We start from the raw sequence: 144,179 nt of genomic DNA on the forward strand, positions 1-144,179 counted from the left end.
ATAGGAGTAAGTATGAAGAACTTTTGTGAGTCCGCTTAAACCCTGAAGGTTAATAGCAGCCCACTGACACTGGACAAACGAAGACAAATAAGAGGGGCATCCTGATTTTCTCCACTGATGGGACTTCGAAGATGGAGGGAGCTGCACCAACTATCATCTTTATGGTGAAAGAGCTACTACTCCAGTAGGTTAAAGATGTGATTCAGAAAGCACCAATTAATGGCTGAAGGGGACTGCTCTGAATAGGCCAACAGCTGATGGGACAGACCAACAGTAAATGGTGCACTTTACACAATAGTGGCTTCACCAGGCCTATATTTAATATATATATATATATATATATATATATATATATATATTCACTGAAAAAACCATAGGTTATAGACCATATATAGTTAGGAATTAGCATTTAAAAAACCTTATTTTACTCACACAAAACCATTGAAATTCCATATATAGTTAGTTGCACTAACTATATATCGCGCACCCGCAATCCACTGCTGATGATGTCACATATTACATCATTCATGACATGGTCAGTGACATCACTGATGACATCACTGATGACATCTCAAATGACATCACTGATGACATCACTGATGACATCTCAAATGACATCACTGATGACAACATCCAGTGATTATGTGTTTCTGTAAAGTTTAAATATGTTTTACATATTGAAGAATGAGTGGATGTATAAGTGTCTGAATGAAGGTTTTAGTAGGTGCGTGATTGACTGTATGAGTGAGTGATTAAATGCGTCTTACTAAATGCACGGGTTAGTGACTAAACTGTCTGAAAGTGTGCATCAGCATGTCTGTTGTTGTGCAAGCTGCTGCATGTGTTGATCAGTAGCTATATAAGTAGCTATATGGGTTATTGATTGGTTGCACAAGTATTTGTATGGGAGACTGAGTGTGTGTATGACTGGCTGGGAGGTGTGTGACTCTGTGCAGATCAATGTGTACTTGTATCAGTGATTCTATAAGAGAGTAAGTATGTGTTAGTATATGTTTTAAAATGTAAGGTACTCTATGTTTAACTGTATAGATTAGAAAATGGAACTGTGATTGATTCTTTACAGGACTGACTAGGTGTGTGAGTAACTCCATGGATGAGTGGCAGAGTGTGAGTGTCTGTATAGGTGTATGAGTGCATATGATAGTGTTGTAAAGATGAGTGATTGTATGTATGAATGATTGTATGGGTGAATGAGTGAATGTGTGTGTAGACGTAGGAATCAGTGAGTGCGTATGTAGTAACTAGTATTGGTGTGTCAATGGTTTCAAAAATTATACTCTGTATTTAACACTGGGTGTAACAGAGGTTATATTAAAGTGTGAGGAGATGCATTGTATTGTCACATTAATGATATCATCATTGATGTGACCATTGATGTCAAATGAGATATCATCAGTGATGTCATTTGAGATGTCATCAGTGATGTCATCAGTGATGTCACTGACCATGTCATGAATGATGTAATATGTGACATCATCAGCAGTGGATTGCGGGTGCGCGATATATAGTTAGTGCAACTAACTATATATGGAATTTCAATGGTTTTGTGTGAGTAAAATAAGGTTTTTTAAATGCTAATTCCTAACTATATATGGTCTATAACCTATGGTTTTTTCAGTGAATTTTCAAGGTTTTGTAAATGCTAATTCCTAACTATATATGGTCTATAACCTATGGTTTTTTCAGTGAATTTCAATGGTTTTTTAATAGCAAATATCATAAGCTGTCGAATGTCAAGTACGTGGTAAGTAAAAACATTTTCGTGTTTATGCACACTGATCTGCTTTGAATGCTACCCCCCACCCCTCATTTCTATTAGGAGTACTCTCTCTTTGCAGATAGTGAAGGGTAGTTAACGCAGCCCTTTGCCCCCTTTGTAATCCGTCGTGCCTGCTTCTCTCTCCATTTGATTGATTGTTCTCTTTGGTTCATTCTCTATTTACAAACAAGCACAGAGTCAAAATACTCTGTTTAGTTTTTGCAGATAGCGAAAAACCGTGTAAAAAAACAAAAGGAATCGAGCAAAATCAGTAGGCCACTAATGGGATCTCTTTTTGACCTCGCTAAAATAGAAACATTAGGAACAACCTGTTGAAAATAGCAATGCGTATGTACATAAGCGGCGTTCATTTGTGTTCACAGTACCCCTTGTTGATTGTTTGAATCGAGCATTGAATTGTTCGAAGTTGGTTCTCTTAAGGATCTTCTCTGCCTGCAAACGAGGAAGAATAGGAATATTCTCTCTCCCTTTGCAGATAGTGAAGGGTAGGTAACGCAAGCCTTTAACACGTCGTACCTATTTCATTCCTCATTGATTGATTGATTGATGCACCTGTTTCACCCGGACCATTTACTAGACATACGTCATCTGGCCCGACCAGAGAGCACCCCTAGTGAAAAAGACATATGCAATAATAACGAAGTGATCACTGTATCCTGTTAACAGAAACTTTAGCATGAAACAACCTGGAAAGAAAAGAATAGGAAATCGAAAATCAGTAGGCCACTGATGAACATGAACTTTTATTAAACAACGAACAAAGAAACGATAACATAACGTAATGATAAAACCTATTAATGTCCTAGAAACAAGAAAACGTTAGAAATATGCCAGTGGTGAGAGACCAGAAAAACAGTAAGAGAAACCAAATCACCCCTCGCTGTCCCACCGCCTGCCACGCCCAAAAAATCGATAGACTAGGGAAAATGCAAGTCAGTAGAACATCCGCCCCCACTCTGGAAACTTCCAAGGTGGGGCAGGGTTCCGGCTACGCCCAGCCGGGAGCAGCCCATATAAAGCAGGTCCTGCTGCCACGCCTCGGCCAGGAGATCCTAACGTAGGGTGTAGCCGGAGGAGAGGCCGAGACCAGCGGGACCCGGCCAGGGGATTGCCTTTACAACGCTGAACAGTTGCAGGGGGGGGGGAATGTCTCCTCGACCCTCCCCTCTCTCTCCCAGTCCGGCCGCGGTGGCCCTTGAGAGTTGCAGGTAGTCCCGCCACATGCTCTTCCGGTCCGGCCACCAACGGTCGGGGGGCCGAGGCCGACGGGATCCGGCTGCAGCCAATAAACCAAGAAACCCGTTAATGGGGCCAGAGCCAGGGGCGTCCGGCCGACATCTACCGGAAGCCCGGCCCGAAGACGGACGGGACACTTCTTCTTTCTTGAAAAATGGCTGCGACAACACTGGGGGGGGGATGTCTTGCACATGCCTCCGACCCCCCCCCCCCCTCGTCCTCATCGCCTGGTCCGGCCATAACAAATCTCAAGCGAGACGCCGTGGGGTGCACTGGGAGGGAGAGACGGTGCGAACAGGCCTCTCCTGCCTCCCCAGGTGGAGGCTTCCCAGCTGCACCCTCAGCGCTCCAGGCGCCCGGAAAAGGGTTCTTCCACTGTGGCTATGCTGCAACGTCTCGCCCGGCAGGGTGGAGCCCGTCCGCTCATTTGACCCCGCGATCGCCAGTAGCTACCGAACTCTCAAAATGGCGGTCGACCTGGCAAGAGCGGGCCCAGCATAAAGAAATGGCCCGGTCACTGGTTGACTCCACCACCGTAGTCCTCCACGACCTTGAAGATTCTAGAGGAGCCGCGGGAGTCTCCGACCCCCGATGGGGAATGACTGCCATGATCACCCGTGGAGTGACGAAACTGTATCCGCGGGACGTCGGCGCCAGCCTCACTTTGAATTACTAGAATCCTGCAGACCTCACTTCCGGTGAAAGCACAGTGTGACCCGGTAGGAAAAATTGTTGCACCCCCTCCCCTTTTTGACTGATAGTTCAAACCACCGATCCTTTCCTTTGCCCTTTTAACGGAACTTTGGACTGCCTCCCCCTCTTTTACATTTTCTAGAGAAAACAAAACATTAACCACTACAATAGCATAGCAGTTGACACCAGAACTGTTTTCAAATTGAAAACCAACAACATCTTCAACAGAATCCTTTTTGTTTCTGCTGTGACCCTGCTACAGCACAGCCATTGTCCCCAGCAGTAATTCTGCAATGCCGCTAAGAATAGCTGTGGTGCCTACTGGACTCACTCACCCCCGCGGCGCCCCACGCCGTTATTTGCTGGGCGGCAACTTGCTAGACATCACTTTCGTGCCATCTAGATTTCAGCGCGTTCTGCTGCCTTGGAACTATTCGCACAACAGACCGCTACTGACAAGAATATTTCATTATTGGTGCTGTCAATTTCAATAAATCTATTGGATAATTCAAAAGAAATTGCCACGGTCTCTTCGTTGTTTAAATGTTTTTACTGTTTTTGTTTTCTTGTATATATTTATATGTTATTAAAGTTTTATATTCCTACTACTTTGTTGGAGTGCTATATATTTTTAATGTGACACATAATTGTAAAAACTTTGATGTACAAAGAGTCATTCCTGGAATCTTCCGCTTCAGGCTCTGTCCCCTCCCCAATCACAATACAGGATAGTTTTCAGATAGTAGGAACACGTGTGGTGTGACGGATCTCATCGGGTGTGGGCCTTGATCTACTATAACTCCTTTGAAGAGGGGTGATTCTTTACAGCTGGGGCCATAAACTACATCTGCAGGGCTAGCTGATAGCCTGGACAATCGGACACAGAGGAAGAGGAGTGTCAGAGGGTGCGGTAGTGAATAGGGCGAAAGGGAGGTGTCGGGCGGGCACAGTGTGATTCTCAGGGAAGAGCAGCGCAGATGGGGGGAGGTTTATTGCCCATGCATAAGACAGAGAGCGGGGGTGACCAGTGCCTGGGGAAGATGCTTGCGAGGGTGAGGAGCCATGCTACGAATCGACAGCGTGCAGAGAGTGGGTCTGGTCAAGACATCTAAAATGGCTGCCGTGCACGACAAAAGTGTGGCATTTCAAAAAAGGCAAGATGGCGCAGACAATGTTTTTCAACACTTCCTCATTTCCTTCGAATCGAACGTTAACAGACGTTGGGGCATATTACCAAAGTTAAGCGATATTTATCGCTAACGATGCTTACCAACGAATTTTTTACCGCTAAGCATCATCAGAAATTACCGAAGATAAACCTTGCTATTATCAAGGTTTATCACAAATGCGATAATAAACGGCCGCAATGCATGAATATCGCTAAAAACTCAGCGATATTCATAAATTACCGAGCTAATGCTCTTAGCCATGTTATCCACCTCCCATTGGATAACATGGCTAAGAACTGCTCAGGGCAGGTGTTACTTTTTGGAGATATTCGCGCTTAGCGCGAATATCTCCAAAAGTTGGTAATAGGAGATAGATATCTTGCATGTTGTAATGCAAGTTATTGTGGTATATGGAACTCATACCATAATCTCTCAGGAAAGCAGAAACTGATCCTTTTGGGACCGCCTAAAAAGGCCTAGGGGGTGAGGAGTACTCTACTTTGCCCCCTTTTCACGTTCCGAACTATTTTATTTTACTCTCTTCTGTAATTACACAAAATACCAGCGATAAGATGCATCGGAGACACACACTGAGAGAAAGGAGGCCGGAGATGAAGAAGACATGTCAAATACACATTGGAGATAATATAGTGGCAGAAGGGAAGTAAATATGAGTAAACTTACCATGTAACATAAAAATGTTGCACTCTATAAGTCTCATTTTATACTACAATCACTTCGCTACAACCTCATAAATTAAAAATAAAAATAAATAATGTCTCAAACAATTTTTGATTTCTAAATATAAATTTATTCTTCAGAATTTTCTAAATTTGAAACAACTAGTAACATGTCCTCATCAGTAATTTCCTCTTCAATCATCTCATCTGGAATCTCCTCATTAAAAGTCTGCAATGATGATTCTTGTAACTCTATGGTCTCCAAACACTCGATAAATTCGCCATCAAGAGATTGATCAAAAAAATCATTCAAGTCATCTCCTCCTTCTGACAATATTTCATTATTGGTGCTGTCCATTTCAATCAATGTAGTGGAATCATTCAAGTCATCTCCTCGTGACAATATTTCATTATTGGTGCTCTCAATTTCAATCAATGTAGTGGAATCATTCAAGTCATCTCCTCCTTGTGACAATATTTCATTATTGGTGCTGTCCATTTCAATCAATCTAATGGAATCATACAAGCCATCTCCTCCTTGTGACAATATTTCATTATTGGTGCTCTCAATTTCAATCAATGTAGTGGAATCATTCAAGTCATCTCCTTGTGACAATATTTCATTCTTGGTGCTGTCCATTTCAATCAATCTAATGGAATCATACAAGTCATGTCCTCCTTGTGACAATATTTCATTATTGGTGCTCTCAATTTCAATCAATGTAGTGGACAATTCAAAAGAAATTGCCACGGTCTCTTCATTGTGAGCCATTTTATTTTGAAATTGCTTGCTGTAAATTGCAGAAAAAAATAATCACTTTCATTTATCGTTTTTAGTAATACATAATATAAAACTAACTTTATCAAGTATTTAGTATAACAGAAGGACTGCAAATAAATAACAGAAAACATTTTTCAAATTATCTTCAAGTGTACAACATAGTTCCCCTTACAAATTAACAACTCACCTTTTCAAAAGTAGGAAAAGTGTTAGTACTGTGTAAATCAAACACCAGAAATTCACCACCAAAAATTCCTCACAAATGTACCTCAGACAGTAGTATCACAAAATGGCTGTGGTTTCCTCTCATTTGACATATATACATAACCAATTAACTTTCATCACACACAAATACAAAACCAAAGTAACATTTTAATTGGTTCTAAATTTCAACACTTTCAAATGTGTTTTCCCCATGCAATTTTCCATAGGACATTTACATACGTCTACAGCCTGAATGGCTGAACGGAATTACACCAAACTTGACAAAATGGTACATCAAACCTAAGAGGTCAGGAAGGATCTACTATGCCCCCTTATGGTCATTTCCCCCTTCGCTTTGGCCTCCTCTTGTCTCTCAATCCTACCGAGAGACAAGATGGCGGCCGCTACGGACTGTTTGGAATGTTGACAGACGCCGGAGAACCAATCAGCTTCGCGAAGCTCCGTAACGCGAAAAGTACGCGAAGCGGAGCGCTGTTACAGATATATATCTTTTTTTGAACGTTAATTTCTCAAAATCCACTGGAGCACATATATTGAGACCTAGCAAAGGCACATCGGGCTACCAGTCCCTAATATTTTGCAAAGTTTCGTGCAAATCCATTCAGCCGTTCGATTATTATTATTTTATTTTTTTTTTGCCCCGCGGAGCCCTTTTAAAACCTCCACATCAAACGTAGGGGGTCAGCGAGGATCTACTATTCCCCCTTATGGTCATTTGCCCCTTCGCTTTGGCCTCCTCTTGTCTCTCGATCCTACCGAGAGACAAGATGGCGGCCGCTACGGACTGTTTGGAATGTTGACAGACGCCGGAGAACCAATCAGCTTCGCTTCACAAAGCTCCGTTGCGCGAAAAGTACGCGTCCTGGAGCGCTGCCCGGTCCGCTGTTACAGATATATATCTTTTTTTAAACGTTAATTTCTCAAAATCCACTGTAGCACATATATTGAGACCTACAAAAGGCACATCGGGCTACCAGTCCCTACAATTTTGCCAAGTTTCGTGCAAATCCATTCAGCCGTTCGGGCTAAAAGTGAGGCCAACCGCCCTATGGAAAACTCAATGTTAAAAACACGTTTTGGGACCCCCCTTTTTTCTCAGCCCCCCCTTGACGAACCCCCCCCAAATTTTCAAGGGCTGCTCAGAAACAAAATGTTCCATTTTCCTGAAAGTTTCAGCCAATTCCGTCCACAAACGCCAAAGTTATTAGACATAGAATTTTCAAAAAACCCATAGAGAAAAAATCCTAACTATATATACCTACTGGCGACCGCCAGTAGGTAATATATATATATATATATATATATATATATATATATATATATATATATATATATATAACTTGACTTCTCCTCCTCACGGTACAGAGAACCACAGGACACAGCAGGGCTTCTTTAATTGTTTATTCAGGAGGCTTGCATGACCGGTTTCGGCGCGATGCCTTTATCAAATGCACTCTCAAACAGCATGGTACCCTCTTGCAAATCTTTGTTAGGCTGGCTCCTCCTTCCCAAGTGGTGGTTGGCCCACCTGCACCTCGTTAGCACTGCTCGCACAACTGGTCTAGGAACTACCAGTCCCATAATGCCGCAAGCCGCTACACTTAGTGCCGGTGAAGAGGGAAAACTCACTAAAATTGAAAGGTAATCCACTTTCAGTATATATATATATTTTTTAAACCTTGTAAAACAAACGTAAAGAATTCTCAGCTCAACTGCTTACCATCCTTTGAGTATCAATGTATCAAATTGAAAAAGAAAGCTAATCATATTCAATTTGACACGCCTTAGAATGCATGGCCACTGACCTCCGTTGAATTAGATCATGATAAATAAGTAACCTGTTCATCTTACAGTGGATAGGTGGACAGGCACAAGGAATAGGCTAAAAAACAAAGTAGGTCATATGAGATTCTTTAATCACAACATTGCTGCTATGCCTGCTTCCAGCCCATGTGGCAGGTCTTAAGAGTACGGGCGCTGAATGCTATGGTTCATGACCACATCCTTAGCAGCAACACTGTTTGTTAAGAGAGAAGCGTGCTCAATCCATTGCATACATTGTTTGACCAAGACTAGAGGCCTAAACACCTAATCGGTAAAAAGCAAAATGCTCTACATTACACCATATACTGGAAATTGCTCAATGCACAATCATTGATGATAATTTAAAGTGTTACCTGCCCTATTTGGGAGAGTGCACAATTTTTAGGTGCATTCCAAATTCAAATTTAACGCATTCAGCATTTTAAATGACATTTGTAGCAAACTAGAAATCTAAAAGGTAATGCAAGTATGATGAAATACACTATCTACAACAGATACATAACTCATGCATCTCATGCAATTATAGTTTTTTGCAATTCATCATTTATGGTTTTTATTAGCAGAATGGTGTTTTGTAGTAAATAAACTCCATACTATTGCATGCAACTGCATGGCCTAAGTTCACCTGACATATGAACCTTTATTTTTATTATAGTGGTGGCTGACCAAAACCAACTGAACACAGAAGTTCAAATATGAAGCAAGGCAAGTGGCGTGTCCCTCTGACTTCCACACACTAATTGTGAGGGGGTGTGCAGTAATAGTAGCATGGTATGTGCTGGATTTAGCTTTCTACCCAAATGTATAGAGGCAAAGAAACTGAAAATGCAGTAGGCAAATATAGGTGGTCACCCTTAAACATTTTTATTTGCATATAGTATTTCCCAATACTAAACATTATTGAAGACAGGACTGTTGAACCAATATGCAGCCAGCACAGATATAGCAAACAATTATCCTGAAAGCGGAAATACAATTAATAATGCTCATCATTAGGATGTGAAGTGAAAAACATTATAGATTTAAATACAATAAGTATATGTGAAGAATGAAAATTAGTTTGAAAAACATGCACCAAGTTATTTTGCACAAAAGTAAAACAATGAAGATATCCTTATTCTATTATGTTTAATTTACATGTTAAAGAGCTCAACAGGGTGTATCCGGGGAAAGCACAAATTACAGAAAGCGCTCAAGAAAAAACATTTTGGAAAGGAGGTAGAGAAGTGGGAGGATCCTGAAATAAGCAGTGTTTGTCAGGGGACAGTGGGGATAGACACAGATGCAGGCATACATGAATAGCATTATGACTGGACTAGTCTGGCGGATGTTCACAGATGGACTCTTCGCACTGAACATGCACAGACGTTTTGGTCATATTAACTGCACATGTAACATTTATTCCAAATGCATTCAGAGATATTGACTTAGGTTATCACAATGACTGTATAATAGGTTGTTTCTCCGGCATGCGTTTGCTGGTGACGCTTTAAAGCAGAAGACTGGGTGAAACTCATTCCACATTCACCACATGTGTACGGTTTTTCACCAGTGTGTATTCGCAGATGGCAGCTCAAAGTTGAAGATTTATTAAAGCTCTTGCCGCATTCAGTGCATGTGTATGGTTTTTCCCCAGTGTGTGTTCGCTGATGGCGTTTTAAGTCTGAGGCTTCATTAAATCTCTTCCCACATTCACTGCACAAGTACAGCTTTTCTGAGTGGGTTTGCTGATGGCGGGTTAGGCTTTGTAATCGATAAAACCCTTTTCCACATTCAGTGCATACATGTGTTTTTTCTCCTGTGTGGGTTAGCTCATGCTGCCTTAGAATCGATGATCGGCTAAAACATAACCCACATTCACTACACTTGAATGGTTTTTCTCCAGTATGAGTTCGTAGATGGCGCTTATAGATTGATGTTCGATTAAATGTCTTCCCACATTCCTTGCATGTGTGTTTTCCTTCTCCTGTGTGGCTTTGCAGATGGTGTCTTAGGACTGCCGACTGACTGAAACTCAGCCCACATTCAGTGCACTTGTATGGTGTTTCTCCCGTATGTATCCGCAGATGGACCCTTAGGTGTGATGATCGAGTAAAGGTCTTTCCACATTCATTGCAAGTATGTGTTTTTTCCACTGTGTGGGACTGCTGATGGTGCTTCAAGACTGATGACTGACTGAAATTCATACCGCACTCAATGCATTTGAATGGTTTTGCAGTGTGAGTTCGCTGATGGCGCCTTACGTCAGATGATCGATTAAAGCTCTTCCCACATTCACTGCACATGTAGGGTTTTTCTCCAGTGTGTGTGCGCTGATGAATTTTGAGGTGTGAAGAATGATTAAAGCTCTTGCCGCATTCACTACATGTGTGCATTTTTTGTCGCCGATGGACCTTAAGATGGGACATTAAGAGTGATGACTGACTAAAAGTCATCTCACATTCACTGCACTTGAAGATTTTTTCTCCTTTGTGTGTTCGTTGATGGCGCTCTAGGTCTGATGATCGATTGAAGCCCTTCTCACATTCACTGCATGTGTACGGTTTTTCACCTGTGTGTATTCGTTGATGGAGTGTAAGATTTGATGACCGGTTGAAGCTTTTTCCACATTCACTACACATGTACGGTTTTTCTCCAGTGTGTGTTTTCTGATGAAGTTTAAGTTTTGATGAGGAACTAAAACCCTTCGTACATTCACTGCACGTGTATGGTTTTCCTCTCTGGATTGGCATCTCCTGGCTGGGCTCATTTTTGACCGCATGCCATGACTGTGTCATCGGATGTACCATCATGATTGATGAAAAACTGATTATGCCCTTGCAATTACTGCACTCTAGCTTCAGGAGAGAGTTTTCAAACCCAGCGGTAAGGCTGAATGGACACTATATGTCTTGTCCCATGTATCACATACACCTGGCTTCTATGTTTAAGGTTGGCTTGTTGTTAGGTAATTTTTGCACAAGAGAATGAAAAGTAAACCTGTTGGCTGGGGTGGCAAACGCTTGAATAGAGCTTTCTATTATAAATATTAAGTCTTTATTTTAATATTCAGTTGTCTGATTCACGGAACTTTGGCTCTTGATAGGGAGCAGCCAAGATAGACAGTTGACTAAACACTGCAAAATTTTAAAAAGTATAGTGCGGACCAAATTCTGGTTTGGGCCACATTTTTCTGCATTTGGTGATAATGCCTTAATGTAGTTATTTATTGAATTTAATAATGAGAGTGGAATGGAGGCACCCAGAGATTCACTGAACTGCTTGATTGACTTTTGTCAGCTGCGTCTGTTCGTGTATGTTTTTTGTCTCCTTTAAACTTGCTGCTCAGCAGTGCACTCTTCTTGGTGGGATCCAATAAGTTTCAAAATAAAGTACTCTCAAACTCCGCTTACAATGCAGTCGTGGGTCCAATCCCTGTTGGCTGAAAACAAATCTGAAATTACTAAACGTACAGCTGATATGAAAAACACTATACGAGAGGGAGTTAACATGACATTAGCCAATAAAATTACAGATCAGCAAACTGAATTGAAAAATCACTAAATAATTATAATCATAACTGAATAATTGTATCTTTAAAGCTTTTAAAGAGAGCAAGGAATATTCTTAAAATCACTATCATAATCATATAAATAGAAACTACTGGTGTGAGAAGTTAGCCTGGCATATGATGTCCGCTATTCTAGTGGGCACCTTGTACCAGTCTAAACGAACCTTATTGATGGTGGTTGTAAAGTCAGCCTTATAGTCCTAGTGGTAGCACGGACCAGCAGTCTTAGGCTAAAACTTCAGAGAACATGTGAAGCCATATATAATCCCTTGAATACCAAATGAAAGGATACCACACAAGGAATATATCAAATACATATGTATTTATTTCTAACACAACCCCTCTGAACTCTTTATGAGGTCAGAGATCGAAATACATCACAAGTTACTCATTAAGCATACAATAAGTTGCACAAATACAATTCTGCCCTAGGGGCCTCACGAACCATATACTAAGTAAGTGGTATAAGGACCACTTCAGGAATAGTAAATAGGCCTTAAGCCTAGGGAATTGCTGGGGCTACACTACAGAACCAAAGGTTAGGAAGTAGGAGGCCCACGGGAGACTCGTGCAGTGTCTAAACACAGCCGCGAATTACCATAGAGTTATAATGGGAACGTAAAAGTTACAAAGTAGTTGATTAAGGAAACTTCCGGATGGACTACAGTAAAACCCTTTTAAACTAGGACACGTCGAGAGTCAACACCCACGGGAGCACCGGAGTACTCGAGTTACCTCACCCAGGGAAGACGGGTGCATAGGTGTCTTTTTGTGTCGGGTTTCGGCGATGTTTCCTATGGAGAGCTGCAACAAAGTGCTGCAGGCGACCAGGAGAAAAGTGTCCGGGTGGATCCAAGGGTGGATCGAACATGTGAAGAACCTGAAAGCAGAGGGGACAGAGTCTGGGTCACTAGCCAGGAACCAGGCGATGTCAAGTGTTTCAGGTGAAGAAGGTGAAGCTTGTCTCTGCAGCCACAAGGACCACGCGGCGTCGACAATGCCCAGGAGCTGGATTCGAGCTGTCCCACGAAGGATTTAGTTGACTGCGGTGTCGGTATCCGGATTGGACCCAACAAGTCTTGGCAAACGCAATCCACGCAGGAAGGGAAGATGGGCTTCAGGTCAGACCAGCAAGGTCTGGGGAGCTTCTCCTTTGCAGTGAAGCTGGAGCAAGCCTGGAGCAACCAGGAAAGCGGTGTAGTCTCAAAATGAAGTCTTCGGAGGGCTAACTAGCCAACGGGCTAGCAACCGGGAATTCTCCTCACTCAGAAGCGATATCTCATTCCTTACTGAAACCATCTCCTCGCACGACACTCTCCTCAACACATCCACATATTGTCCGCCAAACTCTATCACCAACAGAAACACTCTTCCTTCTAGCAACTACACAACCAGCACCTTACCCACTCAACCTTCCTTAATTGTCCCTCCCTAACCTACCAACATACCCACACCGTCACAACTTAGTATTCGCCCAATAACCTCTGAAGCTAACAGTTCCACTAACTTAACTACCTCTATCTCACCACCCTCGTCCACTATCCCCCCTACTCAACTGTCTACCATCCCAGTTCTCTTAGGAACAAGCAGACTCCCCCTTACTCCGACCTCCCCTAGACCACCCCAACAACTTAGACCTATCCCCCCTTGTCCCCCCACTACTCGCCCAATAACCTCTGAAGCCAACAGTTCCACTAACTTAACTTCTAGCAACTACACAACCAGCACCTTACCCACTCAACCTTCCTTAATCGTCACTCCCTATAATACCAACATACAACCGCCAAAACTTGGTACTCGCCCAATAACCTCTGAAGCTAGCAGTTCCACTAACTTAACTACCTCTCCCTCACCACCTTTGTCCACTATCCCCCCTACACAACTGCCTACCAACCCTGTTCTCTTAGGAATAAGCAGACTCCCCCCTTCCTCCTGGCCCCTAGACCACCCCAACAAATTATACCTATCCCCCCTTGTCCCCCCTCCAAATCGCCCAACCCCGCCCCCCTCTGTTGCATGCTGATTAATTGCCAATCCGACTCCTGCCACGCTACTGAGATTGCTGAAATCATTCTTAGTGAAAACATTGACATTGCATTCCTAACTAAAACCTGACTCACCTCCCACTTCACTCCCATCCTCGACTTGCTTATCCCCCCTGGTTACTCCATCATTAAAAAAGATAGAATCGAACAAACAGGAGGAGGACTCGCCATCATTTTTAAAATTGAACTTAACATCTCGCTCGTTCATCTACAAGACCCTTCATCCTTTGAATTCCTTTGCGCTGATCTCATTATGCCTGACTCCCCCACCACCCGGTTGCACACTATCTACCATCCCCCTGGAAATAACAGCCCCTTTACGGAAGAGTTGACTGATCTTATTATACAATCATCGCTCTCACATTCTAAAAATCTCTTCCTCGGTGACTACAACATCCATTGGAACAAAAGTGATGATCCTGCTGTCATCCTATTTAATGATACCATGGGCATCACCAATATGACCCAACTCTGCCATTCTCCAACCCATAACAAAGGTGCCACCCTTGATGCCATTATGACTAGCAACGATCTGGCCTCCCTCTCCAATATACTTCCGGTAGACTGGTCTGACCACTACCTTATCCTCTTCACCATGAATAGATCCATGACTCGCCCCGCCCCCATCAGCTCTTTACCTAAGAAATCTACACGCAACCTTCCCCTTATTCGTCCTAGGGAATTGGAATCCACTATTAAGGCCCACTTACTTCTTCCCCCTCTCTCTGACAGCACCACCGACCTAACTAACCATTATAACAATTCTATTCTTGAAGCCCTCAACCAAATTGCTCCAATCAAACTCAAACAACAAAAAAGCAACCCTCCTAAGTCTTGGTTCAATTCTGAACTTAATATCGAAAGACGGATCCTTAGACATTCTGAACGGGTTTGGAGGAATCATCCACCCGTTGACAATCTGGCTCTCCTTAGAACTGCTAGAGCCCAGTACAAAAAACATATCTTTAATGAGAAAGCCTCCTTTCTACGATCACAACTTGATCAAGCCATAAACCGCCCTAGAGAACTCTTTAACATTGTTAAAATACAAACCTCCACTGGCCCTCCTAAAATATTAGCCTCTATTGACAGATGCGAAGAAATTGCCAGTTTCTTTACGAACAAAATCAACAAGATCGAACTATCCTTCTCTTCCCTCCCACTCTCACTTCAACCTACTCCCATCCTATACACCCTCCCCAACACTCCTAACTCTCCTCCGTCCACTTTCTCCACCCCTCTCGATCCTTCTCACCCCCTCCTTGCTCTCCCCCAACAAGATACCTTTCTGAAAATAAGCCCCCCTGCTAAAAACAAAGTTTTATGGAGTGATTTTAGTCCAGTATCTGAATCTACGATCACTAATATCATTGCCAAACTAAAACCTTCCTCCCACTCCAAAGATCCTCTTCCCGCCCTTTTGGTTCAAGAACTTAAATGTATCATTGCCCCTATATGGACAAAAATCATCAACTCCTCTCTTTCCACTGGCTGTGTCCCCACCTTGGTCAAATCTCACCCATTCTCAAAAACACCACTGCTGACCCCAATGACCCTAACGACCTTCGCCCTATCTCTAACCTTCCATTCCTCTCTAAAGCCCTCGAAAAATGTGTCCTATTGCAATTAGAGAAACATATCGCCTCCTTCAACCTCCTTGATAAATTCCTGTACATTTACATTTGATGTTTTTCAATCCGGCTTTAGAAAAGGATGCAGTACAGAAACTGCTATGCTAAATATCACTGACAACATTCATCGCTCCCTAGACAAAGGGGAATCCTCATTACTAATCCACCTCGACCTCTCAGCTGCATTTGATACCATCCACCACCCCACCCTTCTCAACACTCTCAAAGACCGGTTCGGCTTAGATGGCAACGTATTCAAATGGTTCTCCTGATTCCTTCAAAAAGATCACACAAAAAAAAAATTTAAAAAAATCACAGCAAATCAAGCTCAGTCACTTTCCATCTAAACCTCAACCCGTCTCACTCGGCGTCCCTCAAGGATCCATCCTCTCCCCAACCCTATTCAATCTGTTCATGGAACCACTCACCCTCATCCTCAAACAAGCTAATATCAATTACCACCTCTATGCCGATGACACCCAATTATATTACAAGATCAAATCCCACAAAGACATTCTCCACCTCAATGAGACCTTGACCAGAATTCACACCTGGTTCCATCGGAACCATCTCAAACTGAACCCGAATGAAACTGAAATCATCCTTTTCTCCCCCAAAAACAACCTCCTTCCCATTCAACTCTGGATAAATGGCATCAAAGCTCTTAACTGCACACTCTCCACCTCTAATTCTGTCAAATCCCTAGGCATCAGTATCGACCAGAATCTAAATCTCACACCCTACATTAAAAATGCATCCAAACGTGCGCTTTTCACCCTTCTCCACCTCAAGAAACTTAAACCATTTATTCCCGCAGACGATTTCAAACTTGTTGTCCAACCGCTTGTCCAGGATTGACTATGGCAACGCCACTTTGGCTGGCACCCCTAAAATCCATCTTGCACCGATGAAATCTGTCCTCAATCTAGCTGCGAGACTCATCTCTGATTGTAAAAAATTTGATCACATCTCCCACGTCCTCAAAAATCTCAATTGGCTCCCAATAGAAGGAAGATACACCTACAAGATTGCCTGCATCACTCACAAAGCTCTTCACCAAAACACCCCTTCTTACCTTACAACAAAACTACACAAATCAGGTTGCTCCAGGTCCCTGAGGAGCACAAATTCCCTTGTCTTGATCCCACCCAGACTCAAATGTCAAATGACCCAATACCGTGCGTTCTCTGGTAACGCTCCTACAATTTGGAACTCTCTCCCTAAGGATCTTCGCTGCAACCCCTCTACCCTCTCTTCAAAAAGGAACTCAAAGTACTTCTTCTCAACAAGTATTGGGATATCTAATGTTACTGACTGACCATGTTCACTCCTTTCTCTCCCCTTGTCCACTCCTCTTCCCACCCCCTCTCAATCCCTTCATTCTCACACCCCCTCTCTTCACCCTCCTCTCTCTCTCCTAACTTTTAATATTCATTTTCCACTTAATTTTATCTCTCTGTTTCTTTGCCCCCTTGGCCCTGTTGAATGCATTATCATACTGTAACTCTTTTTCGCTCAATTGTTAATTTTATCTCATTATGTTCACCATCCTTGTAAAGCGCTCTGATACTCTTGGGTCCAGTAGCACTATATAAAACCTTTGAAATAAATAAAAATAACGGCGAGGGTGCCTTGGTAGTTGCACGGGTAGCAAAGTGCAGGTAGTCCAGGGTGTCCGGTCCCATGTCTCTCGTGTCCGCCACGGGTCTCAGATTTGGTGTGGATGTGGATCGGAGTCGGAGAAGTCTGGAAGTCCAGTTCCTGAGTCGTTGAGTCTTCGGGTTCCGGCAGGAGCGCCGACAAAGCAAATCGGCAAGTTACTAGTTGGGCCTGTTTGCACAGGGTGGTCACTCCTTGACCACCAGGGAGATGTCTTCAGTCTTCTAGTCGGTATAGAACGTCGAAGGTCCAAGAGGTTCGTTTCAGAGTTTCAGTCCAGGATAATCTAATGTCTCTACAGCTCCTATCTTTATACTGATGTTAGGGGCTGGATTACCTGCTAGGTCCCTCCTATGGGTGGACCTGAGAAGGGGGTGGTTACACCCTTTTCTCTTTGTCCAGTTTCGCGCCAGAGCGGGGCTGGAGTGCCCCAGCAACTGGTTTGAACCGAGCTATGCGTGGAGCACCTTGTGTGCCCCAGGCAGTGTCTGGAAAAGCATCTTTCCATTCAACCCATGTGGAATTTTAGTTCGTGTACTGAACATCATCTACGCCATCTTGCAGACTCACGTATGAACATACACGACAGCCATTTTAGGTACCATGGTCTCCCTGTTCACGATCGCCCGTCAGCACACCTCCCTGAACCTTGCAAGCCATCCCCGCGCACCCTGGCTGCCCCCGCACTCACATGCACAAGTCATGAACCCTCCCCTCCCATGACTCTGTCTCAGGGAATCACACCCCGCGCCTGACCAACACCTCCTTTCCGTCCATGAATACCCCTCCTTTGATGACCCCTTTCTCTGAGCCCGACTGCCTGTACGAACCGCTGGTCATCCCTTAGCCTGAAGATACAGTTTATTGCCCACTACTGTATGCACTCGCCTCTCTTGACGGGAGCCACTATTGATCATGGCCTCCCCGCCCCTGAGATCCGATCAGGCGCACACATTCCAAAGGAATCGGCAGAGCACTCAGCTGCGTGATAGCCCCCTCCCATTGTATGAGGGGAAAGGGCCTCTACTGTTGTCATGTGTTGGAATGGGCCGGAACTGGGGGGGGGGGGGTGCCGGGGATGTCATCCTCATACTTCACAATGTCTTTGTTGTAGTAAAGAGCGTTCACATGTCTTAAACCAGTGTATAAAAGACCAGGTCTCAGAGAGGCTGAGAGAGCACCTCGAGACGATACCTTGTTGTCCGATCTGATGTGTTCTACTCCGTCGGAATAAAACTTGTTTCCTGTCTTCCTGTCTCCAGCGCCTGCCTCTTTATTGGATAACTTCGTATGGTATTAGAGGCGTCTAACGCCGGGCAAATTTAACTTAGGAAACATCAACTAAATCGCCTGACCATTTTGAATTGATCTTTATCAATTGGCGTCCCAAACGCGGGGCCCATCAGCGACACGTGGATCCAGTGGGAGAGGTCCCGACGACAGAGTGAACGACTGCAACGATCGGGAGAGCTCCTGTCCGATAGACCCTCGTCTGACAGCCGATCATCTGAACTTCACTGATTCCGAGCAGACCTCTCCCGAGTGATCTACGGTCCTGACTGGGAACCACCAGGAGTGCCGCGATAGTAACAGAGAGTAGAGGACGATCGGGCGCTGGAAGCGGAAGACGAGAAACTGTCCATGCGGTCCGGGTAAGGTCGTTACACACGACGAATTGTGAAATTGATTGATTGATTGTTTGAAAATACTAGTATTACTCGTTTTATTGTCTCTGAGAGATTCTCTATTTGCAAACAAGCACAGAGTCGCCATACTCTGTTTAGTCTTTGCAGATAGTGAAGGATAGGTAACGCTGACTTTTGTCCCCCATTGTAATCTGCCGTGCCTATTTTTCTCCCCATTGATTGATTGATTGAATCGAGCATTGAATTGTTTGAAGTTGGTTCTCTTAAGGATCTTCTCTGCCTGCAAACGGGGAAGAATAGGAATATTCTCTCTCCCTGTGCAGATAGTGAAGGGTAGGTAACGCAGGCTTTTGCCCCCAATTGTAACCCGTCGTGCCTATTTCATTCCTCATTGATTGATTGTTTGTCCAAACATTGACTGTTTGGAATTGGTTCTTTCTGGAGGTATTCTCTGTTTGCAAATAGCGTAGAATAGAATATTCTGTCCAGTCTTTGCAAGTAGTGAAAAGATAGGTAGTGCAGGCTTTTGCCCCCCATTGTAATCCGTCATGCCTATCTTCTCCCCATTGGTTAATAGTTGGGTCAACCCGGACCGCTTATTAGAGATGAACCATCCAGCTCCATTGGAAGGCACCCCTAATAAGGACATGTTTACTAAGCAAGGACTAGTCGCTATAGCTTATAGTAAGCTATGGCATAAATATACAAAAAAGGATCCTGAAAGTCAGTGGCCACTGATAGGTTCTTTTGATGAAAATAAAATAAAAACACTAGAAGCAGCTGTAAAAATAAATAAGGCAACGCCCACTATGCTCGATAGTATTGGCATGTGGCGCAAAGAAGCAGAACAGCGAAGGAAAAGAGACGAAGCAAAAATAGTGAAAGAGTTACGAAAAGCCGCCCATCTGGCCGCAAAAGAACTAGATGAAGAAATAAGAAGAAAAGAGGAAGTTAAACAAACGCAAGAATCAGGACTGGCAGGCCAATGCCCTGTCAGGACCCCCTCTACGCTCTACCCGGAAATGCCCTCCAAACAGCGGGCAAACGACGAGTTACTGCTCGGTCCTCCAATTATCTACATGCCTCCTCCTTATGCTCCCTGTCAACCTCTACCACAACACTCACCAGTTCAAAATGCAGGCGAGGGTGACCCTAGCGCTAGTGCTCCGGCTCTTACAGCCTTCGCACCGGCCGCATTGGTAACAACATCAGATGAACTCGAGACTAGCAGGCAGCTAACAGCCAGACCAAATAGGTTGAGCAAAGATGAGCGGGATGGAATCGACCAGATAGCAAAGACCCTGGTAGAACGGAAGGAGAGCGAAGAATATACGATGAATATGCACAATTCACATGCCGGTAGTCACAGACAGCATTTCATTTTACGGTTCAGCTACCACACCCTGAACGCGTATGAGGATAGGTACCAGAATAAAGGTCCTGCTAAACTGACGGCTCTATATAGAAGGGTCGATATTGGAGATGGGACTGAGAGCGATGTGACGGACCTCTTCATGCAAACGCTTGAGGTCTTCCGCCACCTCGCGGAACAGAAACCAGAGGTCAAGATCAAAGTCCCTGAGACGATTGAGCCCCCATTAGAAGCAGCCAACACTATGATGCCTATCAGAGAAGCCGCCCCCTACTGGGTTCCCCCAAGAGGTCAGGGAACAAACGATGATATCAACCACGCAGATGCAAAAGGGAGGGTTGTGTACAACTGGGTTTACCAACCATGGGATCGGCAAGATATTTTAACTTTTAGGCAAACCCTGCCCGATTTAAGAAAGAACCCTACAGCATTTTATACCGAACTAGGCACAGCCCTGGGCTCAACCATAATGACTATCGGACATTGATTTGTTTTTCGGGTTGTGTCTGCCGGCCGATGTGTGGAAGCAAATCCGGAAAGCCGACCACACATCTGTTCGGACACACCTGGAAACAACTCAGTGAACTAGATAGGCAGCGAGAGCCCGGAAAGAAACCTGTAAAAGACATACTGGAACTCCCCGACAAAATAGTGCAGAAGCTAAAGACGTTGATCCCAGAGAAGAAGGTAGACTGGTCGGTAGTCACGGCTTGCCGTCAAACCCCAGGAAGACGTATCAGAATATTTCTCCCGATTTGAAACGGTGTTCTCCGACTACAGTGGCCAAGACATGACCACCGCGACCGGACAACACCTATTCGTACAAAACTACGTAAAGGGGCTATCGCAAGAGGTCTCCCAAAAGTTACAGACGAGCGAGAGTAGTTGGGGAGCCTCCAAACCTGCAGCTATCCTTCACATGGCTCAGTATTACGAACACCAAAAGAACGAGAACGAGAGGGCGACTGAGAGAAAGAAAAAGGATTTAAAGGAACGAGTAATGATTGCTCAATTGCAGGGAGTGACTACAGGAAGGGAACGGTATAGGGGAAACTACCAGTCGAATGCCCCTAGGAATCCGCCCCCTAGAGACCGCAACCCCACATCCGGTGCTCCACGAACTGACCTCGATGAGAACCAGTGTGCATTTTGTAAAGAATTTGGACATTGGAAGTCTCAATGCCTGGCCCTTCGGGAAATGATTAAAAATAAAGAGACAAGGGACATGACAAATGGCCCCAAAACTGGAGGGCAGGGACGAGGACAAACCCACGACACCACCAATGACCGATCTGGCAGACCAAACACATTTGACCGCCCCCGACAGAATCAGTGCCAACAGTCCGACTGCAACAATGCTCACGACTCTGCATAGGACTGCCAGGGGCAAGGGAGGGATCCAGTCGAGCTCTGTGTTGACCAGCAAGGTCCTTACGTCACTGCTAAGGTCCTGGGTACAAAGTCTCCATTCTTGGTAGACACTGGAGCGACACGTAGTGTATTATCAAAGCGACTGATTCCAAGGGCACCCTTGTCTGGCTCACACATTACATCGATAGGTTTCGATGGAACGCCCTCCACTAATCCCCTGTCTGTACCTATCTCCTTTGACCTAGGAAACAATCCCACTGACACAACATTTCTGCTCTCCTCCAACTCCCCTGACGCCATTATGGGTATTGATTTGCTGAAACATTTCCGAGCTACTATTAGGTGTTCCCCGGATGGAGTCCGAGTCATCCTGTACGACAACCCGAGCATGTCCAGACCCTATCCCGCACGACATATGTACAGCATAACAGATGCTGACCTATCCTTGCTCGATACCCTACCCCTGTACCTATGGGCCAGAAACGACTCGGATGTAGGACGAATGATGATCGATCCTGTACACATAACTGATCGACCAGATGCAATACTCCCGAAACTCCCACAGTACCGGATATCGCCCGAAGGCGATAAGGCATTGGTAGCGATTATTCAGTCCTTGGTAGATGCAGGAGTGGTAGAGGAAGTGGTTAGTAATGTCTGCAATAGCCCTATCCTACCCATTATTAAAAAGCAAGGTGAGGGAGATGAGAAAGCATACCGCTTCATCATCGACCTGCGAGAAGTCAACAAAGTGGTGGTACCACAGTACCCCGTAGTCTCAGACATCGCCACCATTCTGACTCTCATCCCGTCCACTGCCACCACCTTCACCGTTTTATTGATCTTAAAAATGCATTTTTCTCTATCCCCATCCATTCAGACAGCCGTTATCTCTTCGGCTTCACTTTAAAAAACCATTCGTACCGCTTTTGTAGAGCTCCTCAGGGCTACACTGAAAGTCCCAGCATTTACAGCCATGCCCTCAAAAGACAGCTGGACGCCGTCCAGCTACCAGATGGAGTGGTGTTGATCCAATATGTCGATGATATCCTTTTGGCAGCCGACACCACTCCACTTGCAATCACGGCCACTATCCAACTCTTGCACTTTCTTGCGGAGAACGGCCACAAAGTCTCCAAAAAGAAACTGCAGTTTTGCCAGCCTCAAGTGACTTACCTAGGCCATCTCCTGTCCAAAGAAGGGAGGAAACTCACGCCTGACCGAATCCAAACCATCCTAGACACACCCATCCCAAAAACACAGAAACAAGTCCGTTCATTGGTGGGCCTTACCTCTTTTTGCCGACAATGGTTACCGAATCTCAGTCTCATCATAAAACCCCTGCTTTCCCTGCTGGCTAAAGATGTTTCGTTCCCACTCCCTTGGACTCCCGAATGCCAAGCATCCTTTAAGGAGTTGCGGGATGCCCTTTGCTCGGCACCCGTTCTAGGAACACCAAATTACTCCAAGCCCTTCTCCCTCTTCACGCACGAAAGGGAGGGATGCCCATTGTCTGTTCTAACTCAGCTCATCGGCGCCAAACAACGCCCTTGTGCCTACTTCTCTGCCACTCTTGACCCAGTCGCCAGAGCTTTACCTGCCTGCCTTCGAGCGGTAGCCGCTGCTGCTGTCTCTATCCGCCAGAGTGAGGGAATTGTACTTTCGAACTCTCTCACGGTATTAGTACCCCATGCAGTTGACACCCTTTTGAACCAGACCAAGACTCAACACCTGACTAGTGCGAGACTGACAGGGTACGAATTGACTCTACTTGCACCCCACATCACTCTGAAGAGATGCACGACATTGAATCCTGCTACACTGTTACCCTTGCCTGAAAATGACCCCGATGTGCCCCCTATGCACAACTGTGTGACCCTCACGGACGAACAGACCAGGAGTAGAATTGACCTCCGAGACATTGCTTTTACAGATCCTGATGGGGAGCTATGGGTAGATGGCTCTTGTATCAAACTCCCAGACGGCACCACTTCAGCTGCCTATGCGGTGACAACAGCTCGAACAGTAGTTGAAACAGCTCGCATCACACAACGATCCGCACAGGCGGCAGAACTGATTGCCCTCACACGAGCATGTATCATAGCAGCAGGAACCACGGCAAACATTTACACGGACAGCCAGTATGCCTTCGGGGTGGTTCACCATTTTGGGCTACTGTGGAGGGAAAGGGGATTCCTGACGTCCCACGGCACGCCCATCCTTCACGGAGATCTAGTCTCCGCCCTAATTGAAGCAGTTCTTCTCCCCAAACGATTAGCAGTAATCAAATGCCAGGCACACAAGAAGGTGACAGACTTAGTCGGACAGGGAAACGCACTAGCCGACATCACTGCCCGAACCACAGCTGAGAATAGGACAACGACACGCATGTATGTGACCAGGTCACAAGCAGAAAAATGGACTGACGCTAGGGAAACAATTAGGGACATCCAGTCGGCCAGCACACCTCTCGAACTGACTGAATGGGCACGGGTGGGTCTAAGGGACGATGAAGGCTGCTGGCGGACAAAGGACACGAACAAATGGTTGCTGCCCGACTCATACTTGATCCCCATACTGACAATGGCACACTCCCCTGCACACAAGTTCAATCATGGGGGCAGAACCTATTTCCAAAGTCTGGCACAACAACAAGATCCCCGACTCGGCCAAACGCCTGGTCCAGCAGTGCCTTATCTGCCTACAACACAACCCCGGAAAGGGAACTGTGGTACCCCGGGGAGGGTTTTGGATCCCCGACCACCCCTTTGAGGTCCTCCAGATGGATTACATCCAACTGGAGAGGTGCCAAGGCTTGAAGTACGTATTAGTCATTGTATGTGCCTTCAGCAAATGGGTGGAAGCCTATCCGACCCGTGATGACACTGCCATGACTACTGCCAAAGTACTACTGAAAGAGTTTTTCCCTCGCTACGGCCTTTGTCGAATTTTATGGAGCGACAATGGCCCCCACTTCATAGCTGAAGTTATCCAACTAATCCTGAAGGGGTTGGGGGTAAAACAGAGGTTCCATGCAGTCTTCCACCCCCAATCCGCTGGCCTGGTCGAACGACACAACGCTACACTGAAACTGAAACTGTCGAAAATAGTGGCCACCACAGGACTTAAGTGGCCAGATGCCCTTCCACTGGCATTACTATCGATGCGCTCCACTCCCACTAAGCACCACTTGACCCCCTACGAGGTTGTGTTTGGGCGACCAATGAACCTCTGGACTGCCCCCAAACCGACCTCCATTCACGACGTCCCCGACGTCCTGCTGTCAGATTTATACAAATTAACTAAAACGTTGTCTATCATTCATCAACAGGTGCAGCAGGCCATCCCCGATGCTTCCAGGGGTCCCGGTCACGATATCCAACCGGGAGATTACGTCCTAGTCCGGAATTTTCAACGGGCGAAGAGTCTGGAACCCCAGTGGACGGGCCCCTGGCAAGTACTGATCACCACTCGGACGGCTCTCCGAGTAGAGGGGAAGAAGCACTGGCTGCACGACCACCACTGCAAGAAGGTCTCCTCGACCCTGGCCACGACAGACAACGTCAGCACCCAAGAAGAGCTCCTGAACAAAGACCGACCATCACTGAACTGCTATCCTGATACCGAGGCACTTGAACTTGCAAAACACTCTGATCCCACTGTGCCATCCCGAGAACGGTATTTCCTGCGTCGAAAGGAGGGAGCTTCGGCTAAGTAGGCCACTGACTAAGTTAAAAATCTCAGAACGGTGACCCAAAGCAACCAAGGGTTACCCGGAGAGAAGCTAAACAAAGTCTGTGGTTCTGCCCACTACCGAGCACCTTGAAGATGAAGATGATGGAAGCGCCAGATAAGAATATGATGGAAGCGCCAGATAAGAAGACGTCGGAAGCAACAGGAAATACCCACTACAGGAACCCAAAGACTGATAATTTGCACAAATCAAAGACAATCGCTTTCTTCATTGTCCTCCTCTTTTGCCTCCTCCTCATGACTTCCTTCTGGATCTTGGAGGAAAGCACACCCGCTCACCAGATGTTGCCGACCACTGTCCAGCCAACCACCATGAAAGAGCACCACCTGATTACCCTTTCACCTCAGCTCCGAGAAAGGCGTAAGGAGTTCTGGAACAATTCCTTCGTACAACTGTTGCACCAGCACAACCTTGCTGCAAATGCCACGAACTGCTGGATCTGTGGGTTGCTCCCACATGCTACCGGACACTCCATCCCCTTCATCCCTTCTCCTTTCTCAGTTCACGGCTCCTGCCTCGCCTGGTTGATCCTCATGCAGGAAAGCCACAAGGACAACGCCGCTTCCGGTCAAACAGTGTCACACTTCTACTATGGGTTCTGGCTGAACAAAACAGGAAAGACGTCTGCCCCCTTTTGTCCTGCGATTTCAGGTTCAGCCTTCCTTACGAACATCCCTGCCAAAGAAAGGGTCGAAATGCAAGTGCTCCACAATCCAGCCAGACCCACCTTCTCCCACCTGCGGAAACAAACGGCTGCCACCCTGACCGTGGCCCTGTCTGTCATCAATGTCACAGGACTCGTATGCCTCGAAGGACAGGGAACGCAGCTGGTGGGTCACAGTTCATGTCGCATCACTAAAACATTGGTCTCAGCTGACCCCCCCCTCCTTTGTTGCTTCTCCAAATATGTACTTTGTCTGTGGCACCAAAGCTTACACTTGGCTCCCGAAAGGCTGGAGGGGTACATGCTACATCGCCTTCATTCTTCCTCCCACGTATGTGGCTCCAGCCTACCATCATCGGCAAAGGCGCGCCGGAGACATTGGACAAGCCGACTCCACCGGAGCACAGTTCCTGGATGCGGCAAAGGGACTTGTTCCTCTGTGGGGCCCAATGGCAAATAGCCGCGCTATCCGACACCTGACACAGGCAGTGGAAACAACCATTAACATCACGGCTGGCATCCTTGCTAACAACACGGCTGAGCTTCAGGCGGTCCGCCTGGTGGCTCTTCAAAACCGCCTTGTTCTAGATGTAGTTCTGGCCGATCGTGGAGGTGCATGCCGCATCATCGGCTCCAGCTGTTGCACCTACGTGCCAGATAACTCACCTTCAGTCTACAAAGCAATCGAACACCTCCACAGACTGTCTTCAGAGGTTCACCAGGTGCAGGAAGGATGGTCGCTTGGAGGCTGGTTCTGGGGATGGAGATTGTTCACGTTTATATTGATACCAATCATGATACTGTGTGGGTGTTGCTTAGGTATTCAATGTTTACCACCTTTATGTGCACTCATTTCCAACTGTATGTGCCCTAAAACATAGCACATGAGTCCCCTATACGAGATAGAGGTGCGTGGTCTCATGGGGATCGATCCGAACGGACAAGCTGGCGAGACATGTTAAAGGGAGGACTGTGGAATTTTAGTTCGTGTACTGAACATCATCTACGCCATCTTGCAGACTCACGTATGAACATACACGACAGCCATTTTAGGTACCATGGTCTCCCTGTTCACGATCGCCCGTCAGCACACCTCCCTGAACCTTGCAAGCCTTCCCCGCGCACCCTGGCTGCCCCCGCACTCACATGCACAAGTCATGAACCCTCCCCTCCCATGACTCTGTCTCAGGGAATCACACCCCGCGCCTGACCAACACCTCCTTTCCGTCCATGGATACCCCTCCTTTGATGACCCCTTCCTCTGAGCCCGACTGCCTGTACGAACCGCTGGTCATCCCTTAGCCTGAAGATACAGTTTATTGCCCACTACTGTATGCACTCGCCTCTCTTGACAGGAGCCACTATTGATCATGACCTCCCTGCCCCTGAGATCCGATCAGGCGCACACATTCCAAAGGAATCGGCAGAGCTCTCAGCTGCGTGATAGCCCCCTCCCATTGTATGAGGGGAAAGGGCCTCTACTGTGGTCATGTGTTGGAATGGGCCGGAACTGGGGGGGGGGGGGGGCGGGGAGTGCCGGGGATGTCATCCTCATACTTCACAATGTCTTTGTTGTAGTAAAGAGCGTTCACATGTCTTAAACCAGTGTATAAAAGACCAGGTCTCAGAGAGGCTGAGAGAGCACCTCGAGACGATACCTTGTTGTCCGATCTGAAGTGTTCTACTCCGTCGGAATAAAACTTGTTTCCTGTCTTCCTGTCTCCAGCGCCTGCCTCTTTATTGGATAACTTCGTATGGTATTAGAGGCGTCTAACGTCGGGCAAATTTAACTTAGGAAACATCAACTAAATCACCTGACCATTTTGAATTGATCTTTATCACCCACCCTGCCCCAATACACTACAGGCTGTCTGGGGAAGTGCTAGCACCTCCCTCGACAGGAAACCTATTGTCCAAGCCTCCCTTGCTGGAGTTTCGTCCAGCTGCAGGAGGTCAGACTCGTGTCTGTGGCAGCAGCATCCATTTTGTGATACTGAGGCTCTGTTTAACTTTAACCGGGTAAAGCAGTAACTACATGTCTTCTCCCTCTAGAAGAGTGGATTGCTACCCCCGCCGCCAGAACTGGCGGGGCGGGTGAGTATTATTCCAAAGTGTTTGACACCTTACACAACATGTTTTGATAAAGCTAAACGAAAGTAAGCATTAACTGCGAGGATTATAATGCATTCAAGAGTATATGGTTTGGCTATATCATAGAACAGCTATAAGGAGATGGTTCCGAAAGCTGCAGAAGGGCTCAGCTCATGCTAGAGCACCCTCTCACATAAAACCAAGCACTCTGCCTCCAGGATTGTCGAGGCCTACCATAGGAGTGACTTATAGGTGCATATGTGTCTATATGTAAGGTAGATATAGATATACTATATCTAAGTAAGGAGTGGTTACACCACCTTATCCAAGCTGAGTGATCAGCCTGTGGTGTCAGTTTGGATGGCCAGCCAAGGGTGGCATAATACATGCTGCAGCCCCTGGTAGGCCTTGGATACACATATGCCCTGGGTACCTATGGTACACTATACAGGGGCTCACAAAGGTGACCCAATTCCCAATTAGGTATGTACCTAAAGTACATGGTATCAATTTAGAGAGAGAACAGCTGGGCTGTGGGTCTGATTAGCAGGCCCACAGCCACACTAAAGTCGAAAAACCAGTGAATCACAGCAAAAAGTGGGGGTGACCCTAGGAAGCAGAACCTACTCTCCTACAACTGGTATTGCCAATAAGGCTAGCATAATGCACAAATGCATGCAAAGACTACAAGAATGAACAAATTCTGTATGCAAACATCACAACTTTAAAGCCAGGCCTACTGCCCATGCTAGCTTGGTTTAAATATTTGTTACAGTATTAAATCATCTTAATGTTGAGACTGGTGAAATGTTTAACCTCTTGTGTGTCAAGGACAGCTCAAAGCCAATCTTGGCCATGGAGGGCTTGTACTGAGACCGGCTCCAAGTTGTCCTCGCACCCACCCACAGGGAAGCGCTTCTAACGCCCCCCCACTACCCTCCTCATAGAGGTGGCAGCAGAAGAGCTTCCGCTACCACCCCGAGCCCACTGTCTCAATAAAAGGTGCAGTCGCTGTGCTGGAACCCATTTGCTTCCAGCACATCTACAAGGAAGGAGAGTGCTTCTGTGGAAGGGGGGGGGGGGGTGTAGGAGGTATTGATGGCATTTAGAGGGGAGGTGGGTTTAATATGACAGATACAAAGAGAAAGGAAAGAGATTCTCCTTTTGCCAGTGTCAGTCTATAGAGGATTACTGCTCACAAGAACGAATCCAGAAATCCTAGACCACCAGGGCATATTTCTTTGCTGGGGGAGCAGCCCCTTAGGCAAGGGGGTATGTTCTGTTTCAGTGCCCCTAGGGGGCTTGATCGGCCATTTAATCAGAAACCTACTGGATGCGAGGGACACATGTTTGGTCAAATGTTTGGTGGCGCTACCCCATGGGCAACGATTGCTCCCCTTGGGGGTGTTTTTGTGAATCCCCAACCAGAGAGAAAACATCCGGTTTTACACCGATCTGCCACCTGGGCAGGCAGAAGCCCAATAGATACCAGGGATTTTATTTTTGGGCAAGGGTAGCTCCCCTGTAGTGGGAAAATCTATGGTATACTTTTAGCCGTGTCACCAGTTTACAATGCTGCTGCACAAACAAAATACACAAAAGGCTGCATTGGTGAATTCATTTTTCTCCAAGGCACATACTGAAGAGCAGATGAGGCCAGATTTAAAGATCACTAACTTACACAGAACGGTGCCATAATGCAAATCATACAGAAAGTACCAGGGTCCTTTCAAGCCCTACTCTAGGTCTGTGCTGCGAGGCACAATGCATTCCCCTTCAGCAGAGGGGCGTGTGAGGTCACCCAGGCCTGTAATGCAGTCCAAAGTGCAGAGCCTTGGTGGTTGTGGCCAACATCTGTTTTTGCTGCTTAAAAGACAATAGGGAGAGGATGGGTTGGGATGAACAGCGCTCATTTGATTGCTATGTCAGCATACTCTGTCCAATAGAAACCTTTGGAACACCACAAGAGCAGAGGAGCCTCAAGAAATCTGCTATGTGTCATTATTGCAAGCATATGGCTTCTATATTTATCTTCGATAGGTTGTTGAGTTTGTGTATGTTTTATTCAGGTTGTGCCAAAGGCAACGCCTGAATATCCTCATGGGTGATGAGCTGCGCTCGACAAATCAGAGTTAGTTGACTGATTGAAAGGGTGACTACAAAAATGAGTCAGTGGATGGATGAACAGGTGTCATAGATACGCTTTGCCTATATGCTGTGTTAAGTTAGTGTTGGACAGGCCTCGTAGCCGGGCCGTCCCCCCTCCGCACAACAGGGCCCGGACCCCGGCTCTCCCTGAATCCCCAGCAAGAGCCACCCCGGCAACCCCCCCCCCCTGAGGTAACCCACAACCCGTCCACAACGGGACTCCAGCTCCTGAACCCTCCCGTACCGGCTGGCCCTGGTCCCCGTCAGCACCATGGCCCCGGCCCGGCAGCCATCTTTGGACACTACAGCACGAGGCCACGTGGCCTCGAATCGACCCCAACCCTGAGCCTGGCCAGGCCCCGACATCGAGGCACCAACCTCCACACAGGAGGTAAAGAGACCACTTGGCAGGTCAATGAAAGAAGGAGGCGTCAACGGCTCTCCTCCGCCAGGTGTCGATCACCCCCGGCCTCCCTGGGCGCTGGCTCCACCCCCCTGCTGGGTGTCGGGACTCCCTCATTCCGGACCTCCCGACCTCCAGGCGCGAGGGTCCGGACATCAAAGGGAACAAGACCTATAACTGGGGCAGCTCCAGACCAGGTAGGCAGTTGTATCCTGGAGTCGAGAGACACCGAGAAGAACTCATCCTTGACGGACTGCTGGCGCTGCCGCAGCCCTGCCCTGTGAACCCTTCATCTTGGCCTGCTGGCGCAGCCGCAGCCCTCTGCCTCGTAAAACCATCATCTTGGCCTGCTGGCGCTGCCGCGGCCCTCTGCCTCGTGAAACCATCATCTTGGCCTGCTGGCGCTGCCGCGGCCCTCTGCCTCGTGAAACCATCATCTTGGCCTGCTGGCGCTGCCGCGGCCCTCGGCAACGTGAACCATCATCTCGGCCGGCTGGCGCTGCCGTGGCCCTCTGCCATTGGAACCATCGCCTCGGCCTGCTGGCGCTGCCGCGGCCCCTTCGTTGTAGACCTTCCTCCTAGCCGGCTGGCGCTGCCGCGGCCCGACCTTGCAGACTCCTAAGCTCGAGGATTGTGAGCTTCCCTCCTGCCACCCCCGTACCGATCCGGTACCAAGACTGTCCCGCTACCCCCTTTCCCTACAGAGACTAGAATTGAGAGGACCCTCGAGTCCTGAATCTCCTGTACCGCTGATAACCTTGCCGCAAGAACCCTATATAAAGCGTGTTGATCTCATCCTTGTGTGGTGTCTATCTGTGGGGAGGGAAGTGACTTGTCTGTACGATCGTCGGAGACGGCCCTCATCGAAGGCCTCTCCCCCAGTATTCGGCCGACCCTCCGGGTCCCCGTCTAACATTGGTGGCCAGCGGCGCGATCCGAACCTACGCATAATCGTACAGAGGGTCACTCGCCCCACGACACACAACCACCATGACAACAAAAGAGAGCGGAACAACGGAAAAATTCCAGATGGAAAAGCTAGAAGAATACAACCACAGAGAACTGAAACAATTTTGCATAGAATTAGGCATTTCAACCACAGCACTGAGCACGAAAGAGGACTTCAAACGAGCCCTGGAATCTTGGGCGGAGACGGGTACGACCGTACCCTAAACACGAAGCCACGAGACACCCGAAACAAGCCCCACGCCGACGGAAGAAAGAAGAAGATCGGGTCTCTCCCCAGAAGAGGTCCGGGAACGGGAAAAAAGCAGGCTCCATGAATTAGAACTGTAACGACTTCGCTTAGATGGAGAGCTCAAATTGGCGGAACAAAAAATAACGTTGGAACACTTACGGCTCCGAGAGGAGCGAGAAGAGAAACAAAGGCAGAGAGAGCTAGAAGAGAAGAAGCTAGCCTACGAACATGAGCGCAACCTCAAAGAACTAGAGATTCGGAAGCAGAACAAGGTGCTCGGGGTCCCCGAGCGCACGAACACTCCTGCCCCTACAGACCCCAAGGTCCACATACCCAAAGATGTCGTCAGAGAGTACTACAAGAACGATGATATCCAGCAATGGTTCAAAGCGTACGAGGTAGCCATGACCTCCCACCGGATTCCCCGGAGCTTCTGGGGAGCCGGGTTATGGGGGAGGTTTGTCAACGAAGGGCGAGACGCCCTGCTGCAACTCCCGGACCATCTGATGACATCCTACGACCACATGAAAGCCGCCCTCCTCACTCGATACGGACTCACACCCGAGATGTACCGCCAGCGGTTTCGCGACTGCAAACGGATCCCGGGTACAACTTGGGTGGAGTACGTGAACTTCTTTAGCCGGTCCTTCGAGGGGTGGATCAAGGGCAGCAACGTGACCACCTACGATCAGCTCTTTGACCTTATTGTGTGGGAGCACCTTTCTAACAACTGCTTCATCGAACTCAGGCAGCACCTCCTGGACAGTAAACTAACGGAACCTCGGCAACTCGCCGCCGAAGCTGACTGATGGGAAAGCACCTGAGTTGGCCGAAACGGACCCAGCGAACCGAACAGAACTGCCCAAGGGCCCCATCGCCCCCGTGGAGGAGGAGGCCAGGGTCGGGGTAGGGACACCGGCCCGGTGACTCCCACAAGCAACCCCCCGCCCCCGGCCGGCAGGGGAAACCCCCCGATGCGACCAGGCTTCCGAGCCAACATTACTTGCCACCGATGCCAGCGACCCGGCCACTACGCCAATGATCCCAACTGCCCAAAGAACCCGAACACTATACCCCGCCAGGTCGCTGCTGCAGCCCTGGGGGAAGAGCAAACCCCAGAAGACCAAGAAGAGTACGAAACCGACCAGCCTGAGTGGGAACCGGCCGCCATGTCCCTGGTTTGCTTAGGGGAACGAGACCTGATCCCTCGGGCCCCCCTTCCCGCCAACACGCAGAAGTACAGCCAGTGGGTCAACATTAATGGCCGCCGGGCTGAAGCCCTCCGCGACACCGGGGCCAGTGTGACCGCGGTCCGCTGTCATCTGGTGGCCCCGGACCAGATCTTGCCGAACATTCTTTGCCCTGTCCGGTCGGCCGACAACTCGGAAAGTCTATGTCAAATGGCCTACGTCCCCTTCGAATGGGGAGGAGTATCAGGGATGCTGAAAGTGACGGTCCGCGATGATGCCCCCGTGGATTGCCTCCTGGGGAACGATCTCGAAAGTTCTCCCTGGGCAGCAGTCGAACGGAGAGAGCACCTGGGGATGCTGGGCCTCCCCGAATGGGTCTGTGCCACGACCCGGTCCATGACCGCCCGTGCCGTCCCCAGTTCAGAGGAACCCGAGTGGCCGGAGCCTCCTCCCGCGATTGTCCCAGAGGAGGCCACCCCAGAAGCAAGTCCCCCGGCCCAAACCGAAGAAGGACCCGGTCGGCTCCAGGACCTCCCCGACCTGGCCCAGTGGCGTCAAGAGGGGGGGTCCCACCCAGGAACAATTCCGACAAGAACAAAGAACCTGTCCCTCCCTCGAGGGACTCCGGCAGCAAGCCCTTGCCCAGAGCGCAGGGGACACCTCGGGGGCCCACTGGATCTACTGGGACAATGACCTGCTCTACAGTGAGCAAAGGATTGCAGAACTGGGGGCCAGTCGGGTGCTGGTGGTGCCCCTCCGCTTCAGAGATTTCCTCTTGAACTTAGCCCACGATGTACCCCTTGCCGGACACCTGGGACAGGACAAAACGTACGACCGCCTGGTGACCCACTTTTACTGGCCCCGAATGCGAAAGGATGTCACCAACCACGGCAAGGCCTGCCCCACCTGCCAGGCCAGCGGAAAAAGTGGCCGAAAAACCAAAGCACCCTTGCAGCCTTTTCCCGTCGTCACCACCCTGTTCGAACGGGTGGGAATAGACATTGTGGGGCCCCTGGACCCCCGAACAGCCCAAGGACACCGGTTCATCCTGGTCCTGGTGGACCATGCCACGCGCTATCCCGAGGCCATCCCTCTTCGAACCGTGACGGCGCCTGTGGTAGGCCGAGCCCTGATGGGGATCTTCTCCCGGGTGGGCTTTCCCCGGGAGGTCGTCAGCGACAGGGGCACGAACTTCATCTCAAAATACATGAAGTCTCTCTGGCAACAGTGCGGGGTCACCTACAAATTCACGACCCCCTATCACCCGCAAGGAAATGGATTGGTCGAGCGGTTTAACCGCACTCTCAAAGGAATGATCATGGGCCTAGAAGAGCCCCTCCGTCGCCAGTGGGACGTGCTACTCCCGTGCCTCCTGTTCGCCTACCGAGAGGTCCCTCAAAAATCCCTAGGCTTCAGCCCATTTGAACTCCTGTACGGGCACCCCGTCCGGGGTCCCCTCAGCCTAGTCAAAGAAGGTTGGGAGAGGCCCCCCCAGAAAACTCCCCCGGATGTATACAAATATCTCTTGGCCCTTCGCAACCAGACCCGGCGATTCAGGGAGATCGCCAAAGTCAACCTTGAAGCCAGTCAGGAAGACATGAAGAAATGGTATGATCAGCACGCCTCCTCCCTCGAGTTCGAGCCGGGACAGCAGGTCTGGGTGATGTCCCCGGTTGAACCCTGTGCCCTACAGGACAAATGGTCCGGACCCTTCAAGGTGATCGAACGCAAGGGGCCCGTCACCTACTTAATCGACATGGAAACTTCCCGGAACCCCCTACGGGTCCTCCACGCCAACAGACTCAAGCCCCATTTTGTACGCTCAGAACTCAGCCTCCTGATGGCTACCGATAATGGGACGGAAGAAGACTCCGAGCCCCTTCCGGACCTGCTGAGGACCCTCGAGCAGGATGGCTCCGTGGAAGGGGTCAGACTCTCCGAGGCCTTGTCCCCGGAGCAACGACAAGACTGTCAAGCTCTCCTGACACGATTCGCATCCTTGTTCTCTCTCACCCCTGGGGTCACCCCCTGGTGCCTTCACGATGTGGACACCGGGGACAGCCCCCTCTTTTCGCCACAGGGCGTACCGCGTACCAGATCGGGTGCGCGCCTGCATCCAGACCGAGGTGTCCAAGATGCTGGCACTGGGAGTGATCGAACCCTCTGACAGCCCCTGGGCCAGCCCAGTCGTCCTGGTCCCCAAGGCCGCCGCCCCGGGCGTTGCCCTTGAGCTCCGGTTCTGTGTGGACTACCGGGGACTGAATGCCGTTACCAGGACCGACGCTCACCCTATCCCCCGGGCAGATGAGCTAATTGACCGTATGGGGGCCGCCCGCTACCTGAGCATCTTCGATTTAACAGCGGGCTACTGGCAAATCGGCCTCACCCCCAGGGCCCAAGAACGATCCGCCTTCTCTACCCCGGACGGTCACTACCACTTCAGGGTGATGCCATTCGGCATGAAAAACGCTCCGGCAACATTTCAACGACTCGTGAACCAGGTACTGGCGGGCCTCGAAGAATTCAGCGCCTCCTACCTGGACGACATCGCTGTGTACAGTCACCACTGGACCGACCACCTCCGCAAAGTTCTACACGCCCTCCAGCAGGCCGGGCTCACCATCAAGGCCAGCAAATGTCTGGTTGGCCAAGGGTCCGTGACCTACCTAGGACACCAAGTGGGAAGCGGTCTGGTGGCCCCCCTCCAGCTCAAGATCGCTGCCATCCAGGCCTGGCAACCCCCTACGACCCAAACCGAGGTCCGGGCCTTCCTGGGACTCACCGGGTACTACCGGCGGTTTGTGAAGGACTATGGCAGCATCGTGGGGCCCCTCACGGAGCTCACATCCAAGAAGAACCCCAAAACAGTCAACTGGACTCCGGACTGCCAATCGGCCTTCGAGAAGCTGAAGGCCGCCATGTGCACTGCCCCCGTGCTCCAGGCTCCCGACTACGGCCGGGAATTCATCGTACAGACGGACGCCTCCGATCATGGCGTGGGGGCCGTCCTCTCCCAACTCAACACCGAGGGAGTCGATCAGCCAGTGGCATTCATCAGCCGACGCCTGCTGGCCCGGGAACAGCGCTGGAGCACCATCGAGAGGGAGGCCTTCGCCGTAGTATGGGCCCTCAAGAAGCTCTGGTCCTACCTCTTCGGCACCCACTTTCGGGTGCAGACAGACCACCGACCCCTGCAATGGCTGATGCAGATGCAGGGGGAAAACCCGAAACTGTTGCGCTGGTCCATCTCCCTAAAGGGGATGGACTTCACTGTGGAGCATCGTCCAGGCCAGGACCACGCCAACGCAGATGGCCTGTCACGCTTTTTCCGCCTCGGCGAGGAGAGTCCCAAAGAGGATGGCTGACTCTCCCTGCCTTCAGCTGGGGGGGGACGCATGTTGGACAGGCCTCGTAGCCGGGCCGTCCCCCCTCCGCAACAACAGGGCCCGGACCCCGGCTCTCTCTGAATCCCCAGCAAGAGCCACGCCGGCAACCCCCCCGAGGTAACCCACAACCCGTCCACAACGGGACTCCAGCTCCTGAACCCTCCCGTACCGGCTGGCCCTGGTCCCCGTCAGCACCATGGCCCCGGCCCGGCAGCCATCTTTGGACACTACAGCACGAGGCCACGTGGCCTCGAATCGACCCCAACCCTGGGCCTGGCCAGGCCCCGACATCGAGGCACCAACCTCCACACAGGAGGTAAAGAGACCACTTGGCAGGTCAATGAAAGAAGGAGGCGTCAACGGCTCTCCTCCGCCAGGTGTCGATCACCCCCGGCCTCCCTGGGCGCTGGCTCCACCCCCCTGTTGGGTGTCGGGACTCCCTCATTCCGGACCTCCGGACCTCCCGACCTCCAGGCGCGAGGGTCCGGACATCAAAGAGAACAAGACCTATAACTGGGGCAGCTCCAGACCAGGAAGGCAGTTGTATCCTGGAGTCGAGAGACACCGAGAAGAACTCATCCTTGACGGACTGCTGGCGCTGCCGCAGCCCTGCCCTGTGAACCCTTCATCTTGGCCCGCTGGCGCTGCCGCGGCCCTCTGCCTCGTGAAACCATCATCTTGGCCTGCTGGCGCTGCCGCGGCCCTCTGCCTCGTGAAACCATCATCTTGGCCTGCTGGCGCTGCCGCGGCCCTCGGCAACGTGAACCATCATCTCGGCCGGCTGTCGCTGCCGCGGCCCTCTGCCATTGGAACCATCGCCTCGGCCTGCTGGCGCTGCCGCGGCCCCTTCGTTGTAGACCTTCCTCCTAGCCGGCTGGCGCTGCCGCGGCCCGACCTTGCAGACTCCTAAGCTCGAGGATTGTGAGCTTCCCTCCTGCCACCCCCTGTACCGATCCGGTACCAAGACTGTCCCGCTACCCCCTTTCCCTACAGAGACTAGAATTGAGAGGACCCTCGAGTCCTGAATCTCCTGTACCGCTGATAACCCTGCCGCAAGAACCCTATATAAAGCGTGTTGCTCTCATCCTTGTGTGGTGTCTATCTGTGGGGAGGGAAGTGACTTGTCTGTACGATCGCCGGAGACGGCCCTCATCGGAGGCCTCTCCCCCAGTATTCGGCCGACCCTCCGGGTCCCCGTCTAACAGTTAGCATGAGCTTATTAGAAGTTTAAACGCCATTTCACCTTTCTGCTGCTTTTGCACACGACACAACTGTTGTTTTAGCTTTGAGCCTAGTAGAACGTTTTTGCTTCACACGAGAATAATATGTTATTACTCTGATATCAACTTTGCTTAGTGAACTGTGTCTGTACAGTGAGTGCTGAAACCTTCAAGGATAACTCGGCACAGTGGTTGTTGTGAGGTCTGATCTTCACACCTTCCTAGACATGACATACATGCAGCGGCAGCCAAATTCTGGCTTTAGGCACGTTTTATATTGCTTCACACCCACAGACACTTGATGGTGCTTTGCATGCAGAGAGCTGGTGGAAGATGATGTGATCCCTTACCACTAGGATCTTGAGGTATGGGGCCGCCCTGCTAAAACCCAATGAGACCTTCTTAGATATAATATAAATATACTAGATAGGGAGGGTGAGAAGTAGGTGTTGTTAACCCCTATTCATTTCAGCATTCTAGCATGTTGTCACCTTTTGCATTCTAAGGACTAGTAACTATGCTGATTGTGAGAAGTTGGCCTGATATATGATGCTCACTAGTTCTAGTGATCACCTTGTATCAGTCCAAACAACCCTTATGGTGATTGGTTGTAAGTCAACCTTATAGACCAGCTATCCTAATGGTAGCATGGACAAAGCAGTCTTAGGCTAAACCCTTTTGGCATGTGAAGCCAGCTGTTTTACCACAATATAACCCCTTGAATACCAGATGAAAGGACACCACACAGGTTGTTATGAAAATAAACAGTATATTTATTAATAACAACACCTCTGAACTCTTTATGAGGTCAGAGGGCTAAGCACATGACAATCTCTTCTGAAAAATACGTTAAGTTGAACGAAATTACAATGGTGCCCTAGGGGCACGACAAACCATATACTAAGTAAGTGGAATGTGAAAGTCAATAGTTCGAATGGAGCTGCCCAGAGGCTGTAGGATCGTTGGGACCACACTACACTAACACTAGGTAAGTAATAGGAGGCCCACGGAACGCGTGTGCAGAGTGTGAACTCACTCGCGAGATGCGTAACAACGTCTATGGACAGTACAGTTCAAGAAAAAGGTGAGTACGGACAATCCTGACTAGATAGGATTAAATCGACTGTGGAACTGGACACTTGGACAGTTAAACTACCCTTGAGCACCGAAATGCTCTCGTTACCTCACCCACGGGCTGCGGGTGCATAGGTGCGAAGTCGTGTCGGGTTCTCTCGTTGAAGTCTATGGAGCCTGAAAGAAAAGATGCTGCAGGCGACCAGGAGGAAGATGTCCGGTGCAATCCAAGGGTGGATTGGTGAAGAAGGAGCCCTGAAAGCAGAGGGGACAATGTTCACAGTCACTAGCCAGTGACTGGAGTGGAACCAGAAAGGAACCAGATGTCGTCGTTGCGATCAGGCGAAGAGTGGACGCTTGACTCTGCAGCCACGTGGACCAGGAGGTGTCTTCGACGACCAGGATGGAGGCACGAGCTGTCCCACGCAGGCTCTCGCTGTCGGCGGTGTTGGATCCGGAATCGGCGTCAACATGCCTTGGCAAAAGCAACCCACGCGGTGAGTGGAGAAAGCGTCTGGTGCGGACTAGGAGAGTCCGGGGTGCCCCTCTTTTGGAAGGGAGCAAGAGCCAGTCTGGAACAACCAGACCAGCAGAACGGATTCAACGGTTCGTCGTCTAGGAGGCCACTAGCCAGCCGGCAAGTGACCAGACAACGCGTCGAGCAGCAACAAAGCAGAAGGGCCCCACGCAGATCTCGTGGATGCTGGAGGGCTGAACTTCGGTGCAGGGACTGCTCGGGGATGGGGCTTCTCAGTCCCCAAAGCACTTGGTCCAGTTTACATCGGGAGTCGTGCTGGAAGCGAAGTGCAGTTTCTTCCAAGGTGGCCGGTCCCACGTGTCTCGTCGCAACCACGGGTCTCAGCTTTGCTGCAGATGTGGGTTGAGGTCGGAGAGGTCTGGGAATCCGGGTCTCGTCGGGCTCTGAAGTCTGGATCCTGGAAGGAAGACGACAAAGGGAAGCCGCTGGACGCTTGATGGTGCCTGCTTGTGCAGGGTGGACACTCCTCGCCCACAAGGGAGATTCTTCAGTCTTCTGTGGAGCAGAACGTCGAAGTCCAGAGTTTCTTCTTGTAGAATATGTTCAGGATAATCTGATTTGGAATGGGACCAGCTCCTACCTTTATCCTGCTAAAGGGGGCTGCACTACTGACTAGGTCCCTCCCCTGGGTGGGACCAGGAAGGGGGGTGGCTACACCCCCAATCCTTTGTCCGGCTTCCCGCCAGAGCTGGGGCAGGGATGCCCCAGCAACTGGTTGGAACCGGTGTATGCATAGGACACCTTGTGTGCCCCGGGCAAGTCTCATTCCTTTCAAGCCTACCCTACCCAATACACAAAATCCTGTCTGGGGTGGTGCTAGCACCTCCTAAGGCAGGAAACCCTTTGTCCAAGCCTCCCTCGCTGGAAGGACTCCCAGCAGCAGGAGGTCAGACTTGTGTCTGTGGTGGCAGCATCCATTTTGTGATGCCAAGGCTCGAGTTAACTTTAACCGGGGTTCTCAGTTACATACATGTCGTGTCCCTCTAGAAGGGTGGAATGCTACCCCCGTCGCCAAGATTGGCGAGGGGGTAGTATTCCAATTCGTATGACACCTTACTCGACATGTTTTGATAATGTTATACCAGAGTTAGCATTTAACCGCGAGGATTATAATGCACTTAAGAGTATATGGTATAGCGTTATCATGGAACAGCTATAAGGACTTGGTTCCGCAAGCTGCAAACGGGCTCAGCTCATGCCTGAGCACCATCTCACATAATTCCAAGCACTCTGCCTTCAGGATTGATAAGGCCTTCCATAGGAGTGACTGATAGGAATATATGTGTCCATTTTAGGTTTAGATATAGGGAACTATATCTAAAGCAAAGGGTGATTACACCACCTTGCCCCAGCTGTCGTGCAGCCAGTTGTGTCTGTTTAGATGGCCAGCCAGGGGTGGCATAATACATGCTTCAGCCCCTGGTAGGCCCTGGGTACACCTATGCTCTGGGTACCTATGGTACACTGTACAGGGACTGATAAGGTGACCCAGTACCAATTAGATATGTACCTAGGGTACATGGAATCCATTTTAACAGAGAGAGCAGGAAGCCTGGGGTCCTGAATAGCAGGATTCCAGGCCAACTAAGTCAAAAACCAGCAAAACACTAGGCAAAAAGTTGGGGGCAACCATAGTCAGATATTCACCTTCCTACACTGATTACTTTGCTTCTTATAATATGTGTGTTGGTATTATCTAAGATACTGCATTTGAGAACCCTGCATTAGTAAATAAACATTTCAAATATGCTTGCGTCCTCATTTACTCCTTGTTTTGAATTGAAATGATTGTATAACGAAAGAGTGTTCATGTGTTCCACGTTACCTGAGGTATTCTAAGTCCATGTTCTGGTTTGTTATGTTATGTTATGTTATTTGTAGTTTGTATAGCGCAACGGTTACTCAAAAAGAGTGTCCCGGCGCTTTAGGTAAGGGGAAATAATGTAGAATAACATAGCACAGATTAAAAGAAATGAACAGCAAACAAACAATTAAAAAAGAACAACCTGGAAACCTACTGGGAAAACAGCCAGGTTTTAAGCCCTTTCCTAAACTCAAGAAGAGAGGTAGCCCCCCGAAGTGGGAGCGGCAACGAATTCCACATCTGTGGGGCCAATAAACTAAAAGAACGGCCACCCAGGCGGGCCCTCTTAACCAGAGGGACCGTCGCCAAGAGTAGAGATTCAGACCTCAACGACCGCGCCGGATGGTAAAAGGCCAGTCTCTTTTGAAGATACTTCGCCCCCACCGCATGGAGCGCTTTATAGGCCAAGGTCATAGCCTTAAAGGCAATCCGCTTGCGTATGGGCAGCCAATGTAGCGCCAGCAATAGCCCAGAGACGCTACTACGTCTATTTAGACCAAAAATGGCCCTGGCCGCCGCATTCTGTGCCACTTGAAGCCGCTGTAGCAGGTACTCTGGCAGGCCCAGGTAAAGAATGTTGGCATAATCCAACCTGGAGCCTATCAGAGCCTGCACAGTCAGCCTCCTATGCTCCTCAGATAGAAGAGGCAAAAACCTCCGCAGCATTTTTAATAGGCCAAAGCAAGTGCCGGTCACCCCCAGGATCTGGGTCTTCATCGTCAACCCCACATCCATCTTAACCCCCAGGTTTTTAGCCATAGGGGAGGAGCCGGATGGTGGGAACATGTCGACGGGCCACCAGGTCTGCCAGCTGGGCTCTACATCGCACCCGAAGAAGAGTACCTCCGATTTATCCGAGTTGCACTTGAGGCTGTTCAGTTGGAACCATGCGAACACCGCCCCAAGGCAACTCCGGATACTCTCCCCGTCAAAGTCAGCCCCTCTCTCGCAAGAGAAGAGGAGCTGGGTGTCGTCGGCATACGACACGATCCGGGCGCCAAACGACTCCGCCACCGCCGCCAGTGGGGTCATAAAGATGTTAAAAAGGGTCGGGCTCAAAATAGAGCCCTGAGGGACCCCGACTCCCAATGGCGGCATAACGGCGGAGTCCGGTGGCGTCCAGACCGTCTGCCGGTGGCCGGCTAGAAAAGACGAAAACCATTTGAGCACCGTCCCCCGAAGACCAATCTCAAAGAGTCTTGCGAGAAGGCCATCATGGGGGACGGTGTCAAAAGCCGCCGACAGGTCCAACAACACCAACATGACTTTGCCCCCGGTATCCAACACCCCTTTAATGGTTTCAGAAACCTCCAGGAGCGCGGTCTCGGTGCTACGATTAGAGCGAAAGCCTGACTGAGAGTCATGCAGAATCTCGTAAGACTCCAAAAAATTGGAGAGCACCGACTGGACGTGCTTCTCCAAGATTTTTACCAAGGCCGGCAGCAGCGAAATCGGCCTATAGTTTGCTGGGACCTTTGGGTCAAGGCCAGGTTTTTTAAGTAGCGGGATAACCATGGCCTTCTTCCACTCTGACGGAACCACTCCCAAGCTCAACGATAGGTTGAGGAGAGGGTTCGCCAGTGGGTTGATTACCTCCGCCAATTTGCCCAAAAGTTTAGCAGGGCAAGGGTCCAGCGGAGACCCAGATTTTAAATTGCCCATAAGCGCTAGAGAGGCGGGGGCTGACAAAGGTGGAAACTCGGCCAGCATAGCGCCCCGCGCAGCCAAGGAAAACATACCGACCTCGGACACCGGCGGCCTGACAGGTCCTACAGGTGAAAAGGAGTCCTGTATGATTTTTATCTTGCTAGTAAAAAAACAGGCAAGATCCGCCGCCCAGGAACCTACGGGCACCTCTTCCGACGTGGTAGTCCGAGGGGACATGAATTCTCTTACGATGGTAAAAATCTCCTTGCTGGAATTCCCAGCCGCTTCAATTCTCCCCGCAAGATAGGCCTTCTTAGCGAGGCGGATGTCCCGGTGGTAGACCTTAACCACAGCCTTATAGGCAGACCTGTCCAAGCTGTCATAGTGAGCCCGCCAGGCCCTCTCGGCTACCTTGCACTGCTGCCGCGTAGCCCACAGTACAGGGGTGAACCAAGGGGCCGACACCCGCTTTGATGTCAAACGGGGGGGCTGCATCGGGGCCAGGTCATTGAGCCTCTCCGTGAACCAATCTTGCAAGGACTCCAAGTCCCTCTCCAACTCACCTGAGAGAGGACAGGGGTGATTCCGCGCCGCCTGAGCCAACATCTCAGGGGTCACTCTACTAAAAGCTCGTCCCCGTTGCTGTGGGACAGGGGTGGACAACCTGGCAGTGCCACTGATCACAAACTTGGCAAGCCAGTGATCCGACCACAAGACCGGGAGAATCTCCTTCACCACCAGAGGGGATGTAGAGAAAACCTGGTCAAGGGTATGCCCCTTAGCATGAGTCGGCCCCTGCAAGTAAGGAATGAGGCCCAGTGGATTCATGGCTTCAGAAAGCTTTATGGCAGCAGGGTCGGACGGATCATCCATCCGGATGTTAAAGTCCCCCGCCACTAAGCAGTGTTCTGCTCTCAGAGCCAGACCCAACAGCACCGAATCGAGGTCAGCAAAAAAAGTTCAGAGCGGGCCAGGGGGTCGATAAACCAACAGCCCCTTCACTGACTGTTGCGGCGCTAGCGTGAGTGAAAAAGCCAGCGATTCCGATCCACGGATATCCTCCGTGGGCAAGACGGTGCACAACGTGCCCTTCCTCACCACCAAAGCGACCCCACCGCCCCTACCCCTCGCTCTGTCCTTCCTGAAGATGTTATACTCGGACGGGATCGCCATTGCCACATCAGGGTTGGAGGATTCTCCCCACCAGGTCTCCGTCAACATTAAACAGAGTGGCTTCTCTGTCTCGAGAAGCTCAAAGATGTCTTGCGCATGACTGCCCGCTGATCTAGTATTTAGCAGCATGCAAGCATACTCTGCGCCCGCTATGACACTAGCCGGGGTAGAAGACAAAGCCCGGTTAGGACGCCAACCACAACCCGGGCAGCGAGATTTACCCCTATAGCGACCCGGAAAGACAGAACAGCAACAACTCTCCCTAAAATTCATAGAGCGCAACTCCTCACGTGTGTACCGCACCAGACGTGCGCCAGATTTACACATACTAGAAGAGCAGAGCCCCCCCGCCGCCCGCAACGCCTCCGGGACGCTGACGGGCGCAGACGGGCAGGACTCTGGCTTGACTCAGGCGCGAGTCAGGCGCCACCGCTGCGCGTCCCCGCTGCGCGGAGGAAGCGAGCTTTAAATACAGCCTCCTCGTTCTCCCCTCGGAGAACTAGAGCGCTGAGTGGATTGGCGCGCTGCAAGTCAGCAGCCCCAATATGGCGGCCCTACAGTTCCTGTCCAGAGACCCTAATGCCCGGTGACAACGCTCCGCTTCTGTAAGCGGTGGGGGGCACAATTATGGTGCAGGAATGAGGGCGCTACCGCGCTATTAGGAACAGGTAAGAACCTGATTTAAAAACACCAATTATACACAACAATAAAAAACGAGTATAAAATGCAATTTTTAAAGCGCTGCGCGCCTGCAGCAGCATGAAGACAAAGCGCCAGAGAAAGGAAAGGTATCCCCTTACCAGAAAGGTCGAGCAGCTCCCACCAGCTCGCCTTAAATACAGCCTCCTCGTTCTCCCCTCGGAGAACTAGAGCGCTGAGTGGATTGGCGCGCTGCAAGTCAGCAGCCCCAATATGGCGGCCCTACTTCCTGTCCAGAGACCCTAATGCCCGGTGACAACGCTCCGCTTCTGTAAGCGGTGGGGGGCACAATTATGGTGCAGGAATGAGGGCGCTACCGCGCTATTAGGAACAGGTAAGAACCTGATTAAAAAACACCAATTATACACAACAATAAAAAACGAGTATAAAATGCAATTTTTAAAGCGCTGCGCGCCTGCAGCAGCGTGGAGACAAAGCGCCAGAGCAAGGAAAGGTATCCCCTTACCAGAAAGGTCGAGCAGCTCCCACCAGCTCGCCTTAAATACAGCCTCCTCGTTCTCCCCTCGGAGAACTAGAGCGCTGAGTGGATTGGCGCGCTGCAAGTCAGCAGCCCCAATATGGCGGCCCTACTTCCTGTCCAGAGACCCTAATGCCCGGTGACAACGCTCCGCTTCTGTAAGCGGTGGGGGGCACAATTATGGTGCAGGAATGAGGGCGCTACCGCGCTATTAGGAACAGGTAAGAACCTGATTTAAAAACACCAATTATACACAACAATAAAAAACGAGTATAAAATGCAATTTTTAAAGCGCTGCGCGCCTGCAGCAGCGTGAAGACAAAGCGCCAGAGCAAGGAAAGGTATCCCCTTACCTAAGTATTGGGAGTTTGTAATGACCGATGAGACACTGTAGCTAGTCTGGTAGGGGATTTTGGGTACTAAGGTGAGTTTTGGCACACCCTAATTCACGGAGGTTCCAACTCTCTATGCACAGTTCTGTAGGAGAACAGGGTCCCTGCGACATGGCGCCCAACGTTTTGGTGGTCTTATTACAGGACACTTGAGAAGTACATCCTTCCGTCCTTAACCACTTCACTATTGTTTCCGGATAACAGTGGTGTCGGACAAACCTACCTATTTTTTACATAGGTCCTTTCAAGCTTGAATCTTTCTAAAACAGTTTCCTTGAATTACTACCCAGTTGTGCTACAAAGTTTACTTTGTACCTCTATACTTTCTGTGTCGTTATGGCCGCGGTAAACATTCCGCAGCATAGTCGCATTGTGATGCGCAACCATTTGCTGCAGTATAACGTTCCCGTGGATGGCATGGCCGTGATAATGGTGGTAAGTGCAGAGGTAGCTTACCCGTACGAAATCTTTTACTCGTGGGTGACATTCCCAGCTGTAGACGGAACTTCAGGTGTGTTCCTCACGTACACTCCCACTGCTGTGCCGAATGAATATACTCCGTATAAGGCACAGAAAGTACCTATTGATACTTGGCAGCACCGCGTTTGGTTTGATGGCGCCCTCCCCCACTCTTTGACCGCTCCGAGGTTAGGTCCTTTGTCCATTCCGGGCGCAAATTGGCCTGTTTTGGCTTGATTTACTCCTCATTCTCAACACGGCGCATGTACCATAGTTGAGTTAAGACGACTACATGTGGTCGCAATTAGTGTAATTCGGTCGTTAGTGCAATACATACCCCGTAATCTCCCGGGAGGGGCCCCGGGTGGTACGGCGCTTCCTGCAGGACAAGGCGGTATGAAGCTTAGTTCCGTGATGGTCAATGCTGTGATGGGCAAGCGCCCCCAGGGTAAGGATGATTTTCCTTTCTGGCTTGCCGAGAAGTTCAACCGGCTGGAAGCAGTATTTCCTAACACAACTCCTGGTGAAAAACACAGGATTCTGACAATAAGCTTACCTAAAGATTTGGCCCCTGAAATCGGTGACTGCGAGACCTGGGGTAAAACATTCGCGGCAGTTTCTGCGAGGTGTTACGGCACAGTCTATGACTGTCCTGCCTACGGTCCTTAAGCGTGTTCAGGATGAGCACGGACCGGAGGCTGCGGTTGAATTGGGTATGCGCCTATGTGGTACCTTTGATGTGGTTTGCGATCTCATTCTGGCTAATGTCAAAGGGGATGCAGTGAACTTTCAGGTCGCCAATGCTTTGCAGGCGCTTCCCGATGCCGAGAAACCCAGTCAGTTAGCGAGGATTATTGTGGCGGCTTATAAAACCGTGGGCCGCAATAGTAGGGGTCTCAAGCCTTTTTCTACTAAGGAGAAAAACCAACTCCAAGGGCAGAAGTCAGAGACTGACGTCCAGCCCAAGACCAAGAAACAAAATTGGCCTAAAAACAGAAACAGGGAAAGCAACAACAACAGAAACAGGAGTCTCGTCCTGCGTCACCGTTGCCTGTGCCTACAGAACGTGTTTATGACTTGCGCGATCGCGCAAAGATAAAATCACCTGATCGATTTCAGGTTTCTGATCAACGCTCTCCTCGTTCTTTTCAGGACTCATCGGCCTCATCGACCGGTGGTGGAGAAGGCGGCAGGGGTCGGGGTGGCCAGCAAGGACGCGACCAACCCTGCCCGAAAGACAGTGCAGGCAAGCAGGACGGCTCTACACCGAAGAGGCCCCAGTTTCAAAAGAAGAAGGTCGCCGCTTTGACAGCGAGATATGCCACAGATAGTGAGAACGCGGCTTCGGAATCTGACATGGGCTCTGACCTTGCTGGACAGCGCGGCGGAGATTACCATAGTGCGAGAGGCCCGGCGTCCACTACTGAAGGTGACAGCGACTGACCGTTATGTTGTAGTAGAAACAGCTGACACTAGAATTGCTCCCCCTGACAGACTTTATGAGATAGTCCTGTTAATAGAAGGTGACATACAGCGTACCATTAAAGGGATATTTTGGGAACATCTTACGACTACTTATGACATTTTGTTGTTCTTGCAGCTCCGCGAGGGGAGGAGGTAATCCTCCCCAGTTTCGCGCACACAGTCTCGAAGGAGCATGCGCTGAATTTTGCAGAAGAGTGGGCTAAGGCCCTAGCGCTGGCTCTGTACCGTACACACTATGGTTGGGATAAATTTTCCCCACAGCACGAGATTCCTTTGCGGTCTCAGCCATAGCCTCAACCTAAGGCTTCCGTTGCGGAAATCCTTGAACAATTGGAATATCAAGGAGTGATTGAAACATGTGTGTCACCAATTAATAACCCTCTTTTTTACTGTAACCAAGCCTGACGGATCATATAGTTTGGTATTGGATTACCGGCATTTAAACTCGCATTGCCGTACCTGTGCAGTACAGAATACTCACGGCTCTGCTTTAGTGGATAGTCTTGTGCGTAAGCGGTTTAAGACCACGCTTGACATTTCCAACGGTTTTTATGCCCACCATTTGGATAGTCTGAGTTCCCAATGGACCTCCTTTACTTGCAGCGGTGTGCAGAAACAATTTCGACGTTTATCTATGGGCTATACAAATAGTCCTGGGGTATTTGCTGCCTGCATTGTCTCTCTCTTGGAGAAAATAGACCCTAATGCATGCTCGTATGTGGATGACATTTACCTCACAGACGACAAACTGTGGGAGCATCTGTGTCGAGTTGACCGCTTAATTTGTAGCTTTGCGGACTTCGGTTACAAATTCAACTTTGCAAAGTCGCACATTGCAGAGTATACACTGTTGTCCCTGGGCTACGAGCTCAACAATGAAGGGCGAGGATTAGCACCTCACTTCTTGGAGAAATGCGCACAGCTGCGCGCTCCGACAACTCTGTAAAAATTAGTCTTTGCTGGGTTTTTTAGATTTCGGAAGGACATACATCCCGGAATATGCCCAGCGTATCAAGCCTTTGTATGCTTTGATACAACCTACTTTTACCAAATCATGCTGGCTGCCTGAGCACTCAGCTATCCTGCAATCTTTGCAGGCTGATCTGCTCGATTCTACATTCTTACTAACTCGTGACAACCACACCAACCTGGTGATAAGAATCATCCCTGGGACGGTGGGTTTCACTTACCGGACTTTTAACGAAGGAGACACAGTACCTATTGCTTACAAGTCACACTTGTACACTTCGGCTGAAATGTGATTTTCCACTGTGGAGAAAGTTTTGACGGCTGTACAGATGGCGATTCTTAAGGAACGTGCTCTGTCACAGGGAAACGCATGTTGGTTGTTACCCCGTGTCCTGCTTTGGAGGCGGTTACGAAAGCCAGTGTACCTAATTCGAAAGCTTTGCACCCTCGGTGGATACAATGGGCTGCTTAATTGACGTCCTCGGATGTCACGTTTATTTTTGATGCCTCCTTACGGTCGCAGGAGTATTTGCAATATGAATTCGTTCATCCTGCTCCTTTAGCTATGCGGCCTTTGGAGGATTTCCATTGCATCATATACACTGATGGCTCGGCGCAGGTTGCGCATGGCTCTAAGCATGCCTACGTTTCCGCTTGCGCCATTGTGGTCAGTGCCATGGTGAACGATGAGTTCAAGTCCAGGGTCGTGCACACGCAGACTCTAGGGGACTGCACGGCACAATTGGCAGAGCTTCGTGCTCTGATGCTTGCATTGGAATACGCAGATCGTAGTGTGACGACTCTTATTGTGAGTGATTCTTACTACTGTGTCCAGTCTTACAATGAGAACTTGTTCTTTTGGATTCAGAATGACTTTCGTGATTCCAAAGGTAGCACAATAAAACATAAAATGATCTGGGTCCGAGTGGCTGAGCTTAAAGAGCAGTTACCACTAGTGTATGTAATTCATACTCTGGGTCATCGGCGCGTCGGAGTACACGCTGTTGGCAACTCGCTTGCTGATGAGGCAGCGAAATCTGCGGTATCGACATATTTAGTTGCAGCAGTTACACGGTCCAAAAGTAAGATTGATGATGATATCTTGGCGGCTATTGCTGCCACTGATAAGGGAGGTAAATATCCTACGGGGTTCCCTTCGAAGTACTCATACCACTTAAGTCCCGAAAAGGTTCCTCGCGTGAAAATTCCTGAAGTTGGGGAGAGATTGATTCCCAACTCGGATCGCAGAAATACATTGATCACAGCGGCACATGAAGGTGTTGCGTCTGCGCATGCGGGTGTTTCGGCCACTGTATCTCAGTTACAACAGCGTTTCTGGTGGCGGGGACTGTACAAACAGACGCGCGATTATGTCCTTTAATGTGACATATGCCAGCAGATTAAGCCTTCGACTGCTGCGCGTCTGCCCCAGACGCAGTTGTACATATCTAATGAACCACTAGGTTGTGTTTATCTAGATCACTGCGGTCCTTTTTCTTCTGATACTGCATATAAGTACATCTTAGTAGCAGTTGATTCATGCACACGCTTTGTTTGGGTCTGGCCCCACCGCTGAGCTGATTCATGGACTGTCATTAGAGATTTGCGCGTATTTGTAGGGATTTTTGCCTGTGGTACCTTTCATTCGGATCAGGGTCCGGCTTTCGCCTCTAAGGCGTACAAGGATGCCATGGTTTCGATGGGGGTCCAAGTCAAGTTTTCGTCTCCATACAGACCTGAGGGTAATAGTGTAGTGGAACGAATGAACCGATACTTAAAACAATCATTGACAGCTCGAGTTATAGGCACTGTCTGGCCCATCTCAATGGCGTGCAGCGTGCTCTTAATAATCTCCCTAGACGGTCTCTGGGTGGGCGGACCCCATACGAAATGCTCTTTGGTATCAAGATGTATGTACCGGACCATGACGGTCTAGACTCGGTGGCTGACGCTACCTCCTTTGACGTAGATGAACATTGCACTGTTTTACAGACTCTACAAAAGACAAGAGACGGTCTTGCAAAGGAACATTTGCCCTCCACTTCGGATGATGCGTTGCAGATCCCGGAAGTTGGCTGGCTACCCCAAGTTGGAGAACTGGTTCGGGAGAAGATCGAGAACAAGAAAGAATTTGGTCCCTCTTATCGAGCTCCGGTTCCTGTGCTTGGAGTGAAGGGCACAAGAACAGTCATCTTACCACCACTTCCAGGTCGTAAGGAAAACCGGTATATCTCAATTGACAATGTCAAGATACACAGAGTGGCCGATTCTTCTTAGTATGACACCGGCAGTCTCCTGTCCTTCGATTGTGAGGAATTCTGTTTTGGCCACTGCTTCGAATGCTGAAACGGAAGTGGCCCTCGAGATGCCTGCAATTTCGAGTCCTTTATGGAGTACATTGCCTGGTGCTCAACTTGATGAAATTGACTACACTTACCCATCTGACTTATCGATGCCCGATTTGCAAACCCGTTTGGCCACAGAGTCCAGATTCTCATTTGACACTGTTTCACACACTTCAGGGAAGCCCTCACGGACTGCTGTCTATGCCAGTTTATTGAAAAAACATTTTTTGATTCCTCCTTGGAAATATATTTGGCTGTTGCTTTTTTTCCATTTACCTTTTTATGTCAATTGGTTTTGTGTTTTATTTTTTCCGAATCATCAATGGACACTGTCGAAGAGAGAACATGCATTCGACATCTGGATGGAACATTGGCGCCCCTTTCCTCCTCACATTCTGCTCACAGACTGAGGAGAGACTTGGCATTTGTTAACATCACTGCTTGGCCTGTCCTAGATGGGATTGTATGGGATGCTGTTAAATTTCAAATCCATGGCCCAACTGAGGTTATTAATGTCCCTAATGTCCTAAAGTAAACATGGGGGATGTGGTGAAACAAAACATACGTTCTGATGATTGGGATGTTCAGGCCGTGGAGGCATCGTTTTCTGATTTGAAATATTATGCTGCTTTTGATGCTGAAGATTTGTATTTAGACTCTGCTAACTATGGTGATTTTTTTTGCTTCCAACATTTTGGCAACCACTACTTACACAAAACTAGTTCCAGGAGGAGTACTGTAAATTATACACAGTGGGGGAATTGCCCAGCTCCTTTACAAGGCAGTTCAAGTACGTTTTTTAAAAAGTACACTTATTTTACTGACTTCAATTAGTCTAATCCCGCTTCATTTTATTTTAAAATGACAGAAAAGTCCTCATTTACTCCTTGTTTTGAATTGAAATGATTGTATAACGAAAGAGTATTCATGTGTTCCACGTTACCTGAGGTATTCTAAGTCCATGTTCTGGTTTGTCTAAGTATTGGGAGTTTGTAATGACCAATGAGACACTGTAGCTAGTCTGGTAGGGGATTTTGGGTACTAAGGTGAGTTTTGGCACACCCTAATTCACTGAGGTTCCAAGTCTCTATGCACAGTTCTGTAGGAGAACAGGATCCCTGTCCAAAGTTAGACTTACCGATACTAAGTTATTGTACTCAAAGTCCTTCCTGGACCAGCTGGCTGTTGGAGGCTACGAGTTGTGGAAGGAAACAGTTGACCTTAAAACAGTTTGGGGTTCTAAAAGTTGGCAGGTACAAGGCACCGAGGCTTTGCACTGTGCATGTCTCATCCCGAATCATATGTTGTTTTTTAATTCTACCATTTCACAGACAACGTGCTTTGGATTGGCTACTTCTAAAAAGTTAAATACTCCTTCCTTCCCTGATTTAGAAGAATTTTCGGGTTGGAGTAATACTACAAAATTTTCGATTAGAGAGTTATAAACTTTATTGCAAAATTCATCCTTTAATATATCCAGTTTGGATCCGAAGGGTTGGTTGATGTGGCACAAAAGTGCAGATTCGTGCCAACATCGTTTTCTGGGTTTGGCTGATGATTTTACACAAGTCAGGGTCGATCCCCGTTTTGAGAATGACCATTCGGTCACCACTTATTCAATTGGCAAATTATGTCAGAACTGGCTCAAACATTCTACCTTGGCTTCAGTTAAACTGCATCTATCTAAGCTGACGGGTGAGGACTTGAATGATTTTATAAAAGGCCCGGCTAGTGGTCGGTCAAAGAGATGGATATATGCGGTTTATAACGAAATCTGGAAAACATCACGGATTGAGGCGGCTACCCGCCTCAGGGCTATTGATCAAGCTAACTTAGAGAAAGTGCTTGCGGTGGTTGATAATAGCATTAACACGCTTTCTTCCCGCATTTACATGTTGGATAATATTGTGTCATCTGTTGTTGATATTGTGCAAGATGAAGTGTCTGTTTTATACCATGGTCAGAATCAATTGCGTTTCATCATGCAATTTGCATGGAACCTGCAGGTGCTTAAGGCCGGGAAAGTGCATTGGAATTACATGAATGTCCCCTCCCTCTTTGCCCCTTTTAATTTGACTGAAAAGCAGCGCTTACTTTCAACGAGAGATGCATCTTTTTCTATGTTACACATTGAACGCTTAGAGTCTTTATCATTCTCTGTGGCAGAAGCTGCTGCTGCAACGTGGCTAATCCACGGTTTAATTACTTTACCGTTTGCTTTGTTTAAATTCACAAATTGTATGAAATATTTTCCGATTGGTAGATACGAGCCTCTTGGTAGTTCCTACCTACATGAAATGTGGTCGCTTCCTTTTACATACAGATGCCTTAGAGAAGGGAGGGACGTTTATCTCAAAGGTGAAGAGTGCACAGAAACGCCAGATCACTCATTAATGTGTAGACATATCCAACTTCACGGCTCTTGCGACCAAATACAGCCTAATTTAGCCTGTGTTTTGAAAGGTACTCCCGTTCCCGCAATTGTCCCCACATTCACATTACTGGCGAACGGCAGCTATTTACTTTTAAATAATGAAGATTGTTGTGGGTTAATAAAAGGCATCGCGTATGTGGTTACAGTCAGTGAACGTGTGGTTTGCTGTAAAAATGTTTTGTATCCACCCCCGCATGGGAACTCGGATGTTTCCATCTGGCCGAGGATTTCAACCTTGAAGGCAGAGTTCAATGGAATGAGTAGAATAAGAGCCCTATTGTCACAAAAAGAAGTCGCCCTGACTTTGGCTCGTGAAACATTTGGCCTTCACATAGCCAACACCCGCACAGAGGTGCAAGCTTTATTAAATAGTGACCTACCATTGCATTTCAGTGAACTGATTCATACACTCTTTAACGCGTCCTCCACATCGGGCCTCGCACTTTTTTTTTAAAATAGTTAGCAGCGGTCTTGTGACTTCATTTGAAAAGACATTTGGAGTTATTCCTGCTTTCTTTCATTCAATCTTTTCCAGCCTGTTTGGTGGATTTACCGTTTTGCTGGCGCTGGCTGCAGGCATTCTGGTGGTATTTTGTTTTGTTAAAAATGGATGCCCGTCCTGTGCTTCAAGACGCGCGTTCCCACCTGGCACTGTTTCGCAACAGGATGCTTGAATACTATGGCACGCTGCCGCTCGCCACCTAAAGTGCAGCGTATGGATTATCGTTTCGATTTTCCTATTTTACATGTGTCCAGCCTGTCTTTCAATGCCTGAGCTGCAAGATGGTTTCTCCTGACGTGGATTTTAATCATCTCAAGAGTCCCTCAGTTGCTCATGAGTTGCTTTGTTCCGACGAAGGGATTATGGCCTTGGCAGGCATGCATGGAGTACTGGGTCGTTGGAATGTACATGCAGCGGCGCAAGATTTCTTGGCACACAGCTTCATTGAGAACCCACCGAGTTGTCCTCTGATGGTGCTAGAGGCTCCAGTAATTGAAGAGCAAGAATGTTCTTTTCTGCTATTGAATTGGATGGCTGTCTTGTTTTCGGATGATAACAGTGACTTCCTTTTGGAAGCTGTTGCTGCTTATTTTGCATATTCAGTCCTGGGCTGAGATCAATCGAGGCCTTTGTTGACATTTAACGTTTTTCGATATTTTTTTTTGAAATTATGACAAATTTTTCACGACCCAGACCTGTTGACTTTGCTCAAATTGAACGCTAAATTGTCAAAATGGTGAGATTTTGGTTTTTTGAGTGACAAAATTATTTTTCCCACTTCCTCAAATTTGGACTATCGTTCTTGAACTCTGCATTTCAAAGATGAGCCCCTTATCTTATCTTGTCTTATCCGTGCTCGGATCATGGGGGGGATGTCATATAGATACGCTTTGCCTATATGCTGTGTTAAGTTAGAATGAGCTTATTAGAAGTTTAAACGCCATTTCACCTTTCTGCTGCTTTTGCACACGACACATATCTGTTGTTTTAGCTTTGAGCCTAGTAGAACGTTTTTGATTCACACGAGAATAATATGTTATTACTCTGATATCAGCTTTGCTCAGTGAACTGTGTCTGTACAGTGAGTGCTGAAACCTTCAAGGATAACTCGGCACAGTGGTTGTTGCGAGGTCTGATCTTCGCACCTTCCTAGACATAACATACATGCAGCGGCAGCCAAATTCTGGCTTTAGGCACGTTTTATATTGCTTCACACCCACAGACACTTGATGGTGCTTCGCATGCAGAGAGCTGGTGGAAGATGATGGGATACCTTACCACTAGGATCTTGAGGTATGGGGCCGCCCTGCTAAAACCCAATGAGACCTTCTTAGATATAATATAAATATACTAGATAGGGAGGGTGAGAAGTAGGTGTTGTTAACCCCTATTCATTTAAGCATTTTAGCATATGGTCACCTTTTGGATTCTATGGACTAGTAACTATGCTGATTACTTTGCTTCTTATAATATGTTTGCTGGTATTTTCTAAGAAACTGCGTTTGAGAACCCTGCATTAGTAAATAATTATTTCAAATGTGCACGTGTCTTCATTTACTCCTTGTTTTGAATTGAAATGATTGTATAACGAAAGAGTGTTCATGTGTTCCACGTTACCTGAGGTATTCTAAGTCCATGTTCTGGTTTGTCTAAGTATTGGGAGTTTGTAATGACCGATGAGACACTGTAGCTAGCCTGGTAGGGGATTTTGGGTACTAAGTTGAGTTTTGGCACACCCTAATTCACTGAGGTTCCAAGTCTCTATGCAGAGTTCTGTAGGAGAACAGGATCCCTGCGACACAGGTAGATGAGTGAGTGCGCCTGTATGCCTATACCCAATGGCACTTTCATTTAGAAGTCAGATCCACTGGCATTTCCAATACTTGTTAAAGCAGAGACGTTATCAGAAGAAAAGATGTCAACCTTGGTATATGAGGACGTAGCATCAAATAAGGCTGTAGATTATACGCAAATAATGTCTTGGTTTGGTTTTAGGGGTTTGATAATAGCACAAAGTGTGTGGGGCCACTGCACCGAAACTCTGATGTTAACCTAGACAGTCACTTCTTTTATTTCAGAGTTCCCAAGTATGATCACAAAGCATGAAGTTTATGAACACACAATTTACTATGGTTCGGCTTGTACTAAATGAGGTAATTGCTTCTCCCCCCAGCATAAACTGGTACAATTTCAAACAACCCCACACAGATGTGCAAACAGGAGTCATTCCATTTGGGACTGTAAAACCCAATAGGTCTCACAGTCACGAGCGAACACATGCAAGCAGCATTGTGCATGCTGATGTCTGAATGGGTTAGCACATTAAGTCAGAGCTATTGGCTTGTTTTATAAAGTGATGTGTTGGACAGGCCACATGAAGGGCTCGCTCCCTCCCCGCAGGACAGGGCCCGGGCCACCGTCAGCACCATTGCCCGGCCCAGCCGCCATCTTGGACACGGCACCACGCGGCCGCGCGGCCTCAGCCCGACCCCAACCCCGGGCCTGGCCAGGCCCCGACATCCCGGCACCACCCTCCACCCAGGAGGTGAACGGACCACTTGGCAGGTCAATGGGAGTACGAAGTGTCGATGGCTCTCCCCCGCCAGGTGCCGAGCACCCCCAGACTCCTCGGGCGCTGGCTCCACCCCCCTGCTGGGTGTCTGGACTCCCTCATCCCAGACCTCCCGACCTCCAAGAGCGAGGGTCCGGACATCAAAGGGCGCCAGACCTATAACTGAGGCAGCCCCAGGACAGGAAGGCAGTTGTATCCTGGAGTCGAGAGACACCGAGAAGAACTCATCCTTGACGGACTGTTGGCGCTGCCACAGCCCTGCCTTGTGAACTATTGTCCTGCCTGCTGGCGCTGCCGCGGCTCTGCAACCTTCATCCTCGTGGGACCTGCTGGCGCTGCCGCGGCCCTCTGCAACCTTCATCCTCGTTGGGACCTGCTGGCGCTGCCGCGGCCCGTAGTAACCTCCATCCTCGTGGGACCTGCTGGCGCTGCCGCGGCCCGTTGCAACCTGCATTCTCGTGGGACCTGCTGGCGCTGCCGCGGCCCGTTGTAACCTTCATCCTCGTTGGGACCTGCTGGCGCTGCCGCGGCCCGTTGCCACCTACGACCTCTTCGGGACCTGCCGGCGCTGCCGCGGTCCGACCCATCCGAACACCGAGCTCGAGGATTGTGAGCTATCACCGTTACACCTCAGTACCCGTAGGTACCAAGACTGTCCCGCTACCCCCTTCCCTTACTAGAGACTAGAATTGAGAGGATCATCGTGTCCTGATCGCCTTGTATCGCACCACTCTACTACCAGAAGTGCCTATAAAAGGTGTTACCCTGATCTTTGTGTGGTGTCCATCTGTGGGGGGGAAGTTACCTGTCTGTGCGATCACTGTGCTCGGCCGACCCTCCAGGTCTCCGTCTAACATTGGTGGCTAGCGGCGCGATCCGAACCAACGCGTACCGTACAGACAGTAACTCACCCTACGACTAAAACCACAATGACGACCAAAGAGAGCGGATCGGCGGAGAAGTTCCAGATGGAAAAGCTGGAAGAATACAACTACCGAGAGCTCAAACAATTTTGCATGGACTTAGGCATTGCTACCACCGGGCTAAGCACAAAAGAAGACTTCAAAAACGCCCTAGAGGCCTGGGCAGAGACAAATACCGCAACCCCCCGGGACCCCGCAGCCCCGGAAGTCAACACCACCCGGACGGAGGAACGGAGAACAGGCCCTTCCCGTGAAGAGATCCAAGAGCGGGAAAAAAATAGATTACACGAGTTAGACTTGGCACGACTCAGATTAGACGGAGAATTGAAACTGGCGGAACAAAAAATAAACTTAGAACACTTACGGCTCAGAGAAGAGCGAGAGGAAAAACAGAGACAGAGAGACCTCGAAGAAAAAAGACTGGCATACGAGCACGAGTGCAAACTAGCGGAGATAGAAATACGCAAACTGAGCAAAAACCTAGGGGTGCCCGAGCAACCGCACTCCCCGGGTCCTACCGAGCAGAAGGTCCACATCCCCAAGGATGTGGTCCGAGAATATCACCGGAATGACGACATACAGCAGTGGTTCAAGGCCTATGAGATTGCCATGACCGCCCACCGGGTCGCTCGAAGTGACTGGGGAGCCGGTCTATGGGGGAGATTCGTCAACGAGGGTCGTGATGCCCTGCTGCAGCTTCCGGACCATCAAATGACGTCCTATGACCACATGAAGGCCGCCCTCCTCAGTCGATATGGGCTTACACCCGAAATGTACCGCCAGAGGTTCCGCAACTGCACCCGGATCCCAGGTACGACGTGGTTGGAATACGTGAACTATTTCAGCCGAGCCTTCGAGGGGTGGATCAAGGGTAACAACGTAACCACTTACGAACAACTCTTCAATATCATTGTGTGGGAGCACCTCTCCAACAACTGCTTCGTCGAGCTCAGGCAGCACCTCCTCGACAGTAAATTGACTGAACCCCGGCAGCTCGCCACCGAGGCTGACCGGTGGGAGAGCACCCGAGTGGCCCGGAGTGGGCCGAATGAGCAGAACAGAACCAACCAAGGTCATCATCGTCCCCGAGGAGGAGGAGGAGGCCCGGGCCGGGGCAGAGACGCCGTCCCGGCCGCACCCACTAACGCCACCCCGGCCCCAGCAGGCCGGGGAAACCCCCCGATGCGCCCGGGGTTCCGAGCTAACGTGACGTGTCATCGATGCCAGCGAGTCGGCCACTATGCCAGTGACCCGACCTGCCCGAAGAACCAGGCCCCCGGGCCCCGCCAGATGGCGGCCGCCGCCCTGGGAGAAGAACAAGTCTCCGAAGACACGGAAACCTATGAGTCGGAGCAGTTCGAGTGGGAACCCGCCGCCATGACCCTGGCATGCCTAGGAGGAAGAGACATGGTCCCGCGGACTCCCCTGCCCGCCAACACTCGGAAGTACAGCCAATGGGTGAGCATCAATGGGCGCAAGGCCGAGGCCCTGCGTGACACCGGGGCCAGTGTGACGGCCGTCCGCTGTCACCTGGTGACCCCAGAACAAATCCTACCAAACGTACTTTGCCCCGTCCGATCGGCAGATAACTCGGAGAGCCTGTGTCGGATGGCCTGCGTCCCCTTCGAATGGGGAGGAGTGTCCGGCATGCTGAAAGTAACTGTCCGTGACGATGCCCCCGTAGACTGCCTCCTGGGGAACGATCTCGAGAGCTCCCCGTGGGCCGCTGTGGAAAGAAGAGAGCATCTGGGGATGTTGGGTCTCCCGGACTGGGCGTGCGTAACCACCCGGTCCATGGCCACCCGCACCATCCCTAGACCAGAAGAACCAGAATGGGCAGCACCTCCGCCCTCGATCACTTCAGAAGAAGACTTCCTCCAGACCGACCACCCGGACCCCACCCCAGAGGGGTCCACACAGCCCCCCGAGCTTCCCGACCTGGCTCAGTGGCGCCAAGAAGGGGGGCCCACCCAGGAACAATTCCGGCAGGAGCAAAAGACCTGCCCCTCCCTCGAGGGATTGCGACAGCAAGCGCTCGCCCAGAGCCAAGGAGACACCACCGGGGCCCACTGGGTTTATTGGGACAATGACCTCTTGTACAGCGAACAGAAAATCGCAGAACTGGGGGCCGGGCGAGTGCTGGTGGTGCCCCTCCACTTCAGAGACTTCCTGTTGAACCTAGCCCATGATGTTCCCCTGGCCGGGCACCTGGGCCAAGACAAGACCTACCACCGCCTGGTGACTCACTTTTTTTGGCCCAAAATGAGAAATGACGTATCCAACCATTGCCGGTCCTGTCCGACCTGCCAGGCCAGCGGGAAGAGCGGCCGCAAACTCAAGGCACCCTTACAACCATTCCCCGTGGTGACCACCCCGTTCGAAAGGGTGGGAATAGACATTGTGGGGCCCCTGGACCCCCGAACAGCACAGGGGCATCGCTTCATCCTGGTCCTGGTGGACCACGCTACCCGCTATCCTGAGGCGGTCCCCCTTCGTACTATAACAGCCCCAGTAGTGGGTCGAGCCTTGATGGGGATCTTCTCTCGAGTGGGCTTCCCCCGGGAAGTCGTCAGCGACAGGGGTACGAACTTTATTTCAAAGTATATGAAATCCCTCTGGCAACAGTGCGGAGTCACTTACCGCTTCACCACCCCCTATCACCCCCAGGGGAACGGACTAGTCGAGCGGTTCAACCGCACCCTCAAGGGGATGATCATGGGGCTGGAAGAACCCCTACGCCGCCAGTGGGACGTGCTACTACCGTGCCTCCTCTTCGCCTACCGAGAAGTCCCCCAGAAGTCCCTCGGCTTCAGCCCCCTCGAACTCCTGTACGGACACCCCGTTCGCGGGCCTCTCAGCCTAGTGAAGGAGGAATGGGAGATGGCCCCCCTAAAGACCCCCCCGGACGTCTACAAATACCTCCTGACCCTCCGCAATCAGACCCGGAAATTCAGGGAAATCGCTAAAGCCAATCTAGAGGCCAGTCAAGAGGACATGAAGAAGTGGTACGACCAACATGCCTCCTCCCTCGAGTTTGAACCGGGTCAGCAGGTATGGGTGATGTCCCCCATCGAACCGTGTGCCTTGCAAGACAAATGGACGGGGCCCTTCAAGGTGATCGAGCGCAAGAGTCCCGTCACCTATCTCATCGACCTGGAGTCCCCCCGGAACCCCCTCCGGGTCCTCCATGCCAACAGGCTCAAACCCCACTTCATGCGCTCGGAACTCAGCCTGCTGATGGCTACCGACAGTGGTACGGAAGGAGACTCCGAGCCCCTCCCTGACCTGCTGAGGACTCGGGAAAGGGATGGCTCGGTGGACGGGGTCCGACTCTCCGAGGCCCTGACCCCAGAGCAGCGTCAAGATTGCCGGGCCCTCCTGCTGCCGTTCGCAAACCTGTTCTCCCTCGCACCCGGAGTCACCTCCTGGTGCCTGCACGACGTGGACACGGGGGACAGTCCTCCTGTCCGACACCGGGCGTACCGAGTACCGGATCGGGTACGTACATGCATCCAAGAAGAAGTCTCCAAGATGCTCGCCCTCGGGGTCATCGAGCCTTCGGACAGTCCCTGGGCCAGCCCGGTCGTCCTGGTCCCCAAGGCCGCGGCACCGGGCACCACACCTGAGCTCCGATTCTGCATCGACTATCGGGGGCTGAACGCGGTCACCCGAACCGACGCTCACCCTATCCCCCGCGCAGATGAACTGGTCGACCGCCTGGGGGCAGCCCGCTACCTAAGCATCTTTGACCTGACAGCGGGCTACTGGCAGATCGGCCTCACCCCCGGGGCCCAAGAACGTTCCGCTTTCTCCACCCCGGACGGACACTACCACTTCAGAGTGATGCCCTTAGGCATGAAGAACGCTCCAGCCACCTTTCAAAGACTGGTGAACCAGGTATTGGCGGGCCTCGAAGAATTCAGCGCCGCCTACCTGGACGACATCGCGGTATACAGCCGCCACTGGGCAGACCACCTCCACCACCTCCGAGAGGTCCTGCAGGCCCTCCAACAGGCCGGCCTCACCATAAAAGCCAGCAAGTGCCAAATCGGCCAGGGGTCCGTAACCTACCTCGGACACCAAGTGGGGAGCGGTCTGGTGGCTCCCCTCCAACTCAAGGTAGCTGCCATCCAGTCCTGGCAACCCCCCGAGACACAAACAGAGGTCCGAGCCTTCCTGGGGCTCACCGGATACTACCGGCGGTTTGTGAGGGACTATGGCAGCATTGTGGGGCCCCTCACGGAACTCACGTCCAAGAACAGCCCAAAGAGAGTCAACTGGACGCCCGACTGTCAAGCAGCCTTCGAGACGCTGAAGGCCGCCATGTGCACCGCTCCTGTACTCCAGGCCCCCGACTACAGCCGCGAGTTCATCGTGCAGACCGATGCCTCCGACCATGGTGTTGGGGCCGTCCTCTCCCAACTGAACACCGAAGGGGTGGACCAACCAGTGGCCTTCATCAGCAGACGCCTACTGCCCCGAGAACAGCGCTGGAGCACCATTGAGCGAGAGGCCTTCGCTGTGGTATGGGCCCTCAAGAAGCTCCGGCCGTACCTCTTCGGAACCCATTTCCGGGTACAGACGGACCATCGGCCCCTGCAATGGCTCATGCAGATGCGGGGGGAGAACCCCAAACTATTGCGATGGTCCATCTCCCTGCAGGGGATGGACTTCACTGTGGAGCATCGCCCTGGTCAAGACCACGCCAACGCGGACGGCCTGTCCCGCTTTTTCCGCCTCGACGAGGAAAGTCCCCAAGAAGATGGGTGACTCTCCCCGCCTTCAGCTGGGGGGGACGCATGTTGGACAGGCCACATGAAGGGCTCGCTCCCTCCCCGCAGGACAGGGCCCGGGCCACCGTCAGCACCATTGCCCGGCCCAGCCGCCATCTTGGACACGGCACCACGCGGCCGCGCGGCCTCAGCCCGACCCCAACCCCGGGCCTGGCCAGGCCCCGACATCCCGGCACCACCCTCCACCCAGGAGGTGAACGGACCACTTGGCAGGTCAATGGGAGTACGAAGTGTCGATGGCTCTCCCCCGCCAGGTGCCGAGCACCCCCAGACTCCTCGGGCGCTGGCTCCACCCCCCTGCTGGGTGTCTGGACTCCCTCATCCCAGACCTCCCGACCTCCAAGAGCGAGGGTCCGGACATCAAAGGGCGCCAGACCTATAACTGAGGCAGCCCCAGGACAGGAAGGCAGTTGTATCCTGGAGTCGAGAGACACCGAGAAGAACTCATCCTTGACGGACTGTTGGCGCTGCCACAGCCCTGCCTTGTGAACTATTGTCCTGCCTGCTGGCGCTGCCGCGGCTCTGCAACCTTCATCCTCGTGGGACCTGCTGGCGCTGCCGCGGCCCTCTGCAACCTTCATCCTCGTTGGGACCTGCTGGCGCTGCCGCGGCCCGTAGTAACCTCCATCCTCGTGGGACCTGCTGGCGCTGCCGCGGCCCGTTGCAACCTGCATTCTCGTGGGACCTGCTGGCGCTGCCGCGGCCCGTTGTAACCTTCATCCTCGTTGGGACCTGCTGGCGCTGCCGCGGCCCGTTGCCACCTACGACCTCTTCGGGACCTGCCGGCGCTGCCGCGGTCCGACCCATCCGAACACCGAGCTCGAGGATTGTGAGCTATCACCGTTACACCTCAGTACCCGTAGGTACCAAGACTGTCCCGCTACCCCCTTCCCTTACTAGAGACTAGAATTGAGAGGATCATCGTGTCCTGATCGCCTTGTATCGCACCACTCTACTACCAGAAGTGCCTATAAAAGGTGTTACCCTGATCTTTGTGTGGTGTCCATCTGTGGGGGGGAAGTTACCTGTCTGTGCGATCACTGTGCTCGGCCGACCCTCCAGGTCTCCGTCTAACATGATGCAAATGTAAGACCCTTTCAGTCGGTCTGAAAGAGACGTGCCAACCCAAGACAGGGTCATTTCCCTGTGTCTTGTTGGAAGACATCCTCAGTAATCTCAGTTTTAGCCAAAAGTAATTTGCATTATGGAATGCCAAGTGTGGTTTCTAGGCTATTACACTGCACCAAATGGTTACTTTTGAAGAGTTAACTCTTTGCAAATAAACTTTTGTTCAACCAACAATAACGTCTCTCTCAAAGTGTTACCTGAAGCAATGAAAGGTTGCGTATAAACACCGTAAAAGAGAACTATTTACAATACAAAACAAAAACTTGGCAGCCATGTAAAAGTGTAGAAATAACAAATATTAAACAAGATTTAGTAAAACAGCCAGATTTCATATCCATGACTATATCCAAAGCAAAGATAAAACAAATACACTATTTTTAGAGGCAAAAAAAAAAAAAAAAAGAATAAACTTTCAGTACTCACCAGAGTAGAAAATGAAAGAAGCAAAAAGCTATTTTCCTCAGCCTGAAAAGAAAGGGGACAAGTAAAGGTAGTTACTAGTGGTGAAATGCAGTGTTCAGATACATTTACAAATAGTGTTAATAGTAGGAGCTCTGGCACATTATGTGCACGGCATGTTGCTAACTAGAGAAAAGATGATTTTTCAGTGTAAGCAGACAGGCCCATGGTCAAAATATTCAAGAAAAGTGTTCTGATTACATTTTCACACTCCATTTGGCTCAGGACATGGGGTTCTTAGAAGACACAGCAGTGGGCATGTGTTCATATATTTAAGGAACACCATCCACTTAGTTTAGCTGCTCCAGGAGTATTTTCACGTATAATCCCACCAATTTGTTTGTGGTATATACAGCATTTGTATCAGAATTTAGTTTCTCAGTGCAAATACCCAGCCTTAAAAATAACAAAATTAGATAGCTATTGCTCAAACAAATTCCTCTTTCTTTTTTAAAACGTTTTGCTTCTACTTGTAGTTCAAATCTTTCAAGAGAAAGAAAGGGGAAGAAAAATACATTTCAAAAACAGTATTCAGGGACCTTCATAAAAAGTAGCGTAGGCAAAGCTTAATAAACAAAATTGTCTTTTTTTTTTAGGAATGCTAGAGTTAGGAATGTGCAACAGTTTAGAGTTAAGAAAACCAGCATTAGCCAAGCCAATAGGTCTCAAGTGGAAGTAGAGGGGGGGTTGGTAGAGACCAGGATGATTAAACAAGCATTGGCAAAGGCAATATGTCTTGCATGTGCAAGAGCTATTAGCAATGCTAATGCCTTTTAGCTATGTTGTACACCAGCATTTTGCTAATAAAATTAGCCACATTAATTACCCCAAAGTATTCCTAACCTAATAGCCTTATTGAACGCTGCATGTGATATGGTGGCTTTTTTATCTGAACGATCCTTCCAGGTAATTTCTCCCCCTACAGTTACCAACCCCAGACTACACCACGGTGCTCCCCATGGCTCCTCACCGAGCCCTACCATTTCAAGGTTTACATTCAACCGTTGGCACAGGTTATACAATCTGAGGGGATTGCGCTGATATCTTATGCCGATGACACTCAGCTCGTGATCGCCTTCACATATAAACCTACACTCGATCGGGATAACTTCCAAAGAGGATTGCTAGCTGCTGCAAAGTAGTTGAATAACAACTGCCTTGGCTTGAATGAGAATAAAACAGAAGTACTTCTACTGAGAAAAGATACCCAGTCTCGGGGTGACCATTGGTGGCTCTCCTCCCTCGGGGACCCTCCTATACCCAAGTATTCCATCAAAAATCTAGGAGTCTTCATGGACAGCGCATTGGCTTTTGAGGCTCAGGCCAAATTCGGTAGCAGGCACCTGTTTCGGGCTCTTGAGAAGTCTCAAACCCATGTGCTGTCTTTTCAACCGCAGCACCAAACAAACCATCATTCAGACAGTAACTCTGTTGCGGATTGATTACTGTAATATCTTGCACCCGGGGGCCAACAAGACAGTTATCAGAAGGCTTCAGCTGGCACAAAATGCTACAGCGTGGCTGCTATTCTCCCCCCCCAATACTTTGCACTGTCTCTGGTCTTCTTCATAAACTGCATTGACTCCCAGTGGCTAATGGCATCACCGGGTATGTCGTTCCCCCTCCGTACAGCACCGCCTGTGTGTCCCTGCCCCAGCTGCCGCTGCTGAGGAAGTTCGAGGCCCTCCACCACCCGCGGGCTACCACCTGCGCCTCATCCCTGGTTGGCGGTGGTAGGCAGGTTTGTTCATCCTCCGCTTTATTGCTTTTATTGTATTGCCTGTATTTTCATTGTTGTGTCTGTGACTGCTGTTGTCTGTCTTACCCCGCTGCCTGTATGTGGTCAGTGCCCCTTTTTGTTCCATCTGTTCCCCTCGCTGTCCGCGTGCTCTCTCTGCTCAGTTTTCCCTTCTGTACCCCTCGCTGCCCTCTTGTCTCTGCCCGGTTTTTCCATCTGTACCCCTCGCTGCCCCCGTGTCTCTGCCCGGTTTTCCCTTCCGTTTCCCTTGCTGCCACCGTGTCTCTGCCCGGTTTTCCGTTCTGTATCCCTCGCTGCCCCCGTGTCTCTGCCCGGTTTTCCCTTCTGTTCCCCTCGCTGCCCCCGTGCCTCTCTGCCCGGTTTTCTCTTCTGTTCCCCTCGCTGCCCCTGTGCCTCTCTGCCCGTTTTGCCTTCTGTTCTTAGCTGCCCCTGTATTTCTGTGTCCTGTATTTTGCTCTGTGACACTCGTTTTTCTGGTATTTGTGCCCTTTTGCCTTCTGTGCCACATGTTTTGCTCTTGTTATTGTGCCCCTTTTGCCTTCTGTTCCACTCGGTTTTTGTGCCCTTCTGCGCCACTCGTTTTTGTGCCCCTTTGCCATCTGTTCCACTCGTTTTTTGTGCCCTTCTGCCCTCTGTGCCACTCGTTTCCCCCTGGTTTTTGTGCCCTTTTGCCACCCGTTTCACTCGGTTTTTTGTGCCCTTCTGCCCTCTGTTCCACTTGTCTTTTGTGCCCTCTGTGCCACTCGTTTTTCCCTCGTTTCTGTGCCCCTTTTGCCTTCTGTTCCACTCGTTTTTGTGCCCTTTTGCCTTCTGTGCCACTCATTTTTCCATCGATTTGTGTATATTTTTCCTTCTGTTACTTTCGTTGTCCCTCACTGCTGCGTCCCCGCCCCCCCCCCCCCGACTGCCCATTCGCTTCCCCCGCCTCACAGCTGCTCCTTCCTCCCACCTCCCCATATATGCCGGCTGCTGTGCGGCCGTGCCGCTGGCGCGCCCAAGGCAAGCCCGTCTGCGCCTGGACCGCGCCCAGCGCCAGAACCTCTGGCCCCCGCCACGATGACCACCACCACTACGAAGCCAGCACGCTCTCAACTCCGGCGCTGCCACACCCGATTCAAACCCCCCCGAAACGCACACACGGCCCCATCACCTGTCGGAACTGCAGCTACACCAGCCTCAGAGCCGACGAACCACCAGCCAAGAAAGACCACAGCCACCTCCGACGCATATTTATTTGTTGGTTTATAACGCGCTCAGATCAACTCCCGAAGGAGTATCTCTGCGCCTGTGACCTAGAGCGCACTATCAGCAAGTCCAGAGGAAAATGATTTATGACTGAAACAAAAAGGTCTTAAGTTGTTTCCTGAAACTCCAATGTTCTGTACATTTCCTAAGTGGCAGGGGTAATCCATTCCACAGAGTGGGACCGACTACAGACAGAGCCCTGCCACCCTGTCTTACTTTCTTGGCAACTGGCACTGTTAAGAGCAACTGGTTGCTAGACCTAAGAGATCGCAGCAGAGTGTAACACCCAGATAGCCCCAACAGACAGCAACACAACAGACCTTCCGCACACCATCGACCACGACCCCCTGCTAGCCTGGGCCAGCATGAGCATCGATGACACCTTCAAGACCATGCGGACAGTCCACTCCGGCTTTCCGTCAGACCCATTCCTGCACCATGTCTTCAACAGAGCAAGCAGCTTGTCGCACCCCACCTGCGCAATGTCATCAATCTCTACCTCGAGACCGCGACCTTCCCAGAGATCTGGAAACACGCCGTGATCAACGCCCTACTCAAAAAACCTAAGGCAGACCCAAGACGCCTCAATAACTTCCGGATCATCTCTCTGCTCCCCGTACCTGCCAAGGTCATCGAGAAAACCTTCAACAGACAGCTAACCCGATACTTCGATTTTGGACAAAGGCGAGACCGCAGCGCTCCTCCTCCTAGACCTCTATGCCGCTTTCAACACCGTCTGCCACCACACTACGCGCATGCCGCAGGGATCCAAGAAAAGGCCCTGGATTGGACCACCTCCTTCCTCTCCGGCAGAACCCAGAGCGTCAGCCTCCCCCATTCCGTTCCAAAGCCTCCGAGATCATCTGAGTGTACCCCAGGGATCCTCCCTCAGCCCGATGCTGTTCAACATTTACAGGGCCCCACTCGCACACGTAGCCCGACCTCAACATAATCTCCTATGCCGACAACACTCAGCTGATCCTCTCCCTCACCAAGGACCCCATCACCGCCAAAGCCAAACTCCAAGAAGGAATGAAGGCCATCGCCGACTGGATGAAGACCAGCCGTCTGAAGCTGAACTCGGACAAGACGGAGGTCCTCATCCTTGGCTCTAACCCTTCAGCCTGGGATGACTCCTGGTGGCCGACGGCACTGGGGGCAGCCCTGACACCCACCGACCACACACGCAACCTGGGATTCATCCTCTACTCAACACTCTCAATGACCAAGCAAGTCAACGCCGTCTCCTCCTCTTGCTTCAACACCCTCCGCATGCTCCTCAAGATCTACAGATGGATCCCGACAGATACAGGGCTCGACAAATCCACTCGCCCGATCGCATTTGCGAGGGAGAATGGATGAGGACGAGCTATTTTTAGGTCCTACTCGCCCTTTATGGCGAGTAGGAAGACAAACTAACTTTTGTCCTCCGTCTTTGAAAACGGAGCAAAAGTGTCAAGATAAGATTTAAAGGCATTTTTATTGCTCACAAAGGGACTGAGCAATAAAGATGCCTTTAAATCTTGTTAACTTGTCACTTTTGCTCAGTTTTCAGAGACAGCGGTCAAGTAGGTTGCAGTTGGGTCGAGGGGATTTTCCAAGTTACTAGACCTGCAGGACTAGTAACATTTTTCAGATTTGTCGAGCCCTGAGATACAAGAAAGCCAGTCACCCAGGCCCTAGGCAAAGTGAACTTCTGGTGCCCCCATCCCCAATAGCATTCGGATAAAATGTTATGCTTTGAGGACATTCAAGGTGAGGGAAGGAAAGTAGGACGAAATTGGAACATACAGGGAAAGGGGGGTAAAAAGAGCAGGCATAAAGGGAAGGGGATACTGGTGAGTTTGAGAGGGAAAGAGATAAAAAAAATTGGATGTGGGAGTAGGAAACATGTGACAGACTGAACAGGATAAAGTGAGAGGGAACAAGTAACCAGCACTGTGATATGCCCCTTGGTCGGACCCCCACTCCTCAGGGGGAGGGAGGATAGTGGCTGGACCGGGGATCTCAGTGGAGGCCACCCCCGGGAAGCAGAGCCTGAGCACCAATGTACAGGATTGACTAGAGATAAGGGAAGGGAGACAAGGAAGGAGAAAGAGTGGAAACACCAGATAATAGGGCTGGGCCAGCTCAGCCATAAATCTAGGGTTAGGAATGTGGTAGGGGTATTTAAAGGTGTGCACCGGGCACAAGGCACTCTTTCTCCGGGGAATTTTGTCAGGAGAAGACCCACCCACCCGCTGAGGAACAAGATTTAGGGGGGGGGGGCTGGACAAGGGGGTGACATTTGTCGCAAAGGCATAATGGACGTGCAAGAGGTCCTTTGGTTCGGGAGAAGAGACAGCAACGGATGAAAAAAAAATACAAAGCAATCCAAGAGGAATACAAAAAAGCAGGTTGCGAAGCGGGCACAGACCACAAACGTGGCAGTCAGGACCCAGGGGGTCACTGGCAAGCTACCCGAGCCCCTTTGTTCAGGTGAACCAGAAGTAAGCAATTAATTACGCAACAGAGTGCATAGCCTGTGGCATGGAGGACGTTGGTTACCGGGTCACCTCGCAGAGATGGGTGGGGGAACAATCGACCCGGTTTGGCGGGAGGGAAGCACTTCGGCTTGCCCAGGTAACAAAGAGGGTACGCACCGGAAGTGAAGAGGCGACCGGCTGAGGTGGGAACAAATGCTTACCCGGAAGGAAATGTGTGGACACCGGAAGTGAAAGGTCACCCAGCCGGGTGGAAACCGGCTGGTTACCCGGGAGTGAGTGGACACCGGAAGCGAAAGGGTCATCCGGTTGGGTTGAAGCAGACGCTTACCCAAGGAGTTTATGGTAACCGGTAGTAAAAGGTTACCCGGTCGGGCTGGAAGCAGAAGCTTGCCCAGAATGAAAGGGAAGTGTTGTGTCTCCAGGGGGAAAGATCATTTTCAACGAAGGCTTTTCTACGCGTGACGTTTACTACGAGGCACTTACCTCGCAAACGTCTTTTCCACGCGTATGCCTTCAACGACAGTCTTTACCACGCATATACGTTCTGGCTAGGGGGAGGCGTGGAATTCCTTCCAGTCGTTCAGCGTGGGATTGGGGGGTTGGCGGGGGTCGGCTGGGGGAGGGGCTGGGGGGGCCTGGGGGGGTCTCCCCCCCAAAAATAAACAAAGGAGCGGGTTAATTAAATTTAAAAAAAACGCACTTCAGTACCACCGAGGTAAAAGGAAAGTGCCTCCCCCAAAGACGTGCCGTTACGTCAAAATAGTAGTCCTTTTTTAATTTTGGCAGACGTGTTTTGACGCTTGTTTCGATGGTGGATGGAAGTACGGGCTGCTCGTGAAAGACGGGAAGGTGTCAGGTAAGAAAATATTCTTTATTATTTGTGTTTAAACGAAGGTTAAAATGCGTGGTATAATCCTTCGTTGCAAATTCCAGCGTGGTAAAGCCACTTGCGAACTAAAATTTGCGTGGTATTGCCATGCGTGGAACTTGTATTCGTGGTAACATCATATATTCGTCTCCAGGTGATAGGTCACCTTGGCAAAGAGAGCTGCACTGAATGTAGGGCACAGGGCAGAGCTGATGGGGTAAGGGCACAGGTTCGCCAGACAAAAATAATGGTGTGTAAAGGATCGCTTGTAAGTTGGAAATGCCTCTAAAACTGCAGCCTCAATTCTTCCATAAACAGAAACTTGTGTGGTATGAATTTATTGGCATTCGGGTGGTGCGACCATGTGGGGCGTGCCTCTGCTGTGTGCTCTGCAAGCGCACATGCGTGTCTGTATGGGCACATAGAGAGAGAGATGCTAAAATGGTTTAAAGTGATACTTGGGAGCACTAAGTTAGGGCTAGACTATCATATTTAGCCATGTAGTGGTAATGGGGTTGGAGAGAGGTGGAGAGGCTGCACTTGAGGAGAGGAGGGCAGAGTGAAGAAAGACAGCACACTGTAAATCACCTATTACACAGACAGAACTGGAGAGGCAGGATTACCCCCATTCAATACCCACAGTAGCCATCAGAGCTGTAGACTTGCAGGCACGATGGGAGCAAGCTTCTCCATCCACCCCAGCCTCTGTCCCTCCATCCACCCCAGCCTCTGTCCCTCCATCCACCCCAGCCTCTGTCCCTCCATCCACCCCAGCCTCTGTCCCTCCATCCACCCCAGCCTCTGTCCCTCCATCCACCCCAGCCTCTGTCCCTCCATCCACCCCAGCCTCTGTCCCTCCATCCACCCCAGCCTCTGTCCCTCCATCCACCCCAGCCTCTGTCCCTCCATCCACCCCAGCCTCTGTCCCTCCATCCACCCCAGCCTCTGTCCCTCCATCCACCCCAGCCTCTGTCCCTCCATCCACCCCAGCCTCTGTCCGTCCATCCACCCCAGCCTCTGTCCGTCCATCCACCCCAGCCTCTGGTCCTCTGTCCTCTCAGAGCAAACATAGCGCCTCTTGTGCCCAAGAGCTGTGGATGGAGGACTGAAAAGTAGAGCAAAAGCGCCAGGTGAACGATAGTTTAGGAATATGATATTATTAATGGAGACCTCCCGGAAGAGACTGAATGTTCCCTCAGCTAAGACACCCAGTGGTTTGGTGAAATAAGGAAAAGCATGTCATAACACCAGGCTGCCCAAACGCTGAAAGCCCTTACTAAGTTTAGGCAATCATAAGCAGCAATACTGCTTGTAATAGAAACATGATTGCCCCTAGCCCATGGCCATCAAATAACCTCTAAACCAATTCACAGCTTTATACTGGGGTAACTAGGCCCATCGCTGTAGCGCCCGCTATTGATCTCCTGCTCATTTGCGGGACGCTCCATGCTCAAGCTACTCTTATCATGTAGCACTGTACTAGTCCGTGCTTTCCAGATTGTTATCCTATGTGAGTTGGAGCTGTGGAATACAAGGAAGTGATGCAACCATCTCTCACTTTTTGTGAGGGGTGAATGGGTGGAGTAGAAAACAGAACAGGTGACAAGGTTTGCACAACATACAAACACATGCACGATACTCCGGCCCTTTCACATTCTTGCTTGCACCATCCCATGGCACCTACCACGGATCCAAAGAAGGGGGCATGCATTCATCCTGCCCTCACCCAGTGGCAGATCTGCCTCCATCATGCTTCGTGTCCCTGTCAGGGTTATTGTGAGGCGACATACAAATATTACAACACTGGGAGAATTATTGCAACCCAGTTATTTATGTAGCGCACAGCTTTCCAAACTGTGTGGCGCAACCCGTACATAGGTGTGTCGCGCCAGTCAGGCCCCCTCGAGGCGTGCGTTGTGGCGCATCTCGCGGATCCGTGACTAATCTCTGGTGCTGCAGGCCACTTACGGCGACTTCCAAAGGGGAGGCAATGGAGCTCATCACCAGGACCCAGCGTGGGCTGCTTTGTAAATCAGAGCAGGGGTGTGTCTGCTGAGTCATTTGCTTATCCAAAGATCTTTCACAGTGGGCGCTAAGAGGGGGCTGTAAAATCTAATGGGTGGCGGTGGGAGGCACTATTCAGGACATAACAAAAGAATGTATGGGAAGGCTTTTACAGTCACCACGCATCTGAATTGCTTTCTTGCACACTTCCACTTCCACACTCACTGATTCCTATTTCATCGACCTTGGACAGACCTTAAGACCAATCAAAAATGTGGAGATTGGCACCTGGTTCCCCAGTACAGACGTTGTCAGCTCTGGCCCTAACTCCGGTTTACAAATGTTACAGGAGACTTGTTTATTTTATGCGTTTTTATATAGCGCGGACTTTACACGAAGGAGTCAGAGCGCTTCACAATAGGAACAGTAATGATACATGAGGAGAAAATGACAAGTGAACAAATTACAAAAGCAAACGTTAAGTTACATGAGGCAATAGTGATAATTGTGAGCAAACAAAATACAAGAGGTAGCAAACGATACATTACAGGAGGAAAAAGTGATGTGTGCAGGTTACAAAAGCGTACAAATTACAAGTAGAGGTATAATACTGCAATAAATGGAGGACACTCAAACACATGAACAAACGTTACATGAGGCAATGGTGGCACTTGTGCAAGTATCGAGAGCAAACAAAATGCAAGAGGTAGCAAACAGTGTGTTACAAGAGAAAAGTGACGTTGCATGTTACAAAAGAGTACCAGTACTGGACAGATGGCTCAGTGGGCTGTAGGCCACTGGTTCGATTTAAGGCAGGCTGAAGCAGCAATGTAATCCTTAGGTGGGCGATTAAATGCATGCAGATTTCGTGCATACAACCGTGGCACGGTTATGTCCCTTGTGCCGCCGGTGCATCAATTTAACCATGCAAACCACCCCCCTTAGGTGGTTTGGGCTTGCTCGCTGCGCTCGCTCGCGTTACCGTGTCCCTGAATTTTTTTCCGCAAAAAAGTGTGTCACCAACATGAAAAGTTTGGAAAGCTGTGATGTAGCGGTTATGGCACTGTCAATCATACGCACTACGTGTAGCTTACGTCACTGTAGTTATGGGCTTAATTAGCACGGCACCCACTTCATGAACGCAGAGCTTCGCAAGCCTTTCTTTTAGCACGGCTCCAATGCAACTGCCAGGCAACAGATCCTGAAGAATTGTGCTTATTCAGCGGAGGGTCAGGCAGTATTGAAAAGTAAATAGTGGGACCGGCGACTACCTTTGTTCAGATGAATTACCAAACTATCCCTGTGGAGTTGAGGAAAAACATCTTTTATATCGTGCAGCAGCGTAGGTAGATGTTCTGGATCAGCTGCACACCGTACGGGGCAGGTGAGGCGTGAATAGCATCACCGGAGCATATTCTGACTCCTAAAATGTGGCCACAATAAACACAGACACTTGTGGGAAGTGCTGTTAAAATGAAGCCAAGTAGCCGAGAGCCGGGTGCCACGTTAAATGTGAAATGCTCGTCCGGGCGCGCACATGTCAAGCGCGCGGTGGGAGCCAGAGGAGACACCATGCACGTGCAAAGTGAAAGCTTGCGCTGTGTCGCCGCTTTCTCTGCCGAAGCGAAACAGGAGGTGGCACGCACGGACAGGAGATGTGCACGCTGTCCATTGGCGTGCACATCTCCTGTCCGCGCGTGCCACCTCCTGTCTCCCTTCTGCAGAGAAAGCGGCGACTATAGGTCTCGCCAAGATGAGCAACGCATGCGCTGCTTCGCTAGGTGAGATCTAAAAAGGCGAGTTAGACGGTAAGCTTCACTAGTTACACAGGGTATAAAAAACCTGTTTACTTCTAACAAACACTACGTGGTGTGCTGCCACCACCACGATAGTGCAGCTCAACTCTTGGTGAAGGTGGTAGCCTTCCAGCACTGTGAGGCTTTGTGTATCATTCCTGGACCAACAAAACTGCAATCTATGACAAATTCCTATGCCATTGCAAACATGCATAGGCCATGTGTGTCAAGGACTAAAAATCATCATTAGGAATCCATCCAACAGTACAGTTGGGTACTCATGGTAGGACTGCATGGCTTTTACCATACGTAGAACTTTTCTATGTCAACACTTGGCAAGTGGACTTTTGGGTGTGTCACAATAGCCGACATTATAAGTTTGATTTGCTTCATATTTGGAGATTGGACTCTCTTTGTACCCAGAATGCATGAAGTTTTAATTTATAAGCGGACAAAAGGTTTCCAGTTCCTCTTTCAACGCACTTGCTCTTCAAGTTAATGGAGCTTTTGATGATGGCTCACATCATGAGTTCCACCAAGGTTTTCTAGTGTGCTGCCACTTTTAACCCGGAGGAAGTATACTGGAAAATATGAATACAGCGACTAAATATGTGCTCGCTAATGTTTTAAAGAAACTTGTACAGCAAGTGTAAGAGCTTTTATTTCTTGAGAATACAATATTAAGAATAGTCTGTTTTTTAAACTCTGTCCTGCAGAGTGCTCAGTGGTCTCTTTATGCTGTTTGGGCTTTGCCCCACCCTAGGGCACTTTGGGTGGCCCTTCTTACCCCCGTGGAGCTCTAACCTTTGGCCCAATACATCACAACTGATTGTGTTGACTGGTTTAGTATATTGTTGAGAACTTTTGAGCTGTGTGTTACCCAGCCCGAAATTCTGGTTTGTATTATTCATGAACACGGAGCACTGCTAATGCTCCTTTAATCTCCACACCTCTGCACACATTGTTGGTGTTGCGGGCGTGAAACTGTCCTGGGGGCTGTTTGTCTCACACGAGCGCTCCACTAATCTCACCACTCCCCTCATGGACTGCTTTAAACGAGCGTGGTGCTCCACACCTGACACCAGCTGCCAATTCAATAGATGCCCTATGCCACTGCAGAGAAATGACTGCGCCGCAACCCTTCCAAGTACACCTGTCACTTCTGCCCTCCACGCCCTCCTCTCCAGCATGCACTCAGCTTTTCCTACCCTGTCCCCCCCAGTCCCCTTGGCACAGCTTCCATCTGCAGCGCCCTCCTGTCACTGGTGCCCCCTCAGCTCTTCTGCAGTGCCCTCGGTACCTCTGCCCTCCTGCCACCGGTGCCCCCTCAGCTCTCCTACAGTGCCCTCAGTACCTCTGACCTCCTCTCAATGGTGCCCCCTCAGCTCTCCTGCAGTGCCCTCAGTACCTCTGCCCTCCTCTCACTGGAGCCCCCTCAGCTCTCCTGCAGTGCCCTCAGTACCTCTGCCCTCCTGTCACTGGTGCCCCCTCAGCTCTCCTGCAGTGCCCTCAGTACCTCTGCCCTCCTGTCACTGGTGCCCCCTCAGCTCTCCTGCAGGGCCCTCAGTACCTCTGCCCTCCTGTCACTGGTTCCCCTCAGCCCTCCTGCAGTGCCCTCAGTACCTCTGCCCTCCTCACACTGGTGCCCCCTCAGCTCTCCTGCAGTGCCCTCGGTACCTCTGCCCTCCTGTCTCTGGTGCCCCCTCAGCTCTCCTGCAGTGCCCTCAGTACCTCTGCCCTCCTCACACTGGTGCCCCCTCAGCTCTCCTGCAGTGCCCTCGGTACCTCTGCCCTCCTCTCACTGGTGCCCCTCAGCTCTCCTGCAGTGCCCTCAGTACCTCTGGCTCCTGTCACTGGTGCCCCCTCAGCTCTCCTGCAGTGCCCTCAGTACCTCTGGCTCCTCACACTGGTGCCCCCTCAGCTCTCCTGCAGTGCCCCCAGTACCTCTGCCCTCCTGTCACTGGTGCCCCCTCAGCTCTCCTGCAGTGCCCTCAGTATCTCTGCCCTCCTCTCACTGGTGCCCCCTCATCTCTCCTGCAGTGCCCTCAGTACCTCTGCCCTCCTCTCACTGGTGCCCCCTCAGCTCTCCTGCAGTGCCCTCAGTACCTCTGCCCTCCTCTCACTGGTGCCCCCTCCGCTCTCCTGCAGTGCCCTCTGTACCTCTGCCCTCCTGTCACTGGTGCCCCCTCAGCTCTCCTGCAGTGCCCTCTGTACCTCTGCCCGCCTGTCTCTGGTGGCTCAGCTCTCCTGCAGTGCCCTCTGTACCTCTGCCCTCCTGTCACTGGTGCCCCTTCAGCTCTCCTGCAGTGCCCTCAGTACCTCTGCCCTCCTCACACTGGTGCCCCCTTAGCTCTCCTGCAGTGCCCTCAGTACCTCTGCCCTCCTCTCACTGGTGCCCCCTCAGCTCTCCTGCAGTGCCCTCAGTACCTCTGCCCTCCTGTCACTGGTGCCCCCTCAGCTCTCCTGCAGTGCCCTCAGTACCTCTGCCGTCCTCTCACTGGTGCCCCCTCAGCTCTCCTGCAGTGCTCTCTGTACCTCTGCCCTCCTGTCACTGGTGCCCCCTCAGCTCTCCTGCAGTGCCCTCAGTGCCTCTGCCCTCCTCACACTGGTGCCCCCTTAGCTCTCCTGCAGTGCCCTCAGTACCTCTGCCCTCCTCTCACTGGTGCCCCCTCAGCTCTCCTGCAGTGCCCTCAGTAGCTCTGCCCTCCTGTCACTGGTGCCCCCTCAGCTCTCCTGCAGTGCCCTCAGTACCTCTGCCCTCCTCTCACTGGTGCCCCCTCAGCTCTCCTGCAGTGCCCTCAGTACCTCTGGCTCCTCACACTGGTGCCCCCTCAGCTCTCCTGCAGTGCCCCCAGTACCTCTGCCCTCCTGTCACTGGTGCCCCCTCAGCTCTCCTGCAGTGCCCTCAGTATCTCTGCCCTCCTCTCACTGGTGCCCCCTCATCTCTCCTGCAGTGCTCTCAGTACCTCTGCCCTCCTCTCACTGGTGCCCCCTCAGCTCTCCTGCAGTGCCCTCAGTACCTCTGCCCTCCTCTCACTGGTGCCCCCTCCGCTCTCCTGCAGTGCCCTCTGCCCTCCTGTCACTGGTGCCCCCTCAGCTCTCCTGCAGTGCCCTCTGTACCTCTGCCCGCCTGTCTCTGGTGCCCCCTCAGCTCTCCTGCAGTGCCCTCAGTACCTCTGCCGTCCTCTCACTGGTGCCCCCTCAGCTCTCCTGCAGTGCCCTCTGTACCTCTGCCCTCCTGTCACTGGTGCCCCCTCAGCTCTCCTGCAGTGCCCTCAGTACCTCTGCCCTCCTCACACTGGTGCCCCCTTAGCTCTCCTGCAGTGCCCTCAGTACCTCTGCCCTCCTCTCACTGGTGCCCCCTCAGCTCTCCTGCAGTGCCCTCAGTACCTCTGCCCTCCTGTCACTGGTGCCCCCTCAGCTCTCCTGCAGTGCCCTCAGTACCTCTGCCCTCCTCTCACTGGTGCCCCCTCAGCTCTCCTGCAGTGCCCTCGGTACCTCTGCCCTCCTGTCACTGGTGCCCCCTCAGCTCTCCTGTAGTGCCCTCTGTACCTCTGCCCTCCTGTCACTGGTGCCCCCTCAGCCCTCCTGCAGTGCCCCCTCAGTACCTCTGCCCTCCTCTCACTGGTGTCCCCTTGTGGTGTATTCCTATAGGTTCTGTATCGATCCCCCTATTCCTGACCCTATTCTGGTTAACAAACTAACAAGTTAACTAGCAGACATCCCATGAGGCAGAAAACCCCCATGATGCAGGAACCGTTATCTGATAAAGCCACACTACGGCACAGGAACGTGTTATCTGATTAGGTCATAACGCTTGCCATCTAATTAGACAAGCGATATTCCTCCAGCCCCTGATAAGGCATACGGAGTTCTCAAAACAAATCAAACCTATGACAGACCTGGGAAAAACCCTGCGGCCATTGTTTTGATTTCACCGAGAACTTCAGCAAAAGAATGTGCTAACGACCTGGTCGTATGACATCCTTAATGACGTATCTATGTCCATCCTTACGTCAATCTCGGCACCTTAAAGGTATTTATTTATTTATTTAATTTATATAGCGCGTTATAACCACCGGGGTCTCTAACCCCGATATTACCGATATTGCCCTATGCAAACACACGCGGTGGTGACGAGAACGGAGCAGCCAGACTTGCCGAAGCCCAGAGCAGACCCCGCTGGCGCAGCCCCGCCTTCCTGACGCGCGGAGAACGAGAAGCCGTTTTTCTCCTGCAGAGAAATCCAGCACCGGCGCTTCCGGGTAGCCCTCGCAGGCAGCCTGGAATATCGAGACCAGAGACGAGAGATACCATCCCTCATCCATCCTAGATTCCAGGTACAGAACTGAATAACCCCTCGCAGAGAATTCTTTAGTCAGTCACTTGGCAAAAACAAACTTAACTTAAACTGTAACTTTCTATTCCCGCCCACGTATTAGGCTTAGGTCAGGTACACGGGGTAGGCGTAGTTAGAAACACCAGTTGAGTACGATTAGTCAAATGTATATGTGTATGTATATATCTTATTCATTTTAAACCTTCATATGGCTTAGAAACCATATCAATGTTTTTACAGTATTATTTTATACTTCTGCTTTTAATGTATGCACTTTACTTAACCATAAGTATTGCAATAATATCGATCCATTTCTCTTGTATGAGAAAAGAGACTGATCAATAAATAACATCTTTTATTGAACACGCCCGTCTCTTCCTTTTCTCTACAATCTGATGAGACTAAGAATGCACGTACTGACTGAGTAAAATAAATTGCCTTTTGTTCACACAACTCTCGAGATACACTCTTGATTAGGGGAGAGCAAAGTTGTCATGTTCTATGGTTGTCAGAAACTAAATCCCTTCTTGTCTATCCAGGGAGGTTCAATTCCTCCTTGCCTATTCGAGAAAGTTTCTAGTGAACTCTGAGCTAGCTGGCAAACTCAAAACTTTAAGTCTAATATCGACAGTAGTAGACCTAGTTAACGTCTGGTCTAGGCCTATACTATTGAAGGTAATATTCCAATGCGCAGAGCCTATTGGGAAAATAGGAACTACACTACATGGCGCCCAACGCGTTTGGAAGGGCGATAAAACTAACGTAAGACATTTAGAGTAACTCAGTCGTGCTTTCTCACTCAGACCCCTTTTTCCCATAATACTCCAAAGACGTCTGGAGTGGGTGAAAGGTAATATCCGCCAAACCTCGCAGGAGGAAACTCCTATGTATGGTACTTGGTTTAGTCAACGTTGAAGGATAAACCGTTCCAAAATATTGTGCATCTAATCTTTGTTTCCATAAGAAACCTGATCTGCAAACAATTGAAATAAGCTTCCTGTCAGTAAAATGGTAGACAGTGAGGATGAAAGAGAGGCAGTAAGATTAGCAGCTGAAATAGTAGCAGCTGATACTACACTGCAAGAAGCAGACCAGGATATAATACTCATCCCGGTCATCAAAAGGAAATCTATAACCTTAAAACTAATAGAAAATGGACTGACACCTAGAGGTGGTACAGTCATATTCGTAATTGAGGCACACGAATATCGGCAGACAGAGGTATACTATTCATGGATACATTTTCCAGCAGCAAATGCTGTAACAAAGTACTTCCACTATTACAAAGTAGAGGAACCTCCTGAAATGTACACTCCTTTCGAGGAGGTGGAAGTACCACTTAAATTTCAAGAGCATTTGCTCTTATTTAATGGCGCCCTAAAACATAATAATCACATCACCAGGCTCGGTCCTTTAGGTAGTCCAGGAGCAACGTGGCCGGTCCTAGCCGGATAGACACCACATCCAGAGTTCGAAAGAATGTCTGCAGCAGATCTTTTAGTACAACTAAAACAATTAATAAAAATACATAGACAATTAGTCCAATATGTGATGCGGACTTCAACAATTCAGCCAGCAATTAAAATTCCACAGCTGGCCCCTCACCAGGGGAACACAAATAAAATTACACCACAGAACATACAGTCCTGCCTAGGTAAAGTACCGGCTAAACGGGAACAAATACCATTCTGGTTAGCACAGAAAATCACCCAAATAGAGGCGGTGTTTCCAGACACCACCCCGTTAAAAAAACACAGGATTCTGACTATCTGTCTTCCAATGGGAATCGCACCACACATTGAGGACTGTGACACTTGGGGTACAGTCTTTGCTTCCATCTACACAAAAACGCACGGTGTTCCATCCATTTCGGTAATACCAGATGTGCTAAAACAAATTCAAGACGAATATGGTCCAGAACCCGCTTTAACTCTTGGTATGAAACTACTAAAAGACTTCAAGCAGGTCTCGGCTATATTATTAGCCAACATAAAGGGAGAAGCAGCAAACGTGGCGATCTGCCAGCGGTTAAAGGAGACAGATATAGCAGACCAACCAGCTGAAATTGCCAGAATCATAGAAAAATCCTATGAGGAACTAGGTAGAGATAGTTTAGGTGGAATACCAGTAAAACCACAACTGATTGAAAGTCCTGAAAAAATATTTTTTAATAATAATTCAACATCACAAAAAAAGAGCTGGGATGGAAACAAACAATCCAATCCTAAAGAAAAGAAATTCCAGTCCAGAGGAAGGTCTCCAAGGCGAAGAGAAAAATCTCCGAACCAAAGACACAGGTCACCCCAGAGTGACCCCTCTGGGAAAAGATATAACCTCAGAAATAGGGATAATATAAAGAAGCCTGATCGATATCAAGACATTGATACACGTCCCTCTCAATCTTTTCAGACTTCCTCGCAGAAATCGGAAAGAAGAGGACGATCAGAACAAAGAGAAGAGCACGCCAAGTCCAAAGACAAGGAACCTGCTCAGCTAAAAAAGAAATTACAATTTCCAAAAAAGAAGGTAGCCAGTATCAAGGTAGTTAACAATGCCGAGAATACTGAGGACACAACTGAAAAACAGAGAATGGGCTCAGACAATGCTAGACAGCGCAGCAGAAGTGAGCATAGCTCGCAAAGTCCTTATGAATCATCTGGAGACAGTGGACACGAATGAATATCTTCAAGTGGAAACTGCAGACACCAGAGTTAGCAAACCTCACAAAATATATGAAATAACATTACGTATAGAAGGGGATAAGACTAGAAAAATAAGGGGACTATTTTGGGATAATCTCTCCAAGGGCTATGACATCCTTCTAGCTGAAAAAGACTGGCCACCAGAGTTTGTCAGGGAGTGCCCTCATGGCGAAGAAATAATTATGCCTGCCTTCTCAAATCATATCCCAATTCATAAAAAATATACACTTGCTAGAAAGTGGGCAGTAGCTCTAGCTCCTGCTTTATATAACAAGCATTTGCAATGCATAAGGTCTCGCATTAGGAAAGTTTGAGCTATTGGTATTGTAAATGACACATTTTTTATATATGTGTTGGTTTTGAAAATAGCAAAAATAATAGCTGTGTCATTTACAATGCCAATAGTTATAACTTGTGACACCTATAGCATTTGTAATGCAATATGTGTTGTATTCACGTGACTTAGATGTATTGATATTACAAATAACAATGGCTTTGAATTTTTTAAATAATTAATACTTAAATAAAAGTTATTGTAATTTATAAATGGCAATAGCTTAAACTTTTGTAAATAACTTTTGTGAAGAATATGTTCAGTGTATTTTATTGTGACGAAAATCCAAGAACAGAAGTGAAATACTAACCTCTTTTTGTGACATTTGTAATAAAGCTTGAAACATTGAGAGATCATATTTGACCCAGTTGTTGTTAAATGGTTGCACAGATTGATGCGGTGGTGGCGCTGAGTGATGTTGTGGTGGCGACTAGTGATGCTGTGGCATTCAATGATCCTGTGGTAGCACATAGTGATGTTGTTGTGCCCCTTAGTGATGCTGTGGTGATGCGATAGATAGAGTGAGTGGGATAGATAGAGTGAGGGCGATAGATAGATAGAGGGAGGGCGATAGATAGAGGGCGATAGAGAGATTGAGTGAGCTAGATAGATAGATAGATAGATAGATAGGAGTGAGGGCGATAGATAGCTAGACAGATAGATAGAGTGATGGCGATCAGTATCTAAATAAATAGATAGAGTGATGGCGATCAGTATCTAAATAAATAGATAGAATGAGGGCGATAGATCGATAGAAAGATAGAGTGAGGGCGATAGATAGATAGAGTGAGGGCGATAGATAGATAGAGTGAGGGCGATAGATAGATAGATAGAGTGAGGGCGATAGATAGAGTGAGGGCGATAGATAGAGTGAGGGCGATAGATAGAGTGAGGGCGATAAGATAGAGTGAGGGCGATAAGATAGAGTGAGGGCGATAAGATAGAGTGAGGGCGATAAGATAGAGTGAGGGCGATAAGATAGAGTGAGGGCGATAAGATAGAGTGAGGGCGATAAGATAGAGTGAGGGCGATAAGATAGAGTGAGGGCGATAAGATAGAGTGAAGGCGATAGATAGATAGAGTGAGGGCGATAAGGTAGAGTGAAGGCGATAGATAGATAGAGTGAGGGCGATAAGATAGAGTGAGGGCGATAAGATAGAGTGAGGGCGATAAGATAGAGTGAGGGCGATAAGATAGAGTGAGGGCGATAAGATAGAGTGAGGGCGATAAGATAGAGTGAGGGCGATAAGATAGAGTGAGGGCGATAAGATAGAGTGAGGGCGATAAGATAGAGTGAGGGCGATAAGATAGAGTGAGGGCGATAGATAGATAGAGTGAGGGCGATAGATAGAGTGAGGGCGATAGATAGAGTGAGGGCGATAGATAGAGTGAGGGCGATAAGATAGAGTGAGGGCGATAAGATAGAGTGAGGGCGATAAGATAGAGTGAGGGCGATAAGATAGAGTGAGGGCGATAAGATAGAGTGAGGGCGATAAGATAGAGTGAGGGCGATAAGATAGAGTGAGGGCGATAAGATAGAGTGAGGGCGATAAGATAGAGTGAGGGCGATAAGATAGAGTGAAGGCGATAAGATAGAGTGAAGGCGATAGATAGATAGAGTGAGGGCGATTAGATAGAGTGAGGGCGATAGATAGACAGAGTGAGGGCGATAGATCGATAGACAGATAGAGTGAGGGCGATAGACAGATAGAGTGAGGGCGATAGACAGATAGAGTGAGGGCGATAGACAGATAGAGTGAGGGCGATAGACAGATAGAGTGAGGGCGATAGATAGATAGTTGTGTGTGTGGTTGTGTGTGTGGTTGTGGTTATGTGTGCGTGGTTGTGTGTGTTATGCTTTGTTTTTCTATGTTTTGTTATGAAATGTTTTGTTGTGTTTGGTATGCTATGTTTTGCTAGGCTATGATAGGTTTTGTTTTGTTATGCTATGCTATGTTTTGTTATGCTATGTAATGTTTTGTTTTGCTATTCTATGCTTTGTTTTGTTATGCTATGCTATGTTTTTTTGCTATCCTATGCTTTGTTTTGTTATGCTATGCAATGCTTTGTTGTGTTTGTTATGCTTTGTTATGCTATGCTATGTTGTGTTGTGTTTTGCTATGCTATGCTTTGTTTTGCTATGCTATGCTATGTTTTGTTATGCTATGTTTTGTTATGCTATCCTGTTTTGTTATGCTATGCTTTGCCATGTTTTGCTATGCCATGTTTTGCTATGCCATGTTTTGTTATGCCATGTTTTGTTATGCCATGTTTTGCTATGCCATGTTTTGCTATGCCATGTTTTGCTATGCCATGTTTTGCTATGCCATGTTTTGCTATGCCATGTTTTGTTATGCCATGTTTTGTTATGCCATGTTTTGTTATGCCATGTTTTGTTATGCCATGTTTTGTTATGCCATGTTTTGTTATGCCATGTTTTGTTATGGCATGTTTTGTTATGCCATGTTTTGTTTTGCTATCCTATGCTTTGTTTTGTTATGCTATGCTCTGCTCTGTTTAGTTTTGCTATCCTATGCTATGTTGTGTTTTGTTATGCTATGCTATGTTGTGTTGTGCTTGGTTATGCTGTGCTTGGTTATGCTGTGCTTGGTTGTGCTGTGCTTGGTTGTGCTGTGCTTGGTTGTGCTGTGCTTGGTTGTGCTGTGCTTGGTTGTGCCGTGCTTGGTTGTGCCGTGCTTGGTTGTGCTGTGCTGTGTTTTGCTGTGCTGTGTTTTAGTGTTCTGTGTTTTGCTGTGCTGTGCTGTGTTTTGCTGTGCTGTGTTTTGCTGTGCTGTGCTGTGTTTTGCTGTGCTGTGTTTTGCTGTGCTGTGTTTTGCTGTGCTGTGTTTTGCTGTGCTGTGTTTTGCTGTGCTGTGTTTTGCTGTGCTGTGTTTTGCTGTGCTGTGTTTTGCTGTGCTGTGTTTTGCTGTGCTGTGCTGTGTTTTACTGTGCTGTGCTTTGCTGTGCTGTGCTGTGTGTTGCTGTGCTGTGCTTTGCTGTGCTGTGCTGTTTTGCTGTGCTGTGCTTTGCTGTGTTTTGCTGTGCTGTGCTGTGTTTTGCTGTGCTGTGCTTTGCTGTGCTGTGCTTTGCTGTGCTGTGCTGTGTTTTGCTGTGTTTCGCTGTGTTTTGCTGTGCTGTGCTTTGCTGTGTTGTGTTGTGCTGTGTTGTGCTGTGTTGTGTTGTGCTGTGTTTTGTTATGCTATGTAATGTTTTGTTTTGCTATTCTATGCTTTGTTTTGTTATGCTATGCTATGTTTTTTTGCTATCCTATGCTTTGTTATGCTACGCAATGCTTTGTTGTGTTTGTTATGCTATGCTTTGTTATGCTATGCTATGCTATGCTGTGTTGTGTTTTGCTATGCTATGCTTTGCTATGCTATGTTTTGTTATGCTATGTTTTGTTATGCTATGTTTTGTTTTGTTATGCTATGCTTTGTTATGCTTTGTTATGCTATGCTATGTTTTGCTATGCTATGTTTTGTTGTGTTTGATATGCTATGTTTTGCTATGCTATTATATGTTTTGCTATTATATGTTTTGTTATGCCATGTTTTGTTATGCCATGTTTTGTTATGCCATGTTTTGTTATGCCATGTTTTGTTATGCCATGTTTTGTTATGCCATGTTTTGTTATGCCATGTTTTGTTATGCCATGTTTTGTTATGCCATGTTTTGTTATGCCATGTTTTGTTATGCCATGTTTTGTTATGCCATGTTTTGTTAGGCTATGTTTTGTTTTGCTATCCTATGCTTCGTTTTGTTATGCTATGCTCTGCTCTGTTTAGTTTTGCTAACCTATGCTATGTTGTGTTTTGTTATGCTATGCTATGCTGTGTTTTGTTATGCTATGCTATGTTGTGTTTTGTTATGCTATGCTATGCCATGTTTTGTTATGCCATGTTTTGTTATGCCATGTTTTGTTATGCCATGTTTTGTTATGCCATGTTTTGTTATGCCATGTTTTACTATCCTATGCTTTGTTTTGTTTTCCTATGCTATGTTGTGTTTTGTTATGCTATGCTATGTTGTGTTTTGTTATGCTATGCTATGTTGTGTTTTGTTATGCTATGTTGTGTTTTGTTATGCTATGCTATGTTTTGTTGTGCTTTATTACGCTATGCTTGGTTATGCTGTGCTTGGTTATGCTGTGCTTGGTTGTGCTGTGCTTGGTTGTGCTGTGCTTGGTTGTGCTGTGCTTGGTTATGCTGTGCTTGGTTGTGCTGTGCTTGGTTGTGCTGTGCTTGGTTGTGCTGTGCTTGGTTGTGCTTGGTTGTGCTGTGTTTTGCTGTGCTCTGTTTTGCTGTGCTGTGCTTTGCTGTGCTGTGTTTTGCTGTGCTTTGCTGTGCGGTGCTTTGCTGTGCTGTGTTTTGCTGTGCTGTGTTTTGCTGTGCTGTGTTTTGCTGTGCTGTGTTTTGCTGTGCTGTGTTTTGCTGTGCTGTGTTTTGCTGTGCTGTGTTTTGCTGTGCTGTGTTTTGCTGTGCTGTGTTTTGCTGTGCTGTGTTTTGCTGTGCTGTGCGGTGTTTTGCTGTGCTGTGTTTTGCTGTGCTGTGTTTTGCTGTGCTTTGCTGTGCTGTGTTTTGCTGTGCTGTGTTTTGCTGTGCTGTGTTTTGCTGTGCTGTGTTTTGCTGTGCTGTGTTTTGCTGTGCTGTGTTTTGCTGTGCTGTGCTGTGTTTTGCTATGCTGTGCTGTGTTTTGCTATGCTGTGCTTTGCTGTGTTTTGCTGTGCTGTGCTGTCCTGTGCTGTGTTTTGCTGTGCTGTGCTGTGTTTTGCTGTGCTGTGCTGTGCTGTTTTGCTGTGCTGTGTTTTGCTGTGCTGTGCTGTGTTTTGCTGTGCTGTGCTGTGTTTTGCTGTGCTGTGTAGTGTTTTGCTGTGCTGTGTAGTGTTTTGCTGTGCTGTGTAGTGTTTTGCTGTGCTGTGTAGTGTTTTGCTGTGCTGTGTAGTGTTTTGCTGTGCTGTGTAGTGTTTTGCTGTGCTGTGTAGTGTTTTGCTGTGCTGTGTAGTGTTTTGCTGTGCAGTGTTTTGCTGTGCTGTGTAGTGTTTTGCTGTGCTGTGCTGTGTTGTGCTGTGTTTTGCTGTGCCGTGCTGTGTTTTGCTGTGCTGTGCTGTGTTGTGTTTTGCTGTGCTGTGTTGTGTTGTGTTTTGCTGTGCTGTGTTGTGTTGTGTTTTGCTGTGTTGTGTTTTGCTGTGCTGGTAAGGGTATGTGAGGGTGTGTGTGAGGGGGTGTGAAGGTGAGGGTGTGAGGGTGAGGAGGTGTGTGAGGGGTGAGGGGGTGAGGGCGTGAGGGTTGTGTTGTGTTTTGCTGTGCTGTGCTGTGTTTTGCTGTGCTGTGTTGTGTTGTGCTGTGCTGTGTTTTGCTGTGCTGTGCTGTGTTTTGCTGTGCTGTGCTGTGTTTTGCTGTGCTGTGCTGTGTTGTGTTTTGCTGTGCTGTGTTGTGTTTTGCTGTGCTGTGTTGTGTTTTGCTGTGCTGTGTTGTGTTGTGCTGTGCTGTGCTGTGTTGTGTTGTGTTTTGCTGTGCTGTGTTTTGCTGTGCTGTGCTGTGTTTTGCTGTGCTGTGCTGTGTTTTGCTGTGCTGTGTTTTGCTGTGCTGTGCTGTGTTTTGCTGTGCTGGTAAGGGTATGTGAGGGTGTGTGTGAGGGGGTGTGAAGGTGAGGGTGTGAGGGTGAGGAGGTGTGTGAGGGGTGAGGGGGCGAGGGTGAGTGTCTCCAATGAATGTCACTGCTTCGCCTTCTTTGAAAATGTTCAGTGCTGCAAATAGAGCATGCCTGCCCTAATTATCACAGCATGAGGCCCCAAAGTGATAATTATCACAGCATGCAGAGAGCTGCCCCACGCTGCTGGAGCACTCAACTGCACATTAATTATAGTTGAGTGCTCCAGCAGCCTGGGGGCCTGTTGACATGCTGTGATAAGTGGGTCTCATGCTGTGATAATTGTTGCAGCGCCTGAGGAAGTGGAGACTCCTGCTGGGATAATTGGTCTTGTGGCGCCTCAGGAAGTAGAGTTTCATGCTGGGATAATTGGTCTGGCGGGCTTGCAGCGCCTGACGTCCAACAAACGTGCACAAGCTGCTCAACCTTGAAGCACGTTCACAGACCTGGGTCGGCTCGTGCCCAGGTCTGTATCGGGCTCGTTCACAGCTGTTACTCCCTTGACAGGGAGGAAGGTGACTATAGTCACGCTGGCGGGAGCGCTTCGCGCTCCAACGCCAGCTCGACCTAAAAATCATGTAGGATGGGATGAGGACTCTCCTCCTCACAAAATCCAGTTAAAGTCACAACCTACTGCACAAAGGCAGTACCCAATTAAGCAAGAAGCTAAAAAACAGGTAAAAGAAATCCTAGAATACCAGGGGGTGATTGAAACTTGCACCTCACAAATGAACAACCCTTTGTTTCCGGTCTCCAAACCAGACCATTCATATCGTCTAGTTTTGGATTACCTACACCTTAAACTCATGTTGCAAAACTTTTGCAGTGCAAAACTCGCATAGTGCTGCACTAATGAATAACATAGTGCGCAAAAAATACAAAACAACATTAGACATCTCTAATGGATTCTTTTGTCAAAACATAGCACCAGAGAGCAGATATTTGTCTGCGTTCTCAATAAATGGCACTCACAAACAATTCTGTCGGTTAGCCCAGGGGTACAAGAATAGCCCAGGGGTATTCTCAGCGAGAGTAACAGAATTACTACAAACATATGACGACGAAGCATTATCGTATGTCGACGACATATACTTAACAGATGATGACTTGGAGACTCACTTGAAGAGAGTGAACACCATAATACTTGGGTTCGCAGCAGAGGGTTACAAATTCAACTTTAAAAAATCCAGAATTGCCCATCTGACAGTCCTGTTCTTAGGATATGAATTATCAAGTGAAGGCAAAAGCCTGGCTGACAATTTCCTAGAGAAATGTGCCGTACTCCAAGCACCTAGAACACTAAAAAACCTACAGTCAATTCTAGGCTTCCTAAATTTCGGAAGAACATACATTGCAAATTACGCAGAAAGGGTCAAACCCCTTTATGATCTAATAAAACCAGATTTTAAAAGAACCAATTGGACTCAAATACACACAGAAACTTTGAGATCCTTACAAACAGACATGCTAATTAAAACAAAATTAGAAACACGTGATAACACACGCAATCTTGTGATTCGAGTCATCCAGGAAGATGCGGATTCACATACCTGACCTCTAACGAGGGAGAAAAGGTACCAATTGCATTCAAATCACACTTGTACACAGAAGCTGAACAAAAATTCAGCATTAAAGAAAAAATTGTTCATGTAGTTCAAACCGCAATAGCTAGAGAAAAAGATCAAGCTGACGGTAGACGTATCACAGTCAGAACAGCAGAATCAGCCTTTGAGGCATTAACAACACCATGTAATTTACCAACAACAACATTGAATCCGGAATGGATACAATGGGTGAATTCCATTACAACGGACAAAGTATACTACTACTTTGATCCAGAACTAGAGGAACTAAAAAATCTAGACTATGAAAGAACATTCCCTCTGCCAATTGACATTCTGCCCTTACGACAATACGCTTGCGTAATCTATACAGACGGACATGCTCAACCCTCCGTTTGGGGAGAACAAGCATACAACCCCACATGTGAGATTACAAAAGAAGTGTGGCGCGGAGGTAAACTAAGACCTCTATTAACAAAAACACACTCAGTAGAAACTAATTCAGAACAACAGACTGAAATAATAGCATTGAAAATGGCGCTAGATAATGCGGATCGCGAATTCCCGACACTTATAGTGTCCGATTCACATTACTGCGTCAAATCATATAACAACGATTTGCAGACATGGATTCAAAACGGTTACAAAGATGACACAGATGCAACAATAAAGCAGAAACTGCTCTGGGAACAAATAGCTCTTTTACAAAAAGAACTACCAAGGACTCACGTGACACACTCACTGAGTCATCAGCGTGATGGCGTTCACGTTGCAGGGAATTCATTGGCTAAGACAGCCACAGCGGTAGCAACTAAATCGGCTTCCGTTGTTCGAAAAAAGCGTACAGCGAAGTATATTGACGGTGAAACAGTGCTGGCAGTGAAAACGTCATCAAAAGGCGACTGCTCAGCGCTACCGATCAACTATCCACTCAATTATACATACATAATCGATGCAAACTCCGTCCCTTTTGCTCGAATCCCTGGAGTGGGGGATAGAGTGATTCCAAACATGGACAGGAGAAACTTGTTAATCGCAGACGCACATATGGGTGAGGGTCTCAGACACCTCAAACTAAAAGATTCTCTGGAAGAATTACAATCAAGGTACTGGTGGCCAGGCATGAGCCTGCATCACACCATGTTTGTAAAAAAACTGCCCAAACTGCAACAGGAATCGCAGTGGTGAGAGAAACAGTGTAATACCGTGTCGTTTCACTCCAGAAAAAATCAACAGTAAAAAGCAAGGCTTGCGATTAACATATACAGGCTAGTTTCCACTTATAATGTAGATCACCAGCACTCGGCTGACGTCTGGACTGTTATACAAAGATTTGCGAGTCTAAATGGCATATACGCTAAGAGCATGCTACGTTTGACCATTGTTTTCACTCTAGCCCTCCAGCCTGAGGGGAAACATGGCCAAATGAGCATAGCACAGCGGGAATCTTCTCACTTCCTTCCTGAGGGATACGGGATGGTGTAAAGAAAAAACCAAGGCAGAAAGCAATCTATAACGGAAAGGATATTAGGTTCGGGAGCTGGGTGGGTCAAACATCTAATAAGTGTCCAACGTAGTCTAAATAACCTGCCAAGAAATTCTCTGAAGGGATTCAGTCCGTACGAATTATTATTTGGAACTAGGATGTTAATCTCTGACCTTGACAGTCAGACTTCAGTGGTGAAGGAAAAAAGCTTTGATATCAAAGACCGTTTGGCTATTTTACAGGACTTAAACGAAACAAGAAAAGACCTGAGCAACCTAAAAGTTGAAACAACAGCCAACAACCACTGAAGAACCACCACCTGTCCCAGCAAGACCTGTCTGGATTCCAAAAGTCGGGGATCTAGTCAGAGAAAAGATCGCGATAAAGAAGGAATTTGGGCCTTCTTACAGAAAAGCAGTACCTGTCTTGTCTATCAACGGGACAAGATCAGTTGTACTACCGCCGCTTGCTGGTAAAAAGGAGAACCGAGTTGTATCCATCAACCTGGTAAAACCACAATCATGTGGCCGATAACAAATAGTAGGCCAAGTGGACTCCCCATAAGTAGCAGAACACCAAGGTTTGCTACCAGTACAGAGGTCCTAACAAAGAGGCTAATCACATTCGAAATGCCTACAGAAGAACAACAAGGACTATGCAACAATGCAATGGAACTTAGACCTCTGAAAACCCAAATAAAAACATTTAGCAGGGACACACCAATCTATAATGAAGTAACAAACGACTATGCAAGAAACAGTAATCCTGAAGCAATTGGAACTATTGACAGAACTGCATCCGGCTACTTCATAAACTTCGATGATTCCTCTGAAGGTTTCACTGAATCAAAGACACAGCCATCATCAAAAACCTTTAAAGATAAAGCTAAAGAACTTTTGAAACAACTGAAAGAAACATATCTGATTTCTCCATGGATCGAATTTTGGGTGGGTTTTGGTGCATTTATCCTCATACTTTGGCTCATCATGGTACTTACTTTGGGACGCTTCATTGAGGGAAAATATGCTAAAATGGACACAGCAAGTCAGAAAATCAACCTGATCCTCAAACCACACACATCTTCACACGTCGAGAAAAGAGAACTTCAGTCAACTTCACAGCCAATCCTACACCGGGTGGGGTAGCATGGGACAACACTGACTACGAAATCTATGGTCCGGTTGAAATCCTGAAATATCCACACCAAATTAAGATCTCATTGAGTGACTTTGTAAAACCAAGCTCATTTGCTGATGATTGGGACTTCGAAAGTATAAATAATATGATGTCTGACTTAGTGATGTCTGCTAAATTTACCAAACATGATTATTTGCAGGGTTCTACAAATTATGATAGTATGTATTGCTACAACCACTATGGTAACCATTTTCTACATAGATCTGCACAACCTAGAAATGTTTTAAATTATAATCAATGGGAACATTGTGCAACCCCTCCAAAAGGAAGCTCAAGAACCTTTTATGACAAATATTCATACTTTTCAGGTTTTAACACAAGTAATGCTGAAACATTTTATTTCAAATTGTCAAATAAGACAGGGACAAAGACCATGATAACAAACACGAAATTGATATATTCAGACTCATTCTTTGAACAAATGAATACTTTTGGTTTTGATTATTGGGACAAAAATGTTGAATTGAAAAGTGTTTGGGGCACAAAAGAATGCAAAGTACAGGGTATAGAATCTTTGTTTAGAGCCTGCATGATCCCAGAACAAATTATATTTTTAAATGACACTGTTCAACAAACCACCTGTTTGGGGAGAGGGCCTAGCCAAAATCAAAGACTTAAATAAACCGTCTATTCCAAAACCAACAATGAACAGCAATAGCTCTACAGATGAAGAGATAGACGTAAATTATGTATTAAACCAAAACAGAACACATCCAGATTGGAAACAGTGGTTGATCTGGCCCACAGATACTAATAACTGTCAAGACAGATTCCTGAACAAAACACAGGGGTTCAAAATGACCAGGCCAGACCCTAGATATCCCCAAAGACATCACCCAGGGATAATAACCACCTACAGTGTGCCTTCAATGGCTGCAAACTTCCACACTGGCAGAAATTAAGCAACACCTAACTTTACTTACTGATGGTGCTGACTTGCGTGATTTCACTATGGGACCACGCAAACAGCGTCAAAAGCGTTTCATAGCAGCCTCTGTATATGCAGCATACAACGAGGCCTGGAAGGTGACTCAAATTGAAACAGCAGAGAGAATACGGGAAATTGACCGTATTATTTTGGAAAAATCACTTTCTGTAGTGGACAATGGGTTAATGACTCTGTCCTCCAGAATTTTTTCTTTGGACAGCATTGTGTCTTCAGCAATCGACATATTATCGCAAGACTTACTGTTATTACAACACGGTCAGTCCCAATTGCGTTCTATTGTACAGCTTGGCTGGACGTTACAAAATCTGCGTTCAGGCTATGTGCCTTGGCGTTTAATCAACACAACGTCACTATTCCATATCTTTAACCTTACTGATAGACAAATCAGTATGGCACAAAAGGGTGCTGATTATACAATCCTGAGCATTGAGAAACTCGAAAGATTACCAGTGACAATGTCAGAACGACCTGTCCGTGAATGGATAATACATGGGATAATTAATATTCCAATATCAACCTTCAGGTTTCAATACTGCCAAAAATATATACAGGCTGGCATGTACGAAAAGCTGGGAAAAGGGTACATTAAAACAACATGGAACTTGCCCTATTCACATGCATGTGTCAGTAATAAAGGACAGAAAGTGTTTCTTAGTGGCAATAATTGTGCGATGTCACTAAGCGGTACACTTCTGTGTAACGGAATTAGTTTGCATGGAGCCTGTGAAGGGAACTCAAATAACCTTTCATGTCACCAGCAAGGCGCACCTGCAACAGAGATAGAACCATTCTTTCAAAGACTCTATAATGGGAGTTACATTCTAATTGTAGATCGCAGATGTTGTAGTCTTATGCCCGGGACTCCTTATCTCGTAACTACGACTGCGAAGGTCAAGTGCTGTGGACACTCATTGTTCCCCAGCTCCTTTCCAGACAGGGAGGCAAGGGCATGGCCCAACTTGAAAATTACTTCTATTCGAATAGATACTTTAAGCAGAATGAAAACAGTGCTTCTTCAGACGCCGACAAGGCTCACGTCATCAAAAGAAACGTATGATCTCCAAGTCGCAAGGACGACTGCAGAGATACATTCATTGTTATCAACTAATTCCCCCATACATTTCGCAGAAATCCTGAATGAAATCTTAAATATTTCTGATACCAGTGAAGTCTCAAAAGTATTTAAGACAGTATTTTCGATGGCATTAACACCATTCAAAGCCATACTGGGTATTTTTCCAGATTTCGTCCATTCGATTTTTGGCGGACTTCCCCTCATTTTAGGACTGATTGCAGGAATCCTATTCCTAGTCCTTATATTTCGTTATGGCAAACCATGTCACAGACAAAACACCTGCGACAAGGGAAGAAACAATCCTAGCCATTGGATACCGGGACCGGATATCAAAAATCCTGGGACTATCCCGGCTTAGAGACCTGAACATGACTTGGTTTCTATCATTTCGACCAATGTGGCAACGATGTGTTTTACCTGTATTAAGGTGCCTGCTGTGCGGAGAAGAATGCGTGTTAGACACCTGTCTGACGCTACAATCGGATGCGCCAATGGATGCAGAAACATTGTTGAGTCCAACAAAGGCTCATGCTTTGTGCTGCCCTCAAAGGCTACCAATCCTGATGACGGCATTCGTGGAAGCTTCACCACTACGATTAAGGGGTAGTGAAGTTCAAGATGAAAGCAGCATCGATCAGGTACGACCTTCTGTCAGCAATCCAAATCAAAATGTCAATGGAGACAATCATGCGCACGAATGCATGGTTACACCTATTTCCGAGTTAGTGGAACTCTCCCAGGAAGCTGTTGACAACTTTTTCGAGAGTCTAAATGATATGATGTTCTCACCAGAGCAGAAATAGAGACTTTTGAGCAAGCTCGTACACGGCGTTCCCTGAATTTGGCCTGAATTTGGCCTGAATTTGGCCTTCAACTTTAATAATAAAGTCACATGAACAATTTTCCCTCCAGTTCACGGACAGCAATTTTTTCAGCAGCCCCAAAAATGTTTTGCATATTTTTTCGGGACACTTATCTTCTGCTTAAAGTAAGAACTATTCCTAGAGAACTAAAATTTCTAATTTTAGATAGCTTATAGACATTAGCTGCCCGCTGGTATGTTCATAATTATTCTTATTCTGTGATGGAATGGTCTCGAACTTTTTTCTGTATTAAGAGCCATTTCATGTGTAAATTCTCATATACATATTAGTTATAATGTATATATATGCATGATTACTTTAGCATTATTCTACGGCTTGAGTGCATACATTACATGTGACTGTTTTTCGTATATTTGATAATTTCAAAATGCATTTATGTATTTTGGGGTGGTAAGGTATACACGATACTCTACAGTATGTTTTACTATGCATAGATTAGTAAATATGTCCATAGTTAGCGTGGAGTGGGTGTGATTTATTCCTATAGGTTCTGTATCGATCCCCCTATTCCTGACCCTATTCTGGTTAACAAACTAACAAGTTAACTAGCAGCCATCCCATGAGGCAGAAAACCCCCATGATGCAGGAACCGTTATCTGATAAAGCCACACTACGGCACAGGAACGTGTTATCTGATTAGGTCATAACGCTTGTCATCTAATTAGACAAGCGATATTCCTCCAGCCCCTGATAAGGCATACGGAGTTCTCAAAACAAATCAAACCTATGACAGACCTGGGAAAAACCCTGCGGCCATTGTTTTGATTTCACCGAGAACTTCAGCAAAAGAATGTGCTAACGACCTGGTCGTATGACATCCTTATTGACGTATCTATGTCCATCCTTACGTCAATCTCGGCACCTTAAAGGTATAAATATTACCGATATTGCCCTATGCAAACACACGCGGTGGTGACGAGAACGGAGCAGCCAGACTTGCCGAAGCCCAGAGCAGAGCAGACCCCGCTGGCGCAGCCCCGCCTTCCTGACGCGCTGAGAACGAGAAGCCGTTTTTCTCCTGCAGAGAAATCCAGCACCGGCGCTTCCGGGTAGCCCTCGCAGGCAGCCTGGAATATCGAGACCAGAGACGAGAGATACCATCCCTCATCCATCCTAGATTCCAGGTACAGAACTGAATAACCCCTCGCAGAGAATTCTTTAGTCAGTCACTTGGCAAAAACAAACTTAACTTAAACTGTTACTTTCTATTCCCGCCCACGTATTAGGCTTAGGTCAGGTACACGGGGTAGGCGTAGTTAGAAACACCAGTTGAGTACGATTAGTCAAATGTATATGTGTATGTATATATCTTATTCATTTTAAACCTTCATATGGCTTAGAAACCATATCAATGTTTTTACAGTATTATTTTATACTTCTGCTTTTAATGTATGCACTTTACTTAACCATAAGTATTGCAATAATATCGATCCATTTCTCTTGTATGAGAAAAGAGACTGATCAATAAATAACATCTTTTATTGAACACGCCCGTCTCTTCCTTTTCTCTACAATCTGATGAGACTAAGAATGCACGTACTGACTGAGTAAAATAAATTGCCTTTTGTTCACACGACTCTCGAGATACACTCTTGATTAGGGGAGAGCAAAGTTGTCATGTTCTATGATTGTCAGAAACTAAATCCCTTCTTGTCTATCCAGGGAGGTTCAATTCCTCCTTGCCTATTCGAGAAAGTTTCTAGTGAACTCTGAGCTAGCTGGCAAACCCAAAACTTTAAGTCTAATATCGACAGTAGTAGACCTAGTTAACGTCTAGTCTAGGCCTATACTATTGAAGGTATTATTCCAATGCGCAGAGCCTATTGGGATAATAGGAACTACACTACACCCTCAGCCCTCCTGCAGTGCCCTCAGTACCTCTGCCCTCCTCAGACTGGTGCCCCCTCAGCTCTCCTACAGTGCCCTCTATACCTCTGCCCTCCTGTCACTGGTGCCCCCTCAGCTCTCCTGCAGTGCCCTCAGTCCCTCTGCCCTCCTGTCACTGGTGCCCCCTCAGCTCTCCTGCAGTGCCCTCTGTACCTCTGCCCTCCTCACACTGGTGCCCCCTCAGCTCTCCTGCAGTGCCCTCAGTACCTCTGCCCTCCTGTCACTGGTGCCCCCTCAGCTCTCCTGCAGTGCCCTCGGTACCTCTGCCCTCCAGTCATTGGTGCCCCCTCAGCTCTCCTGTAGTGCCCTCAGTACCTCTGCCCTGTCACTGGTGCCCCCTCAGCTCTCCTGCAGTGCCCTCAGTACCTCTGCCCTCCTCACACTGGTGCCCCTCAGCTCTCCTGCAGTGCCCTCAGTACCTCTGCCCTCCTCACACTGGTGCCCCCTCAGCTCTCCTGCAGTGCCCTCAGTACCTCTGCCCTCCTGTCACTGGTGCCCCCTCAGCTCTCCTGCAGTGCCCTCTGTACCTCTGCCCTCCTCACACTGGTGCCCCCTCAGCTCTCCTGCAGTGCCCTCTGTACCTCTGCCCTCCTCACACTGGTGCCCCTCAGCTCTCCTGCAGTGCCCTCAGTACCTCTGCCCTCCTCACACTGGTGCCCCCTCAGCTCTCCTGCGGTGCCCTCAGTACCTCTGCCCTCCTCACACTGGTGCCCCCTCAGCTCTCCTGCAGTGCCCTCATTACCTCTGCCCTCCTCTCACTGGTGCCCCCTCAGCTCTCCTTCAGTGCCCTCAGTACCTCTGCCCTCCTGTCACTGGTGCCCCCTCAGCTCTCCTGCAGTGCCCTCTGTACCTCTGCCCTCCTCACACTGGTGCCCCTCAGCTCTCCTGCAGTGCCCTCAGTACCTCTGCCCTCCTGTCACTGGTGCCCCTCAGCTTTCCTGCAGTGCCGTCAGTACCTTTGCCCTCCTCTCACTGGTGCCCCCTCAGCTCTCCCTGTGCCCCCGGTTCTCCTGCTCGCCGGGCCCACACCTCGGGGTCTTCGCCCCTCAGTCCTGTCAAGTATCAGGCATCACGTGTGACACTCACGCATTTCAGTGCGGTGGTCCGCATCACCGCACTGAAATGCATTGTCACGCATTTTGCCGCTCGAGACACCAGTGGCTCCTGTGCACGGCTTCTACTGATCCGAGTCCCCTCCGAGAGCGTGCTGCAGCCAGTGCCAGCAGCTGCTCTAGTTCATTCTAATCCTGTAGGTTCTAATCGCTGCTCTCAGCTCGTGCCGGGCTGAGTGAGAGCGCGGCTACAATGTAACAAGCAATCCTTGGTGCTGGCTCCAGGCTGGCGCTGCCCGCTGTGCTTAAATTTGACAGACACACACTGTTAGCAATTAATTAGGGGGGGCGGGGCTGCCCTCAGCACGACGCTGTAACTGGCTGACACAGCCAGGTTTACTCACAGGGCGCCAAGGTAATTATAATCCCGATGTGACTCTTACATACCGTCACGTCCGGAGGAAGACAGTACTGGAAGTAAAGGCGGTCCACTTAAATCGAGTGGGAGTCCTTGCCGTTGGTCGTGGCTGGTGGTGTGCTCCACTGTCTACGTGCACAGCTGAGGTGAGCGCCGGCCGCAACAAATATAGCCGTGTTGGCGGCCTGAGAGACCCCGATGGGGAGTCACTGAGTCAGTGACCCCCATGATTGGAGTCAGAGCGGAGCACGTTTAGTTAAATAGCCAAGGCCACAGACTTCCTACTGCTGCGGCTGGCAACTGCACGCTAGTTCATGATGCCAAAGTTTCAGGCTGCCTGTATTGGCAATGGCAGCGCTGCTCCTTCGCGTGTCATTGTAAATTAAAGGCCGATCCAGTCACAGTGAGTAGATTTGACGATCCTTGGTTGCTGAGTGAACCACACTGACCGTGCTGGTCGACGCTGGAGTGGTTTCTCAGCAGCCCAGAGTACACACCACCATTGCACTTCACTTCTGGGCAGAGCTGCGTTGAGCCCCAGAAGCATGCCCGACTATTGTGTTTTCGCGGGAGTCATTGCGACCTTGAGGCGCCCCGTTACTGAATTGCTCGGCAGCCTCGCTAAGTAAGTGAGTTCCTAATGATGTCTCTCTGCTCAATAACATTCTATTTAACATTAATAGCGTGGTCATTATGATCGTCTTCAGCGGCCTGTTGCCGTGTTTAAAGCAGTGATGTGTGATACTGATCCATGCGGCCATGCCTGAGGATGTAAAGAGATTTTTCAGAGCCTTTGTGAAGGTTTCTTAAAAACCTCACATCTTGGCACGAACTATACATTTTCCACTTTCTTATTTCTGTTAGAAAGTTATAACTTTTAGTACAAATTAAACGTCATATTTACTGATTTACCATTAGCAAATTGATATGTCAAAGAAAGCATTGTAGGAAAGAAGTTGGGCCTGATGTACAATGTCTGCATGATGTGTGAACTGAAGTAAGTGCGCCTGATGTTGGTAACTTGCTATGGCTGCTAACATTTGCTTCATTCCTAGCTGCCTGCCCTGCCCCTAGGTTTCTCTCGTCTTCATTGCTTGATTTTTGCTCATAACAAAGTGTCACTCATAGTCGTTAAAATGTCACTCATGGCAATCTGAAACCTTGGCAGCTATGGCCCCTCTGTCGGAGCCATCAACGCCCATCAAGTGTCCTGCGGACCCCGGCGCGGCTGGAACCCCCAGCATCGCCCCTCAGCCTCCCCAGCCCCCCCAGCCCTCCCGGCCCCTCTCAGCCCCCCCCCAGGCCCTCCCCCAGCAGCGCCCCCCAGCACTCCTCTCTTCACCTCAGCCCTGTATCGCCCTCCCCAGCCCCCCCCCCCCCCCTCCCGGCACTCCTCTCTTCACCTCAGCCCTGTATCCCCCCCTCAGCCCGGCCCCTCCTCCCGCTGCGGCCCCGGCTCTCTGCTCCCCCCGCCCTCGGGCCCCTCCTCTCCCGCGGTCTCACCGGCTGCGGTCGCCGCCGCTCCAGACACGTCCACGGAGGCCTCCAGCTGCCGCCTCCCGGGGTCAGGGGTCAAGGGTCAGCACCGGTGCGCGCACCCCGGCCGGGGCCTGCAGAGCCGTCCTCGATGGCGCCCGAACCCGGCGGCGGCTGCGCATGACGTCACGCGTCGGGGGCGGGCTCGCCGAAGGGCGGCCATTACGCGGATAGGATGAGTTCACCCACACCTAAAATGGCCGCCGCCAACCTATTGTTGCAGGAGTGCAGCCTAGTGTTACGGGTCCTTGATTGTAGAAACAGAGATAGGACTGCAGCGCCAGAGTCCCGCTCCTAATATATGGATAGTACTGCCAGGACTAACTGCGAGCAATGAAAACAGACATAGGACGGCAAAGACTGCCTGGGAGAAAGGAAAATAGAGATAGGACTACCTTGCCGGATACCAGCAGCTGAGCGGGACCTCACCCCGGACGACCTGAATCCGGAAAGGTTTGACGGTAATAGTGACCAGAGCGGCCATCTTTGGATGGTGAAAGATGCCCAATAAACAGAACACAAATGACCGAGTGATAACTTTTTATTGACATTTTCAGAAAATTGCATCATAAATACAACAAATTTAATAATAACTTACAATTTGAATGATATGAATAAACATACGGAATATCTGGAAAATGAAACGAGAATGCATGTATGATAAAAACTATACACCAATAAATAACACTTACAACTATAAAGAGAAATAATTAGGTATGCTATTAAATAAATATGGTGTGAGAAACGTATTAGTAGAGGATCAACTGGAGATTTATTCATAGCACCCCATCCATCAGCCGCCATGGAGCAACTGACAGATGAGAATAAAGAAGAAAGTCTACCCTGAGCACACTAAAACATTAAAGGTTCAATGTAGAGTCTTCAAATGCTATTCTGAAAATGTCATTCTTTATTTCAATTTATTCTTGCAATATCTCCACAGCTTCTCGTGGTACAGTCCAGCCACAAAATTGGCTTTGTAATACAATTCTTCACAAAAAGCAGCATACGCAAAAAGCAGCCAACACGTGTTTTGTCATGTGCCCTTAAGCACAAAAGACTTCTTCTGGGCTGATAGCAAAATGATGTAAAGCTCCACAGGTAATGCTCAAAAAAGAGTGACACGTTCTCCAATACCTTCACACTTGCTAAATCATTCTTTGCAAGTGAAGATTAGTCTAACTGCATAAAAGTCCGTAATCCACTTCCAAAACTGTTAGCATAGAGAAATATCTTCACACTTGCTAATTAAACGTTACAAGTGTGGAATTATTGAATCGTGTCGGGCTTCGTTGTCCACTACACACAAACTGATAACGTACAGTAACGTCTTCATGTTGTTCACCATCTGTTAATATTGAGGGTTAGTCTGATTTGTATAGATGAATAAAAGAGTCACGTGTTCATGACCACACGATATGTGTGGTAAGGAACAAAGACAAGCAGTAAGTTTCAATCTGTTTAATCTACATGAGGCTGGGCCATCGAGATGTTCAACCGCAGGTGGTACAAGTACAAGATTAACTGCCTAGAACTGGAACGCAGTCCAGAACCTTCAGAGTTCTTCACACATAGCTTTGTTTGTAACAAGCATTTGCAACTGTAACATAGAATACTACATAGGTCTTTGAAAAGAAGAGTCAAATGCAGGTAAGTTGAAGGTTCATTTATTATGACCAGTCCCAACAGCCAACACTTCTGACATTCTTATAATTCCATTGTTTTTCTTTGATCCACTTACTCACCCAACCAGAACAAGCCATGGTGAAAGCTCTACGCCCACACATTAGCGCAAAAGGGAAAACCCCTGTAGTTGAATGGGGAGTAGTTCGATAAAACCAAAGCATGCTACTCACAGAATTAATCACAACGCACTTGTTTGACAGAGCCCTCTGTATGCATTCACCTAAAACTCTGTTCATTTGTTTAACCAAACCATTGGTCTGAGGGTGGTACAATGAACTTCTGAGATGTGTGATTCCACATGTGTGTAAATTATCCTCAACTTCAGAAGCGACAAATTGTGTCCCATTATCTGTCACCAAAAACTCACGGAATCCTTCCTTCAAAAAAACATCACTAAGGAAGTCAACTACTGTTGTGACACTCACGTCTTTCACAAATTTAATCTCTGGCTATTTTAAATAGTAGTCCATAAGGACCAAAGCAAACTTTGAAGAGGGATCAAGGGCATGGAAAGGCCATATAATGTCCAACCCCAACTTTACCCATGGTAATGAAGGTAATTCTATAGAAGACAAAGGTGGAGTACGCATCTTAGCAGCTTTGTCACAGCTAGAACAAATTACACATGACTTAAAGTAATCAAATGCACTATCCATAGAAGGGCACCAAAATGAAAGTCGCACCCTTTTTTTTGTCAAAGTTGCACCTAAATGTCCCTCATGTGCACATTTGATTAAATTAGTCCTTAATACAAGGGGAGGAACAAGCCTGTCACCTCTTAATAATAAACCATCTTCAATGGTAAGTTCATCCGCAACTTGTCAATATGTCTTAAAGTCAAAAATCAAGTTCCTCTACCTGGGCCAACTTTCCTTGATACATTTCATGACATAACCCAAAGAAACATCAACAGAAAGAGCTTGACGCCATTCATTTTCTGACACGGCGCACAACTGTAGGAGGTCTACAGCTGCCACAAGAAAATCTTCCTGACTTCCTCTTCTACATTTGGTTTGTCCTCCACAATATTAGAAGAGCGAGATAAGAAATCTGTACACCCATTCTTACATCCAGGAATATATTCAGTAGAGAAATCAGATTGAAGAAATTTAGAAGATAGGCGTGCAATTCTAGGGGTGAAGCTCTTAACATTCTTTCTACTGAGGATGAAAACCAATGGTTTATGGTCTGTTTCAAGACAAAACTTTCTTCCCCAAAGAAGGTTTCTAAACTTCATCACAGCTCATCAGCATGCCAACAATTCCCTCTCAATAATTGAGCACTTCATCTCAGCAGGAGACAAGATTCTGAAAGCAAACCCAATGGTCCTGGTGTCCCCTCCTTTTTTTGAGATAGAACTGCTGTGATAAGTTGGCCTGGTATATGATGTCCACTATTCTAGTAGGCACCTTGCACCAGTCCAAACGACCCTGATTGATAGTAGGTAGCAAGGTTAACCTTGTAGAAAGCTTTCCTAGTGGTAGCTGTGGAGAGCAGCCTTCACGCTAAAACTTAGAGGCCAATTAACCAAGTTGTTTTACCAGTTGTAATCTCTTGAATGATCAAATGAAAGAACACCACACAAGATATATATCAAATACATATGAATTTAATCTAAACACTACCCCTCTGGAGTCTTTATGAGGTCAGAGGTAAAAGTACAATACAAGGAACTTAATTAGCATATGATAAGTTGCTCAGTATAAGTTTTGCCCTAGGGGCCGCACAAACCATAGACTAAAATAGTGGTATAAGAACCTCATGAGAGATAGAAAGCAGGCCTAGGGCCTGTAGAACCGCTGGGGCAACCAGGAACCACCCATGGTAGAGACGCAGGAGGCCCACGGGGGATGCGTGCAGTGTCTAAACATAGCCGCAGATCACCATTGACTTTCTATAGAGAACGAAAAAGTTAAAATTTTAAAGAATAAGGGCACTTGGAGGTGAACTACGATGGAACCCTTTTAGACTAGGACACTTCGAGAGTCAAGACCCCCAGGAGCACCGGAGTACTCATGTTACCTCACCCACGGGAAGCCAGGTGCATAGGTGTCTTTTGGTGTCTGGTTTCATTGTCGATTCCAATGGAGAGCTGCGAATAAGTGCTGCAGGCGACCAGAGGAAAAGTGTCCGGGTGGATACAAGGGCGGGTCGGAGATGTGAAGAACCTAAAAGCAGAGGGGACAGAGTCTGGGTCACTAGCCAGTTACCAAGATGACGGGAAGAAGATGCCAGTTGATGTCGGGTGATTTCAGGTGAAAGAGGTAAAGCTTGACTCTTCAGTCACAAGGACCAGGAGGCGTCGATGATGAACAGGAGCTGGAATCGAGCTGTCCCATAAAGGATGTTGAGTGCTACAGCGTCGGAATCCAGATTGGACCCAATAAGCCTTGGCAACAGCAACCCACGCAAGAGGACAAGATTGGCTTCGGTTCAGAGCAGCAAGGACTGGGGGACTCCTCCTTTGGAAAGGAGTCATAACATGTCTGGAACAACCAGGAAAGCTCAGGAAATCAAGGATTGGCCTTCGTAGGGGCTCACTAGCCAATGGACTAGGAACCACAAAGGTGCCTTGAGTTGAAATGCACAAAGCGGGTCCATGGAACACTCGTGGAGAGTAGGCCTCTAAGCTTCGGAGCAAAAGGTTCTCAGGGCAGGAGATTCAAATATCCTAATGCACAACTTCAGGATAACTCGGGAAGTAGGTGCAGTAGCAAAAATGCAGGATGTCCAGGAGTTCTGGTCTCACGTCTCTTGTGTCATCTATGGGTCTCAGCTTTGCTGGGATCTCGGGTCAGCCTCAGAGAAGTCTGGAAGCCTCTGTCCTATGTTGCAGATTCTTCAGGATCCGGCGGGAGCCTCGAAATGCAGACCGGCAAAGATGCTGTTGGTGCCTGTTTGAACAGGGTGGTTACTCCTTGACCACAAGGGAGATTTCTGCCGTCTTCCAGTCAATATGGAATGTCGAAGCTCCAAGATATATGTTGCAGAGATTCGTCCAGGGTAACCTAAAGTCCTAGGGACGGGGCTCCTATTCTTTTAGTAAGTTTAGGGGTTGGACTAACTCTAGGGTCCCACCTATGGGAGGACCTGGGGAGGGGGTGGTTTCACCCCTTCCCCTTTGTCCATTTTCACGGCAGAGCTGGGGCAGAGTGCCCCAGCAACCGGTTTGAACTGGGAAATGCATGGAGCACCTTGTGTACCCCAGGCAGTGTCTGAAAAGCATTCACTGAATGCAAACCACCCTGCCCTAATACACTAAAGCCTGTCTGGGTAGGTGCTAGCACCTCCCTGGACAGGAAACTGTTAGATTTGGAGGTCTGTGGTTGGCAGAGGTAGGTACTTCTGACCAAACAGGGACACGCCTCCTCTAGGGTGGGTAACCAGTTTCCTAGTGTCGCCGAGCACTTAGACTGATCCTCGGATAAGAGGGTCACGAATTTATGGCTATGCACAGTAAGATCTCACCACACTACAAACAGACACCACACCAGTTGTGTATAAAAATAGGGGGTCCTTTATATAATATTTATCACAAGGTCAATGAGAGAAAGAAAGAAACACTTTACAATAAGGCTGGGGACAGAGGCGACCCCATGCGCGTTGTCGCGAGGAACAGTTCGGTCTGATTTCGAGTCGTGGTGGGCGACTCAGGTACTCACAGTCAACCAGGGGGTGGGATCGAATCCACTGGTACGAGGTGTACGGCAGTCCGGGTCGGTTCTGGGGAACTGCGATGAGTAGCTGCTGGTTTGCAGAGGGAGGTATGAGGCGTACCTGACGTCCAGCACGCTGTTCACGAGCCATGTTGCAATTCTGCTGGACTGGTGGGTACTGGGCGTACCTGACGTCCGGCTCGCTGTTCACGAGTCATGTTGCAATTCTGCTGGGCTGGTGGGTACGGGGCGTACCTGACGTCTGGCTCACTGTTCACGAGCCGTGTTGCAATTCTGCTGGGCTGTTGGGTACGGGGCGTACCTGACGTCCGGCTCGCTGTTCACGAGCCGCGTTGGTCTCAGCTGGGCTCGAGATGTAGGATACGATGCGTACTTGCGTACGGGTAGAGCCGCGAAAAAGTCAGCTGGGCTCGAGATGCTGGTTACGATGCGTACTTGTCAAGCCGTGACAAAGTCAGCTGGGCTTGAGATGCTGGTTACGATGCATACTTGCGTACGGGGCGAGCCGTGACAAAGTCAGCTGGGCTTGAGATGCTGGTTACGATGCATACTTGCGTACGGGTCGAGCCGTGACAAAGTCAGCTGGGCTCGAAATGCAGGTTACGATGCGTACTTGCGTACGGGTCGAGCCGCGACAAAGTCAGCTGGGCTCTAGATGCTGGTTACGATGCGTACTTGCGTACGGGTCAAGCTGCGACAAAGTCAACTGGGCTCGATCCCTCTCTGGCCTCTATCCAGGCCCTCAGCGCTTTTTGGAGATCCTCCTTGGTGTCAAGGCAGTGGTGGAAATTACTTGCAAAACTGTTTCAGCTCCCTATGGGCATAACTTTCAAGGTGTTCTACCAGAAAGGCTGGGCTTACGTTGGATCCTGTAAGACTCATAATTGCCGGCAGATGGGACTCTTCCTAAATTAGTTCTCGGAATAGTCGGCCAAAAAAAACGTAAATTCACAACCTAAGAGCTACGTTATGGCCTGCCCTCGCTAGGTAGTAGGTCAGTAATTCACTGTACATTAACCATAAATGCCAGTTTGGATCCAGTGTTAGATTTGGGGGTCTCTGGTTGGCAGAGGTAGGTACTTCTGACCAAACAGGGACACGCCTCCTCTAGGGTGGGTAACCAGTTACCCCCTCAGTAGTGTCGCCGAGCACTTAGACTGATCCTCGGATATGAGGGTCACGCATTTATGGCTATGCACAGTAAGATCTCACCACACTACAAACGGACACCACAACAGTTGTGTATAAAAATAGGGGGTCCTTTATATAGTATTTATCACAAGGTCAATGAGAGAAAGAAAGAAACACTCTACAATAAGGCTAGGGACAGAGGCGACCCCATGCGCGTTGTCGCGAGGAACAGTTTGGTCTGATTTCGAGTCGTGGTGGGCGACTCAGGTACTCACAGTCAACCGGGGGGTGGGATCGAATCCACTGGTACGAGGCGTACGGCAGTCCGGGTCGGTTCTGGGGAACCGAGATGAGTAGCTGCTGGTTTGCGGAGGGGGGGTACGAGGCGTACCGGATGTCCTGCTTGCTGTTCACGAGCCGTGTTGCAATTCTGCTGGGCTGGTGGGTACGGAGCGTACCTGACGTCCGGCTTGCTGTTCACGAGCCGTGTTGCAATTCTGCTGGGCTGGTGGATACGGGACAAAGTCAGCTGGGCTCAAGATGCTAGTTCCGATGCGTACTTGCATACGAGTCGAGCCGCGACAAAGTCAGCTGGGCCCTCTCTAGTTCCAAGTCAACTAACTCAATAGCAGAAAAGGGACCTCTAGTTATAGTGCCGGAGGTCTTTGAAGTTCCTTGATCTGGCAGGGGGTTCCCGGGTGCCCCTGTCCTGATTGTGGGGGCTTCCTACCAGATGGCACTTTGTTCCTTTGAAAGCAGTGCCACGGTCGTCCTCGTGGAAAGCAGGACGTGCGATGGAAACTACTCCACCCCTCTCACTTAGAAGCTGCCAGCTAACACCACGCTGGCGAGACAACCTGGCATGGTGTTTTAGGCCTCCTTGTTTCTCATGGCCCAAAGTACAGTTTGAGGATAAGGATTCTTTTTAAAAAAACATTTTTGGGAGACTTTGGGCGGTATCGAAAAGCAGATACAAATGGTTATACAGTAATTGATGCAGAACAATTCATGAAGAACAACGAATCTGATCATAAATACAATTCGATATTATTACAGAGAATGAAAAGGAAGACCGTAGGAGACATAAATATATAAATATGAATCATAAAAAAATATAGCCATCACTACAAATAAACACATACACACCTAAAATGTTACCGACAATTGGGGACCTAAGTCCGGGTAACGACCATCCAGATCATCCAGCCAAGCAGCCCCTGCTTCTTCCTTATACAGAATTTGGTAAAATTTTGCAAACACCGATAAGATATCCTGAGGCTCAACAAAGTCCTGCCCCTCATCATGGATACTAGTTATTACATTTTTAACGCTATCTTGCCTGATTCTTAGAGCCAGTGCCCTCCCAGCCTGCTCCCCTGTCTCATACATTTTCCTCCTATAAGTCCAGTATTCTGTCGCCGCCTTTTCAGCCAACTGTTTCTGCAATTCTGCTTTAATCAAACAGATTCTGGTTTGACTCTCACTACCTTCCTTCCCTTGAGCCAGATCGAGACAGTCCTGCTCTTCTGCCTTGACTAAATCTGCTAAGAGCTTGTTCTTCGCATCCTGTTGTTTTTTCCTTGCCTGGGCAGTATAACTAGTGACCTCCCCTCTTAATGCTGCCTTGAAAGAATCCCAAACAGAGTTCCTTGAGGCACTGTATTGATTTGCATCAAAGAACTCACGTGCCCATTTCCGTAAATGTTCCACGAACGGAACATCAGCCAGAAGTTTCCGGTTAAATGTCCAGGGCCTAGTTTTTCTGACCAGTCCTAGACCACTATATCTAATTACCAGTGGACTTTGATCCGAAAGGACCTTAGGGAGCTTCATAATATTAACCTTACCAATTTCCACCGATGAAATTAAGAAATAGTCCAGTTTACAATACTTCTGGTGAGGGCATGAGAAATAAGTGAACCCTGGATCATCAGGATGTTTTGTCCCCCATATGTCAGTTAGGCCGTGTGAATGCATCATTGAGAGGAGTGCCCTGGAGACTCTAGGCTTCCTACCAGTATACGGTACTCTTTTAGTCAAATCTATTGAAATATTAAGGTCACCACATACCAGAATGGGTACAGGCCAGGTTGACAATTCCCCCTCCAGTATTTCAAATACTGCTGGGTCATCCTGATTTGATCCGTAAATCCCACAGATTGTTAAACCACACCCCAGTTCTGCCAAAGCCCATCTACCCAAGGGATCCGATTTAGCTCGTTTAGCCCCCCAACATTGTTTTACCTAAAATTACCACCCCCCTTAATGTTGAAGTCTGAGAGGAGCATGACAGTATCTCAAAGCCACCAACCCTTAACAACTTTCTTTTCGCCCAAGGCAGATGCGTTTCCTGCATACACAGGATATCGATGGGTTCGGACTTGACATACTCCGCCAGTCTAGCTCTTTTTCGCCAATCATTCAGCCCCCCTATGTTGACTGAATATATACTAAGGCTTGACATCTTTATTTTTCAACCGTCTCCTAGTTTTTACTTCCAAGGATTGAATAAGGACAATATCCATACCATTTACAATATGCCTCACAAATCTGAATTTTATACCGCCTATTCTCAATTTTTTTTATGCTCCCCCGCCCCACCACCTGTGACCTCTAAACCCCCCCTAGGAACCCACCCCAACCTCCCTCCCCCCTCTCCCCTCCCTCTCCCTCTAGAAGCGCTCAGACCGAGGTCTGTGCGTTGATGGATAGGTGCAACAGCATGGTGCATGGGTGCAACTACCATTTCGGAAACAAACATTATGAATAACATATCCTACTCCCAGAGCCCCCCTACCCCCTCACCAAGCTCAAAACAAAAGAAAAATTAGAAACCAGTGGCGTTTCAGGTCTTACATCCCACCTCATTGATACCAAAAGTTCCCAGCGCCTTTCTAGTCTCTCATCTATTTTTTCTCAATTTAGAGTTCACAAAGAGTCCAAGAACTCCTTTGCCTTCACCTCAGATGGGAAATATTGAGTCTTGCCATCCCTCACTACCTTAAGTTGTGCTGGATTTACTAAATAGACCTGCATATGCTTATCCTGGAAGTGCTTGATCAGCTGCCGAAGTCTCCATCGCCTCTCCACCGTTGCGTGGCAGAAATCTGGTCGAACGAAAAAGGACAGGCCCTCACTAGTTCTTCTTGCGTCGGGTCTAGCCTTGTCAGATATAATTTGCCTGAGGATGAAGTTCCCAAGAAAAATTAAAACTGCCCTTGGCTTGTCGCTGGCTGCCCCTGGGCGGACTTTGAACGGGGTGCGATGGGCTCTCTGGATTTCAGATGACCAGTTCCAATCCGACAGCTCCGGGAATGCATTCTTGAATAGATTGATCATGAAGGCCCTGATATCTGACCCCTCGACCCCCTCCGGAACCCCCAGTACACGTAGGTTATTGCGTCTTAGTCTATTTTCCATATCCTCCAGCTTCCACTGGATGTCAACAACCTGTGCTGCCTGGGAGTCGACTTAGAGTGAAGCTGAAGCAGCTTCTGATTCGGTCACCACAATCCGTTCCTCTAAGTTGGTAACCCTGTCCCCAACATTGGCATGAGCCTTAGACAGTTTTCTGACAACACCTTGCAGTTTACGCATTGCTGCTTGTGATTTCCTAGTGTCCTGTCTGGCTTCTTCCCTGTGCGTAAGAATAGTCTGATAAATAACATCCAGCAGGGGAGGATGGGAGGCAGGTACCTCGAGAACAGGGCTACCCTGAAGTGGCAGAGCTGAAGAATGATCCCATGCCAGCTCCCTGTGCGATTGAGCGTGAACGTTATCCTGGACGGCAGGTCTGTTGGCTGTACTAGGGGGGGTCTGTTCCAGGTCGCTATCCGACTCTATGTTACTACAGTTCTTCTCCACAAGGATGTTTTATGAACCCTGGAGATAGGGGGCGCTACTCTGGAGTTTCTACTTCCTCCCCGGTGTCATATATAAATCTGCGAAGTCAGAGGTTAGCTTATTATTAGGAGGCCTCGCACGGGGCTACTGTTTTGAGCGTAAATGAGTCCAGCCTGAAGAATGGGTCATACACGTAGGAGGTCTAGGGGAGCGAATGCAGGGAGACCCACGCCAAGGAGGCCAGGTCTAACAGAAACTTATTGTCCAGGCCTCCCCTGCCGGAGATTCGTTCAGCAGCAGAAGGGCAGACTCGTGTCTGTGGCAGCAGCATCCATTTTGTGATGCTGGGGCACTGTTTAACTTTAACCAGGTTTACCAGTGTGTACATGTCTTTTCCCTCTAGAAGGGTGGAATGCTACCCCCGCTGCCAGAACTGGGGGCGGTAGTATTCCAACGTGTTTGACACCAAATACGACATGTTTTGACAAAGCCAAACCAAACTTAGCATTAACCGTGAGGATTATAATGCACTTAAGAGTGTATGGTATGGCTATATCATAGAACAGCTATAAGGAGATGGTTCCGAAAGCTGCAGAGGGGCTCAGCTCATGCTAGGGCACCCTCTCACATAAAACCAAGCACTCTGCCTTCAGGGTTGTCAAGGCCTGCCATAGGAGTGACTTACAGGTAGATATAGGTATACTATCTCTAAGCAAGCAGTGCTTACACCACCTTACCCAGGCTGCAAGTGCAGACCTGTGGTGCCATTTTGGAAGGTTAACCAGGTGGGGATAATGCATGCTTTAGCCCCTGGTAGGCCTCTGGGGTACCTATGCCCTGGGTACCTAAGGTACCATATACAGGAACTCACAAGGGTAACCCAGTAACCAAACTGGGATGTACCTAAAGTACATGGTATAAATTTAGAGAGAGAACAGCTAGGCTGTGGTCCTGATTAGCAGGGCCACAGACAGGCTAAAGTAAAAAAAACAGTGAAACACAGCAAAAAGTGGGAGTAACCATAGGAAGCAGACCCTATTCTCCTACACAACCCCCTCCCCCAAACGCAGGGACATTAAACTAACCTTGACCAGATGAGTCTTCATGTTCTGAGTGGAAATATCTGGAGAATCCATCTGCATTGGCATGGTTACTCCCAGGTCTGTGTTCCACTGTATAGTCCATCCCCTTTAGGGAAATGGACCACCTAAGCAGTTTGGGATTTTCACCCTTCATCTGATTTAGCCACAAGAGGGGCTTGTGGTCGGTCTGAATCTTGAAGTGAGTACCAAACAAGTATGGCCTCAGCTTCTTCAGAGCCCAAACCACAGTAAAGGCCTCCCTTGCAATAGCTGACCAACGTTTCTCTCTAGGGGTCAACCTTCTGCTAATTCAATTGTGATAGCACAGCCCCTACCCCCAACTCAGAAGCATCTGTTTGAACAATTAATTATTTGGAGTAGTTAGGACTTTGCAGAATTGGTGCAGTGAACATGGCCTGCTTCAGGTCATCAAATGCCTTTTGACAGCTGACAACTTTCGTAGGCATTTTCTTAGAAGTTAAGTCATTCAGGGGTGCCACTATGGAACCATACCACTTGACAAATCTCCTATAGTACCCAGTCAGTCCCAAGAAAGCTCGGGCCTGAGTCTGGGTGGTTGGATCAGTTCAGTCCATTATGGTCTGGATTTTGCTCTGCAATGGTTGAACCTGGCCTCCACCTACAAGGTGGCCCAGGTACACAACTTGACTCTTCCCTATCTGGCACTTGGTAGCCTTGATAGTGAGGCCTGCCTTTTGCAGGGCCTCCAAAACAATTTCCAGGTGGATCAGGTGACCCTCCCAGGTGGAGCTAAAGACAGCAATAATATCTAGATAAGCTGCACAGTAGTCTTCCAGGCCTGTTAGGACTGTATTCACCAACCTTTGAAATGTGGCAAGTGCATTTTTCAGACTGTTAGAAGCGGCTGTCTCTAGTTGGCAGAGGTATACACTTCTGACAAATAGGGACACACCTTTTCTAGTCAGGGCAAGGAGATCACACACTTAGATAACCCCTGCTCACCCCCTTGGTAGCTTGGCAAAGCAGACAGGCTTATCTCAGAGGCAGTGCGTTAAGCATTTATGACCACATACAGTAATAAAGTGAATACACTACAAATGGACACGACACAGTAGTATTATAAAAATAAGTATTTTTATATAAGGTTTAGCACAAGACCAAATAACGACAAAAATATACCACAGTCTTAATAAATACTCTTGGAAGGAAAAATAATAGTTCAAGCACGGTTTCTTCTTAGCACAAAAGTCTTTAGTATCAAAAGCAACTCTTCTTCTCTAAAACACAGTTCTTGGCAACAATGTAACCCACACGGGAGTCACACGACGTCGAGGCAAAGTTAATCCAAAGGTTCGGCGTCGACCGCGAGGAGCGCTACGTCGAGCCCGGAGTCGCACAGACCCCAACAACACAGTACCTTGGAAAAGTGAAGCACTCGATGATCAGCGGCGTCGAGATGTCCGGCGTCGCGTCTTCGGCGTCGATCGGGCCTCGGAGTCGGGGCGATCTGCAGCGGCGTCGACCGAAGTCAGGCGGGAGCAGCGCTCACGGGATGAAGCAGGATACGGCGTCGTCGATGTCGATGTTGCAAGAGTGAGCAGCGCTCACGGCGTCGAGAGGGCTCGAAGTCGATGCGATCAGCGGCGGTGCAGACACGGGGTCACTTGGAGCTGGAGCCGAACTCACTACTCACTGGCGTTGCTGCTGGCGTCGATCGGGCCCGGCGGCCGGCGTCGAGGAAGCGGGACACTGGAGCCGTTACTCACGATGTCGAGCTGGATTCGGCGGCGTCCGTCGGCGTCGAGATTGCTGGATTCTTTCAGAGGTGCTGGATTCACAAACTCCAGCAAATAGCACTTTAACAGATGAAGTCCTTTAGCCCTGTGACTTCAACAGGAGACTGGCACTCTTCCAGCCCTTGGAGATTTTCTCAGCAAAGAGTGAGAGTACACACAAAAGTTCCTCTCTCCTGGTTCCTTGGCAAAAATAAAGAAGCAATGCAGGATTCCCCCAACAAACAGCACTCTGGCAGAAGGGGTAGGCAGTCCTTAGATCAGCAGGCTTCTTGTCCTTGGTTCAGGTTTCCTTGTCAGAAGTGATCTAAATTCTTGGTTCAGGGGTCCTTCTCTTATACCCCTTTTTGGCTTTGATCCCTTTGTCCATGCAGGGGAATTTCCCCCCATCCTGGGTTTGTTGTGGGTGTTGCCAGGCCAGAGCACCTGGCCTATTCACTGGGCAGGGCAGAGTCCTCAGCCGCTCAGCAGGAGCGGAGCCAGCATTGTCACTGGCAGGGGCAGGGCCATCAGCTGCCCGGCAGGAGGCGGGCCAGGGAAGTCCCAGGCAAGCCCAGAGTCATCAGTCGCCTGGCAGGGGGGCGGAGCCAACATTGTATCAGGCAGGGCAGGCTATCAAGAGCTACTCTCCCCTACTCTCAATGCAAATGCCCCACTCATCCTACACTGACTCATTCAGACTCTCTGGAGCCACCCAGCTCCTGTCACACACACACCAGAACCAGCAGAGACCGGTAGACAGTTAGACAAGAAAATAGCTACTTTCTAAAAGTGCTATTTTCAAACACAGAGTCCAAAAACCATCCACACAAACGGATGCATTATTAAACCCTGAGTTCAGGGATACCAAACTCGACATTGCACCATGCTCCCCGAGCCCGCTAGGATTATAGCATTAATAATCCTGGCAGCCCATTCTAACTGATGGAGAGCAGGCTACCTTACAATAGTGAAAAACGACTATGGATGTAATTCACTATTAGGACATGCCAACCTTGTCAGGCTTGTCCTACCTTATGCTTACAATGCACCCTGCCCGTGGGCCTACCATAGGGGTGACTAACATGAAGTTAAGGGAAGGTTTAGGGACTGGCAAGTAGGTGTACCTGCGCAGTCCTCGTGACAGTCAGACTGCACGTGGTCTGGCAATGGCAGACCTTCAGACATACTTTTACTAGGCCGCTCTTGTGGGTGGCACAACATGTGCTGCAAGCCCACTAGCAGCATTTGTATTTACAAGCCCTGGCACTCCTGGTGCACTCTACTAGGGACTGATAGTAAACCAAATAAGCCAAACATGGAAGTCAATCAATACAGCAATTTCACATAGGGAGCACTTGCACTGTGGCACTGATCAGCAGTGGCACAGTGCCCAAAGCATATACCAGCAAAAACATCGTGAACAGAGGAGGCAAACAGAAAAAATGGAGGAGAGACTCATGCCAATGATGCCAGGTCTAACACGTGTCCCCTCCAGCTGAAATGTGGGGAGAACTACCCTTACCCTAGGGAGTCCTCATCACTAAGGCGGAAAAATCTGGACAGACCATCAGCATTGGCGTGATCTGTGCCAGGGCGGTGTTCCACCGTGAAGTCCATCCCCTGTAGGGAAATGGACCACCTCAACAGCTTTGGATTCTCACCCCTCATCTGCATCAACCATCTGAGGGGCCTGTGGTCTGTCTGCACCCGGAAGTGAGTTCCAAACAGGTAGGGTCTTAGCTTCTTTAGCGCCCAGACCACAGCAAATGCTTCTCTCTCTATCGCACTCCACCTCTGTTCCCTGGGAAGTAACCTCCTGCTGATGAAGGCTACAGGTAAGTCTCGGCCCTCTTCATTCACCTGAGCTAGAACAGCCCCCACGCCATGCTCTGAAGCGTCCGTCTGGACAACAAATTCTTTCGAAAAGTCGGGTGCCTGGAGTATGGGTGCGGTGCACATTGCAGTTTTCAGGGTGTCAAAGGCCGTCTGACAGGCGTCAGTCCAGTTCACAAGTCGTGGCTGCTTCCTGGAAGTCAGCGAAGTCAAGGGGTGCACAATGTTACCATAATCCTTGACAAACCTCCTGTAGTAACCCGTGAGACCCAGGAAGGCTCTCACCTGAGTCTGGGTTTTGGGCGGTGCCCATGCCAGGATGGTATCAATCTTGGGTTGCAGGGGGGCCACCTTGCCGCTCCCTACTTGGTGCCCCAAGTACACCACTGAACCCTGCCCAATCTGGCACTTACTGGCCTTGATTGTGAGGCCTGCTCTGCGCAGGGCCAACAACACTTCCTGGAGGTGGCACAAGTGTTCTTCCCAGCTGGCGCTGAACACTGCGATGTCGTCCAGGTAGGCGGCACTGAAATCCTCCAGCCCAGCCAAGACCTGGGTGACCAACCTCTGGAAGGTGGCAGGGGCATTCTTCATCCCAAAGGGCATAACCCGGAACTGGTAGTGCCCATCTGGTGTGGAGAATGCTGACCTCTCTTTTGCCCCATCGGTCAAGGCGATCTGCCAGTACCCAGACGTTAGATCAAACGTACTAAGGTACTGGGCAGCCCCTAACCGATCGATGAGCTCATCAGCTCTGGGGATGGGGTGCGCGTCAGTCTTGGTGACTGAATTGAGTCCTCGGTAATCCACACAGAACCGAAGTTCCGGTGAAGCACCAGGCGCTGCAGCCTTTGGAACCAAGACCACGGGGCTGGCCCAAGGACTGCTAGAGGACTCAACCACCCCTAGGGCAAACATCTTGGAGACCTCCTCCTTGATGTATGCTCTGACCTTGTCAGTCACTCTGTAAGCCTTGTGCTTGACAGGAGTGCTGTCCCCGGTGTCTACATCATGGACACACCACTGAGTAACACCAGGAATCAAGGAAAACAGATCAGGGAATTGCCCCAACAAATGGCGACAATCCTGCTGCTGTTCAGGGGTCAGGGTGTCAGAGAGGACAACACCATCCACTGACCCATCTTGCTCTTTTGCATACAGGAGGTCAGGAAGAGGCTCACTCTCCTCCTCCATTCCAGCATCTGTAGCTAGGAGCATGCCCACTTCGGACCTTTCTAAGTGGGGCTTCAAACGGTTGACATGCAGGACCCGCAAGGGGTTCCTGGGAGACTTTAAATCCACCAGGTAGGTGACATCGCTCTTCTTCTCCACAACCTCGAATGGTCCAGTCCACCTGTCCTTGAGCGCACAAGGTTCCACAGGGGACATGACCCAAACTTTCTGTCCAGGCTGAAGCTCTACCAGAGTGGCCCTCTGGTCGTACCACCGCTTCATCTCCTCCTGGCTGGCCTCCAGATTTGCCTGAGCAAGATCCCTGAAGCGCCTAGTCTGGTTCCTAAAGGCCAGCATGTAACTATATACATCCTGGGGAGGTTTCCTGGGAGATTGCTCCCAGCCTTCTTTGACCAGACTTAAAGGTCCTCTTACCGGGTGACCATACAGAAGCTCAAAGGGGCTGAACCCTAGAGACTTCTGTGGCACCTCACGGTAAGCAAACAACAGGCATGGCAAGAGGACGTCCCATTTACGCCTCATTGGTTCTTCAAGACCCATAATCATGCCTTTAAGGGTACGGTTGAATCTTTCAACCAACCCATTACCTTGAGGGTGGTAAGGAGTGGTGAACTTATAAGTTACCCCACACTCCTTCCACAGAGACTTCATATAGTTGGAAATGAAGTTGGTGCCCCGGTCTGACACCACCTCTCTGGGGAACCCCATTCGGGAGAAAACACCCATCAGTGCCCGTCCCACCACGGGGGCAGTCACTGTTCTGAGAGGGATGGCTTCCGGGTACCGTGTGGCATGGTCCACCAAGACCAGGATGAACCTGTTGCCCAGGGCTGTCTTGGGGTCCAGTGGCCCAACAATGTCAATCCCCACCCGGTCAAAGGGGGTACTGACCACGGGAAAAGGTTGGAGGGGAGCCTTCTGCTTCCGCCCGCTTTTCCCACTTGCCTGGCAAGTCTGACAGGTCTTGCAATGGACATCTGTGTCCCTTCGCATCTGAGGCCAATAGAAATGGGTGACAAGCCTGTCATAGGTCTTGTCCTGCCCCAGATGTCCAGCTAAAGGAACGTCATGAGCCAAACCCAGTAGGAAGGCTCTGAAGCGCTGGGGTACCACCAGCACACGGGCTGACCCAGGCTCAGCAGCCTTAGGCTCGCTATACAGGAGGTCGTTCTCCCAGTACACAAAATGTGACCCTGACTGATCACCTGAGGTTTGGGCTGAGGCCTGCTGCCTCATACCCACAAGAGAAGGGCACACTTTCTGTTCTGCACAGAATTCCTCCCTGGAGGGACCACCATCCTGCTGCCAATGGGTCAGCTCGGGCAGGTCTCCCAGTTCGGCAACTTGTTCACCTGTGGGTTCCAGGGCATCCCCCTCGAGGTCTGCCTCCTCCTGGACCACGGGAACTACGGGGGACGGTTTCCCGCGCCCCCTGCCTCTTCTCTTCACAGCTGGGTCCTGGGCCATACTTTCAGGCTCCAGAACCCCATCAACACCCTTACTTGCTGTCATGGATCGAGTGGTTGCACACACCCACTCTGGCACACCCAACATTTTCAAATGTGTCTCCCTCTCCACCTTAGCCCAAGGGGAGTCTTCCAAATCATTGCCCAGGAGACAATCAACAGGCATGGCGGGCCTCACAGCAACCTGAAGAGTACCCGAAACTCCCCCCCATTCAAAGGAAACTTGAGCTACCTCACACTCTTTCTGGGAGTTGTCAGCAGCTATCACAGGGTAGAATGCGTGGGGAACAACCTGCTCTCTGGACACCAAGTGACACTTGACAGCTGTCACACTCGCTCCGGTGTCTCTGAGAGCCTCAACTCTATGGCCATTAATGGTCACCCACTGCCTATATTTTTTAGTGTTACTAGGCAGAGGGGGTGGCGGGACCAATTCCATGTCTCCTAGAGAGACCAGGGACATCTCTGCGGGACCCTCCCCACCATGGGCAACCATCTCCTCCCCTCCCAGAGCTACACTAGCCAACTGACGGGGTGGTGCACTGGGTAGTGCACCAGACTTCTTCAAGGGACACTGAGGGTCATAAAAACGGTGTCCTACCTGCTTACAAACGAAGCAGGTCAGTGGGCCCCTATGACCAGGTTTACCTGGCGGGGCCTCTGATTTCTTCACAGGGGGAGGCTGGGAACCTTTCCCTTGGTTCCCTTGGGGATTACTTTGGGGCCCTTTCTGGGACTCCTTCTGTTTACCCTTGTCCCCCCCACTCTTCTGCTGGGGACCCTGCCCACCTTTGGCTGAGTCTCCCACTGGACCCTTGTGGACCCTGGTACTGACCCAGCGGTCCGCCTCTTCAGCAAGTTTTCTAGGGTTAGATATCTTGCTATCAATAAGGTGCTGGCGCAGCTCTGGAAAACAGTTATTAGACAAGTGCTCCCAAGCAAACAAATCATAAAGAGCATCATAACTTTCCACTTTGCTGCCCTTTACCCAACCATCCATGGCTCTGCAAAAATATGACACATACTCCACCCACGTGGTACCAGGCAACTTCTTACATTCTCTAAAGGCCTGTCTGTACTTTTCTGGGGTTAGGCCATACCTTAACATTAAAGCATCTTTCATATGAGCATAAGACGTCCTATTCTCAACAGGCATGTCTAACAGGGTATCTCTTCCCTCATTCACAAAGCGACCCCACAACCCCGCTCCCCAATCCTTCTCAGGGACCCGGTGGGCCAACAATGCTAACTCATATGCTTTAAACCACTGACCAATATCCTCATTCTTCTGAAAATCTTTGATCACATCTTTGGGAAAATAAAACCTACTTTCTGCAGGCACAGATGGGACGCTGCCACCAGAGGGATTCAATTCTAACTCCTTAGCTTTGAGCTCCATGTCCCTCACCATTTTCTCACGCTCAAAAGCTAACTTCTCTCTTTCAAACTCTAATCTTTTGATCTCCAAATCAGCTTCTCTCCTGCCTCTTGCATTCTCTATCTCCAACTGCCCATTTATCTTAAGTTTTGCCATTTCCACGTTGTAGGCTCGCTCCTTCGCCCTTTCTTCTCTTTCTTCAGGGGAAAGACCTTTGGAGGAAACACTGCTGCCAGGAGGGGATACAGGCCCAGTCACGGGCACTTCCTCCTCCCCTTCCTCTGTCGGTACCACCACCGGGGCAGAGGGGTCTCTGGCCTCTAACCAGGCTTCCAATGCTTTGAAATATTCTGCTTTCTTGGAGAGGCCTGGAGTAGGGACTTTCAATTGCTTGCAAAAGTGTTTCAGCTCCTTTAAGGAATAATCATTTATCTTACTTCTATCAAATTCCTCCACAACAGCAACAACAGGGGCAGTGACTCCGGCGTCACTCATGGTCAAAACTGGCAGTTTCAAAAATCAAGCTTCAGGAAATTGGAGAACAAAAATAGAATATCCTACCAAAACAGATTGTGGCTGCGCTATGGTCTGCTTTCACTATGTAGCGCACACTAATCACTGCACATGGGTCATAAATGCAAAGTTCAAAATCCCACCGCTGACCCACCAATGTTAGAAGCGGCTGTCTCTAGTTGGCAGAGGTATACACTTCTGACAAATAGGGACACACCTTTTCTAGTCAGGGCAAGGAGATCACACACTTAGATAACCCCTGCTCACCCCCTTGGTAGCTTGGCAAAGCAGACAGGCTTATCTCAGAGGCAGTGCGTTAAGCATTTATGACCACATACAGTAATAAAGTGAATACACTACAAATGGACACGACACAGTAGTATTATAAAAATAAGTATTTTTATATAAGGTTTAGCACAAGACCAAATAACGACAAAAATATACCACAGTCTTAATAAATACTCTTGGAAGGAAAAATAATAGTTCAAGCACGGTTTCTTCTTAGCACAAAAGTCTTTAGTATCAAAAGCAACTCTTCTTCTCTAAAACACAGTTCTTGGCAACAATGTAACCCACACGGGAGTCACACGACGTCGAGGCAAAGTTAATCCAAAGGTTCGGCGTCGACCGCGAGGAGCGCTACGTCGAGCCCGGAGTCGCACAGACCCCAACAACACAGTACCTTGGAAAAGTGAAGCACTCGATGATCAGCGGCGTCGAGATGTCCGGCGTCGCGTCTTCGGCGTCGATCGGGCCTCGGAGTCGGGGCGATCTGCAGCGGCGTCGACCGAAGTCAGGCGGGAGCAGCGCTCACGGGATGAAGCAGGATACGGCGTCGTCGATGTCGATGTTGCAAGAGTGAGCAGCGCTCACGGCGTCGAGAGGGCTCGAAGTCGATGCGATCAGCGGCGGTGCAGACACGGGGTCACTTGGAGCTGGAGCCGAACTCACTACTCACTGGCGTTGCTGCTGGCGTCGATCGGGCCCGGCGGCCGGCGTCGAGGAAGCGGGACACTGGAGCCGTTACTCACGATGTCGAGCTGGATTCGGCGGCGTCCGTCGGCGTCGAGATTGCTGGATTCTTTCAGAGGTGCTGGATTCACAAACTCCAGCAAATAGCACTTTAACAGATGAAGTCCTTTAGCCCTGTGACTTCAACAGGAGACTGGCACTCTTCCAGCCCTTGGAGATTTTCTCAGCAAAGAGTGAGAGTACACACAAAAGTTCCTCTCTCCTGGTTCCTTGGCAAAAATAAAGAAGCAATGCAGGATTCCCCCAACAAACAGCACTCTGGCAGAAGGGGTAGGCAGTCCTTAGATCAGCAGGCTTCTTGTCCTTGGTTCAGGTTTCCTTGTCAGAAGTGATCTAAATTCTTGGTTCAGGGGTCCTTCTCTTATACCCCTTTTTGGCTTTGATCCCTTTGTCCATGCAGGGGAATTTCCCCCCATCCTGGGTTTGTTGTGGGTGTTGCCAGGCCAGAGCACCTGGCCTATTCACTGGGCAGGGCAGAGTCCTCAGCCGCTCAGCAGGAGCGGAGCCAGCATTGTCACTGGCAGGGGCAGGGCCATCAGCTGCCCGGCAGGAGGCGGGCCAGGGAAGTCCCAGGCAAGCCCAGAGTCATCAGTCGCCTGGCAGGGGGGCGGAGCCAACATTGTATCAGGCAGGGCAGGCTATCAAGAGCTACTCTCCCCTACTCTCAATGCAAATGCCCCACTCATCCTACACTGACTCATTCAGACTCTCTGGAGCCACCCAGCTCCTGTCACACACACACCAGAACCAGCAGAGACCGGTAGACAGTTAGACAAGAAAATAGCTACTTTCTAAAAGTGCTATTTTCAAACACAGAGTCCAAAAACCATCCACACAAACGGATGCATTATTAAACCCTGAGTTCAGGGATACCAAACTCGACATTGCACCATGCTCCCCGAGCCCGCTAGGATTATAGCATTAATAATCCTGGCAGCCCATTCTAACTGATGGAGAGCAGGCTACCTTACAATAGTGAAAAACGACTATGGATGTAATTCACTATTAGGACATGCCAACCTTGTCAGGCTTGTCCTACCTTATGCTTACAATGCACCCTGCCCGTGGGCCTACCATAGGGGTGACTAACATGAAGTTAAGGGAAGGTTTAGGGACTGGCAAGTAGGTGTACCTGCGCAGTCCTCGTGACAGTCAGACTGCACGTGGTCTGGCAATGGCAGACCTTCAGACATACTTTTACTAGGCCGCTCTTGTGGGTGGCACAACATGTGCTGCAAGCCCACTAGCAGCATTTGTATTTACAAGCCCTGGCACTCCTGGTGCACTCTACTAGGGACTGATAGTAAACCAAATAAGCCAAACATGGAAGTCAATCAATACAGCAATTTCACATAGGGAGCACTTGCACTGTGGCACTGATCAGCAGTGGCACAGTGCCCAAAGCATATACCAGCAAAAACATCGTGAACAGAGGAGGCAAACAGAAAAAATGGAGGAGAGACTCATGCCAATGATGCCAGGTCTAACACAGACCAAAGGGCATTACCACAAATTGATAATGTCCACTAGGGGTTGAAAATGCTGTTTTTGACTTTGCAGCCTCAGCTAGTCTGATCTGCCAGTAGCCAGCTGTTAGATCAAATGTGCTCAGAAATTTGACAGAGGCCAACGTTTCTATGAGCGCATCTGCTCTTGGTATTGGGTGGGCATCCGTCTTAGTGACCGCATTGAGACCTCTGTAGTCTACGCAAAACCTCATCTCTCTTACCACCCTGGGTGTGAGGTTTTGGTGCCAGGACTAGTGGACTAGCCCAAGGGCTATCTGAAGGGACAATCACTCCCAATTCCAAAATGTTCTGGACTTCAGTCCTGATACAGTCCTTGACACGATCTGTAAATCTTACTTTTAACTGGCAGACTGTCCCCAGTGTCCACTCCATGAGTGCACCAGGTAGTCTGACTTGGAGTCAGTGAAAACGTATGTCTGTACTGCTGTAAAACTTGTCTGCAGTCCTGCTGCTGCTGATCAGTGAGGCTGCCTGCCAAGGCTACTCCATCAATTGACCCATCATCAGGGTCTCGAGAGAGCAGGTCTGGGAGAGGGTCACTCTCTTCCTCCTGCCCATGCACAAGCCCATGTCTGCCCTTTCAACATATGGTTTCAGTCTGTTGACATGAAGCACCCTGCGGGGGCTCCTGGAAGTTCCAAGATCTACCAAATAGGTAACCTCTCCCTTCTGTTCAACAATAGTGTGGGGTCCACTCCACTTGTCTTGGAGAGCTGCTGGGGCCACAGGCTCCAACATCCACACTTTCTGTCCTGGCTGGTAAATAGTCAGCACAGCCTTTTGGTCATGCCAGGTTTTCTATAACTCCTGGCTAGCCTCAAGGTTTTTGGATGCCTTTTTCATGTACTCAACCATCCTGGAGCGGAGACCAGGTGCATAGTCCACAATATCCTGTTTAGAGGGTTTGAGAGGTAACTCCCATTCTTCCTTCACCAGACAAAGTGGTCCTCTAACAGGATGTCCAAACAAAAGTTCAAATGGGCTGTAGCCAACCCCCTTCTGAGGAACCTCCCTGTATTCAAACAAAAGGCAGGGTAGCAAGATGTCCCATCTCTACCAGAGCTTTTCTGGGAGACCCTTAATCAGACCCTTTAAGGGGCCTTTGTGGTGCCACCTGATTTGCCACTGGCTTGGCAGATGACACAGGAGCGACAAAACTCCTTGGTGTCTTCTGACATGTGGGGCCAGTGAAAGTGAGGGACAATTCTGTCCCAAGTCTTGTTCTGGCCTAGGTGTCCTGCTAAAGGAATATCATGGGCCAAGGTAAGAAGGAAGCTCCTGAATGCCAAAGTTATGACCAACCTCCTGGAAGCACCAAGCTTGGGGTCTCTACTCTCTGAACACAGGAGCCCATCATCCCAATATACTTTATGGGTACCACTAGCATTCCCAGCAGCCTCAGCAGCAGCCTGCTGTCTGAGGGGTTCAAGAGAAGTTCAGTCCAACTATGCCTGACTCAGATCTGCCCTGGAAGGGCCCCCTGTCCCCAGAAACTCAACCTGATCAGGCTCAAGCTCCTCCGGGACAGTTCCTTCTCCAGGCTCACAATCAGCTTCCTCAGAAGGCTGACCCTCACTCTGATTGAGGGGGGAAGGCACTGCCTTAAACCTACTGCTCCTTTTCTTGGTAGGCAACTGGTCCAATATTTATGAATCCAGTTCTATGGTCATACGACCTATCCCTACCACTAGGGACATTTCTGCCACCAGGGGATTCTATCCCCACCCTTTTTCTCTCTCTCTCAAGAGCTAGGGTCTCTTTTTCTAAGGCAATTTCTTGCCTTCTTATCCTAAGCTTGACTTCTCCCATTCTAGGTTGATGTTCCCTCTTCTCGGGAGAAGTTCTCCTCCTATGAACAGAGGCAGAGGACCCTACAGATGAACTAGAAAGGTCGGATTCCACTGAAGGTGATCTTACCCGTCTAGGTCCACCACCAGGTCTACGTGGGGGGATGGAGGGAGGCCCATTTTGGCCCACTTCATCTCCAGGTAGACTTGGATTCCCCAGGTTGGGTCCATGGACATCAACCTGGTTTGCATCCTCAGAGTCCTGGTGAGGTAACCCACTGGGATCCTCTTCAGTTGATGGTCACACCCCATCCCCATTACCTAGCCTACCAGGATCTGATGCTTTTTCCAAGTCATCTAACACCAAGATATCTATCAGGTGTCGGGTGGTGGGACTTTGTCCTTGCTTTAATTTTCTTATGGCACACAGACCCCTTAACTCATGGAAGGAGAAAGTGTCATATTTAGATGTCTGCCCCTGGCTGACATCTGGCAGAGAGACACTAGCTCCTGCCTTTAAAGCAATGACTAGTGCGGTGTGGTGTAGGCACCTACCTACACTACTTGGTTTTCTACTAAACCTCTAGTAGTTGTAGTCAGGGTGTGCTAAGCCCTTAACACCTACAACTGCTAAGTTCAGTAGAACTTATGTATTTTAAGCTTGATTTATATGTACCTACTGGTACCTTAATGTGATTTTTCAAATGATACTCTCAAGATTAATTGGTAAAACAATGCAAGCTGTAATCCCACACGCTGCACACCAATGTGAGAAGTTGGCCTGGTATATAATGTGCACTATTCTAGTGGGCACCTTGCACCAGGCAAAACGACCCTTATTGATAGTAGGCTGCAAATTCAACCTTATAGAAAGCTATCCTAGTGGTAGCTGCGGGGAGCAGCCTTCAGGCTAAGACTTAGAGGCCAGTTAAGCAAGTTGTTTTACCAGTTGTAATCTCTTGAATGATCAAATGAAAGCACACCACACAAGGTATATATCAAATATATATGTATTTAATCTAAACACAACCCCTCTGGACTCTTTATGAGGTCAGAGGTAAAAGTACAATACAAGGAACTTAATTAGCATAAGATAAGTTGCACAGTATACGTTATGCCCGAGGGGTCTCATCAACCATATACTAAAATAGTGGTATAAGAACCACGTGAAGGATAGAAAGCAGGCCAAGGGCCTGTAGAACTGCTGGGGTGACCAGGAACCACCCAAGGTAGGGACGCAGGAGGCCCACGGGGGATGCGTGCAGTGTCTAAACACAGCCGCGAATCACCATAGACTTTCTATGGAGAACTAACAAGTTATAATTTTAAAGAATAAGGGCACTTGGAGGTGAACTACGATGGAACCCTTTTAGACTAGGACACTTAGAGAATCAAGACCCCAGGGAGCACCGGAGCACTCGTGTTACCTCACCCAGGGATGCCGGGTGCATAGTAGTCTTTTGGTGTCGGGTTTCGTCGTCCATTCCAATGGAGAGCTGCGAAGAAATGCTGCAGGCGACCAGAGGAAAAGTGTTCGGGTGGATCCAAGGGTGGATCTGAGATGTGAAGAACCTGAAGGCAGAGGGGACAGAGTCTGGGTCACTAACCAGGATAGCGGGAAGAAGATGCCAGCCGATGTTGGGTGATTTCAGGTGAAAGAGGCGAAGCTGGACTCTTCAGCCACGAGGACCAGGAGGTGTTGACGATGTCCAGGAGCTGGATTCGAGCTGTCCCACAAAGGATGTCGAGTGCTGCAGCATCAGAATCCAGATTGGACCCAACAAGCCTTGGCAACAGCAACCCACGCAAGATGACAAGATTTGCTTTGGTTCAGACCAGCAAGGTCTGGGGACTCCTCCTTTGGAGGGGAGTCAAAGCACATCTGGAGCAACCAGAAAAGCTCAGGAAATGAAGGATTGGCCTTCGTAGGGGCTCACTAGCCAACAGAGTAGGAACCGCAAAGGGGCCTCAAGCTGAAATGCACAAAGCAGGCCCACGGAACACTCGTGGAGTGTAGGCCTCTAAGCTTCGACGCAAAAGGTGCTCGGGGCAGGGGCTTCAAATACCCCAATGCACAACTTCGGGATACCTCAGGAAGTAGGTGCAGTAGCAAAAATGCAGGACGTCCAGGAGTTCCGGTCCCACGTCTCTCGTGTCAGCTACGGGTCTCAGCTTTGCAGGGATCTCGAGTCAGCCTCAGAGATGTCTGGAAGTCCATGTCCTGTGTCACAGATTCTTTGGGATCTGGCGGGAGCCTCAAAAATGCAGACCGGCTGTTAGAATTGGGGCTGCTGGTTGGCTAAGGCTTGCGCCAAAGTCAGGCAGAAACCACCACTCTAGTCAGGGCAAGAGAGTTACACTCCAAAGATACCTCCTGCTCACCCTCTAGGTAACGTGACACGAGCAGTAAGGCTAATCCCGGAGGCAATGTAGGTTAAGTATTTGCGCACGCACCCACCAGCAACAACATCCCAGGCCCCCCACAAAAGGAACTCCACACAAGGTTATATATATAAATAGCCTTTGTATTATAGCAAACACATTAGATAAAAATCACACAGGTACACTGTGCCAACTGGCACTGGGCAATATTTACAGGGGATTATGTACATAGGACAGGGCCACATGGACCACTGTCAGGAATAAGCACTTGGAACATAGAACAATTGTAGCATAAAATAGCAAATGTAACACAACGAGTAACCACTGGTAACAGGTAAGTACCTCCTATGCAATCCTAACCACTTTAGGCATATATCACGCAGGGAACCATGAACACACTAGTATAACTCATACTAGATAAAACAACCTCCTAAGCATAAACATATGTCTAAAGGTATCAGAACACAGGGTGCCCAAAACATACTACACAAAGTACATTTCCTAACACACAAAAAGCAATAAATCACAATTAGCACAGAATTCAAATCAAGGTCCAGGTTGCGCCACTGCGCCAAAACCTAAACGTAGCAGCTGCCCACTACTTGCTAGGCAGCTGAGGGACAAGAGCAGGGCCTAAACGCTGCAGCTGGCACTAAGTGCTGCTCAGCTGGGGAAGGCCATGGTAGGCATGAAGGAGTGCGTCTCACTCCTAAATTCACAAACACAGGTCCCCTAGAAAGAAAACCTCAACGTAGCAGCTGCCCACTACTTGCTGGGCAGCTGGAGACAACTGCGGCATGGGCTCTCACTAGCCCTCCGAAGTAAACTGTGCACATGGGAGCATTCTGGCTCCCTAGAAATAAATGCTCCCAACGGTGGAGCCCTCTGGCTCTAGGACAACTTGGGGCATATTTGGAGCTGTTTGGGTTCAGGGAAGAAAACACGTGCCTATCGTTGGGGCCTCACGGGGCTCTGAGACAAAAACATGCCCCCGGAGCACACTGGCTCCTTAGTTCATTAAATATGCCCCCATATCATGGGAGCGGCCCGCTAACAGGCGGGACCGCTCAAGACTCTACCACACAGTCCGGGTGCCCTGGGGCACCAACAACAACATGCTCCTGACGTGGGGGCAGCCCTCTGTCAAGCGGGGCTGGCTGGACGAGCATACTGGTCATGGTTCCCGCCCCGCCCTCACTCACCGGTTGGGGGGGGCGGAGGCAGATGTCCTTCACCAGCGGCAGCACGCGGGGCTCGCCCGACTCATGGGAGCCCCGCCCGACACTGCCCTCGTTCACCCGGTCCCCCATCTCGGGACCGGGACTTAGAGGCGAGCCCTCGAGGCTCGGGCAGCTTCTCCTCCGGGGCTCCCCCGTGCTCATGGGAGCCCCGCAACTCTCCTGCTGCTTCCGGCAGTGGCTGGCAGCATCCCCCGGTCTCCCTCTCCACACGGGAGACCGGGAAAGCACACAAAGGCTTCCCCGAGGCAGGGGGAAGCGGAACAAAGGGTCACCAGGCCCCGCCCACCTCCACTACTTCCGGGTCGCGGCAGGCAGCGGCCCGGCAACGTGTCAACAAGCAGCTCAGGGCTGCGGCGGTGATTTCTCCGGCTGAAAAGAGGGGTGGGCACCCGTAAATAGAATTAATTAAAATAAGCAGGGTAGGCACCCTCTCTGCGGCAAATTTGGGAGAATCCCTACACCGGGGATTCCCTCAGGGCGAAGGACAGCTCAGTGCTGCCAGACCGAAATAAAGCGCTCCCAGGGCACTAGGAGCCCCAAGTAAGTCTTTTAGGCATTTTCCTTTTAGGCATTAGGAAAAATGTAGTGCCCAGGGGCCAGCACACAGGGCACTCGAGCAAGGAGGCAGCCCCCATGGTGGTCCCTCCTGGGCCCCCACCAGCAGCAAGCCCCCCCCTCCTCTGCCAGTATTCCAAAAGAGAACAGGGCCCAGCAACAGGCAGGGTATCACAGGACAAGGCTTCCAGGGCAAGGAAAGTCTCCCAGCCATCCTCAGGCCAGGCAGAAGGGCATCCAGGGGCTGGGCAGGGCCCAGGGAGGCAAGCCTTCCCCTGGGCCCCAGCAGCAGCACGCCCCTGGCAGATTCAAGTCAGGAAACAAGAACATTGAACATGAGGTCACAGCCTCTTTTTATACACAAAATGCCTCTGTCTCTAGGGTGCAGGGTGGGGGAAAACCAGACGCAGCTGGTTCTGGGGCACTTTGTTTTGCTCTGCCCCTCTCCCTATTCACAGGACAGGCTAGGGTCATCAGTCGCACCACAGGGGGCGGAGCCAGCATTGTGGAGGGAAAGCCCAGCCCTATTCAGGTCCCAGGTGCAGCCCCTCCCTACCATCAACATGCAGATCTCCCCACTCACCACCGGGGTAGACCCATCCTGACTTCTGGAGCCAGGCACACCAGCCAGCTCCAGCCAATCACAAGCCAGACAGTCAATACACATTCACTGCACAGGCAGGCCAACTTCTAGAAGTAGCACTTCCACACTAGACACATTAAAGCCGCACACATCATCGCGCAGCATTTAATCACACGAGTCCGCACATACCAAACTCAACCTTGCACTCCCCACGCATCAGGAATTACCATGGACACACACATTCCCCATGCATTCCTATGGGAGGGCAGGCCAATCTCACACATGCACTCAGAGTGCGCACGCACTTTACACTGTGCCACAGTGCTAAAGTGCGCAAAGACCAGAAATCACTATAATGATGTAACCTTAAAAGGCAAAAAGTTCAGGGGTGAACCTGCCAGAAGGGCCAAGTCCAACACCGGCAAATATGCTGTTGGTGCCGGTTTGAACGGGGTGGTCACTCCTTGACCAGAAGGGAGATTTCTTCCGTCTTACAGTCGATATGGAATGTCGAAGGTCCAAGATATATGTTGCAAGGATTTGTCCAGGGTAATCTAAAGTCCTAGGGACTGGGCTCCTATTCTTATAGTAAGTTTAAGGGTTGGACTAACTCTAGGGACCCACTTATGGGAGGACCTTGGGAGGGGGTGGTTACACCCCTTCCCCTTTGTCCAGTTTTGCGCCAGAGGTGGGGCAGAGTGCCCCAGCAACCGGTTTGAACTGGGAAATGCATGGAGCACCTTGGGTGCCCCAGGCAGTGTCTGAAAAGCATTCACTGAATGCAGCCCTCCCTGCCCCAATGCACTAAAGCCTGTCTGGGGAGGTGCTAGCACCTCCCTGGACAGGAAAGCTATTGTCCAGGCTTCCCCTGCCGGAGTTTCATCCAGCAGCAGGAGGGCAGACTCGTGTCTATGGCGGCAGCATCAATTGTGTGATGCTGGGTCTCTGTTTAACTTTAACCGGGTGTACCAGTGTGTACATGTCTTTTTCCTCTAGAAGGGTAGAATGCTAACCCCGCCTCCAGAACTGGCGGGGGGGGAGGTAGTATTCCAAAGTTTTTGACACCAAACACAACATGTTTTGATAAAGCCAAATCAAACTTAGCATTAACCGCGAGGATTATAATGCACCTAAGAGTATATGGTACGGCTATATCATAGAACAGCTGTAAGGACATGGTTCTGAAAGCTGCAGAAGGGCTCAGCTCATGATAGGGCACCCTCTCACATAAAACAAAGCACTCTGCCTTCAGGATTGTCAAGGCCTGCCATAGGAGTAACTTATAGGTTAATATGTGTCTATATGTAGTGTCTATATGTACAGGTAGATATAGGTATTCTATATCTGCTTACACCACCTTACCCAGGCTGCAAGTGCAGACCTGTTGTGCCATTTTGGAAGTCTAAGCAGGGGTAGCATAATACATGATTCAGCCCCCGATAGGCCTTGGATGCACCTATGCCCTGGGTACCTAAGGTACCATATACAGGGACTCACACAGGTAACCCAGTAACCGATCTGGGATGTACCCAAAGTACATGGTATCAATTTAGAAAGAGAACAGCTAGGCTGTAGTCCTGATTAGCAGGGCCACAGCCAGACAACAGTCGATAAACCAGTGAAACACAGCAAAAAGTGGGGGTACCCATAGGAAGCAGACCCTACTCTCCTACAACTGCCCCAAGTCCTACATTGCTAGCATCGACTGTGAGAGTACAGGTGTAGAGGTGGGCCTCAGCCAGGCCTACCAGTGCTAGGGGTTCGCCCTTCTCTGCACGCAAGTCCTCAGACAAGTAAATAGAAGTTGGCATGGAAACTGAAAGGATAAAAGAAGTGTTTATTAAACCTCATGAGATGGAACTACATTCACATAGCACCCTTCAGTAGTGTATGAAGTAGCACAAGGAGTAGAAGAACCATGGGTCTTTTATACCCACACAGGGGCTCAAAAGAGGGCGGTACAAGCACTCAGAAGAGTTACATACATGATGGTCATCCAAAAATGCACAGTCAACAGTAAAGGAGAAGCTAGCAGTTGCTGACTCCGGTGGAAACAACCGGACAGTTACAGACTAAAACATATGTATGAACAGTTACAGATTCCTCTGTGCATTTGCAGAGTGGCAGAGTGTAAGTATAGCTAGTCCTTTAAGCAGAGCACAAGGGTAAACAACAGTGAATAAGGAAAGAGCACATGGTGAGCACATGGCAGACAAAATGGCTGCCGAAAACAAGATGGCTTCAGCTAAATGCTAATACTGATCGCTGTCAATTTTCCACAGACTACCCTTTTAGCATTATCTTAAGGCATTTATGATTTAGGATAGTCCTTGTATACATCTTCTATATCAATTTGCTTCATATTATTAATTTCTTCATCTAATATTTTCAGGGCATTCATTTGTGCAACATTTCATTTAGCAGGAGTACAGGCAGTAATACAAGCATAGCAAAGCATTGGACCACATTGTATACATAAGCAACATGTTAGTAGAACAGAGAATAATGTACATAAGATAGTAACTACTTTACAACCCCAAGTTACAATTAACTCCCAAAACCAGCTGGCAAAAGTCCATGTGGCAGTATCGGGGTGGATTTCAGCAGCAATCTTTTGTAATTTAGAGATTGCATAAAAAACGGAGAGGGTATTGTCGGGTATATAAACGCACCAGCTACTTCCAATGAGACCGCATCCACCTCGGTCAGCTAAGACTACATCTAGGACCAAACGGTTTTGGAGCGCCGCAATCCTTCCAATTTGCAGTTCCTCTGTAATGTTCCAAAGTGCCATAGCTGTCTGGGTGGTCACAGCTTCCACTACGAGTCAAACATCTGATCTTTCTACTGTTTAAGGCAGCACCGACAAAGAAGAACAGTCCCAGATTGATATCAACATATTGCTGTAGTGCAGTGTCAGTCTGGTCCACCTCATCATTACTTATTGTCCTCTTGTATCTGTTCTTAGTGATATTGTTAGACCTGGCACCTTGGCGTGAGTCTCCCTTCTACTTTTTGCTGGTGTTAGCTGCGCAGAGCACTGTGTCACTGCTAATCAGTGCCACAGTGCAAGTGCTCCCTGTATAAAGTGTATATGTGATTGGTTTCTGTGATTGGCTTTTTTGGTTTACTGTCAGACCCCAGTAAAGTGCACCAGGAGTGCCAGGGCTTGTAAATCCAAATCCTGCTAGTTGGCCTGCAGCACTGGTTGTGCCACCCACAGTAGCAGCCTTGTAAAATGTGTCTAAGGTCTACCATTGCAGTACCTGCATGCAGTCTGGTACTAGCATGCTGGCTGGGCAAGTGCACACACCTCCCAGCCCCTAAACCTTCCCTTAACTTCATATTAGTCACCCATATGGTAGGCCCAAGGGCAGGGTGCATTGTAAGCATAAGGTAGGACAAGCCCTGATGTGTGTGGCATGTCCTAATAGTGAATCACAACCATTTTCTTTTTTTCACTATTGTAAGGCTACCTGTTCTCATAGGCCAGAATTGACTGTTGGAATGGTTACATCATACATTCCTAACAGACTCAGGGAACATGCTAGAAAGTCAAGTTTAGTATGCCTGAACTCAGAATAATAAAATACATCTTTTAGTAAAGTTTATTTTAATATCCTGTGTTTGCAAATACCACTTTTAGAAAGCTGGTATTTGCTTGCCTAACCATTTCAGCCCACCTCTGCTAGGTTGTGTATCTGATGTCTGGTTTCTGTGTGTGACAGAGCTGGGGAATTCCAGGAGACAGGCTGGGGCTGCCAGGTGGTGAATAGAGATATTACACCAGGATGGGTGGGAGGAGTGCCCCTTGACACTGAATAGGGTTGTGTTCTGCCACCACAATGCTGGCTCCACCCCCTGGGGAGCGTCTGATGTCTCTGCCCTGCACAGTGAAAGAAGAAGCCAGAGTCTCCAAAACAAAGTGCTCCAAAACTGGGTGAAACTAGGCTCAGGCCTCCTGGCCTGCAAGAACAAAAGATGTGCAGTATAAGTATAGTAGCCCTGCTCCTAAGAAATCAGATCCAGCTTGAATTAAGAAGAAACCTTTGCCTGAGGAGAAGGAACCGGGAAAGCTGAAGGAGGAGTACTGTCCCTGTCCTGGGGGATTGGCCTGCAGTGGTTGCCTTGCTGCTGAAGGAGAGGAAGAACCTACAAAGACTTTTATTCTTAAAAGAACTTATCTCTGCAAAAGATATCCAAGGGCTTGTGTGTGAGCTTGAACCCTGAACGGAGTCCCAGGAACATTGGACTCTCAAGACCTGTAGAAAAGCTGCTGAGAGTGCTGCACTTCCCGCAGTGCTGAAGGAGAAAGCTGAGTGCGCCTCGTGAACGCTCACCGCACACTCTGAGAGCCCTGTGCGCAACTGATCCCGCCGAGCAATGCGACTTCTGCCTGTTCGAGCCGTAGCTCACAATGTAAGGACCAGCCCCGCCTGGCCCGAGCACCGCAACTTCAGCCCCTCGAGCCGCAGCTCGCAATGTCAGAAAGGACCCGTCCAGTCCAAGCACCATGTCTATCTGGCCCCCTACGAGCCGTAGCTCGCACCGCAAAGTACGGACTTCGCCTTGTGCCCCACTTTCCCCCCTTCGCATCGTCCGGCTGGGAGCGCCCCCGCCACTGTTGCGAACGCCTGTGGGGCGAAGAGCGGCTAGGTACGCCTCGTACCTTGGAAGCGTACTGCCACCTCGCACTGCACTCCGGCGCCCCCATTCTCCAGGATCGGCACGTACGCCGCAACGAAGTGCCTGCACCTACAACGCATCGTCCCCGTTAAGTATAGTGACTTTGAGCCCACACGAGCCGCAGCTCACCACAGAAGAGGAGGACACCGCCGAGTAGGACGTCTGGCTCTCCACCACACTGTCCGCATTGAACTTCTCAAGCTAGGTACTGTGTACGATTCGCACCGTTGGTGCAGCGCCTCGGAATGAAGTGTCCGCGGCGCGCGTGAGACTCGGTTAGGCATTTTCACCGCATGAGTCAAACGGAAGGGATACGAATCGCTCAGCCTGTTGGAATTATGCATTCTTAAGAACTCTTTTTGCATAGACAGTAGTGTGGCATAATCTAAAACATTATATGGATCTTGTGCCAAGTCTTACATAAATACTTATTTTTGATATAAAACTAGACTGGTGTCCATTTGTAGTGTGTCATTTAATTACTGTATATTGTCACAAATGCTTAACCCATAACACTCTGGGGATTAGCCTTGTCTGCTCGCGCCACGCCGCCTAGAGGGTGAGCAGGGGTTATTTTCAAGAGTAAGTCCCTTGCCCTGACTAGAGGAGAGGATCCCTGCTTGTCACAAGTACTTACCTGTGCCAACCAGAGACCCCCAAATCTAACAGATATTAAATAATCAATAGTCCTTATGATATGATGCAGGTGCCAGAAACACAGGTGGTAACAAAAAGGACACGCAGCAGACTCCAGACCATGCAACAGGTAGATGGCAGTATCCCTTGTTACCGCAGACAAAGTAGGTGTCATGTGAAGACATGAAACTACTATTAATGACACCTTCAATGGTCAATCAATCAATCAATCAATACATTTATAGAGCGCACTACTCACCCGTAGGGTCTCAAGGCGCTAGGAGGGGGGGTGCCTTTACTGCTCGAACAGCCAGGTCTTAAGCTTCTTCCTGAAGGAGAGGTGGTCCTGGGTCCGGCGCAGGTCGGTCGGGAGGGAGTTTCAGGTCTTGGCGGCCAGGTAGGAGAAGGACCTTCCTCCTGTTGTCGCTCTTCGGATGCGGGGGACGGCGGCGAGGGCGTGGCTGGTTGATCTGAGGTGGCGCTTGGGAGCGTAGAAGTTGATTCGGTTGTTGAGGTAGCTCGGGCCTTGGTTGTGTAGGGCTTTGTGTGCGTGGGTGAGGAGTCGGAAGGTGATTCTCTTGTTGACGGGGAGCCAGTGCAGGTCTCTCAGGTGCCCGGAGATGTGGCTGTTTCGTGGGATGTCGAGGATGAGTCTGGCTGAGGCGTTCTGGATCCGCTGGAGTCTCTTCTGGAGCTTGGCAGTGGTTGCGGCGTAGAGGGCGTTGCCGTAGTCCAGTCGGCTGGTGACGAGGGCCTGGGTGACAGTCTTCCTGGTCTCGGTGGGGATCCACCAGAAGATCTTCCGTAGCATGCGCAGGATGTTGAAGCATGACGAGGAGACGGCGTTGACTTGTCTGGTCATGGAGAGGGAGGAGTCCAGGATGAAGCCCAGGTTGCGTGCGTGGTCCGTCGGTTTGGGTGCGGTGCCCAGGGCGGGGGGCCACCAGGAGTCGTCCCAGGCGGAGGGCGATGAGCCCAGGATGAGGACCTCCGTCTTGTCTGAGTTCAGTTTCAGGCGGCTGGTCGTCATCCACTCGGCTACATCTCTCATCCCTTCGTGCAGGTTGGCTCTGGCGGCGGCGGGGTCGTTGGTCAGGGAGAGGATCAGTTGGGTGTGGTCAAAACTAGAATACAATCGCTTCTTCCTACTGGGATTCTCCCAACACTGCTTATACACAAGTCTGCTCGGGGTCTAGTAACAGATATTACAAATAATCCATTACTCTTGGTAGTTCGCATATTTGGGAAAACATAAGGCATAGAAATATATCCGGGTTGATACTCCTCCCACTCCCATTTAGTTCCTTTAGCCTGTGGATTGCGATCTTCATCTGGATAACACACTTTATTGAGATGATAGTTTATTCAGCCATACTAGTAATGTTAGCTCTTTCATAAGTGATTAGAAGACAAGCACCGTTATGAGAGAATGGAAGAGGAATAAAAGGTGTTCTTCCCTTTTTTAGGGCTCGCGCCCTGCGTTGCACTGCGTAGCAGTGCTTCACAGCGCGAGGCATTTTGTAATCGAAAAACGGGGTTTTTAAGCTGCCCTAGGAATCACACACGCTCGTGCGTGTGCTTTTCCTTCTGTGGGCAGCTATTGGCCTTTGCGCGCGTCTTTTAAGGAAAGACTGTTCGCAATAGGCCACAGGCATGCGCATTGCTCCTGCCCATGGCCTATTTGTGTCTATTACGCGATTGGTGCACGTAATAGACACCAACAGGCCGTCACGTGTGTCGCAGTGGCGTGCGCGCACCACTCACGGGCTTGTTTTTTATTTCGTTTCATTTTGTTTTGTTTTATTATTTACATGGGGCACTTCTGTGTGTGGCCACAAGCTTTTTATCAGCACCCACGCGTCATGTTTCATGAAGCTCAGCGGGCGCCGTACTGATAAAAGAAGACAGACACAGCCTTTTTAATTAGGCGCTAGTAACGGGGCATTTCTCTCGAGTGTGAGCACTGAGTAGGCACATTTTGCAGCTTCACACGCCGGCTTCAACAATGGTGGCTGCTTCTTGTTTTAGTGAGGGAAAAAGATCGGACCGGAACACAGGACAGGGACTTGCTATTCACGGCTGGCTTTGTTTACACATGGGAAGTGTGAACTTGCCTCATCTTTCACTCAACACTCTGCTGCCAACAGCACCCGGAAGATGTTTAGAAACATTCTAACTGCATGGCGAAAAGTTCGTGCTATGAGCCAGCCAAACCCCCTGCAGCTCAATTCCTAAATTGTGACAAAACTATAAAGAAACGAGGAATTAACTCTCCAGGCAGCGCCTCCAAACCGTGCCTGCTGTTTAAGGAAATGAGGCAGAGGTTCGGTTCATCAAACTTTTGTAAACCACGTATTCAAGCCTAAAAGATCGTCAACGTGCTTAATAAAACAACAAATCTTCAAAACAATTGCATTTTGTTTTTTAATTTCTGCTTAGATCGTCAGGGCTTTAGTTTGCCCTCACGATGCCAGATTCACTTAAGACTGATATTATGTAGCATCCTAGCGCCAAGAAGCCCCGGGTGTACTAGTGCTCTATAAATACCTCCAGCAGAACATTGACTTGGCTGTCAGAGCGAGCTGAGGGTCGGGACTTGGGCGAACCCTTTCCTGAGGGTCATGCAGTCTTCTCATGTTGTCTGGCTGGCCTGTTTGCATGTGAGCCCCTGGTGCTCTCTCCCCTGTGGTCTGGTCCAACCTCGGGGCGGGTGGGATGGAGGGTCCGGGGCTCTCACAGTGCCAGCCTGCCCCCACCCAACCCCTCCTCCCTCCAGCTGGCAGAGGTGAGGCCGGCTCCAGGCAGGCAGGCGGGCTCCACACACTCTCGCACTCACTGTCACTCTCACACCTCCGGTGACATGCACTGGAGATGACACTCACACCAGCAGTCTCGCACTGGCGCTTGCAGTATTATCCTTCTACCTGTGTTTGGTATTCTTTTGTAACACACACACGTCACTTAGTGCCAACGTCAGCCCATACCCCAGACCGCTCACAACAACTTCCCAAATAACAGACACCACACAATGTTTTCGTTGGAGAAAGTTGTTGCAGCTTTATTTGCATAAACATTATGCCAACATGTTGTGTTATCTTACGGGCGAACCAGGGTCAGGCCTCCTCTCGCCACCTGCCCACCTGATAAGCCATAAACCCCCCGTGTTGTTAACCGCGGGGTGATGTCAATTTGGGGGAAGGGCTAGCCCCTCCCACCGGCAGACCTCCAGTCCACTCCTTACTCGTGCCCCTCCCCCCTAGGGAGGGGCGGAGCATTGCAGGCAACCCCCGGTTCCTCAGGTCCACAACCGCCCGAAGGACTAACGGGGCCCGTCACTCCTCCAGGATCCCACCGGGGATCTCGCTGGGGATAATTGGCTCCCGCACCCTTCCGGTGCTCCTGTAGAGGGTACCCTTCTGTACCTTCCAGCGTTGGATCGCCCTGTAACTCTGCCATAGCTCTGGGTGCTCTGGGTGTGGCCGCCGCCGGCGCCCCAGAGCACCCCACCATCTAGAGTTTTTATTTGCAACCTGCTGCTACTATCGTTTCCGCTAAATCTAGCAGGAAGAGGTCCATCCCCCCTTCGGATAGGTGTATGCCATTTGCTTCAAGCACCCTGTGCATTTTGCATGTAGCAACCCATGGCCTGCCAAAACCAAATCCTTTTTGCTCGGTGCATTTGTGCATAGCGCGGTTGACATGCCTGCGAGAGGTCTCCCTCGCCTCTCCTGACCTTGCGCCCCACCACTAATGCCTCGGGGTAATTTCAGACCACCATTACTCACAAGTCCCCAGCAAGTTGCTCAATTTGCACAAAAGGGCTCCTCATCATGTGCGATTGATAAAGGGGGTGGTGATGGACAGAGTATCTGAATTAAGCAGAACACTCCTACCCAGTCAAAAGATCAGGGCTTGATCCATCACCGTTTTTTAGCTCACTGCACCATCCCAGCTCAGAACCTGGCTACATGCAAATTAGTCTGACCCTGGCCCAGTGCATCATGGGAACAGGGCAGACCAAACTACCAAGCCAATTCTTTACTGGAAAGGAAACAAGCTTCCGGGGACCGGTTTCTGGCATTGCAGCCGTCTTCGGCCCGGCTTGCTTGAATCCTGACCCTGCGCCCCTGGCAGATGTTTTACACATTGAAGAATTTGGTTGATGTACATAATGAACAAACATGATTACACCGACTCCAGGTCACACACATCGGCACATCAAAATTGAGGTCTGTGCCTAAACCTGCCTCTTAAGGACGTATGTAATTCTTGTAGCAACTTGACTCTCAACGCCCCACTTGTTTTATGTGTTCCACTGGCAAGCCTGCCTGAAAAGCCGTTGTTGATGCCCCAATTCTAGAGGCGTGGCTGCAAATGCGCTTGTCCTGGACCTTGTTGCTTGCGAATCCCAAACACACCTCCATTATGCGCTGTACTTGGTCAACGGGTCCCATCAGCATGCATCAGGTGGCCCTTCACCGTGGGGGGGGGGAGGGGGGCGCAGCGCCAGGTGTCTCGCAACTAGGCGCACTGGGCAGTGCTTGGTACTTCCAACCTGTTTAACAATATAACTTTTCTTGCCCCTTCTTGGTCCGTTTTAGATCTCAAACTAGAGTCACGACCTCGCCCGTCAGGACAGCATCCCGTCTGCACAAGGCTACTCCTGATGTGTCCTGTTTGGAACTCGCCACTAGCTCCCCCATTCTAAATGCACCACAGAAAGCCAGCGCAAAGTTGTTGAAAAGAGAGCTGCTTCAAAAGCGTCGTGAGTGGCCCTCTAGACACCGTGACCTACAGCCTGTTCATTCGGAAGCCTCCCTTGGCTCTAGGACATGTCCTTTCCACCTCTGGACAGCTGTGCTGTCCAGCAACCAAAATACTCTATCAGTTCTGCCGCTGCACAGGACTGTGAACTGTGTCAGTAATGTGCTCCATCCCCTCCAATAAAGCACTGTCAAGGTCAATCGCATCCTCCTGGGAATGGCTCCCTCGCGCCCCCTGCACAAATCAAGGCCTATCTATGGTAGTCCATCACCTTGCATATATTCCAGACAGTGTATCAGAGTTCTGTTGAAACATAGTTTGCTTGACTGCCGAGTGCACATTGCTCTGTCCCGGATATGATTTTTCTCTCCCCGTTTCTGGCTGCCAGGCTGCTGACCTAGCCCGCCCCAACCCTGGGCGAACTAAAAGAGGTTATAATGCTATCCATAAGCAGCTGCTGTCGCTAGTGATGATCCCATACAGAACTGGTAAACTAGATGCTGTCCCAAATCACTTACACATGGTGCAGCACCCTTGGCCCATCACATCAACATCAACTTTACAAACCCAGGAGCGGGCTTGAGCTGGCTACCCCAGGTCCATGCTGCACACGCCTTACTCAAAGGGGCTCCACTCCCTGGAGCATGTGTCCCTGCTGTGTGCAAACCCTATAGTATGTCACAAGGATTGACCTTCAGATAACTTCTGAAAAAGACCCCTGGGTACCCTCCTAAAGGTCCCAGACCAGTCTTCTGTCCATCTCCCCTTGTGGTTACCCCTCATGTGATCTAAGAGCTGAGGCCTGTATTTCCCTAAGGTCATTGAGCACAACTGTGACTGAAGTGTAAGGAGGTCATGGTAATAGCACAACCGCTACACTTAACACTGCTTCTACTCTCCCCTACAAGAAGTCAGAACAGGGTTGTCATCTTGTCCCCCAAGGGCACTTATCCAGGAACAGCATTCAGGCTCCGAGCCCGGAGCACGTCCGGGCCATTCCTGCCTCCGTTCCCACCTGTCCTTCGCAGAGTGGTGCCTGTGTACTTGATCCGATTGTCCTGAAATTAGAAAGAAGGTCACACTCCAATCCTGGACTTGCTGACCCAGATCCTCAAACACTAGCCCCAGTGTGCTCTTCCCCTGTACCAGCTCCAAGCCCTGGCATGCCAGCCAACTAGGCGTGGTTTGACCATTATAGAACGAAACCTGTGCGTTTCTGAAAGAAAGAACAAATCCATGAAAACAGCCCCTAACCAGCATTGACAGGTAAGCCTATTGCTCACTCGATTCCCAGGATCAGAGCCCCCTACTTGCCATCATTTGCTGTACAAAAGAACACATTCCTTTATTGCACGTGGGACGCACGATATGCCCAGCTGCAGCAGTTTTTAAAAGAAAACGCAATTCTTTTTGTCACAGGGAATGCATGATTCGCCCACACTCTGCCACTGCTTACAGAGAAAACACCCCAATCATTGCCCAGTAAACGATAAATTGGCCAGACTCATCAAATGTTTTACAATAGAGAACATCCCATTATAGCACAGGGGCTACCAACTATGCACAGGCTCACTAGTTAACTACCCATGTATTTGTGTAACATGCGCGCTCCACAACAATGACGGTAATGACCTCCGGGAAGCTACGACATTTCTACCTGTTGTTCGTTCAGGTGGCCCCCCCCCATGTGCGTAGGGCGGTTCTCCATCCTGGTTCCAGCATTTGAGACATAAAACATCCATTAGCAGCCTCGCCCCCCCCCTCATATACCAATATGGATTCTCTGCAATGAGACAGGGCCCCTCACTGCCCCCAACGCTACCGAGGCCCAGCCTGTCAGTTACGAGCACTAGTTTGCTAACTCGATTGCCAGGATCAGAGCCCCTTACTTGCGCACCAGTTGCTGTACAAAAGAACACATTCCTTTATTGCACCTGAGGTGCATGATATACCCGGATACGCCAGTATGTTTAACAGAAAACGCATTTCATTTTTGTCACAGGGAATGCATGATTTGCCCACACTCTGCCACTAATTACAGAGAGGCACCCCAATTATTGCCCAGTAAAACAACAAATTGTCCAGCCGCATCAGCTATTGTTACAACTGGTAACATCCAATTATTGCAACCTACTCTGCGCAGACTCACCAGTTAACTATCCATGCATTACTACCATGGGGTGTAACTTGCGCGCCCCACAACAGGGACCGTAATGACACCTGGGGAGAACCTGGGAATCCCAGACCCTATCACACTGCCCCCAGTGTTCATGATATGCCCACCCATCAGATGTGTAAAAGAAAACGCATTCCAAATTGTTGTCACAGGGCATGCATGATTTGCCCAGTCTCCCACTGCTTACGACAGAACCCCCCCCACAATTTTTTCCCTTGTAAATCAACCAATTGCTCATCCAATATTTTACAGGAACTACCTGCCACGCTCAGATTCACCAGTTGACTATGAATGTAAAACTTCCATGGGGTGTGACCTGTGTGCCCCACAACAGGGACAGTCCTGTCACCTGGGGAGAACCTGGGTGTCCCAGCCCCCAGCACACTGCCCCCAGTGTGCTCTGACCCTTATACCTGTTGACATTTAGGTTGACCCCCATGTGAGTAGGGCGGCTCTCCAGCACGGGTCCTGCATTTGAGACACAAAAACATCCATTAAAAGCCCTGGCCCCCTCCATATAGCAATATGGATTCTCTGCAAGAGACAGGGGCCATCAATGACGCTACCAAGTCCAAGCCTGTTTGTCAGTTACGAGGACTAGATTGTCCACATTACGTTCTGGTGAGGAGTTGGGTGGGGCAAATACTTGCGAACCTCCCGCGCATGATGCAGTATTGCAGTGACTTGAAACTAAGTCAAATATGCACTGCTAAGTCCTGACCATTGCACATTGGTGTGTGATTTATAGTCAGTTCTTAACTCGTCCCCTTACTATTCTTCCCTGTGTAATTCATCCCCTCTCTTTTATCTGAAGGACAACCTTATTAATGATAAATCTATTCTTCATGACTAGGAAGAGTCATCTCCGAGTACCCTAGTGGTTGGAGAGTCTGCCACTTACTGCCGTATACTGTTTTTTCCTGTGTTGGGCACCCTAAAGTAACATGCACACGCCACTTTTCTCTTGCAACACACTGTTTGCTACCTCTTACATTGTGGTTGCTTTCGATACTTGCACCAGTGCCACCCTTGCCTACGTAACGTTCGTTCTAGTGTTAGAGTGTCTGCCCTGTATTGCCGTACTCTACCTCTACTTGTAATATATACGCGGTCCCGGTATTGCGCTCATGTGAACCTTGAACAGTAACTGCTGTAATCTGCGTACTCGCCAACGTTGCATTCCCCTTTAAGAATCGGCATGAGACAACAAACTTAAACCTTTTTCCTGAACACACAGCATCAGAGGTATTGTAAAGAGCTTCGTATGACGACAGAACGTTCAATTAGGCCACAAAAACAGGAACATGCCAGAGCATGAGCCACAAGCACCACACCGGAGAACAAGCAGCTTCCTGCTGTGAAAAGAAAACTTCGCCGCCACGACCTGCAGACACACTGCATCCTCCCATAGAAATTGCAGCAGGGTTGCACTAATCACTTGCCGATCGCCCAAGCCTCGTGCCCTTGTTAACGCACGGGGTCTGGAAAGTGGGCGTGGTCACTGTGGTGGAGAATATGGCATGAATACGTACGTAAGAAACTTTGCCTATCTTAAGTGTCACACAACGTGTCACTGGCTGCCTTTTTTTTTTATTGCAAATCGAAGATTATTCAAAAGGCACATCATACCTACAACAAGTCAGGACTGCCGGCATTGTAACGATCGTAAAATAAGCAGCCCCCAAGCTGGATCGCGTAGGTGGTACTTACCTCTTACCAGTAGTTACTGGGTGTGTGCTCTATGTTTAATTTTTGTCCTACAGTGATTATTATTCTAAAATCTATAAGTGCATATTCCTGACAGTGGTCCCTGTGGCCCTGTCTTGTACATATCCCCTGTAAATTCTGCCCATGCCTATTGGCACATTGTAAAGTGTGTGTTTTTATCTAATGTGTTTTGGTGTAATACAAAGGCTATTGTTAATCATAACCTTGTGTAGAGTTTCCTTTGTGGTGGGCCTTGGGTGTTGTTGCTGGGTGCGCGCGCAAACACTTAACCTACATTGCCTCTGAGTTTAGCCTCACTGCTCGTGTCACGTTACCAAGGGGGTGAGCAGGGTTTATCTTGGCGTGTAACTCCCTTGCCCTGACTTAGAGTGGTGGTCTCTGACTGACTTTGGCGCAAGCCCTGGCCAGCCAGGGATCCCATTTCTAACAAGGAGTTAAGGTTGATGTTCAGGGACAGTAAGAAACTGTCTCACCAGTCTTGGGAGGAGTTTGGGGATGAATGTTGTGGAGCACTGTGGGCTTGGGTAGAGGTTCAAACTGACTCTGATTTTGACAAACTGCTTAATATGGTTCTCAAAGAGAAGGTGCTCAGTTGTTGTTTGCCAGGGTTGTGCCAACACCTGTTGGGGTGTGGATTGTCTGAGGCTTGTGAGCTTGCAGTTGAAGCAGATCGCTGGGACAGTGCTAGAGGTTCTGAGGAGTCATTAGTGAGTGATTCCGAAAGTAGTGGTTCAGGTATCTTCCAGCCCAGCGTGGTGGAAGAGGCTCAGTGTAGCCCAGCTAGGTCCCAGGATAGCGAGGAGGGTGTAGGGGCTCACTGCCTGGCTCAGTGGAGCAGGAGTGAGGGGGAGACCGAGGTTCCCCAGACGCCCGAAGCCCTGCCTCAGGACTTGGATGGTTTCTGTAGGGAACACCAGGTTGGGGACCTAGGCTGTCCTGTTAGTCCATTTGAGGAGGATCTCCTAGTGTCTAGGGAACCTGGAGCATCTGTAACTAGAGCTCCAGGGGTTCCAGTGTCCGGCAGTGTCACTCCAGTTGGGAGGGCACAGGAGTCCGAAGTGAGGAGTGATTGGGGGATGAGTTGCCCAGTGGAAGAACCAGTGGGTCAGGGACTACCCAGTTGAGCTAGGTTCACGTGTAGTGACCAGGGTGACACCACTTCTGTTCTGGGGGATCTTTGCGCACTGTCAGATGGACAGGGGATCTGCACCAGACAGACAGTTACACGACATATGGGTCATGTGTCAGCCTCAGGGGGATGGGCTGCGAGTCCCCCAGAAGTCCTGGAGTGCCAGGCAGTTATTCCTCCAAAGGTTCTAGACCAGAGGTTGGAAGGCCAGGTTCAGGATCCGCCTGACCTGAAGGGTAGGACGTCTGCGACCAGCGTCCTGACCGGTTCATCTTCCAGGGGTACCGCTCCAGCTTGGAGGGTGCAGAACGCTGGAAGGGGGTGCAGAGGGTGGTAAAGCCTGCCTCTGACCCCGGTGCAACCTCAGGGGTTAAACCCTAGGTTGGGAGAATGGCGTTCTAGGGGTACCCCTCGCAGGAGGAGGAGGAACCCTAGACGGAGAGGTAGGGGGAGGAAAGCCTCCCCTGAGACTCCTGGTCCGCCTGAGGGTGTAGACCCTTGGCTGGAGAACCAGTGGCAGTCTAGACCTGTCTAACAGACAGGAAGAGTGGAGCATGGCTACTATGTGCCAGGGGTTACTACCACCCACACTGTGAATAGGCAAGGACCAGTGGCACGTGGGTGGCTCAGGGCTTGGTCTTGGCCACGGACAGCTTGGGAGTACCAGTGGGGTAGCCCAGTTGTTCCAGATAGTGTTTCTGGAAGGAACCCACTGGGTTCACCGTGGCGTAGAACAGGAGGGTGTCCCTGCAGTTGTGGGCCAGCGTCCGTGTTCTATCGCCCCAAGCAGGGAAGCCCATCACGGTGGTGATTGGTCTACCCTGCGTTTTGGCTGGAATGGGGTTGTGTTGGACTTGGCCCTTCTGGCAGGTTCACCCCTGAACTTTTTGCTTTTTATATGTGACCTGGGGATGGTGATTTTTGGTTTCTGCGCACTTTCACTGTGTCCCAGTGGAAAGTGCGTGCGCACTCTGAGTGCGTGTGGTGAGATAGGCCTGCCCTCCCATAGGAATGCATAGGGAATGCCTGTGTCCCTGGTAGTTCCTGATGCGTGAGGTGTGCAGGCTCAAGTTTGGTATGTGCGGACTCGTGTGGTTAAATGCTGCGCAATGATGTATGCGGCGTGATTGTGTCTAGTGTGGAAGTGCCACTTCTAGAAGTTGGCATGTTGGTGTAATTGGTGTCTGGCTTGTGATTGGCTGGAGCTGGCTGGTGAGCCTGGCTCCATGAGTCATGATGGGTCTGCCCCGGTGGTGAGTGTTGAGATTAGCATGAGTGATGTGACGGAGGAGTACACTTGGGACCTGAATAGGGCTGGGCTTTCCCCACACAATGCGCCCCCTGTGGTGCGTCCAACGACCATAGCCTAACTAGTGAATAGGGAGGGTGGCTGAGCACATCCAGAGTGCTCCAAAACCAGCTGCGACTGGTTTCTCCCCCACCCTACACCCTGAGACAAAGGGATTTACTGTATAAAAAGAGGCTCTTACAA

At 49.3% G+C, this 144,179-nt stretch overlaps 1 protein-coding gene across 1 annotated transcript; it reads right to left on the reverse strand.

The window, feature by feature from the left end:
* Positions 1 to 9,250: 9,250 nt before the first annotated feature.
* LOC144784985 (uncharacterized) lies at positions 9,251 to 99,027 on the reverse strand. The gene is made up of 3 exons (XM_078664109.1): positions 98,867 to 99,027; positions 63,636 to 63,677; positions 9,251 to 11,830 (listed from the first exon to the last, which is right to left on the reverse strand). The coding sequence occupies exon 3, from the start codon at positions 11,199 to 11,201 to the stop codon at positions 9,837 to 9,839; it is 1,365 nt and encodes a 454-aa protein (XP_078520235.1). The 5' UTR covers positions 11,202 to 11,830; positions 63,636 to 63,677; positions 98,867 to 99,027; the 3' UTR covers positions 9,251 to 9,836.
* Between the last annotated feature and the right edge of the window lie 45,152 nt (positions 99,028 to 144,179).

This window comes from Lissotriton helveticus, chromosome 10, assembly GCF_964261635.1.
Source record: "Lissotriton helveticus chromosome 10, aLisHel1.1, whole genome shotgun sequence".
NCBI classification, from domain to species: domain Eukaryota; kingdom Metazoa; phylum Chordata; class Amphibia; order Caudata; family Salamandridae; genus Lissotriton; species Lissotriton helveticus.

What these genes read in the sequence shown, in the direction of transcription:
- LOC144784985 (XM_078664109.1), bottom strand. Translation starts at nt 11,201, where the DNA reads ATGATGGTACATCCGATGACACAGTCATGGCATGCGGTCAAAAATGAG.